Source organism: Stenella coeruleoalba (assembly GCF_951394435.1).
Source record: "Stenella coeruleoalba genome assembly, chromosome: 3".
Taxonomy (NCBI): domain Eukaryota; kingdom Metazoa; phylum Chordata; class Mammalia; order Artiodactyla; family Delphinidae; genus Stenella; species Stenella coeruleoalba.
Window position 1 is genome coordinate 153,930,357 of NC_137148.1, and position 142,027 is coordinate 154,072,383.

The window sequence follows — 142,027 nt, forward strand, 5'->3', positions numbered from 1 at the left end:
CTTCCCTGGTGGCGCAGTGGTTGAGAATCTGCCTGCAAATGCAGGGGACACAGGTTCGAGCCCTGGTCTGGGAGGATCCCACATGCCACGGAGCAACTGGACCCGTGAGCCACAACTACTGAGCCTGCACGTCTGGAGCCTGTGCTCCGCAACAAGAGAGGCCGTGATAGTGAGAGGCCCGCGCACTGCGATGAAGAGTGGCCCCCACTTGCCACAACTAGGGAAAGCCCTCGCACAGAAACGAAGACCCAACACAGCAAAAATAAATTAATTAATTAATAAACTCTTACCCCCAACATCTTAAAATAAATAAATAAATAAATAAAAACACTGACCATACCAAGCATTGGTGAGGATGTGGAGCAACTGGAACTTTGAAACACTATTGGTAGATATATATATTGTTACACTTATTTTGGATAATGATTTGTCAGTTTCTTAAAAATTTTAAACACACAACTACCATAAAATTCAGCCATTGTAGTACAAAGTATTTCTTTTTTTAAAAAAATTTATTTATTTTAGGCTGCGTTGGGTCTTTGTTGCAGTGGGCAGGCTTCTCACTGCGGTGGCTTCTCTCGTTGCACAGCATGGGCTCTAAGCGTGTGGGCTTCAGTAGTTGTGGCTCGCTGGCTCTAGAGTGCAGGCTCAGTAGTTGTGGCGCACAGTCTTAGCTGCTCTGTGGCATGTGGGATCTTCCCAGACCAGGGCTCGAACCCATGTTCCCTGCATTGGCAGGCGGATTCTTAACCACTGAGCCACCAGGGAAGCCCCTACAAGATATTTCTTGAAAGAAATGAAAGCAAGTGTCTACCCAAAGAGTTGTACATGAATGTTCATAATAAATTTATTTGTAATAGTCGACAACTGTAAAAATCAAAGCCCCATCATGAGGCAATGGATTAACACATTACAGCATATCCATACAATAGAACACTTCTCAATTTTAAAGAAGAATGAACTATTGATACAATATGGACGATGCATATTGATGCAACAACATGCATGAATCTCAAAATAATTATGCTGAGTTAAAACAAGCCATACCAAAAATAAATTCATACTGTATGATTCCACTTATATAAAATTCTAGAAAATGCAAATGAATCTATAGTGATAGAGAGCAGACCAGTTATTGCCTAGGGAAAAGGGTTAGAGAGGAACAGATTAAGGACATGAGGAAACTTTTGGGGTGATGGATATGCTCATTGTATTCATTATGGTAATGGTTTCACAGGTGTATACATATGTCAAACTTGATCCAAGTGCATACTTTAAACATGTGCAGTTCTTTAAACATCAATTTGGATACAATAAAGCTGTAAAAATGGAAAGAAATAATTTTAAAACACAATAAGTAAAAGCAAGAACTAAATAATTGGGTTTAGACACTGCTGAAGGAAGATTGTGGAACTGTAAGATAGATTAGAATGAAATATCTCAGACTGAAGAATGAAAAAAAAAGAAACCACAGAATAGAAAATACAGAAAAGAACATGAGACATATGGGTCATGGTGAAAAAGCTAATGTAATAAGTATCTGAAATCCAAGAAGTAGAGGAAAGAGAAGATAGAAAGGAAGAATAGGCAGAAGCAATATTTGAAAGATACTGGCTAGGAATTTTCAGAAAAAACATATGAAAGATAATATGTCATAGGTTCAAGCAGAGCTAGGAAAACCACACCAAGGTACATCATTGTAAAACTGAAAATCAAAGACAATGAGAAAATCTTAAAAGCAGCCAGAGATAAATGCCAATTACTTTCAAGGGACAGCAATAAGACTGACACCTGACTTCTCAACAGAAATAATGAAATCTAGAAGACACTGGTCTGATAGTTTGAAAGTGCTGGAAGAAAATAACTGCCAACATCAAACTCCACTGAAAATATTCTTCAAATAATGAAAAGACATTTTCAGCAGACAAAAACTGACAATTCATTACCAGCAGATTGTTTAGAAGGAAAATGATCACAGTTGGAAATATTGAGATGCAGTAAGAAGAGTAACAGAAAATATAAATATGAGGGCAAATTAATTTATTATTGCCAACATAAAACAATAAAAATGTCTTTTTAGGGTTTAAAATGGAAAATGACAATAGCTTAAAAGGTGAGAGCAGAGTAAATTGAATGACGTGTTCTGAGGTCCTTGTAATTCTGGGAAGTGATAAAATTATTTTAATTTACACTAGATTTTAGTAAGTCAAGGAAGGGATTTTAGGGATTTTAGGCTGATTGCTAAAACTTACAAACCAATATACTAAGGAAAGGAAAATGGAGTAAAATAAATATTTAATTAATACAAAGGAAGGAAAGGACAGATGGGGAGAGTAGAAAACAAATCATAAGATGCTAGATTTAGACCAAAATATGTAAGCAATTACATTAAAAGTAAATGAACTAAATATTCCAATTAAAACGAAATATTCCAATTAAAGTATGACAAATATTGTTGGATTTGATTTTTTTTAAACTATATGTTATTTACAAGAGACAAACTTTAAATATAAAAACAAAAGGTGAAGAGAAAAGTATATACCAAGAAAATTCTGACAACAACAAAAAGTTCAGGTAGTTACATTAATGTCAGAAAAAGTAGACTTTAAAGCAGATACTTAACTAAATATAATGAGAGATATTTCTTTATGATAAAGGTTAAATCCAATAGGAAACTACAATAATTCTACATATTTTAATGCACCTTATTATATAGACTTGAAATACATAAAACAAAAATGAGTAGAACTCAATGGGGAAATAGCTGAATCCACAATCATCATTGAGGCATTTTAACATACCCCTTATTAATGTTTAAGACAAGCAGACCGGGCTTCCCTGGTGGCGCAGTGGTTGAGAGTCCCCCTGCCAATGCAGGGGACAGGGGTCCGTGCCCCGGTCTGGGAAGATCCCACATGCCACGGAGCAGCTGGGCCCGTGAGCCATGGCCGCTCAGCCTGCACATCCGGAGCCTGTGCTCCGCAATGGGAGAGGCCACAACAGTGAGAGGCCCGCGTACCGAAAACAAACAAACAAAAAACATTTAACAAATTTGACCTAACTGACATGTATAGCATACTGAACCCTACAACTTCAGGATACACATTTTTTTTTATGTGCACATGGAACATTCATCAAAATGAACCATGTGTTATGCCTTAAAGCAACTGTCAACAAATTTCATAAGATTGAAATTCCTGACCACATCGGAATTAAGCTAAAAACCAACCAAAAAACTAGAAAATTCCCAAATGTTTGGAATAAGTATTATTATATTCTTCTAAAGAGCCTCAGCTCAAAATTAAAATAATGATGAAAATTTAAAACATCTACATAGGGACTTCCCTGGGGACGCAGTGTTTAAGAATCTGCCTGCCAATGCAGGGGACACAGACTCAAGCCCTGGTCCAGGAAGATCCCACATGCGGCAGAACAACTAAGCCCGTGTGCAACAATTACTGAGCCCGCGTGCCACAACTACTGAAGCCCATGTGCCTAGAGCCCATGCTCCGCCGCAACAAGAGAAGCCACTGCAATGAGAAGCCCGCACACCGCAATGAAGAGTAGTCCCCGCTTGCAGCAACTAGAGGAAGCCCGCACACAGCAACAAAGAGCCAACGCAGCCAAAAGTAAATAAATAAATATATCTATTTTAAAAAATATCTACATAGAATGATAAAGGAGCCACAGTATATCAAAACCTGTGTGGGAATAGCTACAGCCATGGTTAGAGGAAATAGGTTGTCTTAAATGAGGAAAAGTTAAGAAGAAAGAAAGACAGAATATATTAATTTAATGTTAAAAAGAACAACGTATTTATTATTTAAAGAAGTTTAAAAGAAATAAGAGTAGAATTAATGAAAATGGAAAAAAACCTTAGACTAGGAACAATTAATAAAGTCAGTTTTTTAAAGGACTAATAAAAGTGATAAACCCTTAGGATTTTTAAAGGACAGCAAGATAAGGCACAAATAACTAATATCAGAAATGAAAAGGGGGACCTCATTACAGATCCTATAGATGTTAAAAGATAAGAGGATTTTATGAACAACTAAATGTGATAGATTTGAAAATTTAGATGAAATGGAAGAATTACTAGATAAAACAACTTGAATAGGTAGAAGATCTGAAACTTCCCATATCCATTAAAGAAATTCTATCCATAACTAAAACCTTTCCCATAAAGAAAACTCCTGGCCAGTATGTCTTCACTGAAAAATTCTTCCAAAAGAATTCTTACATTCTCCCACGTAAGAGAGAAGCGTAACCAATCTTATACAAAGTCTTCAAGAGAATAGAAGAAAGGGAAACTATACCCAATTCTTTTATATAAAGCCAGCATAAACTTTTATTAGGAAAGCATAAGAAAGGAAAATCTTTCTTATGAACACATGGGTCTCTTTCATGGACATATACCCCTAAGTAAATTATTAGCTAACCAAATCCAGAAATACGGAATAATATATCGCCACCAAGTTGGATTTATTCAAGGAAGGTAGAGTTGGCTTTTTTAAAAAATCAGTGTAATTTCCTCCACTAATAGAAAAGAGGACAAAAATCATATGATCACTTCAATAAATGCAGAAGAAACAACTGATGAAACAACATCCACTTACAATTTGAAAGAGCTCTTAGAAAACCAGGAATAGATGGAAACTTCCTTGATGTGATAAAAGGTATATGCAATAAGCACAGCAAACATCATACTTGATCAATATTTTTAAAGTTTTCTGCCTGAGATTATAGGTGAGACAAGGATATCCATTATCTCTACTTCTCTTCAACATTATACTGGAGGTCCTACTTAGTGCAGCAAAGCCAAGAAATGAAATAAAAAGTACAAAGATTGGTAAGGAAGAAATAAATCTGTCATTATTCATGGATAACATGATTGTGTATGTAGAAAATCCACAAGAATCTATAGATAAATCATAGAAATGAATAATTGAATTTAGCAAGGTCACTTGATGCAAGGTCAACATTTTTGTATACCAGTAAGAATTTTTAAATCAAAGTTTAAAAAGTGGTGACATTTATAGAACCATAAACATTAAATGTCTAGGAATAAATTTGACAAGAGGTGACTAAAACTTCTATGCTGAAGTCTATTAAATATTATTGAAATTAAAAACCTAAATAAATGGAGAGATACCATGCTTATAGAGTGAAAGCCTCAATATTATAAAGGTGTCAATTCCCCCAGAACTGACCTATAGATTCAATGAAATCTCAATCTAATCTCAGTAGGTTTTTTTGTGGAAATTGACAAGCTAGTTCTATATTTTACATAGGAATGCAAAGGGTGAAAAATAGCCAATACAATCTTGCAGAAGAAAAGCCAAGTGGAAAGACTTACACTATCAGATGTCAAAACTTAATATAAAGCTATAGTCATTAAGAAAGTGTAACACTGGGGCTTCCCTGGTGGCGCAGTGGTTGAGAGTCCGCCTGCCAATGCAGGGGACACAGGTTCGAGCCCTGGCCTGGGAAGAACCCACATGTCGCAGAGCAACTAGGCCCGTGAGCCACAACTACTGAGCCTGCACGTCTGGAGCCTGTGCTCCGCAACAAGAGAGGCCGTGATAGTGAGAGGTCCGTGCACCGTGATGAAGAGTGGCCCCCGCTTGCCACAACTAGAGAAAGCCCTTGCACAGAAACGAAGACCCAACACAGCCAAAAATAAATTAATTAATTAATGAAAAAAAAAAAGAAAGTATAACACTGGCACACAGGTAGACAAATAGACCAATGGGACAGAATAAAGTCCAGAAACAGATATACACATGTATGTGTGGATTTGGTTTTTTTTTACAAGTTGACATCACAGAGCAGTGAAAAAAGGATGGTCTTTTCAACAAATGGTGCAGTGGCAATTGGATATCCATATGGAAAAAGTTAATCTTGCCTCTTACCTTACACTATATGAAAAGTAAAATAATAAAGCTTCCAAACACAGCATTGGAGAATATCTTTGTGACTTTGGGGAAGGCAAATGTTTATTGAACAGGACATAATGGCACTAACATTAAGGAAAATATTGAAAATTACACTAAAATCAAGTACTTCCGTTAATGAAAAGACGCTATTAAGACAATGGAAAGTCAAGTCACAGAAGGGAAGAAGATGTTCTCTGATGTATTAGTGGCAAAGGACTTCTATCTAGTACATAGAAAGAATTCCAACAAATCACGTAAAAGAAAGAAGACAATAGGAAAATGGGCAAAAGACTTGCACAGGCATTTCACAAAGGGGACTATCTGGTCTACAAACACATGAAAGCATGTTCACCTTCTTTAGTCATCTTGGAAATGCAAATTAAAACCACACTGAGGCAACTATTACAAGAATTTAAAAGATTGACATTACCAAGTGTTCATAAGAATAAGGGTCTACTTGGGCTTCCCTGGTGGCGCAGTGGTTCAGAGTCCGCCTGCCGATGCAGGGGACACGGGTTCGTGCCCTGGTCCGCGAAGATCCCACATGCCGCGGAGTGGCTGGGCCCGTGAGCCATGGCCGCTGAGCCTGCGCGTCCGGAGTCTGTGCTCCGCAACGGGAGAGGCCACAACAGTGAGAGGCCCGTGTACTGCAAAAAAAAAAAAAAAAAAAAAAAAAAATATATATATATATATATATATATATATACTTTATTTTTTAGAGCAGTTTTAGGTTCACAGCAAAATTGAGCAGAAAGAACAGAGTTCCTACATACCCCGCCCCCTACACTCCCCCACCATCAGCATTCCTCATTAGTGTGGTACATTTGTCGATGAATCAGCATTGACACATCACTACCCACCAAAGGCCATGGTTTACATGAAAGTTCACTCTTGTGTTGTTCATTCTATGGATTTTGAAAAATGTGTAATGACACATATCCACATTATAGTATCATACAGAATAGATTCCCTGCTGTAAAAACTGCTTGTGCTCCATCTATTCATCCCTCCCTCCCCTGGAAACTCTGGCAACCACTGGTCTTTTTTTCTAAGTTGCGGCAAAATACACACAACATAAAATTTACCATCTTAACCATTTGTAAATGTACAGTTCGCTGGTATTAAGTACATTCAAAATGTTGTGCAACCATCACCATCATCTATCTCCAGAACTCATTTCATCTTGCAAAACTGAAACTCTATCCATCAAACAATAACTCCCCTTCCCCCACTCTCCAGCCTCTGGCAACCACTGTTCTACTTTCTGTCTCTATGAATTCGACTATTCTAGGGACCTCATTTAAGTGGAATCATACAACATTTGTCCTTTTGTGACTGGCTTATTTCACTTAACATAATGTCCTCAAGGTTCATCCATGTTGTATCGTGTGTCAAAATTTCCTTCCTTTTTAAGACTGAATAATACCCCATTGCTTGTAACTACTACATTTTGTGTCTGTCAATGACCATTTTGGTTGCTTCTACCTTTGGGCTATTGTGAATAATGCTGCTATGAACATGTGTACAAATATCTCTTTGAGTCCCTGATTTCAATTTTATTGATCATATACCTACAAGTAGAATTGCTCTATCACATGATAATTCTATTTTTAATTGTTTGAGGAACTACCATACTGTTTTCCATAGTTGCTGCACCATTTTATGTTCCCATCAACAGTGCACGAGGATTCCAGTTTCTCCATATCCTCACCAATAATTGTTATTTTCTGTTGTTTTTTTTTAATAGTAGTCTTCTTGATAGGTATAAGGTGATATCTCATTGTGATTTTGATTTGAATTTCCCTAATGATAAATGATGTTGACCATCTTTTCATGTATTTATGGATATTTTTATATCTTCTTTGGAGAAATGTCTATTCAAGTCCAAAGGAAAACTGTTTCTCTACTCACAATATTTTTGACACCAAATGTATGGGAGTCTTTTTCCCCACACCGACCAATTTGCCAGATCTCAGGACACCGGCTGGGTGTCTTATCAAAAATCATTTAACTATATATGTGATGGTTTATTTCTGGGCTCCCTATTCCATTCCATTGGTCTATATGCCTGTCTTTATTCCAAGACCACACTATTTTGATTATTGTAGCTTTGTAATAATTTTTGAAACCAGGAAGTTTGAGAGCTCCACTTTTGTTCTCTAGTCACTGGTTTTTGTTTTTGTTTTTTTTTACTGTCTCCATAGTTTTGCCTTTTCCAGAATGTCATATGGTTGGAATCATACAGTATGTAGCCTTATCAGATGGGTTTCTTTCACTTGGCAATATACATTTGCAGTTCCTTCATATTTTTTCATGACTTGCTAGCTCATCTTTTTAGTGCTGGATAATATTCCATTGTTTGGATGTCCCACAGTTTATTTATTCAATCACCTGTTGAAGGACATCTTGGCTGCTTCCAAGTTTTGGCAACTATGAATAAAGCTGCTATACCACAGACATTTAAAGTGATTACTGATTGAGTTGGATTAATAGCTATCATATTTATTATTGTTTTCTATTCACCACCCTTGTCTTCTGTTTGTATTTTCATCTTCCACTATTTTTCTGTCTTCTATGGTTTTATTTGAGCATTTTATATGATTCTATTGTCTCTCCTCTCAGCATACCAATTATACTTCTTGGTTTTTATTTTAATTTTAATTTTTTCAGTAGTTGCCCTAGAGTTTGCAATATAAATTTACAACTAATCCAACTCCACTTTCAAATAACATTATACACTTAGGAAATACCTAATTCCTCCTTCCCATCCCTCCTCACATCTCTGTCCTTCATTTCACTTATGCATAAGCAATAATCATCAACTACATTGTCACTATTATTATTTTGAAAAAATTGTTATCTGTTAGATCAATTACAAATTTTTTAAATGTTTTTATTTTACCTTCACTTATTCCTTCTCTAACACCATTCTTTTTTTTTTTAATGTACATCTGAGTTTCTGACCTATACCATTTTCCTTCTCTCTGAAGAACTTCTTTTAACATTTCTTACAAGGTAAGTTTAATGATGACAAATTCCCTCAATTTTTGTTTGCCTGAGAAATCTTTACTTCTTCACTTCTGAAGGGTAATTTCACAGGGTACATAACTCTAAGTTGGTGGGGTTTTTTTTCTCTCGTCACATTAATTATTTCACTCTACTTTCTTCTTGCCTGGAAGATTTCTGAGAAGTTAGATGTAATTCTTATCTTTGCTCCTCTACAGGTAAGACACTTTCTACCACTGGCTTCTTTCAAGATTTTTCCTTTATCTTTGATTTTCTGAAGTTTGAATATAATATGCTTAAGTGTTGTTTTGGGGGGTATTTTGTTTGTTTCTTTCTTTTTGGCATTTATTCTGCATGGTGTTCTCTGAGCTTGGGCTTCTCTGGATCTGCGGCTTGGTGTCTGACATTAATTTGAGGAAATTATTGGTCATTATTGCTTCAAATATTTCTTCTGTTCCTTTCTTCTCCTTCTGGTGTTCACATTACAAGTATATTACATCACAAAATTCTTATTCTGTTCTGGGATCTTCTTTTCTGTCTTTTCTCTCTTTGCATTTCAGTTTTGGAAGTTTCTGCAGACATATATTCATTAATATGGAGTTTACTGATTCTTTCCTCAGCTGTGTCCAGTCTGCTGATGAGTCCATCATAAAAGGCATCCTTCATTTTTGCCACAGAATTTTACATTTCTAGCATTTCTTTTTGATTCTTTCTTAGAATTTCCATCTCTCTGCTTACATTACCAATTTGTTCTTGAATGTTGTCTACTTTTCCCACTAAAGCCCTTAGCATATTAATCATAGGTATTTTCTATTCCCAATGTGATAATTCCAACATCTCTGCCCTGTCTGAGCCTAGTCTGATGCTTGTTCTGTCTCTGCAGACTGTGTTCTTTGCCTTTTAGTATGCCTTACAATGTTTTTTTGAAAGACAGACATGATGTACTGGATAAAAGGAACTGTATCCCTAGGCTTTTAGTGATGTGGTGGTGAGGTGTGAGGTGAGGGGAAGCATTCTACAGTTCTATGATTAGTTCTCTCTTTTAGGAGCCTGTGCCCCTGGCCTGTGGCCTTCACGAGTTTTTCCCTGTTCTCTGCCCCCCTCCTCCCACCCTAGATGGGACAGGAAGTCTAGAAGGGCTTGCAGTTGAATATTTCCCTCCCCCAACGCTGAAAGCTAAATGCAACTGCAGTTGGATATTTCTCTTCCACCAGGTCAATCAAGCCCTGGTTAAACAGTTTCTCTTGAGGGCAGACAGACCTTGTTAGGAGGAACAGAATGCTCTGGTCTATTTCAAAACAGCTACCTCCTCACTCTTCCTGCTGGAAGCAAGAGGGGAATTTTTTCTAATGTTCACTCTGAGACCTTGGTAGAGCTTGTGGAGGTAATATAGTCATCCCCCAGTATCCCCAGGGGATTGGCTCTAGGCCCTGCTGCAGACACCTAAATTCATGGATGCTCAAGTCCCACAGTCGGTCTTCCATATCCACAGGTTCTGCATCCCTGGACTCAACCAACCTTGGATTGTAAACATAGTACCCATAGTATTGAAAAAAATCCACGTGTAAGTGGACATGCACAATTCAAACCTGTGTTGTTCAAGAGTCAACTGCACTCAATACTGTGGAGAGCTCGCTAAGACTGGGCACTCCCTGGAGTTCTTAACTCTGAAATTTGTCTGCAATGAGCAATTAATCAATTACAGTCTGGGTTTCCCCACCCCAGACTGGTTGTCCTGGAGGTTTCTGCTCCAGTAAGTTGTGATCCTCTATATCTGCCTCTCTGTCTCTCCAATTTGGGGGACAGAAATTTGTCCTGTGACCTCAGTTCTCTGCTGGGTTTAAGAAGAGTTATTGATTTTTAATTTGTTCAGCTTTTTTCTTGTGTGGATGAGAGAGATGACTTCCAAGCTCCTTACTGGAAGATATTGGACCAAAGTCCCGTATCTTTGCAATGTTTTATTATGGACATTTTCAAGCACCTGTAACAGTAGTAAAGGACCGTATGATGAACTCCCATATGTACTCATCAGCTTCAGCTTTTACATTCTGCAGCTCTTGTTTCATCCATTCTGTCTCTCATACACACATTTTTTTTTTATCTTTAACAAATGTAGTTTGTTTCCTCTGACCAGCAATATCACTTCTAGGAATTTGTTTCAGAGATATATATGCATATGACCAAGATGACTTGTCCAAAATTATTTACTACATACTTGTTTAGATAGGAAGAGGCAGAAACAATGTGAATGTACATCAACAGGGGACTGGTTAAATCCACCATGGAACATCATGCAATGGAGGACTATCCACACTTAGAAGTGGACCAAGGAACCATCAACCATCAACCACCGTATTGATTATGCATCAGTATGGAATATTCTCCAAAATATATTGCTAAGTGCGGAAAAAAATGAAACAAAACAAGGGGCCAAATGATGCATCTAGTACACTGCCACTGTGTAACAAAAAGGGGAGGGGTGATATTTTCTCATGGGTGCATAAAATATCTCTAGAAGGATAAATAAGACACAGATGACACTGGTTGCCCTTGCAGAGGGGAGGTGGTGCCCTGGGAACAGTGGTGTGAGGGAGATTCTCACTGTATACTCTTTTCTGCCTTTTGATTTTCTAACCGTGGGAACGTATTACCCTAGTGAATGAATGAATGAATGAAATTTAAAAGAAAGGAAGGAAACTCTTCCTGCACTTTGGAGGATGGGGAGATGATTGATGGGGAGACCCACACATTTATTGAATACTTATGGCACTGTGCTACCCTATTTCTCATATAATGCTCCCAAGGCCCTGGGAGGTAGGTGGTTTACACCCATTTCACAGATGAGAAAACTGGGGCTCAGAGACAGAAGGAGTTTGTCCAAGGTGAACTACCATCGTTAAGTGGCAGAGCCGGCTGGGAGCCCGGGTCTGACCCTGTCTGATCCAGCTCATTCTCTGATAGGGAGTAGACAAGGGAGCTTGACTTCCTGGGCTGCAGTGACAAGAGCAGATCCGAATCCCTGGGTCTCCAATCAGACTCAAGTTTCTCCCCAGGGAGCCAAATTCACTGTACAGCCCAGAGCAGCTGCACCTTCAAGTTCATCCACTCCCAAGGCAGAATTACCTGGTTCCTTCCCCAAGGATTTTTTAGCTGCTGGATTAATCACAGCATCTCACTTCCCCCACCTCTGAAAACAAGATCCAATTTAATTTAGGGAGAACAAGCACAAAAGCCATAACACTCAGTTTATCCCTTGAAATACAATCAAGTTGAAGGAACGAATTAATTTTTAATTCCATCTTAATTACTCGGTGAAATAATCTATTGGCACAGCCTGGCCCTAGGCTGCCCCTGCCTGATCTTAGCCTGCTGCCGCCAGCACCTGAGGCTCACTCCAGGCACTGACCAGAATGGGGAGAGGAGGGGCTGGGCTGGTGCTCCTGCACAGGTACCCTTGCTGAAGAGAATTAGGAACCGTAGAAAATAATGCCTTATCTTTCCTTCAGCCCGATCTCAGATTTCTTTAATAAAGAGAGATTTATTCCTCAGTGATGTGCCGTGTGTGTGTGTGTGTGGAGTTGGGGGTGTCCACAGGACATGCCAGATCATTTGTGACCCTGGGCTGAGGGGATAGGGGCTGTGTCTTCCTCGTCATTTCCCATTTGTTAAGCAAATCCTAATTGAACACCTACTGTGTGCCAGGCAACTTGTGGGAGCCAGGGACACAGCAGAGCCAGTCCCTGCCCTCACAGAGCTGACATTCTAGTAGGGAGGTAAGGGACACAGACAATAAAACAGTAAGCAAATAATTATAAGTTCAAGTGGTGATAAGTGCTATGTGGTATGTAAAATAGGGCAATGGCTTGGAGAGTGATGGGTGAGGGTTTGCAAGACTAGACAGGGAGTCAGGGAGGATCTCTCCAGAAAGGGGTTATTTGGGGCTGAGATTTGGGAAGAGAACACCAAGCAGGGGGCAAGAAAGGTGAAAAGGCCCTGAGGCAGGGACCGGACAACTTGTCTGCGGAGGAGAAAGGTGGGGGTAGCTTGAGTGGCTGGGCCAGAGAGAGGGTGGGAGTTGATGACTTTGCATTTCATTCTGGTGCCAGGGAAAGCACTGTGCTCATGCATACACACAGTAGGTGCTCAATAAGGGCTGGCTGCAGAAACAGCACCCTCTAAACCGGTAGCATCTGGGAATCCGTTTGCTGCCATTTTGTCCCTTCCCTGCTGCCAGGGAAATTCAGACAACTGCTAATGTCCAGGAAGCCGCCCTCTGCCAGCCCTCACCAACACTGTTTTGATGTGCTAACAACTCTTAATGAGGATCCTAATGAGTCACTAAAAATGGCATCATTAGGTTGAGAACAGAACAATCTACACAAGCTAATGTCCAAAACAACCAGGCGATTAGCCAGGGAGCAGACACTGCCCCCTTCCAGCCTGTGCCGGACAGACTGCCCCCTTCCCCAAAAAGCAGGGGCCCATTTGTCTGCCTGTGTCTCCTTGGGCTGTGATTCCCCATCCCAGCACACTATCACAGACTGGTTTTTTTACTACCACATGAAGCTATTAGTCTAAGAACTGAGAAAAATGAAAAAAAATATATATATATAAGGATTTGCTTGAATATAAAAGTGGAAATGAAGACATAGCTTGAGGCCGGTCAGAAATTGAAGTGCTAATACATTAGGGCAGAGGTTCTAAAAGGAGGGCTGCAGGCTAAATCTGACACGAGTATGTTTTATTTGGCCTACAAAGTGGTTACAAAAAAATGTAAATGTTTCCTACATTAAATTATGGGGAGAATTTATGAAAAATTTGGATGTTCAGCTTCTCCTGCAAAGCCAGAAACTCTGGTATCCCTGGGCCCTGCATTCCAGTGTGGCAGCACTGGGCTGGGGCTGAGTAATTGCTGTCCCTTAGAGAGGGGACAGGCTCTGTCCTCTTTGTCACAGCCCTCACCAGGCCCCAAGATCTCCCCACCCTGAGACCAAGTGTCAGTTGCCATTTGTCATCAGGTTTGCCCAGTTGATTTTCTCTTTGGGGATTTAAGAAAGAAGGAATGTATTTCTCAAAATTCCTCCATCAAAAGTAGGCAAACAAAACACAGAGAAAACGTAGGGGAGAAACTATTTCTTGAGGACGTGGAGACAATTCCTACATGTTTAATGTGCAAGTAAAGTGTGTCTGCTTCCAAAGAATCCAATAAAATGCTTTGGGAAACAATCCCCACCTCATCCCACTGCATGTCGGCCTGGCCCCCACAGCACTGAAGTAGCCTTTGACTCTGCTTGGTGGATTGTCATTTCTACACCGGGGGCTATTGCTACTGCCCAGGCAACACCGGAAGTGAAGTTTTCACTATTGGGAATTTGAGCGTGCTGCAATATTATGAATATCTTGAGTTATATTCTTGGTGAAACTGAAAGTTACCATTTTTCATTTAAATACCGATTTCAAAACCCATAAGCCAATCCTTCCTGACCGGCTTCTGTGGGTCCAGCTGTGGAACCCACCAAAGACATTTTAGGGGCAACCCCTGCCTTGAGGAGCTGGTCACTCTGGTCAGGGAGATGCATAAAGGCAGTCAGGATTCTAGTGAGCTGATGTGTGAAAAAGACCTTTTTAAAGTGCTCAAAATGTTGACTAGCTGGATTACTTCTTACTATTTGAAGTTTGCAAAAATAGGTAGCATTTGCTCATGGGAAAGAAGTCAAACCCTCCAAAAAAGTTATCATGAAAAGCAAGTCTCTGCTCACCCAGACCCCCCAGTCTATGGGTTTCCATTCCCAGAGGCCTCCGCTTTCCCATGGAGCTGGAATCTGAAGTGGGTTGAATGATGGTCCCCAAAAAGATATGCCCATGCCTTAATCCCTGGTACCTGTGAATGTGACCTTATTTGGAAAACAGGTCTTTGTAGATGTAATTAAATAAGGATCTGGAGATAAGGAAATTATCCTGGATTATCCAGGTGGGCCCTAAATCCAATGAAAGTATCCTTAAAAATAGACACAGTGCAGAGGAGGAGCCAATGTGGCCTCAGAGGCAGAAACTGGAGTGATGTGGCCACGAGCCAAGGGACGCAGGCAGTCACCAGAAGCTGCAAGGGGCATGGAATGGATTCTCCCCCAAAGCCTTAAGGAGGGAGCATTGCCCTGCTGACACATGGATTTCAGACATGGTAAATGGTGATGGAATTAATCCTTGTTGTTTTAAGCCACCGTGTTTGTGGTAATTTGTTATAGCAGCCACAGGAAACTAATATAGAGTTTCTGCCTCTCTCCACCTCCTCCTCCCCCACCCCCCGTCCTCCCCCCCACCCCCGTCCTCCCTGCCCACCCCCATCCTCCTCCCCCAACCCCCGTCCTCCCTCCCCCACGCCCCGTCCTCCCTCCCCCACGCCCCGTCCTCCCTCCCCACCCCCCGTCCTCCTCCTCCTCATTTTCCAAATGAGAGGAGAATATTATGCTCAGTGTACTTCCTTCTGCCTTTTTCATTTAAGTGTTGCTTGAAAATCTCTCTCACAGACAGCTGCCATGGTCTTATTTATGCTTGCATGGTATTCCATTGTATGGATGGATGTACTGTTGATTGATCCCATCCCTTACTGATAAACTGAGGTTGTTTCCAATCTTTTATTCCCATAAACAACACTGCAAAGGCATCTTTTCCCACACAGGTGGGTATGTGAGTGAAACACCTGGAAGACCAATTCCCACAAGTAGAACTGCTGTATCCAAGAGTGTGTGCATTTCCCATTTTCATCGGTATTGCCAAATTGCCCTCCAAGGAGGTTATACCACAGATTCCTTTTCAAAAGTACATTTTTTTCTGATTACAAAAGTAATCTTTTAGTAGAATTCTTAAGTGTGATTTGATTACACCCTGTAACCAAAATCTTTTCTAGCAGAACATAGTCAAAGGGAAAAATAACATCAATTACCTGAAATTTTCTTACCAGCCTGGCTGAATTGGCCCTTTTCTGCTAAATAGGGCTTCTTGTGTTAGGTGTCCATTTTTCCTCCAGGTAGCCTCTGTCGGGGGCTCTGAGGCAGAGGACATGGCTCTTCGAGCCTGGACGACTGTCAAAAAGGCCCGCTCCCCTGCCATCAGTGACTAATCCCAACCTCCCCTATCTTCCAACCCCATGTTCTCTTTATGAGAGGAGGAGGAAGGGAAACAAGACAGTCACTCTCCCCATCTGGATAGTCCTGTATGTAATTTTGAACGTCCAATTTGTCCTTGTGTTCCTGGACCAGCCTTTGGCTCAGAGGAAAGTTCCCTGCTCCTCACCAATGAGGAGAGAAGGAGGGCCTAATTCCCTGAGGTGCCACTCAAACCCCATTCTGCAAGCAGAGGGGGTCCTCTCTCCTCCGCTCTTGGCCTGTTGGCTGCCAGGACAAATGGTCTCCTCTGTGGTGTGCCCACCCCGCCGTCAGTTCTCCACAATGGTTTTGGATTTAAAGAGACCCCCAAGACCATCTTGTCCAGTCCCTCATTTTAGGGATGGACAAACCAAGGCCCAGGGTATGAGTTGATTGGTCCAAGGCCACACCTGCAGAGGCCCCCAATCACTTGCTCGTGAAAGGTTTGAGAGCCATCCACGGGATTAAGGGCCTGGATGTGGGTCCTACCTTCATTTCCAACCCCATCTCCTGCCACTCCCTTCCTCACCTGAAATGGCTTGAATAGCTCAAAGGAATTTGAAGTTCATCTGCTGCAGCCCTCCCTGGCCCACCTCGCATCCGCCAGCTCCAGACTATGTCTCGCCTCCAACCCATGCTCATTCCAACCCCTTCCCTCCTCGGCTTTGCCTGGTCAATTCCATCTCACTATTTTACGACTCAGCTCAGACATCCCCATCTCCAGTAAGCCCGCCCTGATTTTTCCCTAGCTGTGTTGGGTACCCCTTCCTGGTTCCTGAGCACATTACTATGGCCTCACTCACCACAGTTATCATGATCTTTCTGGAGTCTGTCTCCCCACCACCACCACACAGAGCTCTTGGAGAGCTAAGAAAAAAAACCAAGTCCATGTATCTCCAGCACATAGAGCAAATGAGCTCTATGTTTGTTGAATGAGCGAATGAACAAACCAGAAGCAAGGTGACAGTCACTGCAATGGAATAGAAAGAATCTTGAGCTAGGTATCAGGAGAGCTTTGCTATTTATTATTTACATACCATGGGGCAAGTCTCTTACCTTCTTGAGACCTCAGTTTCTTCCTCTGTAGAAGGGTGTGATTTGACTGTACGTCAGTCAGCTGTTGCTACATAACAAACAACCATAGTCTCTGAGTGACTTACGGCAATAAGCACTATGTGGCTCATGCATTCGCAGTTATGTTAGCCTGGGCTCCACGAGGTGGCTGGCTGGGTCTGGCTCTGCTCGATAAATTTCTCATCTTCCTTGGGACTGTGGGGTAGCTGGGGCATATCCTCCAATGGTGGTGGCAGAGGCACAAGAGGACTCGTGCAAGCATGAAGAGACCCGGCACGGCTGCCCACTTCCCATTGGCCAAAGCTTGTCATATGACTGAACCCAAAGTTAGAGAGCAGAAGGACACACTCAACTCCAAAGGTGGAGTGGGGGAGAAACTTCAAAATCACATGAGAAAGGGATACACAGAGGGTAAAAAAATCAGGACCCACAAACCTTGATTTTAGCCAGTGAGACTCATCTTGGACCTCTGACCTTCAGAACTGTAAGAGGAGAAAGATGTGTTGTTCTAAGACACAAACACCGGGGCTATGTGGTCTGTGAAGACTCTGTGGGGTTGGCAGGCTGCAATCCTCCGAGATGACCCACTCTGTTCTTCCTCTGCTCTGTGAGAAATTTGGACACAGACATACACATGCAGGGAGCAGACGATGTGAAGACACAGATAGAACACCATCTGCAAGAATGCCTGAGGCCCCGAGAAGTAAGGAGAGAGGCATGGAACAGACCTGTCTTTCATAGCCCTCAGAAGGAACCTACCCTGCTGACACCTTGATTTTGGACATGAGGCCTCTGGACTGTGAGACAATAAACTCCTGTTGTTTAAGCCACCCAGTTTGGAATACTTTGCTACTGAGCAGCCCTAGGAAACTAATACAGTGGTGGGGCCCGGGGGGCGGGGGGGACTAAAATATTAGCACAGTTGGAGAGAAATGGTAACTGAGAGGCACACAGGGTTCCTGTAGGGCAGAGAGAGTCAGAAGGGTCAGAACCAGAGAGACGGCCACGTGAGGCTGGACTGGCTGTTTCTGGCTTTGAAGGTGGAGGAAGGGACCACAAGCTAAGGAGTGCAGGCAGCCTCTCGAAGCTGGAAAAGACAGGGAAAGAGATTCTCCCTTATAGCCTCCAGAAGGGGATGCAGCCCTGCTGACACCTTGATTTTAGCCAGTGAGACTCATCTTGGACCTCTGACCTTCAGAACTGTAAGAGGAGAAAGATGTGTTGTTCTAAGACACGAAGTTCGTGGTGACTTTTTACAGTAGAAATCAGAAACCAATAGGCCACCCTCCCCACACCCAGCTCTCTCAGCTTTGAGCCTGGGAGGCTGACCAGCTAATGACCACACACCCATGCTCCCTGGCCCTCCAGGTAACAGTTGGGTACAGCCAATGAGCGGCCCCTGTGAGAAACTGGAGGGTGGGCAGAGAGAGAGGCCAGGGTATTTCTTCCCTCCTCCCCATTTGCCTGGGTGGTGGTCCTGTCGGTGGCTGTGTCCTGGGTTCCTATGGACAGCCCTCCCAACTCTGGTCACATTGCTCCCTCCTGTGGGGCTTGTGCCTGATGCTTCCACTCCCACTGCAGCTTCCCTTATCACCCTGTCTGCACGAACCCTCATTAAATTCTCCTCAGAGTCCCAGCCGAATGGCCTTCTGTCTCCTGCCGGAAACCTGCCTGATGTCATGGGGTGTGACCATCTAGAAGATCCAACCAATTTCTTCAGGGCGCTTGGGGGAGCACAGAAAGGAGGGCATTTGGTGTGACCTTTACCGTGTCTCCGAAGGTAGGAATGGGAACGGGGATCCTGGAACCGGGAAAGGGGTCTGGGCTTGGAGCCAGACACAGGAGGTCTGGATTCTCGACCCTCTTCCCATAAATATCTGGGCTTAGGTGGCTCTTCCGACCTCTCAGAGAGCTTGTTTGCCTGCTTGTTTGCCTCTTAGAATGGGTGGCAATGTGTACGCCTCTCAGGCTGACTAGGGAGTGAAGGGGCTGCACGTGTAGGAGTGTGATCAAGCCCACGGGGGGCATTCCAGGGGCAGAGCAGCAGGAGCCCAACGGGCAATCACGGCTGTGCTCAGGGAAGGGGGGCACAGCAAGCAGCCAGAGTGCCTGCAATAGTAAGAGCTGTTCCTGGAAAGGTATGTGGGGAGCAGGGCCCAGGGGCATTTAGAATCAGTGCAAAAATCTGGATTCAATTCAGCTGGCAGTGGGCTGCCAGGAGGGTTTTTGAGTAGGGGAGTAACATGTGGTCTGAGTGATTCAGGATCGAGAGAGAGAGAGAGAGAGAGAGAGAGAGAGAGAGAGAGAGAGAGAGAGAGACAGAGAGAGAGAGAAAGAAAGAGAGAAAGAGAGAACTTAGGAGGTTAAAGGTCTTTGGCAACTTCCTTTGGAGAATTTTGCAAAGACATCTGTGTCTTGGTTCCTTTGTGCAAAAAGCGGAAATAGAGATAAAGAGAACTCCAGAAGCAAATTATTGACAACAGGGCCCTGAGAGCAATTTTTTTTCCTGGGTGATACGTCTTCCAGCTAGAAGTCTTTGCCAAGCTAGCGTTCAGGAGCTGGCGGGGAACAGGCAGGACCATGTGGAGTGCTCTTGTGGGGTGGAGGGTGGGGAGACTCGCCCATCATGGTCTGCGGGCTGGTACCCCCCGCATTGTGCAGGCCACACCTTGTACCAGGAGCAGGACTCGTGGGGGGGATTGACTCACAGCCCCTGCTCTGCCTGGAGCCACCACTCTCTTCCCCTCTGGGCCAGAAGTGGGGTGGGAGGCCAGCCTTCAGACTCCTGCTATTTAATGGGGCCTCCTGTGTTTCCCTCTGACAGGAAAGGGAGGAAAAACTGAGTCAGTCAACAAAGTTATACAAGAGCCATCTGGTAAATGAGGCTGGTGGAAGCCATCCCGTCCCTCAAGAGTCACGACATACACCAAAGGGGCAAGATAAAAAGCACCATTCTAGGGCTTCCCTGGGTGCAGTGGTTAAGAATCCACCTGCCAATGCAGGGGACACGGGTTTGAGCCCTGGTCCGGGAAGATCCCACGTGCTGCGGAGCAACTAAGCCTTTGCGCCACAACTACTGAGCCTGCTCTCTACAGCCCGCGAGCCACAACTGCTGAAGCCCACATGCCTAGAGCCCGTGCTCCGCAACAAGAAAAGCCACCGCAACGAGAAGCCCGGACACCGCAACGAAGAGTAGCCCCTGCTCGCCACAACTAGAGAAAAGCCTGCACGCAGCGACGAAGACCCAGTGCAGCCAAAAATAAAATAAACAAAATAAATAAACTTATTTAAAAAAATGCACCATTCTATTCATCTGGCTACTCAGAGCCTGGCCCACACAGAGGAGCCAGTCTGCTCTCATAGTGCATTATTCCTGTTATTTATCATCTCTGCCAGAACAGTCATTTATGACTTTGGCATCTTGCAAAATGTCATTGTTATTTCCTTAAAATGACTTATTTGGAATACTTTTCTATATTAGTCAGTACTTTTTTGCTTTCAAGAGTCAGAAACCCAACTGAAATTGGCTCAAGAAAATAAGAGAACTGAGAAGTCCAAGGGTATGAGCTGCGGCATCAGGCATGGCTGGATCCAGGTGTAAAAACACTGTCATCAGGACTCTGCTCCCTCTCCCCCATCCAGGTCTGTTTCCTCTGCATTGGCTTCATTCTTTGGCAGCTTCTTTCTCCACGGTGCTCCCCAGCAGCTTCAGATTTATATTCTATAGGCCAAGTACCCCAGAGGAAAGAGAGGACTTTATTCTTCATGGAATGGAAACTTCTTGACTTGTCCAGGGTCATGTTTTCACCCTGACATCATGTCAGGGATGGTAGGCTCTGGGCGCCTGTCCTAAGTGCCCACTCCCTGAGAGGGGTGGTTCCAGAGGGAAAGTATCTGGGCACAAAGAGTGAGGTGGAGGGCAGATGCTGGGCTGGCCAGTAGAGCAGGGGCCACCATATGTTCATTCCTCATTTTCTCCTTCATTTTCAATAACCCAGGGTACGTTCTAATACAAAAATGCATATGCTAACAAATCTGCATGTATGAAGATGCATCACAGAAGATATAAAACTCTAGATCTGGCTATATTGGCTGGATTCTTGCTCACCTCCTTGGGAGCCAGGTTCTGGGAAGAAGTCATGATATGGACCTTCAGAGGCCTGGGTGGGAACAGCTGGATGCTTCTGCTTAATGCGGATGTCCCCAGAGTGATAGACAGCAGAGTCTTTCCTTGTAGAGGTAGTAAAATAACGGAGCCAAGACCTCGGGCTTAGGCAGGTCCTGAGGCTGCTCCATGGGAAGGAACAGGGGAGGGGCCATTACACTGTTAACTGGGTCCTTAAACAGGGGTCTTGCCACATTACTTAGAATTTTTTGGTTGCAAGTGACAGAAACTAAATTCAGCCTGGCTAAAGAAAATAGTAATAATAAAATTATTATTCACAATATGAAAATCACAGTAATAAGTATTATTAATTAATATATAATTAATCACATAAATATATAATTGTATACAATAGAATAATTATTAATATTATTATAAATAATATTATTTCCTGGCTCACATAACTTCAGGCATGGCTGGATCCAGGTGCTCAACAAGTCATCAAGAAGCTGTAAGTCCCCATCTCAGGTTGCTCTCCTCTGCATTGGCTTTATTCTCAAGTCCTCTACAGCAACAGGCTTACACTTTCAGCTCAGCAGTCCCAGCAGAAAGAGATAACCCCTTCCCCCCATCACAGGATTCACCTGGATTAGATTTCAGGTTCTCTGTCCATCTCCAGACTGCCCTCTGTTACCAGGGTGATGAGATACACTGATTGCCCAGGCCAGGGGCATGTACCACACCCACTCCCACCCCTCCGGAGTGATCATATTCTTCCAAACCTCCAGGACTGAAGGAGAGGGAAGGGTGGTCCCACAGAGGGGAAGGATGCCTGCAGGAAAAAACAACAGCTGCCCCTCACTCAGGGAGGGGGCTGGTGAGGGAGTGTTTGAAGTACAGAAGGCAGCCATGTGCCAGGCAGGAGAGAAAGGCTGCTCCCGGGGGGAGGAGTCTGAGTGAGGAGCGAGGTGGAGGAGGCTGAGGAGCAGGTGTAGGGTCACAGGTGGCAGGAGTCCTCCGCAGCCCAGCCGATGGGCAGCCCTGAAGGCAGAGAAGAGGAGACAGAAACTGGGGTCAAAGGCCCAGAAAGCAGTTTGGTGCAGCTGGGAAGGGGAAGCCTTGTCGTCTTGGCTTGCAGTCTGGCACCTGGTCCTGTTGGCAGGCACACCCTGGCTCCTGGGGCTCTTTGTTGCTGAGAAGCTTCTAGTTGGCTACCTTGTCTTCCTGGAGTTGCCTCAGATGTCCAGGGAATGAGAAGGACACTTGTGTTCCTGTAGGGGGTTCAGGGCTGCTGATCTGAAAGTCCCCCCAGATGGATTCCTGTGTCTTGCCTTGCTCTGGGGGCTGGGATGCAGTGTGAAGGGGACAGATGTGGCCCTGGTGCTCAGGAGCTGACATTCTAATTGGAGCCAAGACAGCCCCTTTGTCTTTTCCCTGGGCTCCGGCACAGAGTCTGGCTTATGGATGGGCTTCAGAAATGTCTGTGGAATTAGGGCAGTGATTCGGTGGAAATGGCTCTAACTGCCCATCGGGGAGAGGAGCTGTTTTTAGTCCGTTCTACCTATAACTGGCTGGGTGACCTTCGCTTAGTCACAAACCCTCTCTGGGCTTCCAGGTTCCTCATCTGTCAAATGAGGGGGTTGAAATAGTCAGTCCCCAAGTCCCCGGTCAGCTCTAACCTCTTCTGGCCGGTCCTCCTGCTGCAGGGACCCTTACCCTGGCAGTCACACTCACTTCAACCTTTCTCCCCTTGGTACCCTGCGCAGAGCCGGCCTGGGCCAACCAGGGCAGGGGAAAGAGGCACTCAAGGCGCTGTAATTATTGTAAAGAGGAGAGTTTAAGTGTTTAGTTTTATGAGGTAGCCGGCCCTCTCTGTCAGCAGAAAGCCGCGCGGTTCCCTGGGTGCGAGTTAATTTCCTCCGTGGCCCGTTTTCTCACCCGCCGTCATTTTTTCTCGGCTGCTTTATAGCTTTCGGAGCCGTTCAGAGCACTGTGTGGTGGCGGTGGCTTTGCACACTGGAGCAGAAAGTGCCCACGCACCCCAGCCCTGTGCCGGAGCCCACGGGTGGCCGGGCCCTGTGGCGGGCAGTGCGGCCGGTGACCTCTGTGCTGGATGAGACTGGCAGGCTGGGAGGGTGGGAGGAGCAATGAGGCTGGGCCAGGCTGTCCCCAACCAGGCCGTGGTCCCTGGCACCTCCCTGACAATTTGCAGGGAACGAATGACACTCAGGCCAGCCTTGCAGCTATCCCGGGTGCCTCAAATAAACAGTGGAAGACTTTGCCCACTTGCTCACAGCGAGCAAGGTGGGGGAAAATGCACCAGCTCTAGCCTCAGACAGACCTGGGTTCAAATCCCAGCCATATCACTGCTGTGTCACCTAGGCCAAGTGACTTCACCCCCTGGGCTACCATTTCCTTGCCTGCAGAATGGGGATGTCGATGGCATATGCCAAGTGGCGCTGAGGGGACAGAGAGTGATCATATATGAAAAGCACCTGGAACGGAGACTCTGGTCTCCAAATGTTACCTTGCTGTCCTGAGCTGAGTTGTTGCTCTGAATGGTTCTCCAGCCTCCTCTGTGGGCTGTGGGGAAATCATTCCCACCCAGGGAGAAGCAGGGGTCCTGGGAGCAACCAGACAACCTCTAAAAGACATTGTGGGGGACTTCCCTGGTGGCGCAGTGGTTAAGAATCCGCCTGTCAATGCAGGGGACACGGGTTCGGGCCCCGGTCCAGGAGGATCCCACATGCCGCGGAGTAACTAAGCCCGTGTGCCACAACTACTGAGCCTGCGTGCCACAACTACTGAAGCCCACACGCCTAGATCCTGCGCTCCACAAGAGAAACCACTGCAATGAGAGGCCCGCGCACTGCAATGAAGAGTAGCCCCTGCTCACCGCAACTAGAGAAAGACCGCACCCAGCAACGAAGACCCAAAGCGGCCATAAATAAATAAATGAATAAATTTATATATATATAAAAAAGAGACACTGTGGGCCCGCCAAGACCAAGAGCAGCCTCTTGCCTACCTCAGGCCTGGCCACACACATGGCATTGTCACAAGGAGGACCCATGGGGACTTGGTGTGCTGTGAAGAAGGGCTCTGTAGAGTCAGACCTGGGCTTGAACCCACTATGCCACTTGTAACCTCGAGCACATCACGGGTTCTCTCAACCACAAAATGGGGTCAGCAGCTACTTCTGAGGGCACATGCAGAGGATTAAATTAAGTGAGGAGAGGCGTGTGGAATGCCACGCACACAATGAGAACATCGCGGTGATATCCCACCCAGATGCACGGGGGCAGGGAAATGGGAGACCCAACCTCTCTTCTGGATTCTGCTTCCAGCTCTTGTTCAACCTTGGATGTAGCTGCCCCTCTCAGTGAACCTCTTTTAGGCTGCGGACCCCTGTGAGACTTCATTAAGTTGTGGATCCTCTGCCCAGAAATGTGCACACACAAAGGACCCCACCGATTTGCCAAGTGACTTCAGAGGTTTCTGTACCTCCTGAAATCTGTCTGCGGATCCTAGGTTAAGACTTCTGAGCTGATGGTTGCTCCAGTCCTAACCATCTATGTGTTTGTGGGGGGACTGGAGACAGGTTCCACATGGTTTACTTGTGTCCTTTTCAGACCCAGCAGCACCTCGATTCAGGGGTTGGTCTCAGCCAACAGTCCCACATCCCGGGGAGGAAGAGAAGCTGTTTATTAAAAAGTCCAACAAACCCCACAGTAGCTGGCTCGCTTGGCTCACCTCCCCCACAGTTCAGGACATCTGTGCTTTGCCAAGTAACCATCCCTTCTTCCTTTAGGAAACAGTCCTCCAAACTCCCCTTGAGAATACCCCTGTCATATCTCAGCCTATGATTGGTGGACTGATTCCATGCCCACCTTCAGGAGCAGACCCTGATTGGCCACTCAGCATATTCCCTCCTCCTGGCTGTGTCTGTTGGTTCAGAGATGGTCAGGTCACCAAGTCAGAGTCAATGAGACATGAGAATATTCCTAGAGCTTCTGGGAAAGCAAGGTCTTCTTTGTCTTACAAGGAAGACTGGGAGAGGTCTTCATTGTTCCCCTGAAGAATGTGGTGTAAGATTAGGATGGCTGCAGCTATTTTGCTACCAGGAGGGGATAGCCAGGAGTTGCCCAAGGTGGGGTGTAGGGAGAAGCTCCATGCAGAGCCTGAGAGTGAAACAGGGGAGTTAGACAAGTGAGAAGGAGAGAAGCAAGGTCTATGGTGACATCATTGGAGCTGCTGGACCAAGCCTCACCTGATGCTAACACTACCTCCAGACTTTAAAACTCTAAAGCTCAATAAACTCCTCCGTGATGTAACCATTAGACCTGAGTTTTCCTGTCACTTGCAACACAAAGCATCCTAATTGAAACTCCCTGCCAGCTGGGCCAGACAGAGAAAAGATCAGGAAGGAGAGCTCAGCAATCAGGAAAATGAAATTCTTCCCAAGGATATGGGAGATCAGAGTCTTCATCTACCCACCTCGTCCTGGGAAAACTTCAGAAAAAAAGCCAGAGCTGAGAGAGTAGATGAATTTTTGATATTATCTGACTGGACAGGAGGAAATATTGCCTACTGGGAGTTTGATTAATCACCAATTCCGTTCAAGTCCACAAATATTTCCTGAAAGCCGGTCATGTGCGGGACACTCTGCCAAGTGATGAAAGATGCCCATGCGAACGGGACAGTCCCCCCAGCGGGGAGCTCCCAGTCAGGTGAGGAAGACAGGCTCAGCCCAAGCTCGCCTGATAGCAAGCAGGACTGGGATAAGTGCTCAGATAGAGATACAGACTGATTGGCCCCGGGAGCCCAGCAGGAGGAGGCTGCAGGAAGGCAGAAGCCAGGCTATATGGTGACTTTTTCTGCCCACAAAGGCATGGTACCACCTCTGTCCTGAGGGAACACCTTTTCCCAATCCCCGCAAAGACACGTCAGGGGCTAGCACGGTCCCAAATGCCAGGTGCGTTTGAGAAGCAGTCCCTCCACACCTAGCCTTACGGAGTTGTCCAGATTCTGTGCTCCCCAAAGTGTGCCATGAGGACCATGACAGGGGTTGGATTTTAGGAGGTGCCGAGAGTGGAGTCAAGTCACACTGTCTCGCCCAGATGGTGAGAAAGCTGCTCCCTATGCGGTTCTCTCTAAAACCTCCCATCGAGGACAAAGTCTCATTTTGCTGCTAGCTCATCTCTCACACCTCTCCAGCACTCCCTGACCCCTCCTTCTAGCAGAGAGAAAGAGAGAGCAGGCCTCCGCCTATTGCCTTCTGCAGGCAACAGGCTCTTGCTCAAATTTCCTCACGCTATTTTGTTTTTGTGGCATTTATTTTAACAGTTGTCTTCTATTTATGGCAAGTGATATTGGCTTTCCATTTATGGCAGTGATAAAAACAAGTTTCCTTACATTTCATTTCTGTAAGTGTTTTACAGGGGGCTGTTGGAAAGAAAAACATGAGCTAGGACAAGGGGGACACAGGTGTGACCAAAGTGTGTAAGTGGGATGTGAATGACCAAAGTTGGGGAAATATTCATTGCACAAACACAGACTACCTACCTACTGTGTGCGAGGTGCTGGGACCACAACAGGGAACACAGCTGGCAAAAACCCTGCCCTCATGGAGCTTACAGCCTAACGGGTGAAGTAGTTACAATGCCGGTGTGTTAGATGGTGGTGGGTGATCTGCATGAATTCAAAGCAGGGAACGGGGTGGCAGTGCCTGCAAACCCGCCAGGTCAAGCTTCACTAAAAACCTGGCAGTGAGTGCAGTCTTGGAGGAGGTGAGCCAAGGCTTCACAGATGCCCTGGGAAGGGTCACAGCAGGTAGGAGAAACAGAAGGACCCATCGTGTTGCCGTCCCCTCCTTGTCGAGGCTGGATTTGGAGACTCCCGCTGGTCGCTGGTCAAGAGGACACGCCACAGGAAAGCCCACATCAAGGCACTGTTCTTCTTTCTTTGGTATAAAAAAGCAAAGGATGATCTGCAGAGATAAGAGGTGTAGCCTGGAAAGCAGCCCCCAGGGTCCCTGCAGGGCTCCTCACCGCCTGCTGTGCATAGGTGCGGCGCCACGTGTGAGATCAAGACCCAGCAGGACAGGGGCCTGCAGGGCTCCGAAATCACCCCTTTCTGAGTCATCAAAGTGCCATTGACTTATGATCCATAATTGTAGGGACGTAAGTGCACTTTATTACTCCACTTCGTTGAAAATTGGTCATCTATCTGTGGTCCATCTGCAGTGTGTTGAGTAGGAAAGCTGAGAATCCCAGCCGTGGCTCCTCTACTTATGATCTGTCTGCTTCTGGGCAGGTTCTTTTATTCTTTTGAGCTTTCATTTTCTTGCATATAGAATGAGGGTGACACATTGAATGAGGTCACTTGTACTGCTCTTGGCACCTGTGGTCCGTCAATAAACGTTGTCCTGGTCCTCCATATACCTAAGTCTGAGTTGCCCAGAACGCTCCGTCTCCCTTCCACAAATGGGAACTGGCAGGACGAGGAGATGGCAGAAAACCCATTCATTCATTCATTCAACATGTATTTATTGCTCCACTCCGGGCACTGTTCCAGTCACTGGAGGTACAGCAGCAAACCAAACAAAGATGGATAAGGTCTTGCTTCCATGGGAACATGTCATCAAAGAAATACATGAGATTTCAGCACAAGTCACAAGGACTATTCAGGGGAGCCAGCTCAGATTGGGTGTCCAGGGAAGGCTTTGTGGAAGACGTGACACCGGGGTGAGAGGGGGTGAGCTCTGTAAAGGTTTGGGGGGAAAGCACTCCAGGGAAGAGCAAAGACCCTGGGAGTAGAGTCTGAGCCATAGAAAAGCCCAGTTGCTGGAGGAAGTGGGTGTTGGGGAATGTAGTACGAGAGGAGGGGGGATGTCAGCCCCTGGGGACTCAGGAAGGAGAGAAGGCTGGGAGGATGCCTGGGTGGACTGGGTGGTGAAAGGAAGCCTGCAGTTCTCATCCCATGCCATGGTCCCTTTGACAGCATCTCTAGAAACCCCCAACTTGATCGAGACCCTGGACTCCCTCCCACTAGGCCAGGCCCTGTCTGCTGTCCCCCACAGCCTCTGGAGTCAGTTTCATCTTTGACCAGACCCACGGGGCACCCACGTGCTGGCTGAATTTCCCTTCCTGAATCCCCTCCAGGTTGGAAGAAATCTGTGTGGTTTGGATGAAGGAAGGGGTGAGGTGGAGGGGGAGAGAGCAAAGTGTGTTTGTTGGCACCAGAATCATAGCAGAAGCCAATGCTGGAAACGTTCCCAAGTATTTAGAAATTAAAATAATAAAAGAAAACTGAGCATATGGAGTTTGTAAAGTGTCGTCCATCTTCAAGAAGGGACATAACTTGCTCAGAATGTACAGGAGAGCTGGGGTCTTGAAGGATGTGTCCGTGGGGTAATGATGGAAACTCGCCTCTCAGGTGGGGACCAGGGGCAGGAGCACGTACTGCTCTGGGCCTTGCAGGGTGTGGGAATCCCCACTGGGTTCTACTTCTAGAAGAGGAGAAAGAATTCCTCTCTGTCCCCTCCCTAATCATGTGGGAGTCCCCAGTCCTCTCCAACCCAGGGAATGCTCCCTCCCCCCAGCTCAACTCCAAACCTATTTTAATTCTTCTGTATCCAACTCTAGAGCACACCTGCAGTGTCAGCCTCAAAAACACACCCCAATCCAGCTGCTTCTCTCCTCTTCCCCACCTCCACTCCAGTCCAGCTCCCCCCCTCACCTGACCAGCCGCTGCCTCTGCCTTGTCTCCAGATGCCTTTCTCCTCACCTCAACCTGGTCCAGTCTGATCTCCCCACAACCGTCAGATGGATCTCTCCCCCAAGGCTTTTCATCTCAGGATAAAAGCTGAGCTCCTCCCTATGGCCTTCAGGACCTGCACGATCCAGGTCCCAACTGTTCCCAAAATCACTGGTCTTTCTTCTGTTCGTCAACTGGTCATGGTCATTCTGCCTCAGGGCCTTTGCACACACAGTTCCCTCTGCCAGGAACACTTCCTCAGTGCTTTCTATGATCGGCTCCTCAACCGGGTCTCAGCTCAAGCGCCATCCTCAGAGAAGCCCTCCCTGGCCACCCCATCTGGAAGGCCACCTCTCCATTTCCTTTTGACACCGCTCTATTTCGACATACACCTGTCACTATCTAAAATTACCTCGTTTGTTGGTTTGCCTCGTCCCTCTATCATGTAAGCACCATGAGCCCTGGACCTTGTCTGCCCTCTTTCCTGCTGTGTCCTCCACACCTGGAACAGTAGTCGGCCCAGAGGAGACCCTTCACAGCCATCTCCTGAATGAGGACTGACTGAAAGCAGGGCCACCTGGTTTATTTGGTCATCAACTAAGTATATAGGTAGCACCATGCACAGCCTTGCAACTGCTGAGAGGCAAACATCACCTCACTAAGGCAGAATTCACGAGGTGCTGGTAGAGCCCTGCAGTCAGGAGTTAGGACACTGCGAGGTGGGCCCGTTCCCAAGGAAATCACCAGATACCTCTGCATGTGCTGAGGGCTCCCCATCCTGACAGAGCAGAAACCAGGCAAGAAACCTTAACTTGCCACTCCTGGAGTTGGGAGCCCATCTGGAAGGCCCAGGTGCCTCTGTCCCCACCAGGTGCTCAGGTGTCCCCAGTGCCAGACAGCCCAGCTGGCAGAAGCCAGAGAGGTGAGCTGGCTGGGAGCTGTGGGCAGCGGGGCGAAAGGAGAAGGTAGGTGTCCTACGAGAGCCTTTGGGGAGGAGACCTGGTCAGCCCATGAGCCCTGAGTGTCCTTGAGGGCTCTTGAGTGCCTTGGCCTGGGTGTGTAGAGGTGGCTGCGTGGGCGTTATGTAGACACCTGGGGGAGGGGTGGAGAGAATCTGTCCCCAGGGGTGGCTGGGCCTGAGGAGGGAGTGGAGGGTCTCCTCCCCGCAGCCCCTCCCCCTCTCCATCCTCCCCCTCCGTCTGGCTGCTCCTCTCCCGCTCTGCTGCACGCTGGCCTCTGCAAGATGGATTTTCCTGGCTGTGCCAATCTTGCTGCCACCTGTTCGCGCTGTGCTGGAGCCAGCAAAGTGGCTCAGCTTCAAACCCAGAGCAGCTGGGAGAGCCGTTGCCAAGCCCCGTCGTCCCCCTCGCTCCCCTCCTTTGTTGCAGCGGCAGCAGCTTGGGCTCCAAGTCATCCTGTCACCGGCTGTCATCTGGGCAGGCCCTTCTTTCCCCCACCATGACCCCGCCAGACCCCTCCAGCCCTCCCCAGGCCTCAGCCCCTCATGACCAGGCTGCCGAGTGGGGCACAGGCAGGGGCGTTCACAGCTGCCCTCACCACCATGCTGCCTCCAGCCCCCAGCCCAGAGTCTCAATCCCCTTTCCCTCCCCCACTTCCTGTGGGATTCCCCGATTTACTGCTCCCCAGAGCCTTCCCCAGAGCTCCACCCAGAAGGGCTGAGGCTGATACCGGGGGCCTGAACAAGCCAGGAGGCATCCAGCTTTACCCACCTAACCTGTGACAGAGCAGGTGGCCAGGGACACCCCCAGGCAGAGCAAGCTCCAAACCTCCAGGAGAAGGAGGGCTCTGGAAACTTCCTGCAAGAGCAATCCAACCCACGCCGGAGGCTCAAGTCCCAGTCCATGACCTTGACCTTGCTCCATGATCTTCAAAGCCCCTCTGAACCTCGGTTTCCTTGCCTACCGAGGGGCTAGGTTGGTGCCTGCCCACCCTGTAGTGCCACTGGGAAGAACAGAGGACTAGTGCCTTGAACTCCTTTGGGAACAAGGCAAGGATATAATTAAACACACGCGTGGGACAGAGAAATGCAAACTGTAAAGTACTGTGCAGCCCGGGGAGCTGTTTTTGCTCTTTCTCACAGGGCGTGGACCAGCTCCCAGAGAGACGGCCAGACCCCGTGGCCAGAACGCGTGCACGCCCGGCCCCCGGGAGAAAGATGCAGGCTGTGTCTGTCTTCAGAAATACTGGCTCCAGCTGAGGGGGCATCTGAAGACTGAGAGACAGCCACATCAGAAGATAGAGCAAGACACAGGCAGACAGATAAATAAACACAGATGAAATAGCCGGCAAGGCCGATGGCTCTGCTGATGGGAACAGACAAGCAGTGGTGGCTGGGTTACCATAGGCCGGGGCCTCTCTCCGCTCCAGCAGGATCCTTGCCTGCCTCCGGCCCTCGGTCATCAGCTCTCACACACTTGGCCTTGAGGGCACCCGGGTACAGCGTCCACACAGGCACACGCTGCTGCTCAAATGGCTGCCCCCTGCAGCCAGAGCTGGAGGGGGACCATGGACCCTCCAAATCCTGAGATGCTACTGAGAAGGGAAGTAGTCTCTGCCTTTAGGGGGAAGCGATCTTCCTTTGGTGCAAATTACCTGGGAGGAGCCGTGCCTTTGTCAGTGATAGTAATAGGAAACCTCAGACCATTTCCAATGAGAGGGTGGGAGGGGGGGCGGGGGGGGGGCGAGGGGCGGTGCTAATCCCTGGGGATGAGTCATCAAAAAGAAGCTGAGGTTGGTGGAGAAACCATAATGCCTGCTTAAGTTTATCAACGTGCATCTTTTTCTGGGTGCACAGAGCTGCTCACAGGGACCTGCAGATAAACAGAAAACTCTAGGGGCACCCGACACCATCTGCTTGGCGGGGGTGGGCTGGGCTGGGGGCACTAGCTCCGGAAGGGCATGAACGAGGCAGGGGTTCAGGCTAGCAGCGCTGCTTGCTCTTTGTCCCTGCCATGCCTCCTCCCACAGCTGCCAGACTGCTCTTTCTAGAATGAGTAGGATCCGTTCCTTCCCTGCCTACTTCCCCTTCCCATGGCTTCCCATTGCACATGTAATAAAGCTCAGATCCTACCCATGGCTTACAAGGGCCCCAGGGTCTGCCCTGCCTTCCCCTCCAACCTCATATCCTAACTCTTCCACCTTCAGCTCTCTATCCACACCAGCCTATTGTTCCTCCAACCTAGTGCCACCTCAGGGCCTTTGTACTTGCTGTGCTCTCTGCCTGGGACGCTCAAACCATCAGTTCTTTCCTTGGTTGCCTTCTTCTCATCATTTAGGTCTCAGTGGCTAAGCCTCCCCCACCAGTTAGCGCCCCCCTCCTTCCTCTGAACACTGTCACGTCTCCCTGGGTTTTGCTCATTTGTTTTCTGCGTGGCACGTATGTGAAACGTGCGTGGTTGTAGTCTGTCCCTGCTCTGTAGAATGCAAGCTCTTGTCTTGTTCACTGCTGTTTCCCACTGTCTGGAGCAGAGCCTGGAACACAATAGGCATTTAATAAATATTCCCTCAGTGAAGGAGTGAATCCCAGAAGAGGCCAAGTGTCCCCAGAGTGGGGAGCACACGTCCAAGAAACTGCACAGGACAGAGGGGAATGCAGCTGGAGGAGCACGTGACTTTGAGGGGCCAGGACCAGAGAGACCCCATGAAGCCAATGGAGCTTATGATGCCAGTGCGTATTTTACCATGGGTTTTACTCAGTTTGCCTCATTTAATGTTTATCACCTGAAGCTGGTGTGCTACTAGTTCCACTTTCAGATGAGGCAGTTGAGAGTTTAAATCACATGTCCAAAGTCATACTGCTTATAAAAAAGAGTAGGGCTGGGACTCTACATTCCACTTCTCCTCTGTGGCTTGTGGCTTCCCAGCAGGTTGGAGAAAGGCCTTAGGGGCCTTGTCTGTCTCCCTAGAGTCACTCCCAGTCACATTCCTAAAACGCCTGCTTGAAATATCAGTGGAAGGGAACCACGGGCAGCAGGCTTACAAGGACCCCACGCTGGCTGGAGCAGTGGCTAGGAACGAGAAGTCAGGAAAGTGGGGCCTGCTCCTTGGGGGGCAAAGGAAGGGAGAACAGAAGTCTGGCTCATGACTGAAAAGAGGTTCCTGGAGGAGAGCTGTTCAAGGAGGATGCACTCATCCTCCAGGATGAGAATGACTAAAGGCTTGGATCCAAGTTCCAGCCCTGTACCTGGCAACACACCTTGACTTTTGGCCTAGCTGTCCCCCTCTGTGGAACAGAGATAATAATGCCTAACTCCCAGAATTGCTCTAAGAATGAACCCAGCCTTGTGTGTAAGAGTGGTTTTATAAACCTTCAAGGGTTGTACAAGTGCACACTGGTGAGGACCCATTTGGCTTCAAGGGTCAGAAACCCATCTCAAATTGGCTCAAGCTCAAAAAGGAATTCATGGATTCTTGTAATTGAAAAGTTAGAAAGGTGGGAGAGGTTGGGCTTCAGGCATGGCTGGGTCAGGGTGCTCTAACAAAACAAGCCTCTCTCCTTGTTTCTTTGTTAGCTCTCCTCTGTGGTGGTTCCCTCCTTAGGCAGGATCTTGCCAATGGATGGTCATCAGCCATTCATATCAGGCTACCATGCTGACAGATGACCAACCCCACCTGAAAGGGAGCATCTCCTGTATCAGCTCAAGTCCCAGTTTAAGTCCCAGGATTGATTCTCACTGGCAGAAACTGGGGGCCTAACCTGAACCAACCACCAGGATAGCGGGAAGCCAGTATACTGGGAATTCTGATTGGCCACCCCTGGAGCCAGGAAGTGGGACTGGTTCCATCTGAACCACAAAGACTGTGAGTGGTGGTGGAGGAGGTTCTCCAAAGGAACAAGGGAGTGCTGTAAGGGTCTGGGGGCCCAGCTGCAAATAACAGACGTTCACAGCAAGACCAACAGCGGCATTCTCACCCTTCCAGCTGGCACTGTAGAGCAGCACTCTTTAGGGCTTCAGGCTGGGAGGCTCCACTCTGGGGCTGCCCTGCAGGGGCTCAGAGGAGGCCACTTCCTTGATATTGAACGGAGCTACTGTGAGCATTAAACAGAATCATTCCGTGAATGTGAATTGTAAACGGTGAAAACACCCTTCAAATGTTAGAGATTATCCTTCATGTTGTTTTAGAATTGGAGAGGGGTGAGGAACTGCAGGATTTGGGAACCAAAAGGGACTTAGAAATCACTGGCCACCACCCTCCTCCCCCCCTTTTTTATGGTCATCCCTTTAAGACATCAAGAGGAATGAGTTTCAGAGGCAGATCACATCATATTACTCCCCTGTCTAAACTCTCCACTGGCTTCCCTTTGCTCTTGGAATAGTCTGGTTTCCCCTCCTTCCACCTCAAGGGTCCTTGGGATCTAGTCCCGCCCACCTCTCAGACACCATCCCCCATATCCTCTCCTGCCATCCCCTTATGCCTCAGCCACACTACCTTTCCTGTGGTAGCACAAACACACCAAGCTCATTTCGTTCTCAGATGCTTCACACTTGCTGTTCCCTCTGCTGGAAACACTTTTCCCCCAGATCTTCAAGCAGCTGCCACATTCTCCTCATTCGGGTCTCAGCTGAAACACCACTTTCTCAGAGAGTTTCCCTGCCCTCCATGCCTTCTATCCTCCACTCTCTCACTTTACCATTTTATATTTTTCACCATCTGGAATTATCTTGTTGGTTTATTTATTGCCAGTCTCTCTCCTGCCTGACACTCCTGCTGGAATAATCAGATCCAAGAAAACAGGATCTCACATAGCACAGGGCCTGGCATAAAGCATGGGGGTCAATAAATACTTGTTAAATGAATGAGTATATGGCTGGAGAGATGGTTGGTGGATGGTGGATGGGTGGGTGGGAGGATAGGTGAGTGGGGGAGTAGATAGATGGGTGGGTTGGTGGATGGGTGGATGAGTGAGTGGATGGGATGGTGGGTAGATGGGTGGATGGGTCAGTGAGGAAATGGATAAGTAGGTGGCTGGATAGATGGGTGGATGGGTGAATAGATGAGTGAGTGGATAGGTAGATGAATGGGTACATGGGTAGATGGGTGGATGGCTAGATGGGTGAGTGGATGGGTGGGTGGATGGGTAGGCTGAGCCCATGCCCTGTCTAGCTCTGCCTTCACTCTCTAACCTGCTTCTTGCCCTTTAAAAAAGTGTGTCCTGTTACCCCCTTTAGATTAGGAGCTAACTTGGGGCTCTGGTAGCTGAAGCCCCTCCAGGCTCCCCACTTCACATCAGCTCAGGTACTGCAGCCTCAGTGCCACCTGCTCCAGTTGCTGAATTCACCTGACTTCAAAGCCCATTAAACCAATCATTAGGAGGTTAATAAAACCTTTCCCCTGCCTGGGCACACTTCCTCCCTTGCCTGCTGCCTGCTGCCTTCTGCCCATCAGCTGGGCCTGCCTGTCACTGTTGCCAGGAGCTGGGAGAGAGCTCCGCTGCCCCTCTTGCCTGGCAAGCCACACAGGTGAGCTGAGCGCCTTTGTCCTCACAGCAGCTCCCAGGGAGGGTGTCACTCAGTCCCTGCCCCTCCATGTATGTTCTTGGAGGTGGGAAGTAGGAGGCAGCTGGTCTCTTTGAGGACCTCCCCCCACCTGAGCTAGGGGGCCTGTGAGGTTGACAGGGGGTGGCTGCTGCAGTGGGGCTGTGGCAGCCTCACACACAGATAGCCTTCCGTGAGCAGTCCCAGTGTCTCTGCGACAGAGGCTGGAGGAGGGAAGGGGCACTGTTGCGACCCTGGCTCGCTCCAATTGCTGAGGAGTAGCAGGGTCCAGGGGAGCATTCAGGCAGATGGGTCAGCGGGCAGTGAGCCTGGGGAGTGCAGGGTGGACCCACAGGGCTGTGAGTCCACATCCAGGGGATGCCTTGATACAAGTCCCAGGCCATTCTTAGCTTGAGGTTCTGAGGGCGAGGAAGACTCCTCTCCCTATCTGGAAAATTCCATCTCAGTGAAATCTGATTGAAGAAAACATCAATTCTCCACATCATTGTTGAGTGGGGGAAACACACACACACACACACACACACACACACACACACACACACAGCAGAATGAAGCATACAGCAAGATACCATATTATAAAAATCTAACATCAAGCAAAACTACATCTAGTTATCTCAACATATTTTACCTGTATATAAGCAGAGAAAGGCCCCGAAGGTGACACACCAGACTTTCACCAGTGGTCTCTTCCCTGAAAAAACCTGAGATTGGGGGTGGTGGAGAGGTGGTATTTGTAGTCTTTATATTTTTTAGAAAAATAAGGTATTCATGTTTTATATGGGAAATTAAAAATTAATTTGTAAAGATATTCACCAAGGATGTTATTTAGAGTGTGATGGTCAGACTTAGCCCTTGAAGGAAGTGGCATGAAGAGCCACGGAAGGGCACGAGAGGGTCCCAGCAGGCATAGGAGCCCCACAGCCCATGGCAAGCTGGGCCAACGGCTGGCAAGCCCTGCGAGTGCTTCCTTTCACTTAGGAGCAACCCCGGGACAGGGCACCCCTGGCTACCTTCCCGCACCTGACCCTCCTCACAGCTCCCTCCAAGATCCCACCCTAAGGTGACAGAGGCAGATCCAGGAATTGGTTCCAGGACCTGGGGAGCAGAGAGGGCAGGAAGCCAATGCCCAAGGGAGCGGGGAGTGTTCTGCTCTACTGATCCCATAATGCCAGGGCTGCAGCCTCTCGGCTTCCACCCGGCCGAGTGACAGTGACTGCGTGCTCATGCAAGGGGGTTATTTTATTAACCAGATAGATTAAGCATCTCTCCTTCTAATTACCAGTTTAATTAACCTTGGCACACAGTATGTACCACCCCCCCAAGGGACTGAGTCAAAATTGCCTCGCTGGGTGAACATCGCCTATCTGCTCTGCCTAGCTTCAGATGGCCCTCCAGGAACCAGGACAGCAGGCTCTGAGGACCAGGGGTCTGGTGGTACCAGGGAGGAGCAGAGGAAAAAGGTGGATGGGGGTTGTCCTGAACCTCTCAGGAGGATCTTGCTGTGGGTGCTGGATTCCAACATGACCACCTCTTCAGCAGCCCTCCTGGAAGCGATCCTGGACCACCCTATTTGGGTCTCCCCAGTGCCTGCAGGGTAGCAATGGGCCCTGAGTAAAGTCTGAGAACCAGAAGATTTGTTTTCAACTACCACTTACTGAATGGTGATGGTGTGAGTGCTGCCTTCAATTCCCCGAGCCTCAGTTTTCTCACCTGCAAAATGAGCACAGTGAGACCTAGGACATGGGGCAACTTATGAAGTTTAATTCAGAGAACAGAGGTCAAGATGCCTTGTAAATTACATTCATTTATTCACTCACTCATTCAGCACATATTTATGGAGCATGCACTGTAAGTTGACAAAAGTAAGCAAAACAATGATGAACAGGGAGAATTTGGAGACCAAGTTCCCTGGAAATAGGCCAGTGTCTGGCTAAGAATCCCAGAGTCACCACCAAGTGTATATGCATGGGAACGCGCACACACACACACACACACACACACACACACACACACTCCTTCCAGACCTGTTGCCCACAACACCCTGCCCCGGCACACACCTCACAGACACATGTACATGACACATGGGCACACACATGCTCCTTCACAGCCATGCACAAAACACTCACAATCTCAGAAACATGCCTGCATGCATGGAGACAACTCTGCTCTCAAGAAGCGTGAGGCCAGGGATGTCATGTTAATAAGAAGCCGAGAGGCCCTGGTAAAGGGGGGTTTATAATATGTATTTATTTACAGGCTTATTAAAATCCTAACCTAGCCTTCTCTTCACTAATGCAGTGTTATTGGAGCCTCCTGGTGTCTGTGTGGGAGGGTGAAGATGGGAGCTTGCATACGTGTGAGGAGAAGCCTCTCAATGTGTCGTGTGTAGAGTGCGCTGAGGTGTGTGAGTGTGAGTGTGTGTGTGCACCCAGGTGTGTGTGTGCATGTGTCCCAGTGTGGAGTGTTTGTGTTATGCTCTCATGCTTCTTAGGACCTTTCAGTAGTGAGCAGTGTTTTTCAACCTATTTTTCACTATCGCCCCCATAAGGATCCTAGTAGACATTTTTTTCCCTAATGGCCCCTCTCTGAAATTTTAATACCGCAGATACACTATCTGTTTAGGTACCGTATATAGATCTGTTCTTCATATAGAGAAAGAGTCAGATTTTTTTCACTCATCTCCACCTGCAAAGAATCAAATCCCGCCCCCTCAGGGGCGATACTGCCCCTGTTAAGAATTCATGCTGTAGAGCCAGAGTTTCTGTCTCCAGCGGCCTATGACCCATGACATCGTGTGCCGTGGTTCCCAGTCTAGAGGGCTCAGATGGAAACCTCTTAAAATGCAGATCCCTGGGTGCCACCTGGAGAACACGTATAAGCCTGGGAAGGAGTCCAGAAATCTGGGTTTTAGCAAGCTCCCAGGTATTCTGATGCGCTGACTGAGGGAGGCCTCTGAGGTGGAAGGGAGCTTAGAACCATCGGGGATCATCTGATCTGAAAGGAGAGGGTCTGCCTGGAGCCGAGAACAGGGAATCTCAACCCACAAAGACTGGGCCCTGGCCAGCAGGGCCTCCCTATATCAGAGCTGCCCCAGGGCACTCCAAAGAGGCTGGGAAGAGTCTGGTTGCTGGACCAGAACCCCTCCAACTGACTGGGACTTAAAGAAGACACAATGAGTAGTGTGACCCTAACACAAGAACCGTGCAGCTGGAGACTGAAACAAACACTGACCCAAGTGTCTGGAGCCCCCTTTTCCATCTGTTCAGTAGAGCCACACTGACCTGGGCCTCCCTTCAGGGAGCTCTAACCTCCTCCCAGTCCCAGGGAGGAGGGAGAAGGTTACCTCAGCCCTGCCCACCAGACCTGCCCTGGGATTGCAATGGGAGCCCCAAGTTGTCAGGGACTGTAACCCTCTCTGGGAGTTGCCAAGGACCTAGTGGCAATATCAATAAAAAACAGAGACTCCCTACCTGGCCTTGCCCTTTGTGAGTGCCAAAGGAAAGCTGTGCCTCTTTGCAGGACTGGGCCAGTGCCAAGCCCCAGCCCTGTGTGTCTGAGTGATCAGAACATGGGGGACCAACTGATGCTCTGTGGGCCGTGGTCCAACATGGGGCTGCCAAGGGGCAGATGGGAGCCTGGAAGAGGGAGGGAGGGGCCATCGTGGTGGCCGAGGAGCAGGGTGAGGTGGGGTAGGGCGGGGGGTATAAGTGACTCTGTGAGGGCATGATGGCAGGGGAGGGGAAGATGGAATGAGAATGGATGGGAGATGAAGATGGAGATGGAGGAAGCACAGAGAAAGAACGGGGAGCGGGGGGGAACACTGCGGTCGGGTGGGGAAGCCAGAAAGGCATCCTTCTCACTCTCTTAATCTTTTAAAGGCATCAGAGCATCTTGCTAATTGTTCATCTCCCAGAGACGCTAATGAAATTACCTCTGCAAAATGCTCATCAGGTCATCTGCAGAGGGCATGGTGCCAGGCTTCCACTTGGTCCAATCCCGTCCTCCTCAGCTCATACTGCCTCTTCGTGATGATTCCCCACCCCCTCCTTTTCACACAGTCCCCTCATCAGGGAACACCTCACCTTCAAACCTGCCTGAGAGTGCCCAGTGGGGACACTAGAAATGGGGGCCATGTAGCCAGGGAAACCTCCAAGTCTGAGATACCATGGAGCTCGTGGAGCTGGAAAGGTTATCTCTGGATGTGTGTATCTGATTGTGTGTGTGTGTGTGTGTGTGTGTGTGTGTGTGTGATAGCACATATATCATAGGAGCATGTGTCTCTAATAAAACCATTTGTTAGACTGAAGGTTCTTTCAATCACTCAGCAAACATTTTTGGAGCAGCATCTGAGTTTAACTCCTTGTCCCCTCCCTTACAAGCTGAGTGGCTTTAGGCAAGTTATGTCCTCTCTCTGTGCCTCAGTTTTTGTATCTACACAGTGGGGGTGATAATAGCATCTACTTCCTAAGGGGTTGTGAGATTGATAGAGATAAACCAGGTAAGGAGCTTAGTCCTGTGCTGGGCACGTGGTGAGTCTCAAGAAATGCCAGGCGCTGTCCTTGGTCCTGAAGGCCCCACGGTGAAAAGATCTCACTTCATGCGCTGAGGCACAGGAGAGTCCCAGGCACAAAGTTCTCAGTAGCATGGGGCTGCATGGAGAATGGACACGAAAATAGTCTGTGCAGGAAAGAATTGGGGATGTCTGGAAGTGTTTTTATATGTATGTAAATATATACAGAGAAAGTATGTGTTTTTATTGACTGTGCCCAATATTGATTCAGTATTGATTGATGGTATTATTGATTGTGTGCCTCTGTGTGATTTGAGTTGGGTGTAGGAAGTGTATTTGTGTTAGGAGCAGAGAGTGAGTGGATGTTTGCATGCTGTGTGTGTGTGTCTGTGTGTGTGTGTGTGTGTCTGTGTTGGATTCAAGGCATGGGTTGATGTTGGTATTCTGTGTGTGGAAGGGACTGGTCCAGATATTGCTGGGGGTCCTGTGAAGGGGTGTGTTTCTAGCTCTCTTTCCCCTCTCAATCTCTACACATTCTTCACTTGTCTTATAACCGGGCTCTCATTACACTCTAATGTACAACTAGAAGGACATTTATGTCTTCTCCCATAGGCCGCAGTTTCCCCCAATGGGCAACACTGAGACTTGCAAGCACTAGGCACTAATAAGTGCTTGCTCTATCCTATGCAAGGCTCTAGAACAGATTTTTATAAAAGATGATTCCGTACCATTCTTTCAAATGAAAATGACAGAAACCCAAATGGGCTTAAACAGCACAACAAAAAAGGGCTCATGCAACTGAAAAACCAGGGGTGTATCTGGTAGCTTCAGGAGCAGCTGGATCCAGGGGGGTTGAACAAAGAACCAGGATTCAGCCCTTCTCCCTTCTCCAGGCTCTGCTCTTCCCTGCCCAAGATTTAGTCTCAGGCATGTGCTCCTCACATGATGGCAGTCCCAGGATCACCTCTTTCCTTCTTCAAGTCCAGTAAGGAAGAAATTCTTTCTCACCTTAGTTCCAACAAAGGTCCTAGAACTGAGCCTCAGTGGCTTGGCTTGGGTCATATGTGCATCCTCTCATGAATTGCATTGTTCAGGGAATAGTGGATGCTTTGGGTCCTGAAGCATTGTGCCATACTCTGGAACTGGGGTGGGGTAGTCCCACATGAATCTCATGCACTGATGGTGGGGAGGGGTGATCCCTCAAAGGAAAGATGGGAAGATGCTGCTTTCAGAAGACAGAAACTAGATGCTAAGCAGTGGGCAGATATGAATGCTGGAATCGTGGCAGAGATCATCAAGTGCCAATCTGGGATCACCAAGAACAAGTCGTTCCTGCCAAACTGATTTCCTTTGATTGGGTTATTGGCCTGGTAGATCAAAGCAAAGCAGGAGGCTCATGAGTCTGGGATTCTGCAGGGTATTTCCATTTATCTTTGTGGATGCGGCAGTTATATGTGAGCTGAAGGATGGTGTGATCAGAGGTTTCCCAAGTGGATGAAAGAGAAGCTGACTTATTGTCCCAGTGCAACTTGCAGGTAGTGTAGATTGGGGAGCCACGATATCTGTCCTTGGTTCTGCCCTGAGCCACCTGTTTCGTAAGGACTTGATTGAAAGTATATATGACTTCCCGCTCTCTTCTGGGAATGACAGGAAGCTGAAGAAAATATCAAGTCCCCTGCCTGACAGCCTCCACATCCTGAGATGGCTCCATATGGGAAAGAGAGATTAGATGTAATACAATGGAATGGAACTGGGATGAATTGAAGTCTCTGAATTTAAATTCAGAAAGCCAGTGACCCAGGGTAAATGGGTAACACCCTGTTGTTTGCAGCACCCATGGCAAAGACCTAAGGCAGTGTTCCTCAAAGCGAGGTTTTCAGACCACTGGCACCAGTAAAAATAGCTAGTAGGGGATGGTATAGGTTTGGTAAAAGCACAGATTCCTAGACACCTCCCCAGACACACTGAATCAGAACCAGGATAGGGCAGGGCCTGGAGATATGCATTTTAATCATCATCATAGGAGCTTCTGGCACATCTCCAAGTCAACAAAGGCCTCACCACGAGCTCTGAGGTCCCTCAGTCTGGTGGGCATTAACAGTACGATGTCACTGATCAACAGCTGACTGGGACTCTGCTCATGCGGTGCACAAGGCCATGTGGGCAAGAAATGTGCCAACTTCCTTCAGGAGGTGCCTTCAGAGGAGTGGTCCCGTTGGAGAGATCCCACAGTGGGGGCCAATGTGTCAAGGGTGCCAGCAACAGTAGCACTGGAGGGAGAAAATCCAGGGTAGACCCAGACTTTGTGTTCTGAAGTAAAAGAAATGAAAGTTTTCTAAAATAACAGAAGAAAAGAGGGGGCAGACATGCTTGATGTGGCCCCAGAAGATGAACTCAATGAGGGGCAGATTCCTGCTCCCTTGAGAGGAGACATTTCCAGCCAGCAGAGCAGTTGGTGGTGAAACCTGTGCTCTGTCACGGGGATATTGCAAGGGGGCTACAGACACTTGCAGGAGGGTCCCCCCTAGGCAGGATCTGGCTCCTCCTTTCCCTTGAGTCTGGGGCTCAAGAGCAAAGGAGGTTGGAGATGTCAGGAGCCCTCCTATCTGGCCATCAACCTTTGGGTCTGAGACAAGGCCTTCCTGGCAGCCCTCCAACCTGGATTCTTAAGCAGAATTCAGGTGAGACGTCTACTCCCCTGTCTCCACAGGGTATCCCTGCTCTTTTTCCTGACATGGCCCTGAGTACCACCACTTGGAAGGGGACAGCTGACCTGAGACCTGAGTGACTAAAAGGAATCATCTATGTGAAGATCTGGGGACAGGAAAGCAAACAGGAAGGCCTGGAGGTGAGGATGAATCTGGATGCTGAAGAAACAGAAGGGAAACCACTATGGCTAGGGCACAAGCAGAGCTGCAGAGTAGGTAGGGGGCAGGTCATGCTGGGCCTAGAGGCTGTGGTCATCGCTGCTGCTTTCCACATATTTCAGTGGCTGACTTCCAGGCATGTGGTAGGAATACACTCTCTTGTCCTCTTGGGTGGGCCCGCAGGGCCAGTTGTGGCCATTGAATTGGGAGTGGAAGTGTCATTTCTGGGATGAGCCACTGATCGCTGGTGGGTGTACTTCCAGAGCTCCCGTTTCCTCTCCCTCACCTAAGAGTGGCTGCTTTGTACTTGAGTGATGAAGATCTGCAGCAGTAGACCCATATGATGGATAAGTGAGAAATAAATTTTTGTTTATTTAAGCCACAGAGACTTGGGGACTGTTACCACAACATAATCTAGTCTATCTTGACTGCTACACAAACCATCTTATTCTGGCTGAAGAGAAAGGGCCAGAGAAAGGACCAGAGCAACCAAACTGAACAGAGGAGAACCTTTTCTTTCCTGTACCCCAAACCTCATTCCCAAATTCTAATCCCAGAGCAAAAACTGCAGGGGAAAATGTACGGAGCGTGGACATTGAAATCAAACCTTGCACAGAGTCATCTCAACTAACCTTGCAATCATTGAATAAGGTTCTCCCTGGGCATAAGGTACTTTCCTTCCCCAAGCCTCAGTTACCTCATTGATAAAATGGAGATAATAATGTTCATTTAACAGGACTTCCTGTGAGTATCAAACCAAATTATAAATGTAGGCAGACAGCAGAGTCCAGGACACACCATTATGATATCATCTTATACCCCAGCCCCATTCCCAGTCTTTCATCCTCAACTACTTCCCTCCAGTGCCCAAATCCCAGTTCCTAATCATCTCCCCCATATTGGAGGCCCCAAATGCAGGTCCTGCTATTGTTTCACCTCTCTCACCCACCTCTTTCCTGGGAGTGGGGTGGGGCATAATGCCAGAGGGAGCAGCCTAGGTAACTGCTCCCCCCAACACACACATATGCGCCCGCGTGCACACACACACACAAAACACACACACACTCTCTTGTTGGGTAGATCAGGGCCCCTTGACACTGACTATGCACAAGCAATCCCCAAAACAGAGTTCAAACCCCAGAGCTGGTGGATATTTGTGGACATCTTCATCTGGGCTCACATGAAGTTAATTTAAAACAAAATTGTTTTAGTTAAAAATTTGAAATCAGAAAATCTCATATACTGATACAATGGCTTTTATTGAAAATTTGGAAGATGTGGCCCTACTGGGCCCCACCCCACCCCCACCCCCAAACTGGCACCTGGAGAAGAGCCAGCTGTGCTGGAGATGGGACCCTGTGCCCAGTCCCCAGCGCTGCCATTGCCTCCTTGGCACTGAAGCCCAGCATCTATAGATATGTATCTGGACATTGGCTGGTGTTTTTCACAGTAGAGTTAAGAGGAAAGCAAAACATTTCTCACAACCCTTCTCTATCAAAAGTGGGAAACAAAAGACAGACCGAGAGAGGGCCTCGTGTTTCAAGAAATACAGGAGAGCTCGTATCTCTTTGTGGAAGCGAAGACCCTTCTTATATCGCCCAGCATGCAGCATCAATTTATATTATCGACTGGCCCCTGTAGACATTTTAGTTTGCGACCGTGCCCTCACCCTTCCCATTCTCCTCCCGAGCCAGAGTAGGAACCTCTCTTTTTCTAACCACTCTCCCCGTGCACATGGTGCGTGTTTGTCATTTCTTTTCTCCTTCAAGGCAACCCTCTGTTTATTTTAACCAGATTAGGGAATGGGGGATGGGGAACAGGAGGCTCCTGCAGCGGTCGTTGCTGGAGGCTCCGGGAGACAACATGACTTGCCCAAGGTCACAGAGCTAGAAGGCGGAGGCTCCTAGACCCTACCCTAGATCTCTCTAGCTCCCAAAGCCCGGTTGGTTCCTTCACGCCCACGTCTCCGGCGCGGTGCGCACTCGGGGCGCAAACACCGCGCGCCCTGTCGGTTGCGCTGCGTCCTAGGATTGTTTTCCTTAGGTGAACGGTGCCGTGGGGTTAGAGAAACCTGGGGTCACTCTGAGGTCCACCAGGCTACGTGGCTGGGACTGCGGGTGGCGCCTAGTCTCGCCTACCCGCGTACCTCTGCTAGCGGGCCAGAGCCCGGGAGCTCTCCCGCAGTCCCCTATCCAAGCTACGGGCTGGGTGGCGTACCGCGGCACGCTGACTGCCTCGGAGCGCGGCCGGGAGGCGGGGACTGGGGTGGGCTGGGGGTAGAGAACTGCAGCGGAACCTACCCCGGGCACCCCTGCCCCGGGCCTCTGTCTGCAGCCTGGCGCCGGGCCGGGGTCGCCGCAGCCCTGGGCCCCTCCCGGGCCACCTGTGCGCCGGCTGGCGGGCCCGGGAGAGCCCGGATCCGGAGAACCGATCCGCTCCGGGTTTCAGACTCCTGGCTGGTCCCTGGAGATCGCGTGGGGCGGTGGGAGGCCTCCCCGCCCACCACCCCAGCCCCTCCCCGGGGGAGCCTCGGGCATCGCCGGGAGGGATCCCCGGAGCTGGAGGGTGGCCCACTCGCGCGGCGCAGGGCGGCGGGGCCCCTCCTTCCTTCCCCCGCCCCGCCCTGCTGTCGCCCCGCTCCGGTGCTCCAGTCCGGATTTTGCGGCGCCCGCCGGCCGGCTCCCAGGCTGCGGGCTCAGCGCGGCGGCTGGCTCGGTGCGCGGCGCGGCTGGCGCTGCGCTCCGCCCCGGCTGCATTGCTGCGCTCCTGTTGCCCAGGGGAGCCCACGCGCCGCGTGCGCCCCGCAGCCGGCCGCCCGGAGGCAGCGCAGACCGCTGGCAATGGGCCCCGGGGGTGCCCGGAGCTGGGGCTCTGGGCTGAGGCGCTGAAAGGCGCCCTCTCGTCCGCGGGGCCCCGCGCCCGGCCCGCCCACCCGCCTGCCCGCCCGCGGCCATGGCCGTCCGGTCCGGCCTGTGGCCAGCGTTCCTGGGCATAGTCCTCGCCGCCTGGCTCCGCGGCTCGGGTGAGTCATGCGCGCGCTCTGGGGAGGCTTGCGGGGGACCGTGCGCGCGAACGCTCGCTGCTCTGGGGGTCCCTGATCCGCGCTGCCGGACCCGGCCGGGAGCCCCCGGGGGCCAAACTTTGCGAGGCGGGACGCGGGGGCCGCCTCTTGCTGCTGCGCAGCTTCCTCGCGCGCTTGCCCGGAAGCCTGGGTTCTGCCAAGTACAGGAGCAGCTGTCAGCGCGTGGGGCTGGCGAGTGTAGACACCCCACGCCTGCAGGCGGGGGAAGTTTGCTGGTTGCCCGGCCCCAGAGCAGGGTCGGGGGTTTAGATCAACGCCCCGGGGAGTCTGACTTTGCCGGTTAGCAGTTTAGAGGGGTTTGACCACATCCCAAGTGCCCAGGAAATTGAGGAAGGGGGTTAAGATACCTCTTCCCGGCAGCATCTGTCCCAAACAGCTACTCACAATTCCCAGCTTGGCACCTGGCCTCTGCCCACGTCCGGAACACAGTGTCCTCCTCTGTCCTCGCCACACACGCTCGCACACGCACACACCCAGGCGTGGAGGCGCATACACTATCCCCCCAGCCCCTGTAGCCGGCACAATCAGAGCGCCAGGGCCCCTGACCCGCGCTGTGGCTCTTGGCATTCCTGGTGTGTGGGGGCCAGAGGTGTACGCTGTGGATCTACTGCCGCGTCCTCCCCTCCCTTTCTCTGAACAACCCTCTCCCTTCCTTCGTGTCCCTTTGGCCACCCTCTCTTGCCCCATAACTCAGCCTTCAGCCCACCTCCTGGGGGTGGGGGGAGCTCCCCTGCATCCTTTGTTTGCTGTCCCTGAGCTTCCACCTAGGCTGAGTTTTTGGGGGCCTCCTGGTCTGTGCCTGACCCCCGTGCACTTAGCAGAGCTGAGTCTCTATGTGTATGGCGGGGGGGTGGGGGGGTGGGGGGAGGGTGTCATTCATGTGATCAAGGGAGCATGGAGTTTGCCCTAGCAATTCTTGATTCTTGCTGCCCTGAGACCCTGGGGTGGGGGTGGGGGTGCTGCTGAGCCTGGCCAGGCCATTGTTAATCCCAGGTGTGTCAGAAGGGAGCATTGGGTTTCCTGAGATGGGAAGCCAGACTGACTGGAGATGAATGAGTGAAAGCTCAGAAACCAGCCTGATGATTGAGGCTGATGGCTGTTTCCTTAAAGGGTCTCTGCATAGTGCATCCTGCATCCACCACTGCCTGGCCACCCTCTGCATCCTGTCCCCCTCAGTCCTCCCTCCACCTCATCCCATCCACTCTCTCTCCCTTTCCATCACCCCATCATCCCCCCACCAAATCCTCACTTTACCAAACCCCTCTGCCCCGTGACCTCCCCTCCTCATCCGGACTGAGCTGGGAGGCTGCACTGCCACCGGGCGCGTCTTCATATTGCACACATGTGTGTGTTAGGAGTGTGTGCATCGCTCAGGGGTACGGGTTGCACCACTGACTGTGGTGATCTGGGGGTGTTCGAGCTCCACACACAAGGGAGGTGTTGCTAGATACCCAGTAGGGGCCGGGACATGTTTACTGAGTCAGATGCTTGCGAGAGGGCTGTGTGGTCATATCTGCACGTTGCCCACGTGAGCACGTGTGAGGGCCATGGGCTGCCATGTGTGCCCTGGCGATGACGCGGGTTGGCAGTGTGTGCAGGCTTGGTATGCGTGTGGCCAGATGAGCGTGTGTGACGGTAGGCCTACCGCACGTGTGTGACGGTTGTGAGCAGTGGCACAGGTGAGGGTGTGTAGATGAGACGGTGACGGGTACTGGTGAGTCAGGGTGCCGCAGCCCCGGGGGTGCTGTGTGGATTCCTTGGGAGGCTGTAGAGTGGGGGAACCGCATTCCTGGGTCTCGAGGCACCTTTTGGGGCCTCGTGTAAGGTTGCGGAGGGAGCTGGCCAGTGGGCACCCGTGCCACAGGGCTGCCCTGGAGCAGAGCCTGCCTCTGGGCATCAACTCTCAGGCCCATGTGAGGGGCTGCTGAAGGGCATGGGGCCCTTCTTGTCATCTGGGGCCCCTTACTGCTGGCCCCCACAGGCTCCGGGCACATGTGCCCAGCAGGCTGGCCCTGCGCTGACCCCGGCTCCTCCCACACCGCCCATTTAGCTCCTTGGCAACAGCAACCAGTGAAATGTGTCTGTGAGTGGCTGAGGGAGGGAAGGCTGGCCAGGCGGCAGGGGGCGCCGGGGGCCAGCACTTCTGAAGCCTCCTGCTTTCCAGGCTAAGTGCCCACCCTCTGTCTTCTGATATCACACAAAAGCCTGTCCCTTCAGCACACTTACCTGAGTGGGCCCTCTCTGTGCCCGCGCACACAGGGACCCACGTGTCTCACAGGCTTTTCCCATTCATACCCAGTCACACAGCTGGCACCTGCCTCCCCGCCCCTGTGAGCTGCACACACCTGTGTTTCCCTGTCTCAGATCTCTGCACTCCTGAGGGGGCGGGGCCCACGGGGAGCTGGATCTCCTGGAAGGTGGGGCCGAGGGGCATCACTGACTCGTGGCACTGCCCATCCTGACCCCAACAGTCTGTCCCAGTGGCCGCTTCCTCAGGCCCCTCCCCCACCTTCAGGGCTGATCCTGGACCCCTCTTTCCAACCCCCACCCCCAGGCTGGAGCACTTGGTTGCTGAGAAGGTGTCTTAATTCTTCAAGGCTAAGAGATACACTGCTCTCACTCACCCTGCCTTGGGATGGGGGTCTGCTCTTTGGGGTCCCCCCAGGCACCCCAGAAGAGGGCTGGCCCTCTGACTGGCCCACCTGCCTCTCCTTGCCTGTGCTGGGAGGGGCTTCCCTTAGGAGCCTGGGATTGGCATTGATCCAGATACCAGACCCCCCCAGCCCAGAGGCACTGACTGGCCTGGTTCCTGGTTCCTGAGCAGCCAACTTTGGCCTCAGCCAGGGGCCAGGACCCCCTGTCTTATATCCTTTCATCCTGCCTCATGCTGCTCTGGGCCCCAGAGCTGCAGACTCAAGCCATGAAGTCTCAGAGGCAGAAGCTGCCCTCAGCCAGGGCTGGAGGACTTTTCCAGGCAAAGGCCCCAGTGCTGGGCTTGGCTGCCACCAGAGACACATGTATACACAGATGCACACACACACACACACACACACACACACACACAGGCGTGCGCACTGTCTCATGAACGTACCCAGACCTGCTTATTCCAGGCCAACCCTCTCCTGCAGTCCCCTCCTCCCAGGGGCCCTGCTGTCCCCCCTCCCCTTTTTCCCCCAGCCTGGGGCTGGAAACCTTAGAGTCTCTCTTGGCTCTAATCTTCTCCTTCACGCTTCATGTCTAATCTGTCACCAAGTCCTCCAGCTCAGCCCTACTTGTGACTTTGCTCATGTCCCTCTCCTCCTTTGTCCCCTCCTCCCCCAGCCCTTTCTTCCTCACCTTTCTCACTTGGACCAGTGCAGTGGCCACCCCCCACTCATCCCCCTCCTGTGCCTCCTCCACTTAGACTAATGCCCCTTTTACCCAGGCTAGAACCCACTAGAAAGCCTTCTGTGGCACCCCAGTGCCAGCAGGTAAAGTCTGAACCCTGAGCCCAGGAGCCCTTAGGAAACACCTGCATCACCACACATCCCTGGGCTGATGTGTTGGCAGGTTGGGCGTCCTCCCTGGCTCTGACTGCTGGTGGGCTGGGCATCCACACCCCCAGACAAGCTCTTGCTTCCACACACTGTACTTGCCTCGCAGAACCTGGTGCCCCCCAGCCAGCCAGCCACGCTCCCCATCCTATACCCCAACATCCTCAGCTCTGTCCAGATCCAGGCCAAGCCCCCCTGCTGCCTCCAGTCCCCACTTTTCTGCTTATCTCAGCCCCCAGCTTCAATCCAGCCCCCTCCAAGAGGCCTCCCCAGCTCCTCCTAAGACCCATGCAGGGGTCACGGCACACTGAGGAGCTCTGAGTGGGCTCCAGGACAGAGGTACTGGTTCTTCAGCCCTGGAAAGGCACGTGGGGCCTGGGGCAGCTGCCAGAGGCATCTGGCCCGAGCCACCTCCTCATTCACACCAGTGCTTCCCACACATATTGCCACTGTCTGCGGCACTGCGACCCGGTTCTCAGCCCCCAGTGTGCTCCAAGTCACAGCCAGTCAAATGCTTATTTTTTCTCTTTGTTTCCTCTGCTTGAGTTCGGGTTCTCTGGATAGGCAGGGAGGGCTCTTGCAGCTGGGGAGAAGGAGAGAAGTTTGCTCTGTCCCCTCCGCAGCCCTCCTCATCCCTCCTCATCCCTGTGCCTGTACACAGACTGCCCTGCTCCAGGGAGGCTGTAGATGGCTCCTGTCCAGGGCGGGGACCAGCTAGCTGACGCCCCACACACGGATGGCAAACCAGCTCACGGGAGCCTGTGTGAGTCCCTCACACAGCTTTGCCAATGTATGTAGAATAGGAACCTCCCTGCCCACCCCCAGCCCTCCCAGGCATAGATGTTCCCAGGTGGGTGTTTTCTCATGCAAGTAATGTCATCTGGCCCCCAGACTTGCAGACTGAAGCCCCTGGAAGTTAGGGCTGAGGGGCACCCAGCTGTGGCATTAGCCATCCTGACCTTGACAGTCTGTCTGGGTGGCCCTTCCTCGGGCCCCACCCCCATCCTCAGGGCTGGAGTTGACACCAAGACCGGCGGCTCTGTGGGCACCTACCCAGGGCTCCTAGCTCCTGAGGCTCAGCCCCAGCAGAGCCCAGCCCCTGGGCCCCGACCATCCTCACCACCCAGATGGACGCCCAGCTTCCTGCAGTCAGTTCTGCTGGCTCAGCCCTCCGTTCCTCTTGTCTGCTCCCATGAGAGTGGCATTGAAGGGTCCTCCTGCCTTCTGGGGAGGCTTGGCCCCCTCCTCCTGTCAGGTCTAGTAGAAAGGGCAGTGCTTAAGAGGCAGACAGGCCCGGTTTCAGTCTAAGCCACCTGACCTAGGATGAGTAAATTTTACTCCCCAGCCTGTTCCCACCTTTGTAGAATGGGGTCACGTCTGCTTCCTGAGGTTATAGTTACGAGTTGATAGGCAACATAGAGCACCCAGGGTGGACCCCGACATGGAGCAGGCATGCGTTTGCCTCCTTCCTCCATTTTCCCTGGCACCTGAAGGGACATGAGTTAGGACAGGGTGGGGTCTTAAGATGCATCAGGCCCCAAGCTCATATATACGAGAGAAGATGGTCTCTGTATAAGCTGCTTCACCTCTTGTTGCTCCAGCCCCAGGCAGGAGCCCTCAGGAGGAATCATTGCTTCTAGTTGGAAGAAGCACCCTACTCACCCCCCATCTATACACACATCACCCCTGCAGGGCCTGATTCAGACACCGGTTGCTGCAGTGCAAAGAGCTTTGTTTGGGGGTTCTGTGAACATGATGATTTGGGCTCAGCTTGTCCTGGAACTGTGTGCTGACGATCAGCTCTCACACACAGAACATGGCAGCAAAGCAGGGGTGGGGGCCCTGGATGGAATCACTTCTGGTTCGGGCTCTGCTGTTTGATTGCTGTGTGATCTTGGACAAATCACTTAACCTCTCTGGGCTGTTTTCCTCTTTGTATACTAAAGGGTTGGGCTTGATGACTACTGGGGGCTGTGCCCAGAGAGGCTGCCTTGTGAGCCTGGGGTGGACTGTGCACTCAGCAGCAGGTTCCCCCAGGAATTGTTTACACCTGCCCAGCACCTGCCAAAGCCACCAACCACACTGGCAGCAGCTGCCTGTGTTGCTTTGGAGCTACGTGGCTGTTGCAGCAGGGCCGAAGGTGACTGTGAGACAGAGGTGGGAGTTGTGAGTCCCAGCGCCCAGGCAAGGAAGCAGGGTCATGCTTTAGCTGGTGAACTCCCCCAGTGGCAAAAACAGACCTTCTCAGGACCCCCAGAAGGTCAGAGTGCCAGTGCCTAAGGCCCACCCTCTTCCCAGGGACTGATGTTAGATGCTGCAGGCAGTCGTTGGTCCCCTGGGAGCCAGAACCCCAGGCACATGGAGAAGGTGGTAGGATGGTTGAGTTGGCAGGCTCTGGGGTCAGGGTTTGGACCAGGGCTCCGACTAGGGTGAGGCAAGGGAGGGGCCTAGGGTGCAAAATTTAAGTCGTGCTAGTACAGGGTCAGCCCCTGAGGGTGAGTGCCTCCTTACATTTTGTACCCTTGGCACCCCCTGCCTCACCCTCGTCCTGGCTGTGGATCCAGCTCCTCCCTGTACTTCTTTATTTCCTTGTCTCTAAAATAGTCATAAGAGGACCTAACTCAGTGTTGATGTGTGAATTAGGCAGACTGATGGCATGCCAATCTTGGCACACAGTAGGCACTCAATAAATGTTAGCAATTGCTGGTGAGGGATATGGCAGAGGGCACTGTTCCATCCTCTCCTATGGGGAGTGGGGGAGTCCTTGGTGCCCTCTTTGTGGGAGAGGGTGCAGCTAGGGGTCCAGGCAAAAGGGCATAGGCCTGAGGGGAGGTCTCCATTTGGGGATGGGGGACAGGCCTTGTGTCTTTTCTCTGCCCACTTTGACGCCCGGGGCAGGGCATATAGAAGTCCCCTGCCCCTCCTGCTCTCCAGGTGTGGTTGTTGGCTGCGCCATCCCAGCCCTGTTTGAGATGGAGACAGGGAGATTCATAGCCATCAGGAGAGGCCTAAGTGGCAGCTGCTCCCCAGAGTAGGCCACAAAGGGCAAATTTTAGGTGGGGGAGGGGACCCTGAACTCCCCACCTATGAGTGGGCCATGGTGAGAGCACCAAGGGCCAGTGCCCTGATGGGTGAGTCTCCCAGATTCAGGCCCCTCTGCACGCCTGGATGTCAGAGCTGTGTCCCTCTAGAAGGCTCAGGGTCACCTTGAGCTCCAGGCAAATACATGGCTGAGGTTTGGGGAGGGGGAGTCAGTCCAGATTGATCCTTGGAGAGGGAGCTCTGGTCCCTGTATCCCACCTCTGCAGTACACCTCCCCAGCCAGGGTGGCAGGTGGGACTCCCCGTGCCCCACCCCAGCATGTCCAGCTCAGAGCCTGCAGGGAGGTACACCCCGATTTAGACCCTACCCCCTCCTTATTGGAGCAGAGACCAGATGGAGTTGAGGGGCTTCTGCCTTTTTCCACATCTGCATCTTTCCAGCCCTTCTCGCCCCCGACCCCAACAAAAAAAGAAAGAAAAAAAAGGATGCCAGGCACTGGCAGGTAGAAGTGATTCATTATGGTCCCGGCGTGACAGGCGTGACCGGAGCCTTCCCCACTCCCCACCACGTTGTCCGGGTAGCTTGGCGGGTGGGGGTCGCGGGCTAGAGGCAAGCCTCCTGCGGGCGAGCTGCGGAGCACGTGAGCAGCCGCGGGGCGGCAGGTGCCCGAGCCCATGGGAGCCCGAGCCCAGGGGATTAGCAATTAGCCGCTGCGCCCGCCCGCCGGGGCTCTGGGTAGGGGCGCGCCCCGGGGCCGTCCAAGGAAAAGGGGCGCTGCGCGTCCTGGCCCGCGGCCCCGCCCCCGCCCGGCGCCGGGTAATGAGCACGCAGTAAACTAGGCGGCCGCGCGGAAAGAGGGACAGGATCCCTCCGCCCGCGAGCCCGCCCGCGGCCGCCCGCCGGATTAGCGGCTCTTTGTTCGGGGCCTGTTAACAAGTTGCTGGCTGAGCGCTCGGCTGCCGCCGGGGGAGCAGACGTCCAGCCTCCGGGCACTGCGGCTCGGCGGCCTCCGCCGCTCCTCGGTTCCCGCGCCCGCCCGGCTGCAGCCCCCACTGGCGCCGCCTTCCCTCAGACCCCGGAGACGTAGCTGGGCGGTGGGCCCCTCTGGCGGTCTGGTGTGTGTAGCGGCTCCAACTCCCAGGCTGAGCTCGCGGCGGAAAGGAGGAGATTTCTGGGGCACCTTCTGTAGGCTTCCAGTGCGCCGCTGTGGTCCGTCCCATTTTACAGATATGGGAGGGCATGGCTTCCCGAGGTCCCGCATGGGCATCGTAAGCAAGCCTGGGGTTCCAACCCAGGTCTTTGACATCCAAACTCATTCTCCTCTGCTAAGAGGATTGAAGCCTGCGGCGGGGAAAGGAGGAGGCTTCGGTGGCTGAAACTGCCGTTCCTTATATTCTTAATTACCTTGGTGATGGTAGGAGCCGTGGCCGGTGCTGGGCGCTACCTGCATCATCTGATAAGAACCTCAGGACAACCCAGGAGGTAGGTGAGGTTAGTCCCGTTTATTAGATGAGGACACTGAGGCTCAGAGAAGTGGCAGAGCTGGGACCTTGTTACTGCTCAGCCTCACTTCCCCCACCCACACCAGCGGGGAGCAGAACCAAGCCCCATGTGTCCATTTACTGTCAGGACCTTGTCTGGTGTCCCATGGACTTGAAAGCCCACTGGAGAGAGTCAGGGGACCTTGCTCCTCGGCATGATCTTGGGCTAATCCCCTCATCTCCCAGAGCCCATTTCCCCCCTGTATCCTGCCTCTTCACACCATCCCACCACCAGGGTGCAGGTACTTTCTAATCCTGGGCTGGGATGTCCAGGCCACAGGATTTTGATTATAAAACCCCCTGGGGGTCGGCTTTCCAACTTTTCCAGGGCCACACATCTTCAGGTGGCTCGGGCTGTTCAGAGCAACTTTCTTATGGGAAGTGGAATCCTTCCCAGTAAGCTCCTCTAGATAGTTCTTGGCTTTTCCTTCTGGGGCCACACAAGGGTAGCTTTTCTCTTTTCAGTTATTTAAGACAGGGCCCTATCTGCCCTTTGCCAGGCCAGGCACCTCCCATCCACTCAGGTGTTCCTCATGTAGCAGGTTCCAAGCCCCCTTCTCTACCCCGAACATCTTTGTTAGCTGTGTCTGGATGTCAGTCCCAGCAGGGCATCCCACTGTGACACAGTGCCCTGGTGTGGACTAGCATAGGATACTAAGTGTGTCTGTTGCAAATATTGAAAAACCCAACCCAAACTGGCTTAAGCAAAAAAAAAAGAGATTTATTGCCATGTGTGACTGAAAGGCCAGGGGTAGCTCTGGCTTCAGGCATGGTTGGATCCAGGGAGAACAGTGTGACCAGGATACATCCCTCTTCTCTGCTCTGGCAGGGGATGGGGGGTGTTGGTGCCACTCTCCAACAGCCTTTCCCCTCACAGTACCAAGGTATCTGCCAGGGTTACCAGGGCTACATCCTTGCAGGCCCAATCCAGGGGGAAAGAGAGAATCCCTCTTCCCTTAGCCATCTAACAAATGTCCTGGTCTTTCCTCATTGGTCCAATTCAAGTGCTGTATGAGTGAGCCAGTCCCCACTTTCAGGGGTTATGGTTGCACAGGTTAGCTGGGCCCAAGCCACCTATGTCACTGTCCTGTTACCCAGGCTGTTTGCCACCACTCACAGCTTCTTGTTCATGGAGAAGGGATGGGCACATGATCCTCAGATTTAACCAGTATGTCATCAGTACATTTTACCCAAGTATTTAATAAAAATGCTGACTAGCACCAAGGACCCAGCCTGAGGCTGACCCAAGCCTGGATCAACATTAGCCAATTAATCGGCTGTGTTAGAAAACAATGCTGGCCAGACTTCCTTGGTGGCACAGTGGTTAAGAATCCGCCTGCCAATGCAGGGGACATGGGTTCGTGCCCCGGTCCGGGAAGATCCCATATGCCACGGAGCAGCTGGGCCTGTGAGCCATGGCTGCAGAGCCTGTGCTCCGCAACGGGAGAGGCCACAACAGTGAGAGGCCCGCGTACCACCAAAAAAAAAAAAAAAAGAATCCGCCTGCCAATACAGGGGACACAGGTTCGAGCCCTGGTCTGGGAAGATCCCACATGCTGTGGAGCAACTAAGCCCATATGCTACAACTACTGAGCCTGCGCTCTAGAGCCCACGAGCCACAATACTGAGCCTGAGTGCCGCAACTACCGAAGCCCGCGCCCCTAGAGCCGAGCTCCACAACAAAAGAAGCCACCGCAATAAGAAGCCTGTACACCACAACGAAGAGCAGCCCCCGCTCACCACAACTAGAGAAAGCCCATGCGCAGCAGTGAAGACCCAATGCAGCCAAAAATAAAAAAAAGAAAACAATGCTGGCCATTCAGAAGGCTTTGCCTTCCCCTAAATGTGCTGTCACCTGGTTCGTATATCTCCATTTGCTGATCTTGAGATATTAAATCCAGACACACTGTTTCCAGTCCGTTTCCAGTCCGGCCCTGACCTATCAGAACAGTAACCTTATGATAAGGGAAGCTGGTCTGGTGTGACAGGTACTTGGGGGTTCCAGCATGTCTCTCGGTGTCCCTGCTCCCCTTGGTCATCTGCAGCTGACTGAGAAGCACTACCAGAATCGTTCCTGGGGTCTGCATCGGGTTCACCAGGTTGTGGTTTTTCCAGTGGACATTTGTTGGGTTTTGTATCTGTCCAGCTTCCATTCCCAGTCCCATCAGAATTCCCTGACCTCTCCCCTGGTATAGCCTTAGTCAGTGTTCGACAGGCCCCTTCATCTTGGCAGCAGGGCCCAAGTGAGACAGGTTAGTAATTTCCCTATCCTGGTTCCTTTCCTGCTTCAGAGCTTGCTTTTTAAGCCTCTTTTCCCTTCTCTCAGCAACCCAATCTCTCACCAGTACTTCCCCCTTTTTGCTTAAATTTGTGAGAATCATTTTCTGTTGCTTGCACTCAAAGAACCTAAGTGATGCATTCACCAAATACAACTTTCTTCCTGTTTTGAAAATTAGGCCACAGCTCACACATCTCCTGCCCCAAGACTGCTCCCACTCCTTTCTCAGAGGTCAGCAGCAGGGTTCAGCAGGTCCCTGTGCCAGGACCTGAGGTGTAATTTATTAGGACCAAGAGACCTGAACTCATTCGCAACAAACAGTCAGCCTGTCCTGATCTCGCCTGGCCTTCAGTACTTTCTTACTAGTGTTTGTCCTGCCTCTCCACTTCAGTGTTCTCAGGTGTAAAATGGTGGGGTGGGGAGGCCAGCTTTCCAGTACCCGCCCCCTCAACCAGTCAGAAGGCCCACCCTTCCCTGGTCCTCCTCCTCCAAGCCCCTCCTGCCCCATGTTGCTTTGGCATTTCCCACAAGCTTCAGCTGGACCTGAGCTTACCCTTCCCTGCATGGTTCTCCGGTCCATGCCTCTCATCGGTGGCTTTGTCCTTGGTTTGGGGCCATCTTTCCATGTTGGGCATGTCTGGTTAGAATATGAGCCTACCTAGATGTCTTGCAGCTGCCCTGACAATTTTTGAGAGTCCTTTTTCCTCCAGATCTTTTGGGATCACACAGCCAGAGGTCCATCTTTGAGACCCACCCTATCCTCTCAAGACCCCTTTCTTTTAAGACTCCTGGCTCCACTGGGGAGCTTGTCTTTAGTGTGAGTTGCCTGAAGCCTGGCACCCGTAGGCTAGGCCGCCCTTCTGAGGGTGGTCAGCATCCCCTCCCCAGCAGTGATGTGCTGGTAAATGTTTAACAGTTGGCTCTCTGGGAGAGCTGCAGGACAGATTTGCCGATTTCCATGGTGTAAATACTCCCACGATGGCCTATTTTAAGCTACCAGTGTGATGTTGACCAGCTTGCAGAATTCCAGAAATTTTAACAACAGGCTCTCCTAAGCCAGGATGAGCTGGCTCCAGCACATCACTATTCCCTGGTCACCCCAGCCCTCTGAAGAAGTGGTCACAGGAGGGAGTGACAAAGTCTCCTTAGGCCTCTCCCCGCAGGACCCACTGACCTCCCCAGCTCTTTGGTGAGCTATGGGGTGGGGAGTCAGGCACTAGAGGATTGTGGTTAAGAGTCGGGGCCCTGGAACAGTTAGAATCCTAAACTGGGTGACCTAAGACAGGTGATTTCAGCTCTCTGTGCCTTGATTTCCTTATCCAGAAAATCTGGATAATGAAAGGCTCCTACCTCGTAAGATTGTAAGGATTAAATGAGTTCCTCTGTGTGGAACACTTAGCCCAATGCCAAACCCGGGGTGAATGCTCCATAAATGGGACTGCCGCGGATGCTGTGTGGACAGCAGTGGGGATGCTCACTCTTGGCCTCCCTCTGTGACACCCCCTGAAGTGGTGGGGGGAGCAGGGTTCTTGGTTGACAGCACTGGCAGAGAGCATCAAGGGAGGACCCTGCAGATCTAGAATCTTGGGAAGGTGCTCGTTCTGGGGTGATGAGCATTCATGGGAGGGCTTGAGAAGGAAGGTTGATGTAGTGAAAGATGACTCATCCAGAGGACTTGACCAGGTATGACTCCTGACAGCCTGGAAGCTGGGGTGGGTTCCCAGGACATGCAGAGTGTAGAGGTGACAGGGGTCACAGCAACATTCAAGAGCCCAGACAGGCCAGGCAAGGACAATCCATCTGCTGACCTGCAGACTGGATCATGGCTTCAGGGCTGGTCCCTGGCCACCCCTCTTCTTCTACTCCCAACTCTGGGTGTCCCAAGGCCAGAGGAGGAGAGGGACTCTGCCTAGGACCTTATTAGCATGTGGTGGCATTGGCCAGACAGTGAAGGGAAGGGGAAGAGCACACAGACGTTCCCTGGTGACAGTGTGTGTACAGGGGAGCTGGGAGGTGTAGCCCGGCTGAAGCAGACAGTGCCTGTGGGGGACCAGTGAGCGACAGCGCTGGCTACATTGTTGAGCTGGGGACTGACAGGCAGTGAGCGGTGTTTAAGGAAGATTAATCTGGCAGCGTGTGGATGAGAGCAGGGAGAGGCTGGAGGCAAGGAGACCAGCCAGGAGGCTGCAGCGGTCATCCAGGCAAGAAATGACGAGGCCTCCCTTCTCAGGGAGCAGGCAGCGGGGATGGAGTCAGAGAGATGGATGTGGGAGACATTTGAAGGGAGGAGCCTCTGGATGTTGCATGTGGGGGGCGAGGGACGGGGAAGAGGCAAACATGATTCAGAGCTTTCAAGCCTGGGGAAGTGATGTCAGAAACAGAAAATGGACGGGGAGCCTCAGCGGGGAAGAAGCTTAAAGAGCAACAGGGCTCCAAGAGCTGTGCGCTTCACCCAGGGAGCTTCACCCTGCCAGGCCCTACCTAGAGCGTGGACGTCAGTCAGGCACTTTGGCCACAAGTAGCAGAAACTGGCTCTGGTCAAGTGAAGCAAGGGGAATGTAACAGGGGTGGTCAGGTTCAGTGGGTAACCAAGGGAGAGGCAAAGTCATGTCCTAGGAGAGAAGTTCTCAAAAGGTCAGGGTGATGATGGGGCTGTCCTATGTAATTCAAGGCACCCAAGGCAGGAGGGGAAAGTGGATTTGCTTTGTTCTGTGTAGCCTTAGAGGGTAGGGTCAGGACCAGCAGGTCAGAGACACCAGAGGCTGAGAAAGACCTTCCTAACAAGCAGTGACACTGGTGGCCTTGGCAGGCAGGGAGCTCCCCGTCTGTGGGGCTATTGAAACAGACCCTGTCAGGACCTGTCAGGGAGACTGTGAACTGGTGGCAGGTGGCCTTGGTGAGGCTCCATGGTAAAGGGGAAAGGATGGAGCTTTGGAAATGACTTCAGCTCCACTCTCAGCCCCACTCTTACTGGTTGGCCTTGAGAAGTTTCTTACCCATTGGGAACTGGGCTCTCTGGAGGGCTCCCATCTCGTGGGATTTTGTAGTTTCTTTGGTGCTTGTTGCTTTGACTACTCAACACACGTTCTCACCAGCACAGCACTCTTCCTTGGGTGACCTCCTCTCCAATACCATGTGGTCAGTTATGGGGCCCCATCCTTCCCCTAGAAAACACATGACCAGGCTGGCAAATCCTAGTGGAGATCCTAGGCACAGTGATTGGTCAAGGGTGGCCACGTGACCTGGGCTGAGCCAATCAGGATCCTACCCATGGCTTTTACCACCTGGAGGTGGAGGAGTTGCCCTCTCTGCCCCTGAGGTTGGCAGTTGTGAAGATGCAGGCAGAGATGTTGGGCCAGTGGCAGCCGTTTCCCCCTCATATGGAGAGAGCCTGGCTGCAGAGAGGAGTGAGGCCAACACACAGAGACAAGCAGAAGGGGGAGATGTCTGGTGGCCCCGAGGCCCTAGAGACTCAGGAGCCTGCAGCTTTTCTCTCAGTCCTGTGGGCTGTCCCCCAGCCTTCCCAGCACTTGAGCCAAGAATATCCCGCTTTAGGCTTATGCCAGTTTGGTTGGATTTCAGTGCCCTGCACCTGAACGGGGCCTGGCGCAGGATCTCAGGAGGAAGATATGACGATATGGGTAAAGCACCCTCCCAGAGGTGTCTGGGTGGCAGTGTGCGGGGCATGTAACCCGCAGGTGGCAGACAGAACGTTCTAGGCAATAGAGAGTTCACATAAAAGTCCAGATTTGGGGCTTCCCTTGAAAAGTTAGATCTGGGCACTGAGAGCCTGTTTTCCTGGGCAGGTAGGGGCTGGGACCTGGCTGCCACCTTGGCAGGTGTACACCCGTCTCCCATACACCCCCACTGCCCAGGCACACTGAGGCTGCGTTCTAACCCCAGCACAACACTGAGGACTTGTATGGAAGCCTTTCCTCCCCTCCCTTCTGGCTCTAGAGACTGCATTTGGGGCCTTAGATTTCACCTGTTCCGTTGAGGTGGCAACAGCTAGTCAGGTGGAAAGTCTGAAAGCTTATTGGAAACCTGGGACTGGCACTTTGAGGGGCAGGGAGGGCGGGAAGTAGAGATGAGAGGCCCATTCAGAAGGAGCTGGTCATGGGCATTGTGAGCTCAAGTCCCGTTTTAAGGGGTGACTGGGGAATGGCTGCGGCCGAGATGGAAAAGGAGGATTTGGGGAATGATTCCGAGGAAGCCAGAAGGAGGCCAAAGAGAGAGCCTGGGAGCCTGGGGAGGAGTTTAAAGTTTTGAGAAGGACAGGGAGGCAGCCACAGGAGGGCTGCAGGGAGAGGCCCCGCCGACGAGGCCTGGAGGGTACACATGCTGGGACGGGGCCAGGAATTGCCACCTGAGAGCCTGTGCTCGGCAGCATGAAACCAGTCTTAGAGATCGGGGATGAAGTGAGTGGGCAGGGCATAGGGGCCACTCAGAATTTGAAGTGCTGTGAGGGAAGGATATTAGAGACAGAAAGGGATCCTGGAGGGCTTCAGAGCAGGAGCCCGTGCAAAGGGAGCAGGGGCAGGACCGGTGTGATTCCTCGGCGCTTGCAAAGCCCCTGCACACAGCTCTCTGCAGGCAGCCTCAGAGGCGAAGTGACTTCCCGAGTCAAACGGCGGCCACTGCAGGCCAGGTCCCAGGCCCAGCCCCTCTGAGCACAGGTCTGTGCAAGGGGGTGAGGCAGGAGGCCCAGGGCCCCAGCAAGCTTTTGAGGGAAGCCAAAAGGATGGACTGGGAGAGAAGGCCGGGTGAAGTTGGGGACACATCAGTCATCAAATAAGCGTTGATGAGGACCTACTTTGTGCCCGGCCCTGCATTAGGCACTGCGGATACACAGTGAGCAAGGCCAGCACTGTCCCCACCCTTGAGGAACTCACATTCTGGTGAGGGGAGATGACCGTGAACAAACAAGCAGACAGATTGAGATAATGAGGAATGCCCTTCAGGACTTGGAAGGCAGGCAGAGAGGGACGCGTGACCTGTGACCCCGGGTGAGCAGATGCAGGCGTGTTGGCTGGCACATTAGCCTGGATGGTCAGGCCCCTCTGAGGAGGTGCCATGTGAGCTGAGACCCGGATGACAGGAAGGAGTGGAGGTCCACTGTGGTCTGGGCGCAGGGAAGTGTAGAGCTGGGTGGAGAGAAAGCGTGATTTGTCTCTGTGTTCATGTATGCTCTGTGCCCCTCAACTTCCTGAAAGGCACAGTCTGAGGAGCTGAGTGATTAGAAGTCCCTCTGAAGGCAGATCCGATAGGATCCACAGGGGTGAGGAAGGTTGCTCAGAGGTGTGGGTACTGCGCAAGAGAGCCCAGGCCTGGGGTGGTTGCATGTCACCCTGGACTGGGGGTCAAGAGCCCTGGGTCCCAGGCCTGTGCTGAGTTCAGAGGGTGAGCCCCAGACCAGACACACTCCTCTGCCTCATTTGAGAAATGGAGAGGATGACCAGGGCCTGGGCGCTGGTCCTGAGGCCTTAGAATAGAAAGGGGCGGGCTAAGGGTGGGGAGAAGGGAGGGTGTGGGGAGAAGCCAAGACAGGCCCCTTCAGCACCAGCCTGCAGTCTCAGTGCCTGTTGTCCCCACCTCCTCCCAGTATCAGGTATGACCCTGTAAAGTGAGCTAGGGGAGTCCAATGCAGTTGAGATTCACACCCTTCTCAAGTATGTTATTATATATATAATTGAGGTGAAATTCATATACCTTAAAATTAACCATTTTTAAAGTGCACAATTTAGTGGCATTTAGTACGTTCACAATGTTGTGCAACCATCACCTCTATCTAGTTCCAAAGCACTTTCATCAGCCTCAAAGGAGACCCCATTAGCTGTCACTCCCCAATCCACCCCCCCACCCCCCGCCAGCCCCTGGCAAACACCAACCTGCTTTCTGTCACTACAGATTTGTCTATTCTGGGTATTTCCTGCGTAGTTCATATGAATGGAATCATACAGTGTGTGGCCTTTAGTGTCTGGCTTCTTTGACTTAGTGTGTTTTCGAGGTCCATCCATGTTGTAGCACATATCAGTGCTTCATTCCTTTTTATGGCCAAGTAATGTTCTGTTGTATGGGTAGACCACGTTTGGTTTATCCGTTATCATCGGTTGATGGACAGTTGGTTGTTTCCAGTGTTGGGGCTATTGTAAATAATGCTGCTCTGAACATTTGCGTGCAAGTGTTTGCTACCCAGGAGTGGAATTGCTGGGTGATATGGTAATTCTAGGTCTAATTCCTTGAGAAATCACCAGACTGTTTTCCTCGGCAACTGCACCATTTTATGTCCCCACCAGCAATGTGTGAGGGTTCCAGTTTTCCACATCCTCATGCTTATTTTTGAAATCATTAAATTCTTGCAAAAATTGTTTTTTTCCTCTCTTGGTGCTCCAGCTTTGCTAGTGCCTGAGTTCATGTGGAGGCCACCGCCAGGCCAGCCAGCCCTGCCTGGTGTAGGTTACATGGCCCAGGATTGGCTTCAAAGGGCAGGTTTGGAGGGGCAGGGGCAGCTGGGGGCACGTGGCCCTGCAGTGGGTCAGGCTGGCTGTCAGGGAAAGGTCAGGCCTCTTTCTGCCCTCTGGGACTCTGTTTCCCTTAACCCCTCCCTTCTTCCTCCGCACACGCCCCCAGCCAGGAACTGCCCTCGCCGCCCCTCTGCTCCGTCTTGTGTGTGTGTCTCGTCACCAGGATAAATGTAGCTACAAACAATGCGGCGGGCTGGTGCTAATTTGTCAGACGCAGTGCGCGGCTGTGATTCCGAATACATTAACATTTTCACATGAAATCATTTCAATTTTTAGTGATTAAGAAGTATTTGTTTTAAAGCATCAGGGTGATTTACTGCAGGCCTAGGGGGCTTTGGAGGGGGTGGAGGAAGCCCCAGGTGTGACGTCATTTGTAGGTACCAGCATGAGCAGAGATCACACCAGTCACCATCCCTCACGCACCCGTGCCCACCTCGGGCTTCCTGGGTGTGAGGCTGGAGGTGACAAAGAGTGGGCAAGTCTCAGGACCAAGAGATGGAGACTCCCCCCTAACCTCAAGTAGCAGCCTGTCACTCTGTCTTAGCTTCTTTGGTGGCACTTATCAGCATCAGAGATGACCTTCTTTATTGACTTGTGTACTTATTTCCTACTTCCCTCCACATTAGGACATAAGGTTCTTGAGGGGCTGTGGCCTGCTCACTGCTCACTGTGTCCCCTGAGCCTAGAATAATACCTGGCAGTAAGTAGAAGCTCAGGATTTGTTGGATAGATGGACAGACAGGCGGGAGAGTGGATAGATGGGTAGCTGGATGGATGAGTGGGCAAATGGGTGGGTGGACGGGTAGGTGGGTGTGTGGATGGATGGGAGTGGGGAGGATAGATGATTGTTCAGGGGGCACAGAAGACCCCTCGCTGTACCGTGAATCCTGTTATCCTTGAGTCAAGCTCTCTCTGGGACTTGAGGGACACCAGCCCCCTCAGGCAAGCCACCTCTGCTGTACCAGGCTTCCAGGCACCTGGGAAGTACACGTTCATTAGCACTAGGGCTGGTACTCACAAGCCTCTGACCCCTGCACTTCCTCATCACTCCCACTCTTTAGAGCCTATCCGTGCCTCCCTCTCCGAGTGGATGGGAGCCATTGAGGGTCCCCTAGGGCGCTGGACAGACCGGCTCCTCCAGGACCCAGCCGCTGCCAGCTTTCTTAGCCAGGGACCCTCTCCTTCCCTCCCGGGGGCTCCCAAGCAGGGTGGCCCTCTCCAGGGCAGCTGAGGTCTGGGCATGAAGGACGGGCCTGCAGGGGACACGTATGGTGTGCACTGGCATGTGTGTGTGACAGGATGTGCTCAGAGCTTGGTCAATTGGAAATCAGGCTCCTTCAGGCCTCGCTCCGTGGGGGTCACACAGGAGGCCCTGCGTCACCCTTCTGCGCCTCCCAAACTTCTGTGGCCCTGCACCCCACCCCCGCACCCCCAGATCAGACCCCTCCCCCACCTACCCCAGCGAAAGGAAAATGAAACTTTTATCGTTCAGCAGAAGCAACATCAGAAAACAATTATTGTTTTAATTACCTGCTGTCGTGGTACAAGACAGGGAGGTTGTAAAGTGCGATAAAATCTTTCATGTTAATGGACTGCCAGCTTGGGCCAGGGTGCGATTTATGGGACTGCAGCTGGCAACTCCAGTCAGCTGGTATGGAGCCCCCCGGGCCCCTCTCCCCGTCCCTGGGGCCAGGTCTCCAATGCCAGGGGCATTGTCCATCACCTTCTACTGCGACACAGCAGGGGTCCTTGCCTCAGAGCCCAGGAGTGCTCAAGACAGCACATACCAAGGAGTGTCCTAGAGACTGCATCCCCTGCAGGGTGAACCTTGGATTGGCCCCTCTTTCCACTCCATAGAAGCCATGCTGGTGTTGGGCTGGGGCTGGCACGTGGGTGGACCTGTCTCCCTAAATAGGCCCTCTCCCCACGACCCTGCTCTGCTCTGGCCCCCCCATCCTCCAGCCACACAGGATCAGCGCCCTGGCTACCATCTTGGACTTCTGCATTGCCCAGAGCCAGCCCTCTAACCTCGCACCTGTCTCCTCCTCCTCTGCCCCCCAATACCTCTCAGAGCCTGAATGCCACCTCCTGGCAGAGGTCCTCCCCTGTCCTGCCCTCAACCAACCCGGCCCCACTGCTGTGCCTGCATCTTCCCAAAGCCCATCACGGCACACCCCTGCTCAGGAACCAGCCTGTTTTGTGCTAAGCTCTTTCACACATTATCTCATTGAAGCTTCACAGCAGAGCTTTGTCATCATGCTCCCCATTTTACAGACATGGAAACCAAGGCATGGAAAAGGCGAGCGTTTGGCTGGCAGTCTGATTTCAGAGGGCTGGTCTAAAGACTACATGGAGTACCAGTGGTGACATGTTCGGAACAGCACCAGGAATAGAGTTCATGCCCTAAGCGTTTTAGCTCTAATAATAATTCCTGTTACTGCTGTTCAACCTGGAGCAAATCACTTCTCTGCTTTAGTTACACCTCACTTTCCTCATCTGTACAATGGGGACAGCCATCACCTATCCTATAGCATGAGAGGATCAAATAAGCCACGTGCGCGGCTCAGGGCAGGGTGCATGGTGAGAGCTTGGACCCGTTAGCTGCAGTCCTTGCTGTTTCCATGGTAATAGTGGTGGAAGTTAAGGCTGTGGAGAGAAGTTGAGGCCACATTATGCAAGGCCCTTAATGCCACATCAAGGAGTTTCAAGCCATTCCAGAGATAGTGGGGAAGCTGCTGAAGATTTTAAATCGAGAAAGTCATGTGATCAGATCTGGGTTTTAGAAGGATCATGGTGGCCCAGTGGCAGATTGATGGGTGAGGGAGCAAAGCTCAGTACCAGAATGATCCAGATGAGGGCTGACGAGGCCTGCACCCCAACTGTGCAGAGACAGTTCCAGCCATAGTGAAGGTGAACAGGCAGGGCTTGTCATGACTTGGACAGAGGAGGAGTGAGAGGAGCGTCAAGGGTCTGCACAGGGCTGGCCTCTGTGGGGACTCATGCTTTTTTAGATCTTCCCTGCCTGGTGCCAAGCACGGGGCCAGCACAAGCGGTGGCTGCTCCCGCCTCCAGGACATGGGTAATTGACTAAAGCCCAGGGAGCAGTGGAAACATCTGGGGCTGGGGCCAAGTCTGAGTAGGGAGGAGCCCAACTTGAGAGAATCTTCAGGCCATTGCCGGGGACTTGGGTGGGGCTTCTCTGAGCGACCTCAGGGGCCTGGCTTTGTCTCTGGATGGGCTCAGGTGCAGGCTGTGAATCTGCCCTCGGTGGATTTGCTCATTCATTCATTCGCTCACCCACTCATTTGTTCATTTCTCAACTCATGTCTTCAACAAATAATTGTTGAACACCATCTCTACTGGGGGGTGGGGACGGGTCTGAGCTGGACCCTGAGTATGCCGGGAAGTAGGACGGAGCGGTACGCACACGCTCCCAGAGCTGATGTTCTAGTGGAGGAGACAGACGACGAGCCAGTGAGCAAATGAAGAAATGAAATAATTGCATGTTGTCGGGAGTGCAGAGGAGAACAAAGAAGGAGATGAGACGGGTCCCCCTTCCTCCCTCCTCCTCTCAGGCCCTGTCCTATCTGCCTATGAGAAGTGGCCCATGGCTTCCCAGCCCTGCCAAGATACATTGTTGGCATTAGCAGCCTGGCCTGCCCGATACATCTCCCTGTCTGCCCTGGATTACTTCCCCCATTTTGGCCATCACTTCAGAACTCTAATATATTCCCCAGGGCCCGGGAGGGGCCATTCACTTAAAGATCTTTCTATGGAGTCTTCTCCTCTGAGGACCCTGAGGGGAAGAAAAATGCCAGGAGAGGACGAAAAAGAGAGCAAGGGAGATCTGATTTCAGAACTCCCAGGCAGCAGAACAGATGCAGAAGGGAGCAGGGCCCTGCTTGCTCAGAGAACTATCTATCCTGCCGTGTAAGTGCCTCCCACCCTCCCTCTCACCCTCTGCCTGTGCCCCTGCAGGAGTCTGGGCTCTGCCACCCTGCCTTCCTGGGGAGAAGCTGTCCCCAGGTGCTGGGAGATGGTTCCCTAATGACAATTCAATTTGCTGGTGTCTCTCCCTCATCTCTGCCAGTTCTCTGAGGAGCCACATGAGCGCTGTGAGGGCTCCGGTGCGGGCCAGCCCCGCTGTGCTCCATTCCTGTAGTTGAGCCAGAGTGGCTGGCAGGCTGGGCCCACCCTGTGCCAGGTGGCAGCCCCAAGACAGAATGGAGTGTGAGAGGTCGATGGCAGTGCTCTGGGCCCTGGTTGGTGCTCATATGACTGTCTAGGCTGGAAGTCATCACCCATTTGGGATTTCAGGTGGCAGCTGCTTCTCATGAAAACATGGGGTAGTTCCAGGTCCCCGCCTGGCACTGTGGGCAACCCCTGCACTCAGCAGGCAGCATGGCCAGGGAGAGAGGTGGTCTCAGGGTGGCTTGGTGATGTGACGGATGTTCTCATGCATCACATGAGCCTGGGAATGGGGCCTCTGGCCAGGAGCTGGCTTGTACACCTGGAGGTAGACATCAGTATTGATGTGACCCAGGAGGTATGTGCTCGTGGGTGAAGGTGACCTCACTGCATGCTTGGAAAGCAGGAATGACCGCCCCACAAGGCCAGCCCCTGGGGGCTTAGGACCACCTGCTCTTCTAAGTGTGAACAGAGGCTGCCTGCCTGGTCTGGTGTGTGTTCATTGTATGAGACTCACATGAATGCTCCCAGGTGGAGACAGCTGGGCACCCTGCCCATGGCTGAGAGAGGTCCTCATCCAGGATCCTCTAACCACCCTGGTCCAAATTTCAGGAAATTCCCTGATCCCCTCCCAACAGTTCCAGATGCTCCAGAGCCTCTGATCCATTTCTCTCATGTGCTGGCATTTCCCTGCCTGGCTCCATCCCCTTCCCTCCTGTCAAACATATGAAATCACTGGATTCCTCAAAGAGCAGAGCCAAGTTCCTCCTCAACGTGCAGGTGTGTGAGTGAGTGTGGAGGGAAGTGTGGCAGGGGTTGGGGGTAGACAGACACTTGTGTGCCTGAGCATGGGCATAGAGGAACCAGCACCAATATTAATAGGTGCCTTGATAAAGGGTGTATGTCTATGTGTGTGTGTCTGTGTGTGTGTGTCCTCTGGGTGTATCCTAAGTGTTCTGGGGTGTGGGTTCCATGTATAAGTATGTCTTAGAAATGCATTCATCTGGAATTTGTAGCAACTGTTTTATCATTGATAAGGAGCTGACAAAGAAAGGAAACAAAAGGTCTGAATGAATAAACAGTCTTCTGGGTAGAGAAGTGTAAGATGTGAGCTCGGCCAAGAATTGGAGCTTATCTTTTTTATTTTTTATTTTTTTAACATTTAAATAAAAGATCTGGAAGAGAATGTGTGTAGTGAAATCACCAAGTTTGCAGTTAAAGCTAAACTCTCCTGGGTGGTAGTAAAATGCCAGGCTGGTGAGGGATAAGCTTTAGGAAACTCTTATCTTGACAGGCAATGGGCTGGGCAGAGAATGGCCAGCAAGTTTCAGTTTGGGGGAAGTGAGGATGTGGGTGGTGTCTCGGGGAGGGTGTTTGGAGCTTCTTTCCTAAAGAGGGACCCAGAAGGGCAATCGAAATCTGGGCATGCTTGGGAAGGGAGTTTGAAGTGAGCCAAAAGTGTTCTCCTCCCAACACACGAGTGAGGTATACCTGCATCCAGCACTCTGGTGTGCTTGTGGTCATGTCTCCTTAGGGGAGCACCAGCCCAAGATTGGGGAAACCTGGGCTTTATTACAGACTCATATGGTCTGGGTAATTCATTTCCCTTCCTTGACCCTCAGTTTGTACATCTGTGAAATGGAGGTAATGATCCCTGGGGACCTGCTTCACAGAGAGGGAGAGACTGAGATCTCACTCAGATGACAATGTGTAGGTTAACTGTAAAGTTCAGTGCAACTGTGAGTCGATGTTATCTAGAGAGTTGTGATGAGAAGGAAACTGTCATATAAAGTCATTCTAGCCCACCTGGGACAACTTCACTGTACAGAGAGAGGCTAAGAGGGAATATGGTAGAAATCTATAAAATCAGAAAGGGCATAGAGAAGGGAACACGGCTCCTTCACTAAATCCCAGCCTGACAGAATGAACCCCTCCCCACTCCTGGCCCCCACCAAAACTCAGGAGAGGGAAGTTTAAAACCAATAACCAGAAATCCTGCTGCACTCAGCAGGGAATAAACTTTGAAAATCATTTCCCCTAGAGGTGATACAGGCTGGAATTGCTTCCAGAAATGTTTAGATAAGTTCATGGATATCAGAATCAGAGTGGTTCTTGGGTAGAATTAGCATGTTAGGAGGCCTCTGCACTGTGGGAATGATGTCAGAGAGGAAGTCCCTAGCAGAGCCAAACGCCTGGGCCAGACCTAACAGCGCTGTCCCTGCGTGTGTGTGTGTTTGAGTCTGTGTTTAGGACTAGCTTGTTCCTATCTGATGGGGATAGCTCCCCTCTCACCAGTCCACCTCTGTTCTGAAACTCCCTTTACTTCCTCCCCAGTCCATCACTCTCATTGCTGCTCCCACATCCCCCTTAAACTCCATTCCAGGAGTTCCCTAGCCCAACTCCCAGAATTTCACTCTCAGTGCTAACCTTTGTCTCCGGCTTGTCCCTGCCATCTCACCTCTCATCACAGAGCAGCCACCACCACCCCCCGTGTACTGTCTTCTAGCACAGGCGCCTTGCCTGGCAGTGCGCGTGAGCTGGTGAGGACTGGAATCTCCTGCCAGACCCTCCGGTTAATGCTGTTGGCATGCAGCTTCTCTCTCTGGCTGCTTGCCCAGAGTCCATCTCTGCCTGGCTGCCTCTCCCAGGGTCCCCAGCAGAGGCTGATGTTCAAGCCCTTCAGGGACCCACAACCCTGGAGAGCTTGGGCACGTTAGGGTGAACTGATATCCACACTGGGTAAAGGGTCACCATCAGGAAACAGGCTTGCTTGGGTCTGTGCCAGGCTATCTGTCTTGTGCAGAAGGTCTTGGGGGACTGGGATTAGCAGGGAAGGCAAGGTTATGGAGTCTGCTTGCTTGGGCCGTGTAACTAGCTGTGAGCTCTGTTTTAGCACCACGGGTAGCGGTCTTGGGCGCAACCGGGATTTCAGCACCATGGACAGCCCAACGCGGTGCCTCGGCTAGCTCTTGGAGCTGAGCCTCTCCAACCTCTGCTACCTACCTCCGCCACCATCTCCAGAGAAATCATTTATCCATTCGCCAAGACTATTGGGCACCTACCTATGGTGTGCCAGTCACTGTCTTAGACGCTGGCAGCACTTTATGGAATGAAGCAACACTTGCCCTGTGGAGCTTCCATTCTCCCCGGTGTAGATGGACTCCTACCCCATAGGCTTCCACTGACATTCCCAGAGCTTGTTCCAGGCAAGGTGGCCATGGAGGCTGAAGAGATTATGCCTTCCTGCAAACCTGATTCTGCGGCTTAACTCTGGTGGAAGGGAGCTGGAGAGGTAGGAAATAGGGATTGGTGAGGCCAGTTCAGAGGGTATTTTAGGATGCTAGGAACCCAGTGTGATCCACTCATGCCCCATGAGTCCCCAGTGCCTATGGAAATAAATAGCAGTTCCCCAACCTGTCATTCAAGCCCTTGGTAAAATGTTCCTGATCCATATTGCCAGTTCTATCTTCTTACTCTCTTCTTCTGCTTCTTACACTCTAGCCAAACTGGATTCTCAAAGAATCTTTTGGTTGCAATATGACAGAAAACTCAACTCTAACAGACCTAAACAGTAAGTGGATGTTACTGACTCTCGTAACTGGAAAGCCCAAAGGTATGGCTGACCTCGGGCAAGGTTTGATCCACTGGCTCAAGCAATGTCACTCTGGAACTACTCTCTCCGTTTCTCTGCTCTGCCTTCTCTGGTGTCAGCTACATCCTTGGCCTCCTCAGGGCTGCCCCCAGCAACTCCATAGCCTCCCTCTCTTGGTAACAGAATGACTGCAGCAGCCTAGTCCCTACATCCTTGCCCCACACCATTTAGGGAGCAAATGTCTCCAAGGACCTCATTGACTGGCTCCCATGCCTCTCCCAAACCATTCCTCACAGTCAGGGCAGGAAAGACAGTTGGTTTAAGCCAATCAGGGCCCACTTCAGGAGCTGGGAAGTGGGATGGGGGTCATTTCCACCCAAACCACATGACTGAATATGGAACAGCAGGGGATCCCCAAATAAATGGAGCTGCTATTGGGGAAATGGGAAAGATGGAGGCTGGAAGGGCAGTTAACAGGTGTCCAATTATTGAGCGTGCTAGTTTTTTTATTCTGATTCTGTGATTTTGCACCTGTTTAATCCACCTACTGATACCCTCTACCACTTTCAAGGCTCTTCTCAAGTGCTCCTGCCTTCCCGACACCACTCCTGTCTCTGACTCTTCTGATCCCTCCCATCACTGTGCTTACTTCTCCCTTCTATCCGCTCACCATTCCCTGATCTGCAGGCAGTGAGGGGAGTGGACATGCATCCCAGGGCACGTGTGCTGGAGCTGGGTGATGGATGGCCGCTGTCACATTGGCTCAGTGGGGTGAGTTAACAGCACTGCTGAGCCACAGGCAGGCCAGGAGAGCTGGCTGGCTGGGCAGCCTGGGCTGTCCCTGGTGCCCAGGTCCACACAGCCTGGGCTGTCCCCTGTCGTCACCCCCAGTGAAAGCTTGGACTTGCCCGATCTGTGGGTAGAATGTTAGCCCCTGAAGCTGCCCTGGCAGGGCCAGTCCAAATGTGACAAAGGCAGAGGATGTGCATGGAGGAGGTGGCCTCGCCTGAGAGTAATGGCACTTGGGGGATGGTCAGTGGGGTCCCGAGAGAGCAGACACTAGGATGCTGGCAGCACCCTGGATTCCTTTTCACACTGTGGCTACACTGCCTCCTCTTCAAAGTGTTAACCTTCTTCAGGCGTCTCTGGCATTGGCCAGGGGTGAGGGACTCGTTGGGGGAGAGGAAGGACTTGTAAGGCGCCTGCTGGTTTAAAAGAGAGGAGACTGGAGCTGAGTGTCAGAGGGAGGAGGGAAGAAACTCAGAGGCATGGGGTGGGGTGGGTAAATCTGAGGGGGTGCAGTGACAGGGGCTGGGCTGTGAGTCTGGGGAGGGGCCAGAGCCACTATTCATTCCCACCACTGAGACTGACAGCTTCCCTCAATGATGTGACACCCACATCAGCACTTTTCCTTTCCGTGCTCTTGTTTTAATAACAAGTTGGGCTCAGCAAGGGGCTGGCCACATCTCCTGATGTCTTTCCCCATTTGATGGGGATCCTCACCCTGTCCAGGGGCTGCTGGTCTGGAGCAGAGCTCAGGGTAGCCAAGGGCTCATGTGAGGGACTAGTGGGGATTCTCTGTCCCCTGTGAGCCCCGTGAGCACTTCCTAGAGACAGCTAGGGGGGCAGGACAAGAGAGAGGCTTCTTGTCCCAGGCCTCCCTATCGATCATCTTCTAAATCACTAACCAAAGGGATGTATTACATCCAAGCCAACTTCAGAGAAATCTCATTCTTCAGTGGGACTAACGGGACCAGATGTTGGAGAGACTTGCCTAGGTGACCCCACATTGACAGGCTTGAAAAGGCAGGTGGGGATGGGGCTGGGGAGAGCTTCCTGCCTCTCCACTTTTGCCCTCTTCTTGGGTGCCCCCAATGCCCTTAGGGGCTGAGGACGGGAGGGCTGCTGCCCGCTGACTCCCTCACTCTGGGTATATGGGCTTTGGTTTCCTCACTGGAAAACTCCATCGACCAGACAGGGCATCTCAGTCCATTTGGGCTGCTATAACAAAATACCACACACTTGATGGCTTGTAAACCGAGGTTTATTTCTCATAGCTCTGGAGGTTGGGAAGTCCAAGATCAAGGCACTGGCAGATTTGGTGTCTGGTGAGAGCCTGCTTCCTGTTGCACCTGTACACACCATCTTCTCTCAGTGTCCTCACATGGTGGAAGGGGCGAGGGAGCTCTGTGGGGTCTCTTTTACAAGGGCACTAATCCGATTTATGAGGGCTCCACACTAATGACCTAATCTCCTCCCAAAGGCCCACCTACTAATACTACCATGCAGAGGGTTAGGATTTCAATATATAAATTTTGAGGGGACACAAACTTTCAGTCTATAACAGAGGAGGATGAACAACTAGGCATTGAATGGATGCAGTGTGACTTGGTCGTGTGTCGAAAGCCATAGGAGGCAGTGGGTGTGTCAGGAACCATTCTTGTCCCTTCTGCTAAACTTGTGAGGTCCTGGGGTCAGGACAGGCTGGTAATTATCACAGAGCTGAAGTTGTAAGGGCACCAAATGTCTGCTCCAATTTATTTCCTTCAACCGCAGAGTACTCGGTGACGTAGGCAGTTGTGGGTGCCATTTGCAGATAGGGATGCACCAGAGTCAGAGGGACTTCCGTGGGCACACTACTAGTCAGAGGTGGAGCTGGGACTCAGATTCTGGCTTTCAGCTCCCAGGTTAGAGCTCTGCCTACCACCCCGGGCCTTGCCCAGGGCTGAGCCCAGAAGAGCTGTGAGCGGCAGTACAGCAGGGACCTTAGGGCAGAGACTACAACCAGACTTCTGGCTCTGCCATGTCTAGCAGTGTGCCCTTGGGCAAGTTACTTCACCTCTCTGAGCCTCCGTTTGTCACCTGTAAAATGGGGATAATGATAGTACCTAACTCATAAAGTTGTTGAGAGAATTAAGTGAGATGCTATATATAAATATGTATAGTATATGAAACAAAGAGAGAATTTCTTATCAAGTTAAACACATGCTTACCATTTGCCTTCGCAATCCCGCTTCCATGAGAAATGAAGACGTGTCCACCAAAGGCAGCTTTGTCATCACCAAAATCTAGAAACAGCGCCGGTGAATGGATAAACAAGCTGCAGTCCATTCAAACAATGGAATACTGCTCAGCAATCCAAAGGAACCAACTACCGATTCAGGCGACAACGTTGATGATCAGGGACATTGTGCTAAGTGAAAGAAGCCAGACACAAAAGACTGCATACTGTATACTTCTATTTCTATGAGACTCTAGAAAAGGCAAAACTATTGCGACAAAAAGCAGATCAGTGGTTGCTGAGGCTGGCAGAGGGATTGATAGCAGAGGGACGCAGGGAACACTTTGGGGGGATGAAACTCTTCTCTATCTTGATTGTGGTGTTGGATACGTTTGTCAGAACTCACCAGACTATAGATTTAGAGGAGGTGAATTTTACTTTATATGTCAAAATAAAAAGACAACACTGCTCTTTAAAAAGCAGAGCCAGGGGCATAGTAAATGCTATATAGCTGTTATCTGCCATTACTATTATTATTACTGTTACAATTATGATTACCCTGGGAAGAGTCTCTGGATTAGTCGTCCACACCCTGGACCCACCCTAGCCCTGCCCCACCTTCCTGCTCAGGTTGGCAGAGGTGGATGTACTGGGTCTTCCCTGCTGACCCAGCTCCCATGGGTGCAGACAGCCGGGTGGGGAGCTCAGGGAGGGTGCTCAGCTGTTTCCGAAGTCTGGTTTCCCTCCTGCTGATCCTGCGAGGTGCTCAATGACACGTTAGCAAGAAAGATGCCACAAGAAATAAAGTTTGTTATGAATTATTCTACTTGGGGCTAATTATAGGCCCAGAGGAGAGGATTATTTACAGAGGCAGGAGGCAGCAGGGAGGGAGAGGGGCCCGGAGGCGTGGAAACAAGTGGAGGGCTGGAGAGAGTGAAGCAAATGGGGCGGTGTTTGGGGGTAGTAGAAGCACTTTTTTAATAAAAGCCGTAACTAAACGCAGGTCCAAGCTGATGGAAGTGTCTCAGTAGACAGATCAGAGGCCCCAGGCCTTACTATGTCCTTGAGATGGACTGGGATCCCGCAGGCCACCAGGCTTTTCTGGGTGAGGTGTGTGTGAGGTGACAGCGGTGTCCAGACTGAGCTAGAAGGGATGCTGGGGATGACCTGAGCCAATTGTGGGCGCCCACTGGTTCTAGCAGGCCAGGCAGGGAAGGCCCAGAGGGGACACGGTGAACTGTGCCATGCCTGAAGAGTGTTGCCAATGGTGGCTCACGGACACAAAGGCCTGGTGTGGCCCTAGCTTCCGGTTCTTCAGTGGGGGTAGATACCAACGTTGATGTGAAACTTCCTAGTCTCTAAAAGTTGATTTAAACCTATAAGACACACCTAGGGGCCTGTAGCCAGCAGTTTGCATCCTCTGAAAGCCAGCCTGGCCTCCCATTGTTCCAACTGGAAGACAGAGGCCCAAACAGCACTTGAGGTTCAGCAACTCAGCCCTCGACTGGACCTGCTCGCAGTGAGCAGGGCTCGGTCTAGCCACGGACCCCCACCCCGTGCCCCCAACAGACAGCAGCCATCGCACACTTGTGTCTGCGGCAGGGTGGGTTTGTGGCTCTCAGCTTGTCCAGAGGGCAGTGATCTTGCCCTCCCGCGTGTGTGAGCAGCGGCCCAAGGCTTTTCCAGGTATTTACGCCTGGCTGCATCGCCATCTACCCACTCAACCAGGCAGGAAATGACCAAGTCATCTTCTGCTCCCCGCCTGCCTTCCTCCCAGCCAGGATGGTGACTCTCCTTACCCTGCCCCCAACCCCACTGAGAGGCTTTTAACATCCTCCGCCTCTCCGGAGGCCGGTTCAGGGTCAGACAGCTCCTTGTACTGTGGTGACAGCCTTCACTCTCCCTTCCCTCCCCAACAGAGCCACCTCTCTACAGCTCTCTGATCCCATCGGCCCTGCTCCAGAACCTTCCCTGCTTTTCCATGTTCAGTGCCCTGGCACAGATTCAAACCCTTTCTAATCCTATCCATGCTGCCACTAGATATGTCCTGCCTCAAATTCCTTGCTACTGTTGTTCCCCCAGCCTAGGATGCCTTTCCCTACTGCTCCCTCCAGGCCGTTGCCTTTTCCCCTTCCTTGCCCACCCACCCTGCGGCAGGGCACGCACACTGCATTCTGTGCCTATCCCGGCCAGATGGTATGCGCCCCAAAGACCCTCTGCAGCCCAGAGCTCAGGGTCTGGCACAGAACAGGTTCTCCAGAAACATAATCATTCCTTCACTCAGAAATATGTAGTGACAGGGCCTCTGGTTCCAGGCAAACAGACAACAAAGAAACAATTCAAATAGGGAACCCATCAGAGGCGGTGGGCACTAGAGAATGACAGGCGTGCTCTCTTGGATGGATGGGGCGCTCAGAGAAAGCCTCTCTGAGGAGGTGCTGTGAGCCGAGACCAGGACAATGAAGAGTAAGTGAGCTACAGCACCCTCAGCTGTAGGGGAGAGGGAACCGCGGGCACAATGGCTCTGAGGCAGGACTGAGCTTGAAGGGGCAGAAGAACAGAGGAAAGGCCGGGTGTTGGTGAGTTGACAGGACAGTGGCCTGTGACATCTGAAGGAACAAGAAACAAAGAGAAGAGGCAGAGCCAACAGGTTTCCAGCCAGGGCAGTGACAGTGCTGTTTGCCTGGGGAGATGACTGTTTACGGGGGGGCCACACAGGATGGCTGAGAGGAAGAAACATCCTGCAGAGTTGGGCCTGAAGGTCCTACAGTGGGGATTTTGGAGTCTTCTGCTCTGACGTCCTCGTTGAAGCCTGCTGTTCTCCAGGAGCGAGGGGAAAGCAGATGAGAGGAACAGGAGGGAGGGAGGAGCCTGGGCAGAGCCCTCAAGGAAGAGGCCAGGAGGAGCTCTTAACTCAGACAGAGGGGTTCCTTGGCAGATGGGAGACGCGGAGGTGAAAGCCCGACTGTAGTGGCTGAGTCAGGAACAGGGTGAGGGAGAGCAGAACGGGAGCCCAGAGGGGAAAAGAGAGAAGGGACCTGTGCTGGAAAGGGGCAAAACAGTTAAACAAATGGTTTTCTTGTCTTTGATGGAGAGGAGTTGAGCATCCTTGGACACCCTTTGGTCATCCAGGCATTTTACGTAGCTCAGTGACACCGGCTCCAGGAAGCCCTGTTGGACACCTCAGATGAGCACTGGCCGCCCCGCCCCGCCGTGCCCCACCCAGTTATGTGCTCTCATGCCACCAGTGCTTCTCTGACAGAACTCTGACTTACGGCTTGTAACCTTGGACTTACGGCCCTGACACCTAGCCAGTGTCTGTCTCCCATGAGTAAGCTCCTGAGAGAGGGGCCTGATTTTGTCCTTCATGGAAAATCCAGGTCGTTACCCAGGGCCTGGTGGGAGAGGCTGAGAATGCCAGGGAAAGCGGCACAGCCCTGGCGGGGAGGCCCGGAGAGAGCCGAGGCTGCTGGGTGGTGAATTGGCCCAGAAGGAGGTCGTGCCAACCTTGAAGTAAGCCAGCATTTCAGCAGGGGGCAGACGTGCTCCGGATCAGGGTGGACATGGATGCTACACAGATACTCTGCCCGCAGAGCTTCCACAGGGGCTCACATTCCCTCTCGACCTCCCACCCCCCTCACACTCCATTTGGGTTGCTCTGATGGCGACACCCACGTCCTGGTTTGGGGGCAGATGAAGGTCTGCCTCATCCGTATCCAGCTGAAGTCAGGCCCCAGCTGATTCTCCACATCCAACAGCCAGGATCAGGCCCTGGCGGGGTCTTTGTTGGAAGAAAGGCTGCCTGGATGAAGCCACCCCATTCCCACCCAGTGCCCCTCTCTGGGATGGGGGTTTGGAGAGAGACAGGGCCGGCCTCGGGGACTGACCTGCTCTCCCCGCTGGTCCCGGCAGGAAAGCAGGTGTCTGTGACCTGGCGGGCTGACCCAAGAGCCCTCCTTCCAGGGCCTCCCTTGGGGGGACGACCACCCCCTAGGAACAGGCCACTGTTCCAGAGAGAGCCAGAGGGTCCCAGAGAGAGCACCATGCAGGGGCCAAAATAGGGGCCCTCTGCACCCTCTCGCTTCCCTCAATTCATTAAGACCTGTAAATTTTCTCATTAATATTCTTAAAGTTCGTTTTGAGGGGAACAAGCGCAGAGATAATTGATAATAAACCCCCAGTTAATGCCCTCATTTTACTGTATGTAATTTATATCTGCTGATAGCGTCTCTCACTCCCAATTACCCATTTAGCTGTGGCGATAACAGCAGTTCAGTGAGACCAATACCAACTTTTACATATTCCAGACTGATAGCAATAAATACCCACACAGGGAAACTCACTGGGCCTACTGTATTTTTTATTAAGATTTAAATATTCATGCAATTATTAGTGATTTATTAAGAGCTAATGACCCCTTCAAGAGGCTCTCTAAATCTTCACCCAAAGAAGCCCTGGCCTTCCCCTCCCCCTTCACCCCCATCTCTCCTTACTGCTGCCCCCCCCATCCCAACCCAAATCAGAGAAATGAGCTGCTCTTTCGCAGCCTGGATGACATCACAGCATCACCGATGTTTCCATGGCAACGGCAGGCAGGTGAGGTGGAGGCCAAGGATAGAGGTCAGGCCTAGGGAGAGGCTGGGTTTCTTGAAGGTAGAGGCTCCTGTTCCTTCCTCCATCAGACCTGGGGGACACAGGGATGAGGAGTCCACCCACCGGCCCCTCTGCACCTCCACTGGCTAATGGCCACACTGCAGCCTCCTCCAGGCTGGTCTCCAGGAGCACCTCCTTCCCACCTCGTTCTGGCCTTAGTGTCACTCAACCCCACCCTTTTCGGTACCCCTCCTACCTTCACGCTTGTCTGAGTCTCTTCCTATTCCGTTAGGGGCCCTTGGGAGGAAGTACACCAGCCTCTCTCTCCCCTGCTGCCCTCTCCCTCCTTTCTTTCATTTTAAAATGTTCCACCCTAATTACGTCAAGGACAGGAGGGTGTGCAGGGGTCTGGGATTCTGGGACTCAAGGCCCAGAGAGGGCAGTGACTCACCTCAGGCTGCACAGCGAGGCCCAGGTCATCTCTCCTTCCTCCATGTTCCCTCATACCCCTGCTTCCTCCAGCCCCCTCTCCTCCACCCGCAAGACCTCCAAGCCCATTAAAGGGGCAGGAAAGATAATGAACAAACCAGGAAAACATGAAATCAATATCAGGAGGAAAAAGTACGGCTGCCATTAAGTGAAATAAACAAGCTGGTAATTATTTGGACAGCGGGTAATTAAAATGGGGTGAGGGCTCATTACTGTCTTGTTGGGGTATGATGGGCGGGCGTGGTCAGACACCCTCTTCCCAGCTGTAAGGTCGCAGCCAGGCCTGAGCTCCTGCCGGCCCAGATTTGGGGGGATTGTAGTAGAGGATTTCCTCTATGGAGTGCCCACCCCTGACCTGCCTGTGTCTCCAGCAGCGTTCTCCCTGCTCCCCGGCTCAAGATCTGAGGCCCAGAGCAAAGGCAGGAAAGGCAGAGCAGCCCTCAGGCTGCCGTCTGCCCCCACCACTATCCAGAACCGGGAGCAGCAGCTCACTGCCGGTTCTCAGACCCTCAGCCTCTGGGAAAGGGGCAATGCCCTCAGGCCTCAGCTGAGGGTGGACTCTTGTGATGACAGTTAAATCCAAGTCACCTGGGGTGATGGACAGATGACCCCCTCCAGCCTCTGCCAGGCCCCAGGGGACCTCCTTCAGGAGGCCATGATGAAGAGGGGTCCCAAGGAGAAGACAGGATGATGGAGTGGGTGCTGGCCAGGGTGGGAAGAGTGGGGGAGGAGAGGAAACCAGGAGAGCAGAGCAGTGATGGAGAGGGGGGCTCCCCCTCGCCCTGCCGTGACCCCAGTTCTTAGATCTGTACAGTCGGAGGAGACCTCGGACATTGTCCAGTCTGGCTTTGGCCTGCCAACTTGTTTGGCCCACACGGTGTTTAAGTGTTTAAATTAGTTGTCAACATTTTAAAATAGGAAATTTCAAATAAAAATGATTTCTAGCTTTTCTTGGAAGAAAAAAACTCCAGCAACTCCTGGCTGGCCTGCCACCTGGCAGTGGTTGGCTGAGCTGAGCTGGCCCCTTGGACGGGCATCTTCACTCTCCACTTCTCCTGGGCTTCATCAGCCCCTGAAGACACCTGAGTTCACCAGCCCTGACGCAGTCCCATCCCTTCTGGGGCCCAGAGAGGGCAATGACTTACCCAAGGCCACACAGCCAGGTAGAGGCAGAGTGGGGACTGGGGACCCAGTCCCCTGATGCCCATCCAAAGGCTCTGCTTCTGCCCTCAGCAAGTCCATGCCCTGGACCTGTCACTGGCAGGCACAGCCCAGTGCCCAGCCCAGGAGCTGTCAAGTGACGGGGGAGATTTCAACTGTACCAGACCCCCAACTTTTCAGTGCCTGAGCTGGACACTGCTGAGAAGAGGTGGCTCGGGCCTGCTGCATGCCCTTGAGGGTGCACAGTGTGATGGAGGCAGCCACTGACCAATGGCCTACATCAGTGGGTAACGCTCTCTCAGCCGGGGAGCCGGAGGAGGGGCAGTGCAGCCCCTATGCAGAGAGGAGCTGGAGAGGGTGTCCGGAGGAGGTGACACCTTGAGTCATCAGTTAACAGGGCTGGGGGACATTGGGGTGTCTGGGGTGCCCTGCAGGTACAGGGGAAAGTTGGGGTGGGGGCGGGGTCTGGGCGTGCTGGGAGAGGGGATTAGTGGATGCGCTGAGCTGACTGCTGGGTATAGGTTGGTGCCAAGAGATGAGGCTGCTACATCGGGTGTGCAGGGGGGTGTGGGGTGTATGGGGAACCGACCTTTACCCTGCGGTCAGTGGGAACCGTTGCAGGGCTTGAAGGGTGGGATCAGATTTTCTTTCTAGAAATAGCACTGTGGTGGCATTGTTGATGGTACCAAAGCCGGGAGGTGGTCCCAGGAGGACAAGTTTCGGGGGCTGGAGGTGGGGGGTAGCCCCCAAAGTGCAAGAGAGGAGGGAGTGGGTGGGAGAGAGGCTGGGGGGGGATAGAATAGTGGATGGTGAGGAGGTGAGAAGGCCCAGCAGCTCTGAGACTCCTGCTGAGTGTCAGCTCTGGGAGCAGGAAGTTTGGGGGAGCTCCCGAGCGCAGCCTGGGAAGTGCCCGGGGTGAGGTTGTGGGGCACCCAGAGGCAGGGAAAATGTCGGATGCAGCTCAGCTGCGAGGGGGGATGAGGGGCCCTAGCTGGCGAGCAGGAGCTTGTGGGAAGGTGAGGAGCTATGGAAACAGGGGCCCCAGGAGAGGGCAGAGCACAACCAAGCTGCTGCGTGGACAAGGACAGGGGAGGAGCTGCGGTTGCTCCTGGCCGCCACCACTGCTGGTAGGAGTTGGATCTGGTACGGAGTTTTCCTGTAGGTCCTGTAGGTGACCTGTGGCTACAGGGTCACCATCCTAGTGAGGGCATCAGCCGCTCTGGCCAGATTTAGCCCAGAGGAGAGTGAGCAGTGCTGGTGTGCACGTGTGTTCCCAGGGGACTTGGTGTGTGTGCCCACAAATGCCCGAGCACTGGTGTGGCGAGCGTAATTCTGGGACACTGTGTCCAGGACTTCCCAGGTGGGGCTGTGGCCACTGGACGCTCCATAGGGCAGGGACATGAGTCTGGCTTGGGCACTGCTGTGTGGCTCGTGTCCAGCACATTTGCTGAACCAGTGTGACCTGGTTAAGGGCGTGGGACACAGTAGTCAGCCTGGGTAGGAATCCACCACTCACCACTTACTTCACCTGTCCCCACCTCAGTTTCTTCACCTGGAAGTTGGAGGTTTAAAATAGTTTGGCTCCTAGAATTGTCATGAGGGCCAAATGAGACAATCCATGTAAAGTTCGCCACTATTATCATGGTATGACTGTGTATGGGTGTATGCATGCGTGAGCATGTGTGCACATGTGCACGTGTGTGTGTGAGCCTGTGTGCCTGTGCTCGTGCTGGCTGGGGTTGTGGGCAGTGTCTCCCACCGGCCGAGGGCAGATCACTGGGTGGCCTCCCTCTGGGTGGCCCCCCTTTTGTCTCTGGGCTCCATCCCGGGAGGAGGGGTGCGACTGCCTTGCCCTGTGCACCCTGAGCTGAGCCCAGCCGGGGAGCAGAGCTGCCGCTCCTGGACCACCCCTGGCCCCTGCTCAGGCCGGGCTCACGCTAAACCAGTGAAATATGAAATGCCAGCATATCCAGGACAGGGTCCTTAATTAAATTAATTGCTGGCAACATTGTAAAAGTGCTGATGGGGTCATAAACGGTGCCTGAGCAGTGTTGTTCATCATCCCCTTGGACTTGTGGGGGCCACACCTGGGCTGGGAGCAGGGATAGCTGTGCCAGGCTGAGACACCAGGGAGCTCTGCAGCCACCAGGGCCTCCGGCGGGCAGGCCGGCCACGGGAGAGGGAAATGGGAGCATGGGGGGCAGCTTGTCTTAAGGGTGCATGTGTGGAACAGTTGCACCATCCTTACTTAGCCTGTGTATTTACCTGGTGAAGGATGGAAATGGGGAGGGATGCCTTGGGAGCTGGCAAGGGGTGGTGGGGAGAGGGAAGTGTCCTCCAGCCTCCTGGCCACTCAGAATTACCCTCGATACAAGGCAACCTGAAAATCTTGCCCAGCCCGGCCGCTGATCACTATGTGACCTTGAGCAACTTCTTTCCCTCTCTGAGCCCCAGTTTTCTCATTAGGAAGGCAGGCAGACCCTCTCCCTGCCTGCCTGCCTCCCCCGTGTTCCCAGTGCCCTTCTGGCCACCCTCCCACGGCCTCCCACCCTGCAGGGAACTGTGCCAGGGATCCTTTTATGTCTCTTTCAGCTGGAGCTGCCACAGGCCCTGGCAGGGCTCAGGGCTTGCGTGATGATCTCCTGCCGAGCAGTGGTGAGGGGGCTGGGCCAGCACCCACCTGCCCGCCTCTTCCAGGTGAAAAGTGGAGGAAGCCTGCCGTGCACACACACACCACCACCAGAAACACCCACAGCACACACACTGCACCAGCAGAAGATTCCAAAGCAGGAAAAAGCCTTCCTTCCCTGGTTCTCTCTGGGCTGTGCGACCACATAATTACCCTGGATTCCATTCTATTTAATTGCAGCTTATTAAATTCTAACCAGCCAATTATCAGCCACAATTACAGCTTAATTCAGGGACACAATAGCTATTTTATCGTTTGTTAATCAAATGCTTATTTAAGCCTCAGCTTTATTAACTATTTCTCTGGTCCAAAGCAAGGCCCTGTGGCCAGAAGGGGACCTGGGAGGGGTTCCCTGGAGGCCTGTCCCCCCCATCAAGCACTCTCTCCCTGGGCATCCTGATAGTTTCTAAGTCCCCTTCACTGGTGGGTTTAGGGGCTCTTAGCAGTGGCAGGAGTGTGGCGCCCAGTGTGGGCTCTGGGCATAGAGTTGGAAGACCGAGTTTGTTCATTCATGAATTCAGCACATGTTTATCAAACACCTACTATGCGCCAGGCCTGGGACTATAGCTGAGAACAAGACAAGCTGCTGTCATGACACGTTTCAGGGGAAGGGGACCTAGACAATAACCAGCAAACAAGTACACAAACAAGATGACTTCACATAGCGGTGAGTGCTATGAGGAAAATAGACTGGGAAAGGGAGGCATTGCTGAGTTAGAAGGGCCTACTTCAGGGACTTCCCTGGCGGTCCAGTGGTTAAGACTCCACACTTCCACTGTAGGGGTATGGGTTTGATCCCTGGTCAGGGAAATAAGATCCCGCAAGCCACTTGGCACGGTCAAAAAAAAAAAAAACACACAAAAGAAGGGCCTACTTCAGACACGGCAGTCAAGGAGGGCCTGTTGGAGGAAAGAAAGTTGAAGCTGAGACCTGAGGGTTTAGAGGGGGCCAGCTGTGGAAGAGCAGGGGACAGCATATTGTAGGCAGAGCAAGTGCAAAAGCCCTGGGGTGGGATGAGCTTGGAGGATTTTAGAAGCAGAGAAGGGTCAGCAGGTAAGCCAAGTGAGCAAGGGGTGGTGTGGTGGGTGGGGCCAGACCTTGGTCCAGGAAAGGCCCATAACTCCTGCCCTAGGCTGGCCTGGGCCAGGAGGCGTGGAGAGCATACCTGCCCTCTGTGTCTGTGTGACCTTAGGCAAGTCGTGAGCTTCATGTTCCTTGTCTGTGAAATGAGGGACGGGTAGAAGTCACCTGAGTGCAGATGCCAGAGGACAAGCCACACGGGTGAGGTGGCAGCGTGCCCAGCCCCAACCACCTTGTTCTTTGCAGTTCAGCCTGTCTGCATGTCCTCCTCGTGACGCCTGTGTCTGTCCTTGTGACCAAGCCCCTGGAGCCCACTGGGGAAGAGGGTGACTTTCCTCCGATCTTGGGGAGGTGGTTGCCGCTTCTGTGACATTTTCGTGCACATGTTACCATAGAAACCGGAGTGCCGCTCACGTCTGTGTGTGAGCACGGGTCAGGGGAGCAGCCCTCCCTTCCAAGGGACACTGTGAGGGGCTGTCACCCCACCTTGCCACCTCCACCTCCTGCGTGCTCCCCGACAGGAGGGCCTGCAGTAGACCCGTCCCTTCCCTCCCAGAAGTCCTGAGACGTTTGGAGCAACAGCCAGGGAGACAAATGACTGAGGGATGGACCATGGGGCCAGGAAGCGAAAGAAGAGAAGCACTGGTGGACGCCTGGAGGCCCTGGGCAGGATGTCGTTCCTGACCCATCTCATCCTGGGGCTGGGTCAGTGCTATTTGCCCCAAATGAGGAAACTGAGGCTCAAGAAACAAGGGACAGCATAGGAGTCTGCAGCAGTCGGTGAGCCTCGGAAGCAGCTGGTGGGCAGAGCAGAGTTTTTTACATGATGGATTTGGAAGAATTCTGGGGCGCACCCCCCAGCTTGCTCTGGCTCCAGGCAGGTCCACACCTCTGAGTTGCCACCTGGAACCTCAGGGTTCTTCGTGTAGCCCCCAGATCTGTCGTCTTGGGGCCTCCTGCCCACCATTCCTCCACCCCGCCGCTGTCTGTGTGTCTCCAACAGCAAATGCAGATTTCAACCCTGCTTATCAGAACCTCCTAGTGAAGCTCCCTCATCATTTTTTTTGTTAGTTTTGGCTGCGTTGGGTCTTCGTTGCGGCGGGCGGGCTTTCTCTAGTTGTGGTGAGTGGGGGCTACTCTTTGTTGTGGTGCACGGGCTTCTCATTGCAGTGGCTTCTCTTGTTGCAGAGCACGGGCTCTAGGCGCACAGGCTTCAGGAGTTGTGGCTCGCAGGCTCTAGAGCGCAGGCCCAGTAGTTGTGCCGCAAGGGCTTAGTTGCTACGTGGCATGTGGGATATTCCCAGACCAGGGCTCGAACCCATGTCCCCTGCATTGGCAGGCGGACTCTTAACCACTACGCCACCAGGGAAGGCCCACATTTTAAAAATAATAATGAAGCCGTCTCAGGCCACAGGGGTGTAGATGGGCAGGAAGGCACAAATCCCCATTCCTCTGTGTGTCTGCACCCCCTCTGTCCCCCACCATTGTGGCCATGGCTCCCAGCCCCCTCTGTCTCCCCTCAACCCTGCACATGAGCCTCTCCACAGTCCCCTTGGTCCACCTCCCCACGGTCCAGCACAGGTGTTTCTAGAATTGATTGATTGCTTGATTGGAAGGTAAACAGAGCTGGCTCCCAGCCAAGCTTGAGTGTGTGTCCCCCTCTTTCAGCCCTCCTTTCTGGGCTCTGGTCCCAGTCAAGGTAATGATATTCAACCTTCATTCAACAAACACTCGCTGGACACTCACTATGTATCAGTCCCTGGCTAGGCTCTGGGGATGCTCAAGGGTTGGGAGAGACGTCACCATTCAGTCCCTGCCCTCAAGGCACTGACAGTTTGCATGGGGAGACAGATTCATAAATGGTGACCATATGATGTGGGAGGTACTGAGGTGAGTTCGGCCAGGGGCTGTGGGAGCTCAGGGGAGGTGTAGCCAGCTCTGTCTGGGGGTCAGGGAAGGCTTCCTGGGGGAGGGGGTGTTTGAGCAGGCCTTGAAGGACAAGTAGAAGTCACCCAGGCAGAGAGCAGATGGGGGGCGTAGATCAACGCAATGAAAGGATCCTCATTCCAGCTAGCTTTAGGCAAAGAAAGGAATCCAGGGGTAGCTCTGCCTTCTGGCTTCTTGGGATCCCAGGCTTTCAACACAGCGAGGAGTCAACCTCTTTCTTCCCTGGTTGTCTCCATTCTCCAAGCCCCTGCTTCAGACCCGTGGATGGCCTCCCCTTTCACTTGGCCTCCTATGGCCTGCAAAGCCTTCAGGACTGGCCCAGCAGAAAGAGAGGTTCTCTCTTCCCAGCAGCCCAACCCAAATCCCGAAGTCCCATCTATGGGGATGGGGTGACCTTCCTGTCTGGGAACTAGTCAGTGTAGTATACCTACCTCTGGAGCCAGAGATGGGGTCAGCCCACCAGGACCGAATGACTGTATGGACTGAGTAGTGTGAGGGCCAGGCATTCCCTGCAGAAAAGCGGGTACTGTTAGCCAGACGCGGGAGGGAGGCAGGGTCCCAGAGTATGCACAAGCCTTTGCAGAATTGCAAGTAGTCTAGATGCCATCCTACATACTTGAAGGGAGGCTCTAGAGGCAAGGCCAGGTAACAGGTCAGGCCCTGGGCCAGTAGAGCCTCGAATGCCAGGTGAAGGGCGTGGTGCGCCATCCTGTGGACTCTCCTCTCCCCGCCTGGGCCTGTGGAGCAGGACACCCAGGCCCCAAGCGGACCGACCAAATGCACATCTCCAGGCCAGGGAGCCAGGGAGACTGGGATCATAGGTGCCCAGGGGTGAGGGGGTGCAATGCTGGGTGGACAGCCAGGAAGAGAAAGACAGAGGCTGCCAGGCCCCCAGCCCCCTCTCTCTCCTCCACCCCACTTCAACTCCAGAACATTTCTCAGGGAAGTAGCGAAAGCAGGGGCTTGCTGCCCCTCCCCTTTGCCATTGACACAGACCGGGGCTGTTGGAGGGATAAAAAGGAGCCCCTGTCAAGCCCCTGTCAAGCTATGGACAGGGGCTTGGCACAGCTGTTCTTGAGAAGCAGTGCTCACTACTCCCAGCTGAGTGAGGCCAGATGACACCCTGCCCCCAGCGCTCCTACCCTGCTCTGTGAGACTGAGTCCTCACTCAGAAAACACGAGTTCATTAATAGCTTGATTAATCACACCTCATATTTTCATGGTGCTTTGAAAAATAAAACATTTGAAAGCACTTTCACACCCACCCTGGGCCTCAGAGTTACACGAGTAGGCCTTATCATCCCAGGCTGCAGGTGAGAAAAGAGGGGCTCAACCTCAGAGCAGCAGCATGTTGGGGGATGGCGGAGGGCAGGCTGGAGCACAGAGCCTCTCCCTGCCCACAACTCTGCCTGTGGGCCTCTCTGAGCTCTCGCTGGGTCTCCCTGCAGGACAAGAGTGAAGGGGGCAACCCTTAGGCAAATCTTCTGAAGTTCAAGGGAAAAAAGGGGGTGGTCATTCAGTCACTCAACAAACACTCCATCAGTATCCAGGTCAGACCTGGGCTCCTGCTCCGAGTAAGTTCACAGCCTAGTGGAGGAGGCAGCGTGCCCAGTCCTGAATATGGCATGTACCCTGGAGGAAGGCTTAGGGGACAGCATGGGCACAGGGGAAAAGTGACAAAGAGTATGGATCCAAGAAGGCCTCCTGGAGGAGGTGGCTTGTTGGCTGAGACTGGATGTCTGGGTGGGAGTTCCCATGGGAACTCATGGGACAGGCCTACCATGGTCCACTCCACAGAATGCCTCCCCATCCGATTCTCCACTGCCACCCCTGCCTCCCTCCACCCATTCCTCACGCAGGGAGATCTCAGCATTCCTCTGCACACAGCCCCCCAGATGCTCCTCACCCCTTCCCAATAAAACTCCAAGATCAGGCCGCTGCTCCCTCTCTGACTCACCTCCTGCTTGTCTCCCCTGCACTCCCTCTGCCCTGGCCACCCTCCTCGCTGTCCTCACAACAAATCCGGCTGCTTCCTGTCTGACAGCCTCTGCTGTTCCCTCCTCCTAAAATGCTTTTTCTCCTGGCCTTGGCCCTCAGGGGTCTACTTAGACATCACCTCAACAGAGGAACCTGCCCCAAGCCCTCTTCCCCTCTAGAGCCCTTGCACCCACACCCTTTACGAAATAGCACCCCTTTTTACCTGCTTCAGAACACTTGGCAACTTCTGAATCCTCTATTTTCTTTTGCTTCTCCGTTTTGAATGAAAGTGTTTGAGAGCAGAGGATGTGTCTGTCTTGCTCACTGCAAAATCCCAGAACAGTTCCTGGCACTCAATAAGTATTCACTGAATGAATGCAAGAATGAGTGAATGAATACATTTCCGGTCATAAGAGCACCATGAGAGGGGAAGGAGAAGGTAGCATTTGTCCCAGGCTCAGCTCTGGCCAAGGCCCATTACCCAGGGGTCTCTTATCCCCCTCTAGCTCCCAGCCTCCCTACACAGACACACACACACACACACACACACACACCCCCTCTCTCTCTCTCTCTCACATACACACACACACACACACACACACTCTTACACACGACGTGGTCTCCCTTGCTATCCCTAAGAAGACACTGTAGGTGGGAACTGCTAGGATTGGGGCTCCCACCCTTCATGGGCAGCCAGAGCAGGGGTGCCGGCTGGGGCTGATTGGGCAGCCAGTGCCCTCCTGAGACAGGTGGGGGCCAGCTGGCCAGCCCCAAGGCTCACTGGGAATGGGGTTCCCACTTCAAGCCCTGAGCGTCCATACAGCCCCATCGGCAGTTCTCAGTGACCAAGTTCTCAGGGATCTGCTAGTAAATGAAAGAAGTCTTCTAACTGAATTCCAAGAGGGCAGCTGGGCAAGTAAGAGAGACTTGGCGAGGCTGTGGCGGACGGAGCTTCTGGCGACCTGGAGGGTGGAGTTCGGGATACAGCAGGGCCTGTGTGGCCAGCGGGCCCTGCCCCTGCCTGCTCCCCCACAGCCCCAGTGCATCTGCTTTGCAAAGCCTTCCTCCCATGCTCATCACCTCACAGCCAGAAGGGAGCAGAAGTAGGCACCCAAATCCAAGTCCCCATTCGCCAACACCAGCTCTAGGCAGCCTCGAGCTGGGCAGGCCGCAGCCACATGCTTGCTTCACCTGTGATAAGAGCTATAGAACCAGAGAGGACAGGTCCTAGATGCAGAGGGGGCAAAATGGCATGTGTGGTTTCCTGAGAGAGTGAGGTGGGGGAGTCCTCTTTCAGAAGAAGTGACGATAGAACTGGGCCCTGAGGAGAAGGTAGGAAAGTGCCGGCAGGGAGAAATGGGGCATTAGGGAGTGGTGGTGACTGCAGTGAACTAGAGTCCGTGCCCTTTTGAAAACATCATATATCATTTGACACTGAGCATGCACTGCTTGCTGTTGTCTTTGATAGACAAGTACAGGGTTTCATGTCAAAGGGAAAGATAGCTCATGCTAGTGGCCTGTGACGTGGAGAGGGAGAGACCCAAGGCTCTCACTGTGCTTTAGTCCAAGTGAGAGACCTAACTGGGACGGTGAGGGGGGTGGGCAGATTGCAGGTGCCGACCACAAGGGTGGAGGTCATGTAGTGGGCGAAGGGGCCAGAGGGAGGGGAAGCCAGCTCTGGCCACCCAGGAAGCTTCCAGCAGCCCCAAGAGGGGCTGAATTTACCCCCACCCATGGCCTTAGAGTGTCCTTGCCAGCGGTCATAACTGCAGCCTGGAGGGGGCCCCTGGGTCCACCCAATAAATGCCCCCCCAGGGGGATGGGGAGGGGAGACCATGCCAGCGTGGCGTGGCGGAGGCCCAGGAGAAGTGAGCTATGTCCTTTATTGGTCACAGTACATTTATTTTTCATTAGCAGTTAAATGCAGACATGAGGGATTGTGCTGGGTTCAGCAGGCGGCTGACACGAGCAGTGCTTGGCGCGGTGATCGATAGGGAAGTCGGGGGGGTCCATGTGCCCTCTCCCTGCCCATACCCCCAGCTGGGACCCCTGCCTACCCAGCTCCCAGCCAGTAATCAGACACAGGCCATCGCACTGAGCCTCTGTGAGGCGAGGCGTGGGCAGGCCTGGAGGCTGACACTGAGGTCTCGCATGCCCTTCTGGAGCCTGTGATGCCTGCCCCCAGCCCCCTGTGGGCCCTGCTCAGGGGTCAAGCTTAGCCCTCCTCTGTGCAGCCCTGGGGTCTGCAAAGATCCCGTGGCTTCCCCAGGAAGTGTCTAGAGAGGCTCCTGGACCTACCAGGCCCACACTTGGGAGCCCACCCTTCTCCAGACCTTGGGAGGTCTGAGCCCAGCTCAGCCTTGCCCCGGCTGAGCCCGCTGCCTGGGTCAGGGCGGCTGAGTGACAAGTGAATGTCATAAAAAAGGGTCAGGATGTGGGCCCCCCAGAGTCCAGGGCTGGAGCTGTGGGGCTGGGTAAGTGACTTCTCCCTCAGGCCTCAGATTCCACATCTGTAAGATGACTAGATGGCTCCTCCCCTCTGCCTGCATCCCCACCTTCCTCAGCCTAAAACAGAGACCCAAGGACTGGCAGAGCCCCATGGAAGTGGTTCAGGATGGGGCAGGGCGGGACAAGGGGAGCTTGTCTTCCCAACTGCAAGTGTGGTTCCCTGGCAGCTTAGCCTTCATTACGGAGCAGCAGAAAGTGCAGGGGGTAGGGGGGAGAGAGGCTGGGGAGAGGCCAGGGCGGGAGGAGGAGGGGTGGATGAGCCTACTGCTGCAGACACTGAGGGCAAGACACCTGCTGGTTCTGTGCCTCAGTTTCCTCATCAGTCCCCACCCCTGAAGAGATTGCTAGGAGAGTTACTGAAGGAGCATTGTCAGTGCAAAAGCACTGGGTACGGATAGCAGCCAACAGTTTCCGAGCACTGTGCCTTTTTTCACTTCATCCTCATGAGAGCCCTAAGAATTGGGTACCATCCCCCATTTTGCAGGCAAGGAAACAAGCAGGGGTTAACTGAAGTCACACCAGGTTTCTCAGCCTCTGCAGACATTCCCAGCTCACCCACCCGGTGCCTACAGGACCAGGCACAGATCCCCTCCCCCAAATCACAGTCTTGGGGTGGAGAGGGCAGACTCCCACATTGGAAGGAGAGGGTCCCTGTGCAAGCAAGAGAGAAGGGGCAGCGTGGGTGCCCCCTGGGCCCGAGGAGCCAGGCCTCCCTGTTAGAAGCCCTCCATGGGTTTTGGGCTGCCCGTAAGGAGGTAGTGGAGCCAGGAGGCCGACTGCGTGAGGCACCTCCAGACTCCCCCACGGGGCAGACAGGACCTCCATAGATGTCATAGACAACAAAATGGGTAACCTGCCTAAGGTCACCACTTGCAGGGAGCAGATGGGTCTCTGAAGCCCAAGCTTTTCCCTCTTTATGTCCAGAGCCCCCTGTTGGCTGTGAGTGTGTGTTGGGGGAAATCACTGCAGCCCTGAGAGAGGCCAGGCCGTCAGGGTCCTGTTTGGTGGGTGTGGAGGCTGAGGGTGCCCCGACTCTCCATCCTCCCACTCCCCCACCAACCCCGCCCCTCCCCACCCTCTCAAGGGTCCTGCCGGTGGAGCAGACGGTCAGACTGCTCTGGGGGGTTACCTCCACCAAAGCCTCAGAGCCAATTACCTGTATAATTAGCAAAAAGTGACTTGTGAGATGGCTGTGGTTTGCAGTTAAAATTAGGAGGAAACCCATATTCTGGTCTCCTTGAAGGGTGGGACATGGGCCGGGCCCCTGAAGCTCCCAGACACACCCTCCTGGCTCCCACCCTCCCCGGGACCCACCCAGCAGCCCAGGCTCACCCCAAGTTGCCCCTCCTGGGGGCCTCTCCTGTAGCACTGCCACCAACACCCCTCACATCTGCACTCGTCACAGCCTCCTCCCCTCCTTCACTCACTTGGTATTTTCTCAGCACCTACTACATGCAGGGGCCAGGAATGGGGAGCAACCCGGAAGCAGCCCCCGAGGCAGCCAGGGCACCAGAGGAAGGGACTCCTGCCCTCCCTAGCCCCAGGCTGCCCAGGGCCCTCTCCCTCCCTCCCTCTCTCCCCCCAACCCCCCCCCCCCCACTCCCTACCCCTCTGCTCCACCACCCCCCGCCCGGGGCCTTCCAGGGCAGTGGGCTGCCTCACCAGATCCCTAAACTTCTACCAGCGTGGTAATGAGCCCTGACCACTGCTGTGTGCTGGCACTTCCGTATTTGTCTCCACAGGGGGCTGCTTCTTCCCCTATTTTATGGAAGGGGATACTGAAGTTTAAGGGAGGCATTCAGCAGCCCAGCCTGCTGGGCTGGAAGTGGCAGAGCCTGGCCCCACTGGCTGCCTCCTCTTGGCTCGGTCCCAGCCCCTGAACAGGCAGGTAGCCCCGGGAGGGCCCCACAAGTCCAGCAGAGGCCCCAGCTCACCTGCCCCCTTTGCTTCTGCTGCAGGGGCCCAGCAGAGTGCCACAGTGGCCAACCCGGTGCCCGGCTCTAACCCAGACCTGCTTCCCCACTTCCTGGTGGAGCCTGAGGACGTGTACATCGTCAAGAACAAGCCGGTACTGCTGGTGTGCAAGGCCATGCCCGCCACGCAAATCTTCTTCAAGTGCAACGGGGAGTGGGTGCGCCAGGTGGACCACGTGATCGAGCGCAGCATGGATGGGAGCAGTGGTGAGACCAGGCTGGGGTGCCAGGCGGGGTCACTCGAAGGGGGAGCGAGTCTCAGACTCAGAGGCAATGGAGGCCCAGAGAGGGGCCTGCCATTGCCCCTGCTGCACGCCTGTGAGCCGAGGCCAGGGTGAAACTAACCACTCTGTGTGCACCACCCCAGGTCCCCAGGAGAGGCAGGACTCCCACACCTGGGACCCACTGTGTACACACCAAGGCCTTCCCTGGGAGGCCCACCCTCACAAGACTTCATCACTTGGTGGGGGAGTGAGTAAAAGGGAAGCCCCCCAAAATGCCCCAGGGAGCTCTGTGGGTTGGGGGGGCGGGACCCTGCCACTGCATCTGAGCCCAGGCAGACCCAGAGGCAGCCTGGCAAGTGGTGCCAGCAGAGAAAGGTTTGAAAAGAGTGGATCCCAGATGATGGAAGAGATCACGGACCTCACATTCCGTGATTGTTTTCTTTGTGCATCTGTTGGTTCATTCGTTGGTCCGTTCGTTGGCACGTTCCCTGAGCACCCACCCACCCTTGAGCCGGAGACACAGCCCCACGGAGATGGGGGCAGCACAGTGACCTCTCATTGAGTTCTGGGATCTGTGGCTGCCCAGGGAGGCTCCTCGGGGAAGGTGACATGTAAACCTGGTCAGGGCGAGAAGAGGAGAAGGGCGTCCCAGGCACCCCCAGAAAGGGACACAGCACAAGCAAAACCCTGGAGGCAGATGGGCCGGCGTGCGGGTCGAGGCTTAGCAGGGAGTGTGTGGAGTGTGTGCAGCGGGCAGTGGTGCCATCCAGGAGCCTCACCCGTCCGGCTCTGGAGTGAGGTCACAGTCCTATGGGATTTCAAGCTACCGAGTGACATGACCAGAGCTATGGGTGACACTCGGAGCCAGTGTGGGGGGCTGACAGGAGAGGCAGACCCAAGAAGTGCCCCTTCTGTGGGACACCTCATTCCCCACCTCCAGCCCTGGCCTTATGCAGTAGGCAATGGGGATGGGGGCAGAGAGCCATTGTTTGGGTTCCCATGCTCCCCGAGAGCAGGCCTGGCAGAGCTAACAGCCTCTCCTCCTCGCTAACTGGACCCCAGTTAAGCTCATTTCTTACCCCTTTGCCTTGATGCTTTGTGGCGCCCACACACATGATGAGCCCTCAGGTTAAGTCCTGAGCCCCTTGCCACTGAGGCTCAGCCAGCCTGAGACATACAGCCCACAGACCCTGTGCCCAGTACGGCCACTTGAGTGAGGCCTGAGTCACAGGGGCAAGCAGGTGGCACCCAGAACAGCTCACACTGATGCCAAGGGCAGGCAGGGGACCACAGGCCCAGAGGGGTGGCCCATGCTCCTGGTGGGAGGGACTGGGCAGCGCAGGAAGGATTCCCGGAGTAGGGGTGGGGTGGGGTGATAACATCCAACCTCGGTCTTAAAACCAGCTGGAATGACTGTTTATCAGGCCAAAGGACAAATGCAGGGAATGGGAGGCTGGCCAGAGGCCCAGGTTTGGAGTGGCAGAAGTGGGGGTCGAGGGGGTGGTCGGCAAGACGAGGAAGCTGCAGCCACACTTGCATTGTGGGAAGCTGGTGCCAGGCAGAGGGAGACTGGAGGAGGGGGCCCTGCCCTGGTGAACTCTGAAGCTCTCACAAGAACCCAGATGTGAGCAGACGAGCCCTGAGTTTCATCAGCGTGTGATTTAGTCCTCAGAGCCAACCTGTCCTATTACAGATGGCTCTGACTCATCCAGGGCTCCAACCAGGCATTCTGGTCCACAGAAGTCACGCCCCATCCTCCCCTGCCAGGGTCACCAGGTGCTGGTCTTCTTCCCCCCAAGTGTCAGCCCCCTAGTGAGTGATTCTTGCCCAGGTCCTTGAGCCCTGCATTGTCCTGGCCTTACACACACCTGCTGTTGGCAGCGTCCTCCTTGCAGTCCTCAGGTCTTAACTGAGCACCTGCCCTGTGCCAGGCCTCGGTGAGGTGCTAAGAATTTAGCCCACAAGGCTCTTGGTGCAGGTGATCCAGCTCTGCCTCCCACTCTCAGGAGGGGAATGCATGGGGTTGGTGCCCTCTGCGGCAAGCCCCCCTTCCCTCCCTGGGCCTCAGTTTCCTCCTCTGTAAAATGGGGATGAGGATGGCCCCCCTTGGTGGGGGAAGCTGTGAGATCTCTCACACCCAGGTGGAGCCCAGCCCCAGGTCTTTCCTCTCTCCCTACCCCATGCCTAGGGCCCAGCACCACTTTGCAGCATTATGAGTCCTCCTGCTGCTGAGGTAGGTCCCCCCAGGAAAGGACAGGTGAGGAAGAGCAAGCCACAGCCAGAGACCTGTCTCCCCACAGCCTTGAGAGCCTGTCCTGGAACCTCTTGGAAGGTGCCAGGCCAGCCCCAAACTGCTCACACCTCCCCTTCCTGGCTTCCCACATATACCCCTCCTTGTCTCCTGCCATCACGAGGTCTGGAATCCATGGCTTGGCTGAGACCCAGGCTCTTGCCTACATAGCAGTCACAGGCCAGGCCAGCCCTCAGCCCACATTCCCCAACAGGCTCTCCTGGCCTTGCTCCCTTCAAAGCCAGGCAGAGAGCAGAGCTCACGGGGACACGTCCCCATAGCCACCAGGGCCCCCTCCTGCTCTGAGCATCCAACCTCAGGCCTCCCATGGCCTGCAAATCTGAATTTTCATTGATCTTATTGACTTCTCAACCCAAAGCCATTGAGCGCTTTGAGGCAAAGAGATAGGCTTCTCACTTACCCACAAACAGATGCCCAGGCCATGGGCGGCACCACCATGCTACACACAGACCCAAGACCCTGAGCCAGGAATGCTCTGTGGTCAGGCAGGTATGATGGGGTCAGAGGTCAGCCCAAATCTGAAGCCCCACCCATTTCTGCATGGGGGTGGGAATGGCAGGGTGGACACCCCAGGAGAGAGCACCTGATTTCCCCCTTGCTCGCCCCCATTCCCCATCCAGAAGGCCAGGGGGAGGGGACCAAAGCCTGAAATCTCTTGAACCCAAACCCACTGATAGTGTAAAAGCTGGAAATTTGCAAAACCAAGCATTGGAGTCTGGTCTGGGAGTGTAATTTATCATGTATTAAACAAACTGACTGGTTATTAGAAGCAGTTTGGTAAGAAGGTACCCTAAGCCCTCACTTGCCCTCAGAGCCCCCTACCCCCACCCCTCCACCTCCCAGAAACCCTCAGCATGCCCACACCAGGGCCTCCCAACACGCCCACGGCACTCACACGCCAGCACACACCCGACACGCTCCTAGGCCTGGGCCAGCAGGGACCCCTACATCCTCCCATCCCTCCCCAAGGCTAGCATCTGCTCACATTTACCAGGCAGGTGCGGACACAGCCGTGCCCAGAAACTGCTCCCAGGAGCCAGGCTGCTCATTGACCTGCAGCAGGGAGGGCACAGCCCCTCATTTCAAGGACCAGAGGGCAGGCTCTGGGTCTCCCCACCTCCCAGAGCCTGTGGGGCTCAAGGGCACTGCCTGGATCTAGACCTCATGGACAAACCTGGCCCTTATTCGTGGCAGCAAGAAGGAGATGAGATGGCAGGACAGAAGTGTGGAGGAGACAGGGAAAAAGATATAGGAGCACTTAAATTTTTTTTTTTAAGATTTTTTTCTAATATTTATTTATTTACTTGGCTGTTGCAGCCAAATAGTTGCAGCACGCAGGATCTTCGTAGAGGCACTCGGGATCTTTCGTTGCAGCGCACAGGCTCAGTAGTTGCGGCGCACGGGCTTAGTTGCCCTGAGACATGTGGGATCTTAGTTCCCCAACCAGAGATGGAACCCGCATCCCCTGCATTGGAAGGCAGATTCTTAACCACTAGACCACCAAGGAGGTCCCAGGAGCACTTAAATTTAGTGCTGTTCTCCCTGAGCTGAGCTGCCTGGGTGGTGCACGAGCTCCCCCCACCACCATGGGGGATGGAGCAGTCCATCCATAGACCTGTCCACCCAAGAGAGGAAAAGTATCCAGTTCAGAATATTCTGGAGGTCTCCCACCACTAACCCCAAAGGCTGAGAGGGAGGACCCTGTCTCTACCCCCAAGTATGTGCACAGCTCCTTCTCAGATGCTCCAAGAATCTGTGTGCTTGACAGCTGGCTGGTGCCCAGGGCCCCTCTCCTATGCACAGACCCTGTAAGGGACCCTTTCTCGCTTCTCAGCCCTCATCCCACACCACTAGAATGCACACATCCAGTGCCTTAGAGGATGGGGTAGGCAGTGCCCAGAATGGAGGGATCTAGCCCAGTGATTGTGACCTCAGCCAGAGGTGATACACACACCCCAAATCCTGCGAGAACTCACGGGGAGGGCAGGGGTGAGGGATAGGAAAATCTGGGAGCCCAGTGTGGGAGCCGGAGAGACTCATGAGGAGGGGTCTGGGCAGGGGTCAGGGAAAGACACGTTAGAGAAATTAAGACAGAAAACAGCCTCCTGGCTTGCCTGCTCAGCCTGGCGGCGGCTCCTCCTGCAATGCAGCCCTAATTGAATTTCTCTGTTAACAGTGGAAACACCAGCCTCTCTCCCTCTTTCTGATAAGCCAATGACCCAAGGGAAATTGGGGTCAGGAGGAGGAAAAATTGGAAACAGTCTTTTCTTACTCCTGGGGACACTGTTTTGTCTGAGGGCCAGGGGCCTGGAGGAGGACTGGTATTCCCCCTCCTGGGTCCTCAGAAATCTGGACCCTCCCCAGATGCCCCACACCTGGTTCCGGGTGTGGCAGACATGGGGGGACTGTGTCCATCCTTGAGAGGTGTTTCCTCCAGCCCAGTCCATTCAGGGTAGAGAGGGTCCCGGCCACCCATCACAGGCCAGCTTCCCCTCTGTGAGCTGCCCCCTCCCCCTCGCCAGCATTTCTCCCTGTGGGATGGGAACCCCAGCACCCTCCTCCGGTGAACCCCTCGCACGCCTTGGATTCTGAGCACTCTGAACATACTCTGGATTCAGACAGCAGACAGCCCTGGATGCCTATGGCAAGTCACTGCCTCTCTGAGCCTCTGTTTCCTCATCCATGGAGTGGGAGCAATACCTCCAAGAGAGCAGATTGAAAAAGATAAGCCAGCACATGGGAAACCCTTGCTAAGCCCCAGGGGTCTATTATCATACAACATAATCACTGTAATTATCTTGTTAATAGCTGTTATTATATTATCACTCATCAGGATGTACCTACTAACCCCAGGAGGTGAGCCAGATCGCTCCTTACCCTTTTTTTTAACCCACAAAGGTCCCAGGGCTAGCCTATCTGCCCCACCTCCTCTGCCAGCCCCTGTTGCCCAAGGCTCCTCTGTGCCCTTGTCTCTGAAACAACAGGAAGCTCCTGTAGTGATATTTTTGTAAGTGACTCCAGGGAGACAGGCCTTGGGTAACAAAGTATAATGAATGGAAGTGCTAAGCACCCACTCTTGACCTTCAGGTGATATAAAGGGACTCCCACTGAGCCCCCGCAGTGTTCCCTCCAGGCAGAGCATTGCCCCCCCCACAGTCCGTCCGCTCTCCCGCTGAGCAGAGGGAGGACTATGGTGGTGCAGGGGCCCGGCAAGGGACTGGACAGAGAGGCCTGGGGGCTAGGCATGGCCCCGGCCCTTGCTACCCACCGCTCCACCCTCAGGACTGCCTGCCATGGAGGTCCGCATCAATGTCTCGAGGCAGCAGGTGGAGAAGGTGTTTGGGCTGGAGGAGTACTGGTGCCAGTGCGTGGCATGGAGCTCCTCGGGCACCACCAAGAGTCAGAAGGCCTACATCCGCATTGCCTGTGAGTCCAGGGCGGAGGTGGCCCTAGGGTGTCACTGGGGGAGGAGGTCTCTTCAGAAATCCTCAGATCCTGCCTTGATGGGTGGAGGGAGTGCCTATGGACGCTGCCCAGCCACCCCCATGTCCCCCTGGGCACTTGACACTTCCTTCTGGCATGTGCCGTGGCCCCTGCAGGACCAGGGGACAGGGTCAGCCAGGCTGACCTGTCGTGAGGCACTCAGCCTGGAGGACACTCTTGTTCTTCCCCCAGATTTGCGCAAGAACTTTGAGCAGGAGCCGCTGGCCAAGGAGGTGTCCCTGGAGCAGGGCATCGTGCTGCCCTGCCGCCCACCAGAGGGCATCCCTCCAGCTGAGGTGAGCAGGGCTCCAGTGCCACTCCACAGGTGGGCAGTGCTCCCAGGTCTCGAGTCCCGCCTGCCCACCCCTCCAGGCTGATCCCCCACCCCAGGGGCCACTCTCGCTCCGGGCAGGGCCAGCATAGTCAGGTAGTACAGTGGCATGGCTCCCTCCCCCAGGTGGAGTGGCTCCGGAACGAGGACCTGGTGGACCCATCCCTGGACCCCAATGTGTACATCACGCGGGAGCATAGCCTGGTGGTGCGACAGGCCCGCCTGGCTGACACGGCCAACTACACCTGCGTGGCCAAGAACATCGTAGCTCGTCGCCGCAGCGCCTCCGCTGCTGTCATCGTCTACGGTGGGCCCCGGTGCTGGTGGGGCAGAAGGGCTCCGGGCATAGGAGAGGCACTGGGGCTGCCTTCAGGGCAACCACATGTGGCTGGCTCCCTGCAGAGCCAGGACCAGGCAAGCCAAACCGTGGCCTGACTGGGAAGGACAGGGAGAGGGCTTACTGTGGCTGTCAGGGAGCCAAGGGCCTATCTGGGTGGAGATGGGGGGCAGGTTGATGGTCATCTGTAGCTGGACCATCCCTTGGCTTACTTGTGGGCAGGAGGCCATTGTGCAGAAGGAGATGAGCGGACAGGATGGGAGTCTAGGAAAGTGACAGACCACAGCCTGTACTCCTGTGTCCCCAGGGTAGGAAGTAGAGCGACCTGGGCACCCCCAGGAGCAGAAAGAGGGAGGGGTGTGGGAGTAACCCCCGTGAAAGGCTGGGGTTTGGGTTGGAGGAACATGGGAGTTGTAGCTAGGGCTGGTGCCCACGGGGAGAAGGGGCTGTGGAGTGGGTGCTGCCAGGCCCTGGGGGCAATGGGCAGAAGCATGGTCTCCCCTCCAGGGCCTCTCTCTCAACACAGCTGTAGCCTGCCCGTTTCCAGCTCACAGCCCCTCTGTCCTCCTGCCCTGGCCCCTGGGCCAGTGTGTCTGAGGAAGCCCCCGCTCCCTGACCCCAGTCCTTCTCTGTCCGGCCAGTGAACGGTGGGTGGTCGACGTGGACCGAGTGGTCCGTCTGCAGCGCCAGCTGTGGGCGCGGCTGGCAGAAAAGGAGCCGGAGCTGCACCAACCCGGCGCCTCTCAACGGGGGCGCCTTCTGTGAGGGGCAGAATGTCCAGAAAACAGCCTGCGCCACCCTGTGCCCAGGTACCAGCGGCTGCCGCCTCCCGCATCGCTCTTCACCACGCCATCTCCGTGCCCTGGCTCCATCGTGCCCACCAGCCTGCTCCCCATGGCTCCATCCCACCCGCCCGCACGCAGGGCCAGGCTCACAGTCTGAGGCCAGGATGGGTTTCAGTGTGATCGGAGGCAGGGCTCAGTCTGTGTCCAGGCCCAGCCTCAGCAGAGGGGCTGAGTCACAGGATCTAAGGTGCAGTCAGGACAGGTACAGTCAGTGTGGGGCAGGCCCCAGCCTGGTGCTGCAGAACCACCTGTGCCTGGGATCAGAGGGTCATTGTGTGACCAAGTGCCCTCACTGCCCCAGGGCCAGGATGGCCCCCGGTGTGGGTAGAACCAAGCAGGCCCAGCGTCATCGTGCCTTTTGTCATTAGCATGCATCATCCAGGCCCGCTGGACACCAGAGGGCTTGCAGCCTGGCAGGCTTGGCCCTAGCCCTGACATTGCACCAGGTCCGGACTCCCAGCGGGGCCACACTGGCAGATGGCCTAGACTGGCTCCCTGGGCTGACCACGCCATCTCTTCTCTGTCCGTGTCTGTCTCGCATCTAGTGGATGGCAGCTGGAGCCCGTGGAGCAAGTGGTCGGCCTGTGGGCTCGACTGCACCCACTGGCGGAGCCGTGAGTGCTCTGACCCAGCACCCCGCAACGGAGGTGAGGAATGCCGAGGCACTGACCTGGACACCCGCAATTGTACCAGTGACCTCTGCGTGCACAGTGAGTCCTCTCCACCCGGGAGTCCTCTTGAGTTTGCCAGGATTGGCCCGGCCCTGCCCCCGGGAGGTGGTGGCTAAGGGATCAGTCCCCTGCCACAGGCTGCACCCCCTATTCAAAGCTCAGGACCTTGGGGAACCCCATCCCTAACACACCCAACATGTGCCCACATATACCCCAATACCTCCCATACCTGCCCTGAGACATGCATACATTTGGAGATTTTACTGTGCACACCTGGCCTCTGGGATCATCTCCCAACCCCCTTCTTGTCTTCTCCTGCAGTTTTACCTCCGCCCCTCCCCCAAGTGCACACACAAGTCCTGTGGGGACACCAGACTTGTGAGGCCTGTTAATTACAAGGCCATAACTAACAATTAAAGATCTCTGTTGGATTTTGTCTCTAGAACACACCCTCCCCCATTCTTTCAATTAAAAACCTGATTATCTGTGTCAATTCCTTTCTGATGGACATTTCTTCCATTATGCAAAGCCCTTCTAAAATCAATATAGTTTCCTCCAGACAGTCAATCACTCTCTCCTCAGCCCTGCCCCAGGCCTGTGGGAGGCAGACAAGGAGAAGAGCCCTAGCACCCCTGCTCCTGGCCCAGGGACTGGCCAGGAACCAGAATGGCACACCCCCCCCCACCTCCCCAGAAAGCAGATCCCCTGCTTTGGGGATCCTAGGAGCTCACCCTCAGTCTCAGCTGCCCTAGGCCCCAGAAGAGCAGGTTCAGCCTAGCAGCCTGCTTCCAGGCCACCCAGGAAAGTGGCTCTTCCCCTCCTCCATTCTCCATCAGCAGCAACTTCAACATGAATTGAGCTCATGAGGGTTGCAATTTTCTCAGAGACACAGCAAGGTGGTGGCAGATGCAGGACTGGAATGCATGTGTGCCGATTCCATGCTCCCTGCTGCCAGCGTCTGCTGCTCCACTGGTGCTGATGCCCAAGAAGTGGAGGCCTCATCCTCCTGGGGTGTAGACCGCTGACCTCTCCTTCCCGGCCTCCTGCACCCTACCCCTCCCAAGCCTGCACTCTCTCCCACAGCTGCTTCCGGCCCAGAGGACGTGGCGCTCTACGTGGGCCTCGTAGCCGTGGCCGTGTGCCTCCTCCTGCTGCTGCTCGTCCTTATTCTTGTGTACTGCCGCAAGAAGGAGGGACTGGACTCGGATGTGGCCGACTCATCCATTCTCACCTCAGGCTTCCAGCCCGTCAGCATCAAGCCCAGCAAAGCAGGTGGGGTGCCCCTGTCCCCAGCACTCGTGCCAGACCCCCATGCCAAGGGCCGCCCAGACAGGGCTGCCCCCCGTGCCACTCTCTAAGTCTGTCTGATCCTTGCAGACAATCCCCATCTGCTCACCATCCAGCCAGACCTCAGCACCACTACGACCACCTACCAGGGCAGTCTGTGTCCCCGGCAAGATGGGCCCAGCCCCAAGTTCCAGCTCACCAACGGGCACCTGCTCAGCCCGCTGGGTGGCGGCCGCCACACGCTGCACCACAGCTCACCCACTTCTGAGGCTGAGGACTTCGTCTCCCGCCTCTCCACCCAGAATTACTTCCGCTCCCTGCCCCGCGGCTCCAGCAACATGGCCTATGGGACCTTCAACTTCCTTGGGGGCCGGCTGATGATCCCTAATACAGGTGGGAAGGACCCTAGAGTGCCCCAGGGAGCTCTAAGAGACAAGACTAGCATGTGTCCCTCCTGGAGGAGGACGGGACCGGGACGGCCTTGATGTTCCTCCTATGCCTCTCAGCCTCACCCCGAGGGCTGAGCCAGCCCAGCAAGGAAAAAGGATAGAGTTTTGGAGAGGATCCAGTCTTGGCTGGCAGTGGGGCTGGCACTGAGGCTGAGGCCAGAGCTATCTCCCTCTGTTGCCCAAGGACACAAGACTACTGTCCATTCATTTACACAGCCAACCAGCCTGTGTGTGCCGGGCCCTAGGCCCCAGGGATCTGGGGAACTAGTGGAGAGACAGCAGAGGAAAAATGCCTGGACAGGGGCTCCTCCACCTACCACCTCACTGAAACCCCTGGGACAGGGTCTCAAAGACGCCTTCATAGAGAATCCACAGACCCTTTTGATGGTCATCTTTCGGGAAAGCGCCACAGCCTCTGGTGTGTCTCCCCTCTCCCACCCTGAAATTCTCTATTTCCTCGGTTTAGGTGACCCCACATGGCCCTGACTTCCTTGTTCCTCTGCAGCTGCTCCTGGTGCCTGCTCCCTAAATGTAGGTGTTCCTCAGAGCACGCCCCCCACCCCCAACCCTGGCGCCCTCTTCCCAAGTGATCTCACCCACCCCATGGCTTTAATCGCCATGTCTGTGCAGATCACTCCCATTCCTCCATCCCCAGCCACAGTTCTCCTGGGTGACAGAATCGTACACCCAGCTGCCTCCTGGACAGCTCCATCTGGATGTCTCACAGCACCTCAGATTCCTCATGCCTAAAACAGCACCGTCTCCCACCCTCCCCCAGAACCTCCTCCTTCCCAGTTTTCTCTTCCTCAGGCATGGCACAGCCGAGTTGCTCAAGACAGAAACTAGGGGTCACCTTGGCCTCCTGCCCTTCTTCACTTTCCCCCTTCACCTTCACACCAGCTTCATTCACACACTGATCCCATCATTCTTTCTCCTCAAATGCTCCTGCATCCTCCTGCTTGTCTTTCCTGCTGCCTCTCCTGGGCTAGGCCACCACACCTACCTCTCGTCTGAGTCACAGCTCCAAGCATTTACTCACTAGAGCCACACTTGATCATGTCCCTTTCTGGGGCTTCCACTTTTCCCTTCAAAGCCCACATGACAAAACCACAAGGACTCATCCCCTGTGGCCAGCTGCAGTGGCCTCTCCTCCCATGCACATTGCTCCTGCACTTGGCAGCCACAGTGGGCTCTCATGAACCCAAATACACTGGGCTGCCCTTTGTACATGCCGTCTCTCTGCCCCCATCCACTAGCTTAACTGCTACTTCTCCTTCGGGTCTGGTAGCTGTCCCTTTATGCCTCATGTCCCCCTCACATGGCTGCTAAGATGATGAGGTGAGATGGTCCATGTCAAGCTCTTAGAAAAAGGCAGGCACACAGTGGGCGCTCAGTGACCATGCACCCTTCACTCCCCTGGTGGGGCGAGTGGCCAGGTGGGCTGTGCTCCACCCTGCTCTCCCCCAACACCCAGCATCCTTTGCTGCCGTCCACTTATCTGTCTCCCCGCGGACTGAATGCTTCATGAGAGCAGGGCTCATGGTTTTCCCCACCTTCCTGAGTACTCAGCATTAGCATTCACTGAATGAGTATTTGAGTGAGGGTACCCCCGCCACAGAGAGCATTCACACGTGGATCACCGAGACTATCACCAACCCTGGCAGCCGGTACCAGGAGGCAGCACAGGATAGAGAAGGGAGCAGTAGCTGCAAATACACCACCACTGGCTTCCCTCTCTCTCCTGGGCTTCAGTTGCTGGGAAGTTGTGATATTCCAGCCACCCCACCTCAGAGCTGCCCACTCTGGAGAGCACGCATATGCTTTTGGACTTGGTGGGATAGCCATAGAATTTCTTCCCCTCTCCCTGTCATGAGCCTCTGAGGCCCCTCCTGATATAGGGGCTCTCTGTCCTAAAAGGGCAGGAAGGTGGGGCAGGACCGCTCCTTGCCATCCCCAGAGTGACTCCCCAGCCCCTGGCCTCACCGTGGCCTGCCCCCTGCCTCTCCTCTGGAACCACCTCTCCCCAGCAGATGCTTTCTGATGCTGCCCCTGCAAGACGCTGAGACAAAGGCGAATCAGCCAGACAGGACGTGTGTGCAATGGCACCCAGACTAGGGAAGGTTACCAAAGTAGGCAAGATTGTTAAAGGCCCCAGCCCCACCTGCAGGGGGCCACTGCCCAACAGGGAGCAAAGTCACCAGAGGTGGGGTGCCCACCCAGAGGTGGCCAAGCCGAGGGAGAGAGGAGGAACGTGAGCAGGCCAGGAGGGGGGAGTACTCAGAGGCACACTTAGGGTGGTGGCTCCAGAACAGCCAAGTACGCAGCACAGGCTAGGCCCACAGGCCAAGGGCCTTAAATATCCAGCCAAGGAGCTGGACTCGACCCTGGAGGCAGGGAAGCTTTTAAGTGGATGATGGGGCAGGTAGGTACAGTGTACCTGGGGGTTCCAGAGTTTTCTGTGCCCAAGCTAACTAGGCAAGCATTTCCCACCTGAGTTCCCTCAGCCACTCGGGGTCTCCCTGACTCAGCTTCATGCCTGTGCGGGTGGTTGGCCAGCCTGGCAGTCCCAGTGGCACTTCTGTTCCCAGGCCAGGCTGGCGCCAGTCAGTCCTCAGAGGGAGGCTCAGGGAGGGACTGGCGGAGTAAGGTGTTTGGTGTCTTTGCAGCCCTGGTAAGCCCCGGCTGTCCCCCCGCTCTGTCACAGGCATCAGCCTCCTCATCCCCCCAGACGCCATACCCCGAGGAAAGATCTACGAGATCTACCTCACACTGCACAAGCCGGAGGATGTGAGGTGTGGGCATGGGCCCTGCTGCTGGGACTGGGTGGGTCCTGTCCTTTCCTGCTGTCACCGTGACGCCCCTGCCCACCCCACTATTGGGCCTGGTCTGGCCTGGCCCGAGGGAGGGCAGGGGAAGAGGGGCTCCTAAGCTCCACCCAGCTCCACAGCCCCTAACCCCAGGGTCCCAGGGTGGCCCACTGATGCCTTTCCCTTCCCACCCATATTTCCCCACTTGAGGTTGCCCCTAGCCGGCTGTCAGACCCTGCTGAGTCCCATCGTTAGCTGTGGGCCCCCCGGAGTCCTGCTCACCCGGCCAGTCATCCTCGCCATGGACCACTGTGGGGAGCCCAGCCCCGAGAGCTGGAGCCTGCACCTCAAAAAGCAATCCTGCGAAGGCAGTTGGGAGGTGAGCCCCAAGCCTCCTCCCCACCCCCACCCCCCCACCCCCAAGCTCAGGGTGGTGTCTGGCTTCCTGCCTGGCCCTTGAGCCACGCCCCCCCCCCCCACAACCAGTCTCCGGCCACTCCTCAGAGCTGTGGTTGGCTGCGAGCTGACCCACCAGGCCCTGCCTGCAGGATGTGCTGCACCTCGGCGAGGAGGCGCCCTCCCACCTCTACTACTGCCAGCTGGAGGCCGGCGCCTGCTATGTCTTCACGGAGCAGTTGGGCCGATTCGCACTGGTGGGAGAGGCTCTCAGCGTGGCCGCGGCCAAGCGCCTCAAGCTGCTTCTGTTTGCCCCCGTGGCCTGCACCTCCCTCGAGTACAACATCCGAGTCTACTGCCTGCATGACACCCACGATGCACTCAAGGTACCTTGCAGCCCCACCCTGCCACAGGGAGGCCGGCTCTGACGGCTGACCACCCCTGGCCCTAGGGAGGGGCCAGTAGAGAGGGGCGCTCCCAGCCCCCAGGCCTGGCTGACACCTGGGGCACTGCAGGAGGTGGTGCAGCTGGAGAAGCAGCTGGGAGGACAGCTGATCCAGGAGCCTCGCATCCTGCACTTCAAGGACAGTTACCACAACCTGCGCCTGTCCATCCATGACGTGCCCAGCTCCCTGTGGAAGAGCAAGCTCCTCGTCAGCTACCAGGTGCGGGCGCTCAAGGTGCTTGGAGCTGGGCACACCTGAGCTGGGCACACCTGATGCCACCTCTCTGTCACCCCCCACCCCCAGGAGATCCCCTTTTATCACATCTGGAATGGTACACAGCAGTACCTGCACTGTACCTTCACCTTGGAGCGCGTCAGCCCCAGCACCAGCGACCTGGCCTGCAAGGTGTGGGTATGGCAGGTGGAGGGCGACGGGCAGAGCTTCAACATCAACTTCAACATCACCAAGGTGGGCAGCACTGCCATAATGTGCTCCCCCACTGGGCCTACCCTGCCACCAAGCCCACCTCCTAGAAACCGCTTGGTAGCTCCCTCCAAGTCTCCCAGGGAGGGAGGTGCAGATGCACATGTAGACAGATGCAGACAGATGCTGTTGGACTTGGGGAGGAGGAGATGGGAGCAGCAGGGAGAGGAGGGGGAGATGGAGCTGGCCTGGGGACCTCGGAGGACTTCCCTGAGGAGGGACTTTTACTGGGCCTGGAAGGATGAGTAAGAGTTAGACAGGCAGCAATGAGGGCACTGAGTGTGGAGGACAGAGGCAGTGAGAGGACAGCAGTGAGTTCTGAGTGATCAGCAGAGTTCTGCTGGTCAGCAGAGGGTGGCAGAGGTGACCTAGGGAGGAGTGATGGGGTGGGAAGGAGAATGAGGTCAGAAGGCTCCTCTGCTCACTGGCTGTGTGACTGTGGGCAGGTCACTGCACCTCAATGCCCCAGTGAGCAGGGCCCTGGCCCACTGGGAAGCAACAGTGCCCACGCTGTCCCCATGCCCTGAGGGGGTCCAGGCATTCCCCCAGCGTGAGGTAGCAGTGGGCTGGGCTGGGCAAGTTGTAACGGTTACCTCCACCCCTCCCCACTTCCAGGACACGAGATTCGCTGAGCTGCTGGCCCTGGAGAGTGAAGGGGGGCTCCCAGCCCTAGTGGGCCCCAGTGCCTTCAAGATCCCCTTCCTCATTCGGCAGAAGATCATTACCAGCCTGGATCCACCCTGTAGCCGGGGTGCCGACTGGCGGACTCTGGCCCAGAAACTCCACCTGGACAGGTGGGTGGGAGATGGGCAGGGAGGGGCTGTGAAGGCCACCTGCAGTCCAGCCTGGGTGGAGAGGATGGTGGGGGAGCGGTGGACAAGACACACTCTGGGGCCTGTGCCCCAGCCACCAGCAGCTGGGGCATCCCCTTGGCTGAGTGAGGGGAGGCCCTGTCCTTGGGTGGTCTAGGAGGGTAGAGGCTGCAGCCTGAGGGAAGCCAGGCCACTGACGGGCTCCCCTCCCTTCTGCAGCCATCTCAGCTTCTTTGCCTCCAAGCCCAGCCCCACAGCCATGATCCTCAACCTGTGGGAGGCACGGCACTTCCCCAACGGCAACCTCAGCCAGCTGGCTGCAGCAGTGGCCGGACTTGGCCAGCCAGATGCTGGCCTCTTCACAGTGTCAGAGGCCGAATGCTGAGGCCGGCGAGGCCCACAAAGCCTACACTCTCACCAGCTTTGGCACCCGCCAGGGACAGGCAGAAGCCACCACCGGGGAGAGCTGTGTGGACAGGCCCCCTCCTGGCAGACGCTATCCCCTAACACTGGCCCTTCAGACCCTGCCCGCACTCCTTCCCCTCCATGGCCTGCCTGGCCGGGCTGGCACTGCCACCTGCTCCGACTCTGCCCGGGGCCCAGGGTGGACAGTGCCTGGAGCCCGGGCCGGGCCCAGCCCATCTGTGTGTGTGTATGTGCGTGTGATGCTACCTCTCCTCCTGCCCCAGCCAGGGGGCCGCATACACACGGGCATACATGCACACGATGGGCTCGGGACGTGGCCCCCGGAGCTCCTGCCTGAGCTGGACCTTATGCAAACATTTCTGTGCCTGCTGGGTAGGGGCACATCTGAGGGGCCTGGCTCCAAGCCTGTGGGACTGAGGGCCACAGCTGAACAGGGGGCGGCCCCTGGATTCAGGCACACAACTACACACGGGCATGTGCCCATGCATGTCCCGTGTGCTCCTGTCACATGCATCCCCCCACACATGCATCTCATGCTGTACACCTGGAGGCTGCTCATGTCTCTCACGCCCGGTGTCAGTCCACATCTGCCTCTCACATGCTGCCCTTCTCCCACCCACCCAGGGACACCCAACGGCTCCTCTCTGATCCCCCCCTGCCCCCAGCCACGAGGAGCCCTGCCTGACGGGGCGTGTGAATATGCAACGGGAGTCCCGGGCTGGACAATGGCGAGTGTGCGTGCCGTGGCGTGCCCGTTCTTGGGGCTGGCCGGTGCCCCCGTGCGGGGCCTGTCATGTGAAGCTTGTGCCCTGACTCTGTTTTAAGTGCATTCGTGCACTTACACTTGGCCTTATGTACACAGCCTTGCCCGGCCGCCAGGGCGCGTAGGGATTTTAGCGGACGTGAATGTAAATAAATTATATATATATATTGCTAACCCAAGTGCTACTTCTCTCAGGGAGAGCTAGGGGTCCAGGCCAGTGGCCATGGAGGGGTCATACATGGCTGTTTTGGAAGTCCTGGGTGTCTGGACCTGGCTGGGGGACAGATGGGGTCCCAGCCCTGGTCCAACAAAGCTGGTTGCTGGAGACTTCTTCAGACACAGGGCATCTGGGCAAGGCGGCAGGCAACAGCGGTGACCAGGGCTGCACCTTTGCCGGACCCGTCCTCTGATTGCAGGAAGGTGACCACACAGCGAGGGGCCAGCTCCCGCACTGTGGCTGCCACCAGGCTGGAGAAGCTGTGAGGGGGAGGAGCCGAGGGGAGACCAGGTCAGCCGGGCTCCACCTGGCCATGCCTCCCTGCCCAGCCTGGCACCCAGACTCACTGAGGGTGCAACTTGTAGAGGGTTCCATCCACCCCCACGGACACAGTCAGCTCTTCCAGGCCCCGGTTCTCACGGATCTTCTCCACCACGGCAGCCACACCTGCCCCACAAAGCTGGGCGGCCCTCTGGGACACAGCCTGGCACACCTCCAGGACCATCAGGGCATCATCTGAGGTCAGGGACAGCCCCAGATCCTCCAGGATGGCTCGGACCTGCCTCAGGGCCAGGCTGTCACTGGGGACAGGAGGGAATAGAGCACAGAGAGGCAGGATCCTGCATGAGCGCCCCCTCTCATGGCTTTCTCGTCCTCTGGGTGCACCTCCCTCCAACCAGCACTCCACCCAACGATAGAGTCCTTTGGGAGGTGGAAGGAGATAATGCAGGCCTCAGCACCTTTCAATCTCAGAGAGAAACTTGGTCTTGAAGATGTCCCTGGTCTGAAGGCGCTGGGTCTGCTGGCCCCGGAAGAGAACTCCAAGGCTGGTCAAATGCAAGAGGGTGTGGCGCACAATCTCCCCCAGGTACATGCCACTGATCATCTTCTCAAACCTGCGTGAAAGTGTGTGTGCACACAGGGCAGGAGGCCCCAGCCCCGTGCCACCACCAGCCACATCACTAGTGCCAGCCACCACCAGTCACACCTGCCCAGCCCAACCCTCACCTCTGCTTGCCAGGGTTGATGGATGCCTGGTCCACACTTGCATCAAAACGGGTACTGAGCATGCTGAGAGAGCCATCGTCCCCAAAGGCACCCCACTCCATGTTGATGCACATGTGGCCTGAGTCCCCAGCCACACTTGCCACATTCCGGAGCTCCTCCATGTAGCAGGCATTGGTGCCAGTTCCTTCAGAGAGGCCAGATGGGGTGGAAGCCATTTACTGTTGCAGACAAGATCCCTCTGAGCCCTTCCCACAGAGACAGCAAAATCTGGGCTCATTTCCTACCTCTCCATCTCCCCATGCTCATTGGCCTGCCCAGAGCCCGGTCCTCCTTCCTTCCTCTCATCCCTTTTTCAGACCCTGCCACCATCAAGCCCCCCAGGACTCCACTACTTCCCCTACCAGCACCACCATCAGCGCATCTCCCATGCTACCCCAGGGTGCTCCCAAAATGCCCGTCATTCACATCATTCCCCTGAGAGATGTGTGACAGCCCCTGCTGTCACATGGGTGAGAGGCCCAAGCCTTCCTCGACTGGCCTTCCAGGTCTTTAGTCAAACAGTAGGTGCTGGGTCAGGAACCGGGGACATAAAAATGAGACACAAGGAGCTCCACAGTGGCCAGAGGTTGGGCAATGAGCAGCCAACTCTGATACTTCCTGTGTGTGCCCAAATAGAAGTGCAAAGAAAAGCATCATGGAACACCCAAGCACAGGTGAGTCTTCCTGCCTAGAAAGTCAGGAAAAGCTACAGAGAGAAAGTGACATTTGGATTTGACCTTGAAGCCAAGAAGCTTAGACAGAAGGCATACCCTGGGTAAAGGCTTTTCCTTCTTCTCCCCAACACACAACCAGCTCTAAGCAGGTCTGTTGGACCCTGGAATTACTCCATCCAGTTGTTAATTCACACAGAAATCTGGGCCTGCCTCTCTCGAGCATCTCCCGGTGCCAGACACTATGTTCAAGAAGCTCCCAGTCTCCTTCGAGGCTGCCACATACCTCCTGCTCTAAGAAACGGATGTCCAAGGAGCTATGGGATCCCTCCTTCCCCATCTAGCCAAATTCCTTTTTTTCTTTTCAAGGCTTTCTTTTCAAGTCTCACTCATGTCGGGACCCCTTCCTTTCTGATCTTGGCTTGTTGCCCTGGCATTTAGAGTCAGATTCAGCTCTCTCTGATGGCCACGTGCTCTTCTGGATTCAACCTTCACTAAACAGTTCCGAGAAGGCAGATATTTTCCCCTTCTTTATGTGTCTTCCTGTCCCTTCATCCAGCCCCCAACTGGCCACAGGAGAGGTGCTTAATAAAAACTTAGAATCTTGGGGACTTCCCTGGCGGTCCAGTGGTTAAGACTCCACACTCCCAATGCAGGGGGCCCGGGTTCGATCCCTGATCAGGGAACTAGATCCTGCATGCCACAACTAAGATCCCTCATGCTGCAACTAAAAAGGTCCTGCGTGCCACAACTAAAGATCCCATGTGCCACAGCTAAGACCCAGCGTAGCCAAATAAATAAATAAATATTAAAAATAAAAAAAAAAGACTTAGAATCTTGGACTATTCAAAGAACCATCTCAACTCATTCTCTGCACACACCCATCCCATCACTGGGGTCCCACCCAATTCCAAATACTCTGTAGGCCATGAGCCAGGCATAATGCTACACTTTGTCCCCTCCCATTTCATCCTCATAACCCCTTAAGATAGGCATCATTATTATCTCCACCTTAGAGATGAGGAAACTGAGGCTCTGGTGATTTGCCCAAGGTCATACCAGTGGAAGTGGCAGAGCTAGTATTTCCACCCAAATCTGTATGACTCCAAAGCTCACATTCATTTAACAGATGGGCAAACTGAGGTTCAGAGAATTTAAATGACTGTGAGTCAGTAGCTAAGCTGGGCTAAACACCGAAGCTCCAGACACTCAGCCCAATAGAGTGTTCCAGGGCCCCACTGAGTCAGGTAAGAGTGATGCCACATCCCCAAGGCCAGGGGAATGTTCAACTCAACAGGAGGCAGTAAATTAGCAACAGGCAGTAGGGGCACAAAACAGCAGGGCCCTCCTCACCTACGATGAGGCCAACCTCGCAATGGGGGTCCTCGTAGCCACAGGACATCATGGTCCCCACCGTGTCATTGACAATGGCAACCACATTCAGTTCCACTGCCTGCACACAAAAGGATGCTGCTAGTTGCTGGGCAACGTGGTCGTCACAGCAACTAGCACTGGACCCAGAGGTCTCTACTACAGAGGGCCCCCCACATCAGGCAGCGGGAGACCCTTTGCTCCCTTCAAGGCCTGTCACTCCAAAGCACCTCTGCAGGCAGACTACTTACCTGTCTGCGCCTGATGGCTTCCCGCAGCAGACACACAACATCTTGGCCCTCACAGTCAGATGCATTGAAACCCTTTGTCCAGTTCAGGAGGATGCCCTGGGGTGGGACCAAGAGGAAGCAGGAAGCTAGAGTTCCCTTGGAATCTCACTTTGCCTCCCCAAAGCCTGCATCCCATCAGAATGCAGTATATGATTCCTTCCCCACATAGGATTCTGTGCCTACTCTGTCATACGATTAAGGGCCTTGCCTTCTGCCCCCTCCCAATTCCCCAGGAGGATTCCAGTGTGAAGAAACCTATTAATAACCATCCAACCTATGTCTTCTACTTTTAGTGCCAGAATGCTCAGATAGTTTGAGGGTCTGGCCATTTTAAGACATCTGCCCAGGGCTTCCCTGGTGGCGCAGTGGTTGAGAGTCTGCTTGCCGATGCAGGGGACACGGGTTCGTGCCCTGGTCCGGGAAGATCCCACGTGCCGCGGAGCAGCTGCGCCCATGAGCCATGGCCGCTGAGCCTGCGCGTCCGGAGCCTGTGCTCCGCAACAGGAGAGGCCACAACAGTGAGAGGCCCGCGTACCGCAAAAAAAAAAAGACATCTGCCCAGAAGGAATGGCCCTTTGTAATTGGGTTAGGAATTAACAGATCTGGTAAAATGAGTGCTGTGTGTGAGAAAGGGAAGGACAGAGAAGGCTCAGAGGTCCAAATAACAGCAGCGTTTGCTCTTCCAGAAAGAGCTAGCAAGAGTCACTTGAAAGGAAGGAATTCTCAGAGTTAGGACGGAGCCGTGTCAATGGGAGATTCACATGCATGTTCCAGATACGAGTGAAGGATGAATGGAAAAGCCAGAAACCAGACACCTGGGCAGGACAGGAGGGGACAAGACAATTTACTGTGAGAAACTGGCCTTAAATTGTGAACTTAGTAATGGGGGCCTAGCTGTTCTTTTCTTATTGTGCTTCCTCTGAGGGAGAGGGCAGGGGAACTATTCCACCCACCATTAGGAGAAAATGACTGCTCTGCCCAAAGTAGACGCATGGAGAGCAGGTCTGGGAATCTTTGGGGCAGGAGACTTTAGACATATTAACTGACATTTCCCCCAGTAATATTTCCTTTTATTCCTTTCCCCATAAAACCACAAGATAGAGTGTTCTGTGCTCATTGTCTCAAAAACAGAAACCAGAGAGAGTGAGAGTGAATGAGAAGGAGAGCCAGATCATGAGTAACAGCAAAGTTTCCCCACTCCCAGATGAGAGAAAGACCCCCTGGTTTGGGGAAGGTGAGGTGGGCAGGAGTTAGAGCCAGGTTCCAGATGGCTTCCTGAGAAAGATGTCCTAGGCCCTCCACCCTGGGCATGCCCCTGTGGGGAAGGGGAGGATACAGAAGGGATTTGGATAATCTGAGAACAGAGGCAGCCTCTGCCCTCCTTCCCCACAGAGGGGAAGGTAAGGTATCAAGGGAGTTGTCAAGACCCAAGAGAGCAAGATGCAGAGTCCAAATGGCTGGGGCCTGGACGTTTCCCCCACGTCCCAGCTTGTCTGCACATTCTATACAGCAAAGGAGGGGCCCCTACCTGGATAAGGGGATCCCTGAATTGATTACCTTTAAGTTTTCACTCCTGAAAAGAATGTGGGCTCAACATAGAAATTAAATTCTGTTAATAGGACCGTGTTTCCTGCATGCCTGATTTTGCACAGAGTCCCACCTGCTTCTCACACCTTACAAGGAATAATCAAAAGGTGCCAGAATAACTCAGGCTGGAGGAAGCAGATGAGCAAAGAGACATTGCTGACTGCATGATCCAAAGGAAAGCAGAGCACAGAGGCCCGTGTCTGAGAGGTCAGAGCAGGAGCAGAGGGTAGGCGAAAACCATAGGAAGGCTGGTTGGAGTAGAGTAGGCAGAGCTTCCCAGAGACCACAGGTGTGGAAGAACCTGGTGGGCACTTTCAGGGCCAGCAAGCTCCTCATCACAGGAGCTTTTCAGCAGAAGTTGGAAGTGTTGAGGAGGAGATTCCTGGGAGCTTGGATCAGAGGTCTGGGAGGAGCCGTCTCCATGGCAGGCCTTAGGTGTGTGCATGAAAAGTCTAGCATTCCTGATGAAGGATGCAGAGGTGTGCGCTGAGTGGATGTTGTGTCTAGACCTGTGCCCGCCCCTCTGCCAACCCCAACCAGGCCCTGAGAAGGATACCAGCAAGGCCGGGAATAGGAGAGAGGGCAAAGAAACCATGCAAACACAAGCCCCTTTGAGAGACAGAACAATCTGCTCTCTGCAGATACCCTCGGCATTACAACAGTGCTGTGAGTGAGACAGCCAGTGTGTCCTCTGGTCAGTCCCAACCTTGGCCTGCACTGCTCCCAAGTGCCCAGACCTAATGCTGGCTCCACTCTCCTGCCCACTGGCAGCCCCCAGGGGTAACCATGTCCTTCTCCATCCCACGCCTTTTCATGGCCCTGGATTCCAGGCCATTTTACCGCATCCCATCCACCTGGGCACATCACCTCTGGAGAAACTGAGGCTGGGTGCAGGCCCAGCCCAGCAGTGCCTCCACCCAGCCCTCTCCCTAGCCCAGGAAGCCCTCTCCAGGCCTCCTGCCCACTCCAAGAAGAGTATGTTGGTGGAAAGCCCCTGAGGATGGCTTCCCGCAGCCCTCCCTCTCTCACCTGGTCCAGGCCGAGCTGCGTACATGGGAAGGAGAAGGTGAAACCCAGGGGGAGGCTCTGCCCACTCAGGCCCTGCTTCTCCTGGAAGTCCACGATGCAGTCCACAATGTGGTCAAAGAGCTGAGGAGTGGAGCAAGTCAGGGAGTAGACCACTTGGCCCTTCCCCGCCCCCTGACATCAGCTCCAGGTTGTGGGTACCTGCTGCCCAGAGCCCTGGGCCACGCACTCCGGGATGGAGTAGATCTGGCTGGTGATTTGCACACCTCCAGTGGCCACATGCACCAGGAGGACCCGGAAGTTGGTGCCCCCCAGGTCCAGGGCCAGGAAGTCCCCACGCTCTGTGGGGCAGAGACCCTCAGTGCCAGGTCAAAGCTGGAAGCTCCACCCCCACACATGCTGTGACCCCCAGGAGCCCATGTCCCATTCAGGCCAAGTCTTTACCACTGCCATCAGGCGTGTCCCGGACGTAAGTGGGCAGCATGCGGAGGGAGGAGGCTTCCCCTTGGAGTCCCTTGGCCATGGCCTCTCGCATCTGTGCCTGCACTGCTGCCAGCTGCTCACGGGTCAACCGGAATGGTGCCAGGGTCTCCTCCAGCAGGCACCGGTGGGCAGCCAGGCGGGCAGCCACAGCAGTCACCATTGCCACACCCTGGCCTCCCCCGTCCACAGAGGGTATGAAGGAGACATCACATTCGGGGGCCAGGAGCATCACTGTCTCCTGCAGGATGCTGAGGAACCTACACAGACACACATCAGGTGCACCCTGGCTTGGCACCTGGCCCTGACCCCCAGGGCTTGCAGAAGCCCTGGGCTCCCTCACTTCAAATCAATTCAATTCTAAACCCATCTATGCACCAACCATATGCCCAGTGCCCCCAGTGACACCCTCCCTTGCACAACCAAGAGAAGCCTCTTTCTCTCCTCTGACCTCTTCTGGCCACCCCAGCCCCTGTCTGTCCTCACTTTGCTTGGGTGCCATTCATACCCATCGGCTTGCACCAGTGGTACCAGAGTGCCCTCTGGGTGTGTATCACAAACACACACTTGATCCTGCTACCTGCTAACACAGGATCATCTGTATTCCCAATACCTGGGGTGTCGCTCAAACACTCGGCCTCCAGTGGCCACAGCGATCTGAAGTGTCTGCTGCTCCCGGCTGTGCTGGAGACGGGAGAGGACGGCAGCCAGGGCAGCTGCACAGAGCTGGGCAGCCCGCGTGCACACAGCCGCGCATACGTGCTGCACGAACTCGGCATCTGAGGCGCTCGGGTTCAGGCCCAAATCCTGCAGGATAGCGTGCACACGGGCTGCCCCAGCAGAGGGACTGGCGGGGACAGGGTGCTACTTTGGGGCTGAAGTAGCCCCAAAGCTCCCTGCCCCCACCAAAGCTCCATGGCTACCTCAGGGAAAGAGCATCCTCCCCATTCCCAAGTCAAGAACCCCTCTGTCGCAGCCCACTCGCCTCCCGCACTCACTCCTCTATCTCAGCCACATGTTCCAGGAGGATGCCGCCTTGCCTTAGCAGGGCAGGAGAGGTGTAGCCGCCAAAGAGGACCCCGCACTGGGCCAGGTGAGCCAGCACCAGCCGCACCAGCTCACCCAGGTACAGGCCCCCGATCATCTTCTCAAACCTACAGGCAGGAAGGGTGGCTGGACAGAGCCTTTCCTAAGCCCTCAGCCCACCTGGCCCCACCTCCAAGAACTCCCAAAGAGAGGTCATTTTCTTTGCGGTCCCTGCTGAAGGGTCCAGAAGCAAATGGCCTCCTAGGAGACAGTTGGGTGTTTACCCAGACCCCACTGCCCCCTCTGGCTTAGATTAGGTTCATGGGGGCTCCTGGAGGGTAGAAGGACCCAAGGAGGGTAGGAGACTCTTTGCTTGGCTACTCCCAACCCCCAACCCCCAACCCCTGCCAGAGCTGGCCAGAGTCAGGATTAAGGAAGGGCCAAGAGTTAAAAACTCTTCGTTCTAGAACCCATTCCTTCTTTGAGCCTGGCCAGGGCCCCCCAGGATGCAACCTGGAGAGCCTAGGAGCAAATGAGAGGGAGGGGCCTAAGGGCTGGAGTACAGGGACAACAGAGCGGGAGGGGAACAAAGCAGTGATGGGGCTAGAGCAGAAGGTTAGGCCACCTCTGGGCACCCAGATTCAGAGACTCGTGGTCCAGGGTGCGGTCGAAGATGGTCAGCACTGGCCCCAGGGCCCCATCATCACTGAAGGAGCCCCACTCGACGCTGATGCAGACTCGGCCCCGGTCCTCGTCTAGCACTGCCACATGCCGTGCCTCTTCCATGTAACACGCATTGGTGCCAGTGTCTGGCAGGGACACCCCATCAGGGCCTGTCCACCAGGCCTCCAGGCCCTCCATCCACCATCACAAATGGCTGTGACTCACCTACAACCAGCCCAACTTCACATGGCCCAACCCCTGGCTCGCAGCCCATCATGGTGCCCACTGTGTCATTCACCACGGCAACTACATCGATGCTGTAGGTCTGGACAACAGAGAGGACAGAGGTCAGGGAACCTGGGGTATGGGCAGGGCTGGGGCCCTGGCTTTGACGGAGACACACAGAGTCCCTGAAATGCGTGTCCGCATGCCCCACACATTTGCGTCACATATGCTCTAGGCCTTCCCACCCTATAGAGGATTTTCCTCCCATCCCACGCCTGCCCCTTGGCTCCTCTGCCCCCAGCTCAGGCCCTGGAGGTCTCAGGGGCTCTCAGGCTCAGCCATCACTTCCAGAACACCAGTGCTCCCCACAGGACCAGGACAAGGGTGAGCAAACATGTCACCTTGAAGGCTATGCTGTAGACACCTCTCTTGCTCACCCTGGTCCTGGCCTGGCTCCCCAAGCCTGCTCCTCTCAGCCCTGACTTCCAGCTACTCACACAGCACCGTGGTGGTTAGTCGGCACAGATCCAGAGTGGCCTTTCTCAGGCATCCAGACTTTTGAATATGCCCTTCTCTGAAATTAGACCTTCCTCTCCAGCCCCAGCTTATGCACCTGGCAAACTTCTCCTTCAAGTCTCTGCTCAAGTCGTAGTATACCCTTCCCTGTGCTCCCACAGTCATCGGAACCACATTCTCAACAGGGACAATCTTTTATTGGAATGCTTTCCCCACTAGACTTGTGAGGTCTCTGAGGACAGGGTCAAGTCTTTTCATCTTTATTTCCCCCTACAGTCCTGAACGTTTATTTGACCTTTCTTAGCTTCAGTCTCCTTACCTATAAAATGAGAATGGTAGCAGCATTTACCCGAAGGTTACATGGATAAAGGGTATAAACACAAGAGGAAAGCAGGCTCTCCCAGAAGCATAGGAACAGCCTACATGTGCTGGGCCCAGGCCCAGGCCCAGACCACATGGGCATCCCTCCCTGCTCCCCTGCCTCTACTCACTCCCTGCCTCTGGATGGCGTCTCGTAGCAACTGGACCACATCCTGGCCTTCCACACCACTGCACCTAAAACCTTTGGTCCAGGAAATGAGGGTGCTCTGGAGGCAGAAAATTCGGGTCAATCCTCCAACAACCTTCATGGGGCTGCAGCCCCTCCACCCACTGTCCCTGTAGCCACTCACCTTGTCCAGCCCTGTCTGGTGACAAGGGAAGGAGAAGCTGAACCCAAGCTGTAGACCCTGATTGCCCACGGGGAGCGCATCCAGAAACTCAGATAGGCAGCGGGCGGCAAAGTCAAAGAGCTGTGGGGTGGGTTGGGGGCTTAGCTCTGCCCACTGGAGCCCCAGCTGCCCCCGGGCCCAGAGCCTGTGCAGTGAGTGCTCACCTGCTGACCAGGACCCAGCATCACCTCTTGGGGGATCACAAACTCCTGGCTTCGGGGCTCCATCTTGTGCCCCTCAATGCCCATCAGGGTCACCCACAGAACACGCAGTGAGGCCCCTGTGGCTCCCAGTTCCAGCACCACGAAGTCTCCTTGCTCTGTGGGAAAGCAGGTCACAGAAAGGCACGCAGCTGGTGAGAGCAAGCCCTCTTCTTCCCAGAAACATTCCCAAGGCCTGTGAAGTCTCATCAAGGGACCTTAGAGATGGGGACCTTAGAGATGGAGAAAGGGGTAAGGAACTCCCCCCTCCCCCAGATCAGAACCCTCTTACCAGTCCTGGCCACCCATGTTAGTCTATACCACCCACCAGTGCCATGTGGGGTAGACCCCACATATGTGGGCAGCATCCGGACAGCAGAGGCAGGGCTGGCCTGCCCCTTAAGGGCCTGCTCCATGGAGTCCAGTAGGCTGATTTGGATCTGCCGCAGCTGTGCCCCTGTCACCTTGAACTGCTGCAGGCATTCCTGTACCTGAGGAGAAACAGGCCGACATCTGGGCAGGAGCCCTGTTGGCCTAGCGAAGTTCCCCCACTCCAAACAGGACAGAGGTTAGCCTGGCCCAGTTCATACCTCCCTTCCCTAGCCCAGACCAGCACCCCTCCCTTAGCTTCCCCGGGGGCTGGCCTGAGCCCTGCTTGAGCCCACTGTGAGCCTTGCTGAGCTCCCCAGCACCTGCCCAGCCTCACTCCTCGCCTCTTCACACACTGTGGCTTTCTTGCCGCTCACAGCCTACACCAGCTCCTGCACCCTCAGAAAGCTCCTTTCTGGTGGGAAGACCCACCCACTTCCTCCTGCTCCATTCCCTGTGGATCCTTTCAGCTCCTTCCAACCCCCTCTACTTCTTTGAATTCAGGGCTGGCAAGACCTCTCCCCTGTCACCCCACCAGTGATTTGCTCTGGTTCCCCAGGACCCAGAGCCGAGCTGCTCAGTGAATTGTTGTTAGATGAGCAAATGAATGAACAAATGTATGGATGAACTTCAGGTTCAGGGGCTTCCCTCTTCCGATACACTCCACTCTGGAGCCCGAGCAAGCCCAGCCAGGAGAGTTTGGGGGCCACACCATGGAGGACAGTCCTCCCACAGTTGGCCATCCTTCACACAGACATTGACTGAGCCCCTAATATGCACCCAGCACTATTCTAAGCACCTTACACTGCACAGCCAGCTGAGTCTGCTCTTGTGGAATTCAATTCCAGTGTAGGGGGCAGAAAATAAGCACAGAAACATGTACTATGGTTCTGGTAGTACTGGTAGAAAAGAAAGGTAGAAATAGAAGTTCAGGAGTGACCAGGAAAGGAAGAGGTATTTTTGGATATTGGTCAGGGAAGGTCTCCCCGTGGAGGTGACCTAAATGAAGGAAAGGAATGAGCCATTTGAAGATATGGGGGAAGAGCACAAAGGGTTTTTCTTCAGAGCAAGGGGACGGATTTGGGGGAAGGCTGGCCAGGCGCAGATCAGAGTGAAGGGAGTGGCGGGCAGACAGGGAAAGCAGAGGATGGGACACCAGGTTCTTTTCCAGCAGAAGCTTGAGTTGGGGGAGCTTAAGAAAAGCTCCAGTATCTCACTTCTGTGTGGAAACTTCCCTGGGACAACCCTCTGGCCTGTCCTTCAAAGAGGCCTCAGCAGCCTCCCTGGGTTTTTCAGAGGGTCCCAGCCCCCGACTCCATTCTCCCAGGCTTAGCCTTTCCCGGGTCCCCACTGCCTGTCTCATAGGAATTCCATTCCTATGACCCGCTACCCCACACTGGGCCCGTATCTATAAAGTACCACTCAGGCACCTGGATAAGGAGGCAGGGAGAGCCAGGGAGGAGAGGCTGCCAACTGAGGGAGATGGGGGCAACTCAGTCCCACCCCTGCTTTAGGAAAAGAATGGGAAACAGATCCCTAAGGAGGCAAATGATCCTAACTGGAGTCCAGATGTTCAGTTCCATATTCACATTACTGCTTCCAGTAGCCATGCATGCTAGGAGGAGCTATTCCTGAGTCACAAATGAGGAAACTGAGGCTCAGAGAGGTATAGTCATCTGCCTAATCCAAGCAGCTATTAAGGGGCAGAGGAAGACTTGAACCCAGATCTGACTGCGGAGATGTTTCCACATAAATGTGAAGCCTTATAAAAACTAATAAAAACACCTGAAAAGAACCCAAAGCTGATGAAGTTGGCAGCAAAGAAACCCCCACAGGACATGGGATGAGAAAACTTAAATCTGAGTCCTTGCCCTGCCACTTCCTGGCTATGTGGCCCTGGGCAAGTTAAACTTCTCTCTGACATGGTAAGACTTAACAAGAGAATAACAATACTCAAAAGCACCCAGGAGCCATGTCTTGTTCATGGCTGTATCTCAGGGCCACAAGGAGTGGCTGGCTCTCAGGATTTGTTGACTAAGTGGTTGTGGTGGCATAAGAAAGGGGATAATGTATGTGAAAGTGTAAAGTGCTGTTCAGATGTGAGGGGTGTTTTATTATTGCTTAATGACAACATCAGAGTTATGGAGAAGTCAGTGGCTTGGGTAGATCGATGTTTTTCTTCCTTTTCCTCCCAGCTGCAGTGACAGGTGCAAGAGGAGTGACTATGAGATGGCAGAAGCCTCAAGAAACACAGGAGGACTTCCCTGGCTGACGCTGGTGGGCGCACAGCAGCCAGGAGAAGCTACTGGAGTCTCCCCTCAACCTCCCCCAAGAAGAGTGGGGAGAGACCTCAGCCAGGAGAGTGAGGAGCAAAGCATTAGAGAGAGGGTGGATTCAATGCGGCCTCAATGCTGGATCCTTTGACCAACTTGCTGTGTCCGTCAGTCAGGGCCCACCTCATCTCTCTGAGCAGGTTTTCTCCTCTGTCAAGCAGGAACAAAAATAGCACCCACTTCTCAGCGATGTTTTGAGGACTGAGAAGACAGTAGATGTGAAGGGGTGAGACAGTGGCTGGCCTATAGGACATGGGTTCCCTTTCCTCAGAGCACAAGGTAAAACTAGCCTGGGGAGCCTGACTCCATGACCCCTCTGGTGACAAAAAGAGTCCTGGCAGAAGGCACCAGGAAGGGACTCAGATGGGACTGCGTTCCGACTACACGTGGTTCTTAGATCATCATGGGAAGGGGAGCTGAGGTTGAAGCCTGCAGTGCTGAGTGGGGGCCCAAGGCCACAGGAAATTTGGCATCCGTGTGAAGTCCCCCCAAAGCTGAAGAGACTTGTCTTTAAACTGCAGGTGTGTGCAATAAAGCCAGCAGGGTGGGTGTGGGACCAGCGCCAGAGTCTCAAGAGAGTGGTGTAAAGTGAATGAGGTGATGGTGGCAGGCCCTAGAGCAAGCCCTGGCAGGGCAGGCACCGCAGCACAGTCATTGCACCCTTCTGTGGCCCAGCTAGGGATTGTGCACAGAAGAAATGTTTACAGGGTCTGGGGCAGACGTTGGACAAGGGTGAAGTGGGAGCATGAAATGCAGTGAGGGGTGACGCCCCTCTAGTTTGGGCAACAAGCCAAATCAAGCAGGTTTCAGAATGGGCTGAAAAGCTAAAGAAACTGCAGGGAACGATACAAGAACCCTTTCGTGGATGCCTCTCTGTGCAGGTCCTGTATCTCCATTAGCTCACTTAATCCTCCAGGGGTGGGAGGATTAGACTTTATTTTCCTCCATTTCAGTGTTGACGAAACAGAGACGAAGAGATGTGAATTGACTTACCCGAGTGTTTCCTGCTAGAGGGTGTGGTAGGCAAGGGCTTCTAAATCTTGGTCAAGATGACAGAAAAAAGAGAAATTCACTCTGAGCTAACCTGAGGCACAATAACCTTGCTGCACAACCTCCAAGTTGAGTTCAGCACTGAAATTCTCTCTGTGTGCCTGACTTCAGTGGCCGTGTTGAGGGGTGAAAGATGTGCAGGAATGACTTGAGAAGTGGGAAAAGGAAGGGCTTTAAGAACACAGCTTTCTACAAGAAAAACCCTGGAGGGTCCTTTCTAGACTTTGGAGATGAAACACCTCAGCTCAAGCTCCTGTCATGCCTTAAACTCAAGGTATGTCACCTCTCTAAGCCCCCTTCCTCGCCTGTAAAATGAGGAGATAATCCCCACCTTGCAGTGGTGTGGAGCCTTGAAGGAGAAAGCTACTAGATCAGATATGAAAGGCTCAGTAAACAGGAAAGGGCTGCATGGGTGTGAGCCAGTGGCCGCATGGCATCTTCTGCTGCTCCTGCTCTTAACAGCCTTGAATAGGCACGAGACAGGAACCCAGCGCTGAACTTACCAGCTCAGAGCTGTTTGAGGGGCAGGGCAAGCCTTCTTGGGGGCAGCTGGGGACTCCTTCCCGTTGCTGCAACCCTAGAGACCCAATGAAGTCCATGTGGTTCCACGGTGGGGGGTGACCTCCTATGGGAGAAAAGGGTTCCTGGGTGAACCACGTACTCCACAGGTTGTGATGAACCTCGGAGGCTGTGTTACAGACCCTTAACTTTCTTCCTTCTGAAGGGGACCAGGAAGGAAGATGTGGGCAGAGCTCAGAATCTCTGACCATCAAAATCCTTTAGTAAACAACCAGAAAGCCCTCATTTTCCAGAGCATGTACAACAAAAGAGCACTGGGAAGGCTGATTTCTAATCCCAATGCCATTCATTCAGTCATTCATTCACATTTACCAGTCCCTAATGCCTAATGTGCCACATGCTAGGGTACAGACAAAGCAGACCTAGGCCACACCCTCAGGGACCTCACAGCTTTACCAATAATCACAGTATGACTGACACAGGCAGTGACAGAGATGGACTTGCTGCTGTACTTGGGAGTTCAGGGATGTGCTAAAGGTTTGGAGCAAAGGCTGTGAGGTAAGGAGGGGCCAAAGACCTGCTGGAGAAGCAAGCAGGCTGGCTTGGCACCTTCATGCCAAGTTAAGGTGTGTAAATTTCCCGCTGAAGAGAGAAGTGGACAGGGGTGGATCTGTGCTTCAGAAAGGTGTTCCACTAATGCCATGACTTTGGGCAAATCATTTATGATTTCTTTGCATTTCAGTTTCTTCATCTGTAAAAAACAGAAGATAATATCTACCTTCACAAGGCTGTCATCAGAATTAAAAAGAGTAACAACAGGGAAAATGCTTTGGGAACTCTAATGTGCAACATAAACGTCAGGGTGGGTTTTGGAAGGTGGGGTGATGCTGAGCTGAAAGAGCCCTGTGCTCATAGCTGAGGATGCAGCTCCTCACAAAGCAGCCACACCAGGTCTCTCCATCTCAAGGCCTACTTTATTTTCATCTACATATAAATAAAATGGGGACCAGGAAGTTTCCAAAGGAGCCTTCAATGATTCAGGTGCCCCGCAGGGGTGGAAGAAAAGGGAATGCAATGGAGGGCCCAAGATGGGCAGAAGGCATCTGGCTACTGAATTATTCCCTCTCCTCCTTTAACAGCAGAACTTCAGGAAAGCTACCTTCCCACCTCTGCAACCCCTCCCCACCTGCCACTCCCCTCATGTCCATGAATTTGCCCTCCCCATGGCCACCTATGATCTCCTGACTGCCCAATACCAGCCTTTTCCTCAGTCCCCATGCTTTCACCCTCTCTCAGGCATGCAAAGCCATGAGAATTCTCTTCACTGCAAAATTCTCTTCTCCCTTGGCTGCAACAGTCAGTCTTCCCTGAGCCTCCTTCCTGAGTCTCTCATAGTCTTCGTCAATAACTCCTTCGCTCCTCTCCTCTTAAACAATGGGGCTCCCAAATTTCTGGCCATAGTCTTCTTCTCCACACTCCCTCTTTATCTCACTCATCCCCAAGGTTTGATTAAAACCTGTGTGAAGGTTCCCAAATCTACCCCTGTCCTGAGCCAAATCCCAAATTCCAATGGTCTGTTAGCATCTCTGGATGCTAGAGAAGCCTCCTCAAACTCAACGGTCAAAGCCACATTCATTTCCTCCTTCACTTTTCCCCACGAAATTCTTCCCGTCCTTCACCTTGGCTGGAGGCATTCATGTTGCCGCTATACATCCCTGACCCTCACTTCCTCTACGCAATAAGTTCTCAGGCTGAAAGAGCTGAGAGCGGAAAGAGCTCCCATGTGTCTCCACCTCCCAGTTCCTACAGCCACTGTCCTAGACCTTCCACCCATCTGATTATTCCAACAGCCTCCTAATTGATATTTGTGCTCCCATGTGTCCATCTCGCCACCTTACCCACACCAAACATGTTACCAGAGTGACTGTGCAGAAATAGATTTTATCATGTCATTCCCCACAATGTGAAGTAAGCCGTCACACTGTGATGGCTTCTACTGCAGAAAAAGAAAAGTTTTGTGACTTTGCAACCCCCTCACACTGTCCTCAACCCAAGCTTCCTCGCTTGCTACTCCCCTTCATATTCCAGCCACATTGACTATGAGCTTCATCCTGTCTCCTGCTGTCCAGCCTTCGTTCACAGCCTTCCCTGGAATTGCTGAGTCATCTCTGCTTCTTCAATGCCCAGCACAGGGCTTGAAATAGGTAGGTGCTAGTACAGCTTTGAAAAATTGAGAGGTGGGGAGTTCTTATTCAGAGAACCAAGAAATCAGTTTCCAAAAAATCTCCCCAAAGTCACATATACCTACACTCAAGTTGCTGTCACATCTGTCAAACATATGTTCCATATATGTTAGAAGTCTGTTTTGAGGATAAAATGGGATAACTGAGGCAATTACCTTTGGGAGGGGCCTAGGGCTACACACATGGTGAGATTTCACTCTCCTTTCGAGGCCCAGCTAGCTCAATCACTCATTCACTCTTATTCATTTCTTCTTCTATTCAACATTTATTCAGCACTTCTACATAAGAGACTGAAGCTTCCCCCAAGTAACCCCAGTATTTACACTCCCAGTAAATGTATTCATTTCTGTCTCTTCCAGCTGAGAGTTCCTGTGGGGAGGGACATGTCTGCCATATCACTAGATCCCCAGAACCCAGCCCAGGGTCTGGGGATGTTTGAATAACTGTGGGCCTCTTGGCTTAATTCAGCTGAATCAGCTACATGGAACGAGCCTTCCTTCTGAAAGGTATCCCAGCACCTCTGCCGAAGATAGGAAGCACTATTGAGGACCAACCAGCTTAGCCTTTCCAGCCTCCACTCATCCAGGATGGACTAAGCAGGAGAGATGAGGCTAAGGAAGGGGCTAGAGCTGAGGCAGGCAGGAATTAGAGGAGAATCTTACCTGGGAGAAGCAGCAGTTGGTCACTCTTCTCAGACCTGGGCTCTTCTCTCTCAATGAGACGTCCCACCGAACTGCTTTGTACTCAAAAGTGAAACTCACGAGTAATCTGACTTATAATGTCACCAAGCCCCACCCTCTCACTAGACACCAGCTAATTCAGGAAGATGCACTTCCCTCTGAGTCTGCCCTAAGAGGAGGCCAAGTTAGGCAGGGCCATGGTGCAAACTTAAGCAAGATCGCCACAGGAAGTTGGGAGTCCTGAAGTGGGTCAAGGAGCCTGGGATATCCCCTCTGCAATGCTGGGAGCTCCATCCATTTTACAAACACTCAGAGTCCGCAGTGGTTCATCCCTGGAAAGGAGCTAGAATAGCCTGGGAAATATGTAGTCCAATGGACAATTTTCCAAAATGTGTAACGACCTACTAAATGAACACGAGGCGATGTGGAAGCACAAGAGGAAGAGGCTAACTCTGCCCCAGAGTGGGCAGAAGTTGAGGAAGCTGAGCCCTGAAGGAAGAGTGGCAGTATGTCCTCACATGTACAAAATTGTGGAGCATAAGGCACCTTCATGGAATTGGGGTACAGCTCCAAGGACCTCAAGAGGATACATGTAGGTGAGGACACATGGTGGGAGAGGAGGCAGCCAGGCTGTGGAGTTCAGCCTTTAGTCTACAGGCCAAGGAGGAAGAGTAGGTTCACACCATGGGGCTTCTCTACTAGAAGGGGAAGAGGAATCTCAGCTGCAGTGGGGCTGTTGGCCACCAAGCTGGTTTCCCTGAACTAGTCTTCTTGAATGTACAGAAAGTTGGGGCAACACTGTGCCCACTGCTGTGGTCTAAATACTTTTGTTCCCCTCCCACCTAATTCTTATGTTGAAAACCTAATGCCCAAGGTGACGGTATTAAGAAGTGGGGTCTTTGGGAGGTGATTAGGTCATAAGGGTGGAGCCCTAATGAATGGGATTAGTACCCTCATCAGAGGCCCCAGACGGCTCCCTTGCCTCTTCTGCCATGTGAGGATACGAGAAGTTGGCGGTCTGCAACGTGGAAGAGGGCCTTCATCTGACCATCTGGCCAGACTGGCACCCTGACCTCAGACATCCAGCCTCCGTAACTGTGAGAAATACATTTCTATTGTTTATAAGCCACTCAGTCTGTGGTACTTTTTAATTGCAGCCCAAATGGACTAAGATACTCGCCATGGCAGGAGACTAGACACGCTGCACCAATTTTCATTCCAGGGAAATTGGTGAGCAGATACTTTAAAACTCCAGGCTACCTCATCAACAGTAACCCTACCGTTAACCATAAACAGTACTCTGCCTCCACATGACACCAGGATGGAGACCAGGGATGATGGCTGTTGAATCAGTTTTGGCATAACTGGGCCTGGAAACATGCCACATATCAGCCCTCCTGCACAGTTCACTGTGTAGCAATCAGGCATGTAGGCTCTGAAATTGGGAATGGGGGTGGGGAGGATAGACTGGCTGTCATTCAAAACATACATCCTGCCTAGCCTGGGGCTCCAGTCTCTCTCAACTTCTTAGTGGGGAGAGAATATAGAACTGAATGTGAATGTGATTCATGCTGACAGTCAGTTTGCAGTCTCCTGAGCCAGGGTGAGGATACACCCCTGATAAGCAATGCCAGGGCTCTTTGTGTTTCTAGAAACCTATGTCTATTTCCCCAGCAGCAGGGGTCCCAACACCCTAGGCAGAGTGTCAGGGAAGGTCTGTGTCAGGGCCTATGGAAGGAGGAGGCAGTCTGGGCTTGAGATCTGTGAACAACGATGACAGCCGTAACTGTAGCAGAGGCACAGCAAGGATCAGCAGTTCTCTTCAGACACCAGATGGCCATTGACCAAAAAAGGGAAGGACAAGTCCTCACAAGGCTCCTCATAGCCCCTTAGTGCCAATCTCCAGCTGTCCAGGAGGAACTAAGGAATGGGGAGAAGCAGTCAGCTGGGGGAAAGGTGGGCTGTAGCCCAGGTACCATGGCTGGGATGAGAGCCAGGCCCTCCCTGCTCCGATGTGCTCATAGGCTTGCTTCTCACAGCTCACAGTGCCCCACGGCCAAGCACTCAGGCCCCAATAAGCTTCCTGCTATTCCCTCCATGCCCTTTTACTCCAATGTGCCTTGCAGCTCTCCTATACCCATCAAGCTGCTTCTTACTGTTAGTTTTTTGTTTATGTTGATCTGTCTGGAATGACTCTCCCTTTGCGCTCTCCAGCCTTTTCACCTAACTTTTCCTTATCCTTTAAATTACACCTCAGACATCGCCAGTGCTGGGAGCCTTCCTAGACAAGTTCCTCCTGGCCCTAATCCCAGCCGAGTAGCAACCTGTCTATTGATCCCATAGTGTCTTGATCTTGTATCACTGCATAAACTACAGTCTATTAAAAGAATCTGTTTGTCTCCCCCCACTGTACTATGGGCTCCCAAAGAATGATTCTTATTTACCTTTGGAGCTCCGGGGCCCAGTTCTATATCTAACGTGGGATAGATATCAGTTAATTTTTGTTAAATTGAAGAGCCCTCCCACAACCTCAATAGTCCAGGGCTTTTGAAACTGAGAGGAAATAAGTAACCTCTCCCTGCCTTCCTGGTACATACGGCTTCAGCAGCCTTTCCACTCTGGGTTTATACATTCTTCCATCTTCCCACTTGGTACTACCATCTACTTACTTACCTGCCTTCCCCTCACCCCAACTCCCACCTTCTAAATCAACTTAGGGCCAAAGCTTCTCTGCCTCACAGGTGAGAATGAGCCCACCCAAACTTAAAATTTCCATTGAGTTTTGTGACTCAAGTGGGAAGTAGGAGGTAGTATGGTATAGTAGACAGAATCAGCACTGGTGTCAGACAGACCTGGGTTTGAATCCCATCTCAGTTACCAGTTGTATGACCTAGGTGAATTCCTTCACTTCTCTGAGCCTCAGTTTTCCATGTATAAAACATGGAGACTAATGCCTTAGGTTGGGCTCCTCCAGAAGCAGACCTAATTTGAGTGCAAAAGGTTTAATTGGGAAGCAATCAGGCCAGGATTAGGATTAGGGCAATGCATGTGAAGTGCCTAGCAATAAAATGTAGAGAATCCCTCTTAGGTTCACACAAGTGTCAACGCTGCCTTTACATGAACCCAAGAGTGAGGGCCCCTCACCCTAGTCCCAGCCCTGATCCAGGAAGCACCGACAGGGGAGTTGGAAGTGAGATAGGAAGGGAAGGAAGCCAATAGAGCATACATAATTAAGTTGCTGCTGGGAGCCACTGAGGCTCAATCCCACAGGGGAACTCTGGGAGACAGACAGAATGCATCCACCTAAGGTGAGGAAGCTGGAGAATTTATCCTCCAACTTCCATCTTTTACTGGCTGATGGCTGCTTCAGGGGCCCTCGCTCCCTGGCACTCCCAGCCTGTGCCACACACTAGCCTAGAGAAGTGCTAAGGCAGAGAGTTACAGGTTCTTGCAATAGGACCCTGCGGGTATGTAATAGAACAGTAAGTGCCCAGGGGAAATGGGCAAGGCAGAGCCTCTGCTAGAGGGCTGTGATAAGGATGAAATGAAATAACACAACCACAGTGCCTAACACAAAGGTTACCTTCTCTTTCCCAATTTATCACAATAGCTTGTGAAATTCTTGGATCTTCCCAGCTCTTCATGAGTTGACAACACCATCAGAACAGCTGCTTCCCATCTTTCGGAAGAAGCAAAACAAAAACAAGAAACAAAACCCAAAAACCCAGGGGTCCTAGGCAAGCTCTAAACACCCGAGCTTGCTGTGGAAGGCTGGTGCTTGATGGAACTAAGGTAGTCGAACTGTAACCTCTCACATCTGCTCTTCACCCCTCTCTGGCTTTTCCTCCTCTCACTGTAACACTACTTACGACATACAAAACTAGCATCACATTGAGTAACGAATGCTGCCATTCACTCACCTTCTATGAGACAGATACTGTGCTTTTACCCACATTATCTTACTCCTTAGAACCCTGTAAGATTTTTCCCATTTTATAGAAAAGGAAACTAGGTCTCACAGAGGTTAACTTGTATCAGAAGCAGGGGTTCAGACTCAGGTTGATGTCATACTCTTTTCACTGACTTTGTCTCTTCACTGTCTTACTAAGGCCCCTCCCACAAAACCGCTGGTATTGGGAGAATAAGACAAATGAGCAGCTTTTACCAAAGATAGAGGTGGGAGGGCCTGGGGAGATGGCTGTTTCCCCCTGACTCCACATTAGTTAATAAATAAGCTGACCAGTACTAATCCTGCTGATCCACACCCTCCTCCAACAATTTGCCAATGATCCATGTTCTAGGGAGACTGCTCAATTTTAAGTTAAATAATTCACTTTCTAGAATCAGCCCTTTATCTCTTCTTATCTTCAGGCAGAGAGATAAACATACTATTCCCTGTTTATGGAACTTTACCTCCAATAAATTGCCATTTACTGAGAGAAAACTAGTGAGAGTTAAGCTGATGGGCCAAATTATTTCTCAGAAGGAAAACAGGAAAATAATCAGTACTAGAGTCAAAATACAGCATTTTCATTAGGACTGATGAGGCAGGGCACTGTGGTCTCACTTCCATGGACAAAAAGTGGTTTTATTTGTTACTCTGAACCTTTGTTTCCTCATCTGAAAATTGGGGAGGATAATACCTACCTCATAAGGTTGCTGTGAGGAATAAATGAAGCTACACACATTGCCTGAACCATAGCAATTGCTCAAAAAATAACAGCAATATTAATGTGATGCTGGCCACAATGTCAGTGCCATCCAACACCAAGACATGGTGAGCCTGCCATCCTGCCTTTTTCTAACTCAAAGAGCTTGTGCGCAAAGGCAGCTAGGCAGGAAACAATGCATTAAAGGCCTGTGCTGTGCCTTACATCTAGCTATCTCTGAACTCCTCAGTCTAACACACACTTCATGTTTGTTTTAAAATAAAGGAAAAGAAAATTTTGGACTTGGTAAATCAGAAGTTAGGAGAGTGTGAGTGGTGCCCTGTTTATCTTGTCCCAGGATCCTTTCCTGGTCGGCAGCCACCTCATACCATCTCCCACTACACCTTCAAATCAACTTGGGCCAAAGCTAGCTTTCTCAACATCCTTGTTTGGTCATCTCCCTCAGGCAGTTGCTTCTGCCATTCAACATCCTCTCATCTTTGGAGTCTGCCTGTGCACTGAGGATAGACCACATCTCTGCTCTTCACTGGAAGGTCCTGGGTAATGTGGTTGAGAATGTGCACTCCTCTACTAATGAACTGAAATAGAAGTTATTTCCTGTTGCTGCTATGACCTCTGATGGCAAGAGAACCAATCTCAGTTTTAGCAGATAAATATACAAGGCATCCCCACTGGTTAATCTAGGAAGAAAAAGTAATTGTATAGGAACTAATAACTTAGAGTTCACTTACAAACTCCTGGCAAGAATTGTCAGACATATCCCTCAAAGGTCCTATGCTCTGGCTGAGAATTCTTAACTGGGTGAGGCAGCAAGATGAGATGACAAGTCACTGAATGTTAAGGACAGCAGGAACAGAAGTAGAATTCAATGCCCTGGCATCTTCCAGAATGATGTCAGAGAAAGTCAAGAGTAACCACACAGTGTTCAGAACTGTGCACTACACATTTTGTGAATATAGGCAGTATGTCAGAGACCAGTAATGGAATTCATTCCGAAACATGCAATTTATGAGTCTGAGAACTAGCTCCATAATTAAAATATCCCTCCCCTAAGCCCAGAGAAAAAAAGGAAAATCTCCATCTTATTGAAATAAAATTTCATACAAACATAGATAAATATATTTAAATTTTCTTTTTAACCACAAGTGAATTCAAACAGACTGTTATAAAACAGAATACTACACACAGTTGTCTGTATAGCTTATAGAAAACATAAAAACCAGAACACTGAGTGGGTGCTGGTGCTAGAAACTGCAGGGCCAAAACCTGCATAACAATGAACTGGAGACCACTAAGGCTTAATGAACATGGCCCACCCCTATTGCTAATGGTTTTGTCAACCTTTAGACCCTAGAAATTCAGGATTTCCTCCTTCTTCCTCTGCCTGCTTTGGTCCGTGTCCGGCTACTTGACCGGACGGTAAGCTGCTTTTTAAAGTCCACTAAGCAATCTGTGGTTTCTGAAATAGAAACAAAAGACTTGATGGGAGACTCATTTAAGTCGAGATGTGCAGGGGAACTCTGTATCTCTCTGCTGCAACCTGCCTCTTCTACCCCTGGTGAAGGCACCCTAGAGAGAAGGAGAAAAAAATCAGAATTCAATATACACCTACTAATAAGCACTAAGTATGTGTACCAGGGGTATTTACATATACTATTATTTCATGTAATCTTTAGAATAATCCAATCAGATAAGTACTATCATTTCCCTTTCACAGATGAGGACACTGGGTAAATCATATACCCAAAGCCACACAGTTGGGTAGTAAAGAAATGAGGATTCAGGCCCAAATTCCCAAGCTGCTTGAATTTTAAGTCAGAAGACAAGGGTTGGGTGGGGATAGAGAGGCAAAGAGGAGTAAGACAGCTTTTCCTCTGCTTGTTCTGACACCATGAATGAACTTGAGGTAGTTATCCAATTCTCAGCCCAGATATATGGCAGGCACAGAGTTATACAGAGAGCAGTCACACAGTTCCACAGTTTTCTACTTCAACAGTCTGAATATCACACTATACACAGAACATAGGACCAGGGCTGTACTTTTCTAGAACTGCTGTCAGTCACACTTCAATGCACACCCCAATTCACCTGAAGGCTCCTGTCTCTGAAAACTTGGTCTTTATCTCTGCATCTGTGATAGGACAGAAAAAGTAATAATGTTGTTAGTGGTGGTGTAATCATAACACTTTTCACTGATCGTGTGCTTCCTATGTTCTGGGCACTGCTCTTCATCAGGCTTATCCAGGTAGCTCAGATCCCCAATCCCCAGACCAATGGAATGTGAGCATTAGCATCCAACAGGCTTACCTGCAAAAGTACAGAGGTAAACACTTTTGAATGAATAACCACTGAATAAATCTACTTCAAATCTGGACTTGAGGAACAAGGAGTTGCCAAGGGAAATCTGCTACCTGAAGAGATTCACAACCTGCTGACCTAAAGGCAGCAGGCTATGGGGCTCAGAGAGGCTGCCTTTTTATAGTCATCAGAAGGCACAACAGATTTGCTTGTTCGGAATGAACTATTAGAACTAGATGGGAAGCAAATCTCACCAGACCTAAGCAAAAGTTCCTCTTCCACCTACATCTAGTAAATTTATCAATAGCAACTATTAACAACAACAACAGTAATAATAGCAGCCAACATTTATCAAGAGCCTACTTACGTCAGGGAATATGTGTGGAGCTTTACTAGATATAATCCTTTCAATCTATGAAGTTGGTATTACTAACTCTATGCAATGCTCTTAAACAATCCACTCTACTCCTCCTTAAATATTAGGCACAGAGACAGAATTACTTCCTACAGTCCCTCAGGAGCAGAGGTTGAGACACTATGCTAAAGGTAACATGAATGATGCACAAAACATTAGGAGATGACAGTAATGACTAGTTTTCAATGCCTATTCCTTTAGGAGGTACTTAGGACTTGTACCACATTCCACTCTGATTTGGAAATGTTTTTTCCCCAGTTCAAAAGGCAAGTAGAAAGTTCAAGCTTTATAGAGGCTGAAACAAAATACATGATAAATAAGACAGAGTATTTCATCTTCCTTAGGGAGAGATGACCTAGACCAAGTCTCAAAGGCTGGCTGACTGGGTCAAATGTGCAACCACATAACTCTAGCAAAAAGTCAGGGGAGTTGGTAGGGGCTATTTTTACTAGAAGGCCTCAGAAAGAAGCTCAGAAAACTGGTCCTGGGATCCTCACCTGTAGTCTTGTACTCAGACTGTTCCAAGAGACTAAGGAGTCGGCCTTCACTGAAGCCTTTTTCCTGTGACAGAGAAAAATAGATGAAAGGGTTACACAGAGTCTAAAATACAACTTCCTTAGCCCAGATCACACCTATCTCCAGGAGAGAAGAGGTGTAGGGGTACAGCTGTAGGAAAGTCTTTTGCTTTCTAATAAACGAGGGTACACAGTAAAAAAGCAAATATGATTAAAAGAATACGTCTTTATGCCAAGAATATATCTAAGAATGGATACCAGAGTCAAGGCAAATTATTCCACCAAGATCGTATTAGAGAACAGTAACCTTTGACCTATGATAGATTTGGAGAGGTTTAAAATAGAAAATAACAGTTTCAAATTAGCTTCTAGAGGCAGCGATGACAGAGAAAAAACTAGCTTTATGGTATAAGCACATACCCATAAGCCCTAACTCCAAATTACCACCTAAACATCACCCCATTCATATAAGGAAAAGATAATTTCCCCTGATTCTTCATACTTTTCTTCATATTCTTTTTTCATCATGACAGATAATGGCTTCTCCATCTTAGTGTTCAGTGACTGCTATGTCAGTAAGCCTTGGACATGGAGCTGCTGCTTTATCTTTGATCTCTAAGCCAAGACTTGCTCTTCCTGATCTCTAATCACAAAGCCCAGAAAGCACATCTTCCCAGTGACCAGGACCACATCCTACAGTTTCCTAATAAGGCTAGGCACATGAGGTGTTCAACAGAGTTGACTGTATGTTCCTGGCAGTGGGTATACAACTGGATATACTTTCTGGAAAGTAATCTGGCAGTATGTTTCAAGAGATTTTAATGTTTATACCCATTGCCCTAAGAGCTCCACTTCAGGAAATCTATTCTAAGGAAATAATCAGTGGTACAAAGACTGATTAATGTTTTAAACACAGCGTTATAATACAGAAGAACTGGAAAACAATCTGAATGTCCAATAATATGAGAACGGTTAATTGACTGTGTGATACAAACATTAAGAGTAATTTAAAAAACAGTTTAAAAATAAACCCAGGAAGGTGTTTATGTTACAATTGTAAGTGTATATATACATATACACATACAAGTATACGTATGTACACATATGTGTATATGTACATATATAATATGGTGTCAATTACATTAAAATGCATTAAAAAAAGACTAGAAAAAAATAGGCCAAAATACTAGAAGATGTCATCTTTGAGTAACTAACTTATGGATGATAATTTCGCTATTGTTCATACTTTTTTTTGAACTTCCCATATTTTCTACAATGAGTATATATTACTTTTTAATTAAAAGAAAAAATAATTTTAAAAAGCACAAATCCTATTTCAAGATAAACAGAAGAAGAAGGAAGGAGGGAGGAAAAAAGCCCAGACAGAACTGTGGAGGGTTAGGTAACCTTTCCTAAAACACTCCACACATACCTTTGGGTTCCTCAGCCGTTGTGGACGCTTCCCCTCCACAGCTGAGCATACTCTATCACTCTCTTCAGGCCCATCTCCTTGGTCACCTCTTGCAAGCTGGAGACAGGACTCTACATGACACTGATACTCTCTGAACGGGACTAGGGATTTACAGAGATAACACTTCTCATTCCTAGCCAATCAGAAGAAAGAGAGAAAAGGCAGTTTTAAGATTTGCTTTTGCCTCTGTGCTCCTAGATACGTCTCAAATTGTGTTTTTATGTCTTAAAGTTATTCTGTGAAGAAGACATGTCAACCAAAGCAGATTCGCTCAGCAGGATCGCCAATAAAACTAACCCAATGCCAATCAAAAGGACTGAGTGATTAGTGGTTTTCCCTGGCTGTTTCTCTTACCCTGCTGTTGTGGCAGTGGGATGATAATGAAATCAGCTCTTCTAACTATCTCAAACAACGCTAATTGCTCTCCAGACTTCAGTCAAACTCTTCTCAAATTAAGTGTAATCGTTTTCTTCAAAGAGAAGTTAAAATTTAGACAGAAAAGGGAACACCAAGAGCATTAAATCAAAATGACATTTTTACCACGGTAGATGAACTTGTCTGATTAGTGTATCAAGTCCGTCTATATGCTGACTTCCTTAATTCTACAACCTGCAACATCCACTAGGAAGTTACTAAAATCATGTGGTTCTGCCAGAGGCTTTTGCACAACTTCATATATACAGTTATTTTTATCTTTTTATAATCGTAGAGTTTGTGGAAAGAGGAAATTGTGTCCCTGAGGTAAGGTTTATTAGGCATCAGCAAAAATGGAATCACTGGAGACAAAGGAAGAAAATGAACATTTATGAAGTATTTTCTCTGTGGTGAGAACTGGTACAAGGCCCTTTAAACACAATTTCTCAATTAATTGGTGGGTCCTATTAGGAAGGTACTATTCTCCTCGAAGTCCTATAGCTAATAACTGTCAGAAGCCAGGTCTGCCTGACTCATAAAATCATCTTAGTTTTAAGAAGCTAAAGAAAACTTTCCAAAGCTTCTCCTTCTGGTTGTTGCTATTCGGTTACTACAGAAAGATTTAGATTGCCTTTATGGAAAAATTTCTCTGGGAGGGTCTTTAAAATAGGAGAAATAAGTCTCTCAAGTAATTAATCATTAGAGAGAATACAAGTAAAACTCTGACTTATGAGAAAAGCTACACTAGTGTACCTTTCAAGGTTTATTAATTAATGTAAAAAGCATTTATTAACCCCCTACTACATGAGAGACGGCAGCACTGTAAAAGAAGCATAAGTTTTTGAGTCAGGTAGACTTTGCCAGTTCTGGCCACATGATCTTAACCAGTTACGTATAATTTCTCTTCAGTTTCTATATTTATTTCTAAAAAAGAAAGAATACTACCTTATCAGCTATTGTGATAGCTACAAAGTAAATAAACCACCCAGCACAGCGGCTGGCACATAATATTAAGAGCTCAACAAACAGGTATTATTGTTATTGCTGTCTCACACACATTTTATTAGATGCCGGGGATATAAACATGAATGAAGGCAAGTATCTGCCTTCAAGTAACTCACAGAATAGCCACGGAGACAGAAATGTCAAAAACGAAAGGAAAAAATTTACTGCAATAGTGTGATGAATACAGTCCTAGAAAAATGACTGCATGACAGAAGGATTCCAAAAGGAGCAAGTGGAGCTCTGCTCAACTCGATTAGGGAAGGCAGCCATGAAATTTAGGATCTAAGATAAGATCTGTGTTTCAAAGATAAATGTTTCTAATGACTAACTGCCCTAATGTATTGTTGGTGATGTCTTTACTTTCAGGAGGCAGCACTTATACCTGACCCACCCCTTGCCCCTGCCTCCCTTTGTAATGAATGTGCTTTCTTAGTCAAGCTGCAACCCACAACCCAAGGAAGTCTTCAATATTGCCCAACTTCTTGCAACTCAACTTCTGTACCATTACATTGCAAAATAGCACACTGCTTCCCCAAAGCACCAAACACCAATATGCAAATTCAAAGAAAACAGAAAGCTAAGAGGAATGTGGAAGTGGAGGGAGTGGCAGGGTCTTTTCAGAGTAACAAAAAGGGATACAGAGGCCACCCACTTATGCTGACATAAACCGGGAATATGAAAAAGAAATACAGGCATTAAAGCAACAAAGTGATTGCCAGGCCGAAGAAACCCAGGGTAAGAGAGAAATTGGTCTCTTATTCGGTCTAAGTGATGGTATGTGTTAATAAGCAAGAGCTCCGTAAACACAGTATACCTACTTGTCAATGTCTAGGGAAATCTGAGCAGCTGTCCCACTGTCACTCTTGCTCTTTCTCTTAGTCTCTTTTTGTCTCCGAGTCAACACTTTCAACAACAAAAAAAAGAAACAAAACAAAAAAGAAAAACTGTTAGTTGGCAGTAGACTCTAAATATAAAAGACAAAATGTACTTGAAGAAGAAAAGTTTAAAATCCTATTCCACTGGGAGAGGTGACTGTCTGGGAAACCTCTGCCTTTCTAGTACAGAGAATATTACTTGCATAATATGGACTGAAACTGCCAGCAGCAAGATATTCCCATATTTGCTGAGATCTATTTTTCCTCTACTTGCCATTAGATCTAAAAATCTAGTCCACACCAAGAAAGGTTTTTGTGTACTATCCTAACTTGCAGCACTAGGGGGAAGGATTTATACTTTCCCATTGAAAACTCTGTCTTTGTGACACATATACTCCAATAAGATGCTTTATGATATATAGCAATGACAGCTAAATCTGAGTGCCCACATTAGCTCCACTCTTTACAAAACTGAAAAGTGTTCCATTTACAAGTGAGAAAATGAGAGCTCAGAACAGTTAACACAACCAGTCTTTTCCACTACAATAGGACCACCTCCTAATTCTAGTGGGTATAGACAACTTTAGTCCAAGTGGCATACAAATACTTTTCTCATAGCAAAAGGTGTCTGTTTATCAAATCATACTCTCTTAAAGGGTCTTGGAAGTTAATTAACCAACTGTTTTCCAGTCTTCATTCCTTGCAGTTAACAAGAAGAACTGTGACCATCTCACTTCAAATATTGCCTTTGTCCCTCCTGACACTTGACATCCCCATGACAAAGAATTTAGAAAGCTTATCAGTTCACAAAATAATTTAGGTTGTGAAGCATTTACCTAGACCAGGGGTTAGCAAAATTTTTCTGTACAGGACCAGGTAGTAAATATTTTAGGCTTGGAAGGCGATATGTCACATCGCCTTAACTGTCATAACTACTCAACTCTGCATTATAGCAGGAAGGCAGCCATAGGCAACATTATAAATAACTGGGTGTGGTATGTTCCAATAAAACTTTATAAAATCAGATGTCTAACTACATTTGACTCCTGGCTGGCCATAGTTTACCTATCCTTCTAGTCCAACCTCCCACTCATATAAATGCCTCTATAAGCAACCCTGACAAGTGATTAAACAGTCTCAACTATACCCATTCACTGAGGAGAATTCACTTCCTCCTAGGTAAACCCATTCTACCGCTACACAACAATTCTGGCTTAATCTGCATTTACTGGGGGCTGTATGAATAAGTTTACCCCCTTTTCCACAAGTCAGCTCTTTGAACACTTAACAAGCTACATTACAATCTTGGTTTTACTCAGTTGTCTGACCCACTAAAATGTAACCACCTTCAAAACAGGTACTATATCTAGTCATTAAGCCAATCACTAATAAGACTTGGACTGCAGAACCTTTGAGGGCCTAGGGTAGCTCTAATCCTTTTAATGATCCTCTGGAGATGGGTATTATTATTCTGCCCTATTTTAAACGTATGAAAACAAACTCAAAGGAATTGACTTTGCCAAGCTATCACAACTAGTCAGAAGAACCCAGAACAGTCTAGATCTGTCTGATTCCTATACCCATGTTTTACCTTCCTAGTTAATCTCCTCTACATACACCCCAATTTGTCAGTCTTCTATGTGTGGCACCTCAAAATGGACCCAATATTCCAACAAGCAGTCTGACCAGTAAAGAGAACACAAGAACCACAAGCTGCTTTGTCTGGACTCATATTCTACTAATTCAGCCAAGGCTGTGTTTACTTTATTGACAATCCTGGTATTCTACTGGCTTAAACTGAGCGTAAAGGCAATTAAGATCTATCCCCTATCCTTCCAAATCATCTTCAAAAATGTTATCAAGACAGGTCTCCTAATTCTTTACTTGGGTAACTAAGTTGTTGGGTATGTTTCCCCTCTAACAGGACTTTATATTTATCCCTATTCTTTTCAGTTGAACATTCCAGTCAGTTGAGATCATGTGAAGTCTTGATTCTGTCATCTGATGTTATTAGCTCTCCCAGCTTTGTGTCATCTGCATATATTACAAGCATGCTTTCTACATGTTCATCCAAGTCACTGGGGAAAAATGACTGTTAAAGATATGGCCAAGGACACAGAAAACTGTGGCATGTTACCAGAGAAGCCTGTCTTCCCCTAGTCCAAATTTCCTTTAAATACTTAATCAAGCAAGTATTTATTGATAATCTTCAATGTGTAAGTTTGGGGAGATATAGGAAATTATGAGGCATGGTTCTTGCTCTTAAGGAGCTTACAATTTACTAAGGGAGACAACACATACATTCAAATAACTATAATACAAGGTGTAAAGAGATACACATAATAAAACATGATCATACACAGAAGCAACTATTAATAATGTCTTATCTCTAGGGAGGATGACAGGGACACCTGGGGACTGGAAGAGGAGGCAGGCATATTTTTCACTATATAGTTTTCCGTACTACTGAATTAAAAATTAAAAGGGCGGGCTTCCCTGGTGGCGCAGTGGTTGAGAGTCCGCCTGCCGATGCAGGGGACACGGGTTTGTGCCCCGGTCCGGGAAGATCCCACATGCCACGGACCGGCTGGGCCCGTGAGCCATGGCGCGTACGGAGCCTGTGCTCCGCAACGGGAGAGGTCACAACAGTGAGAGCCCCGCGTATCACACACACACACACACAAAATTAAAAGGCCTAGTATTTACCTGAAGAAAATAAAACGCTAATTCGAAAAGATGTATGTGCCACAAGTTCATTGCAGCATTATTTACAATAGCCAAGATATGGAAGCAACCTAAGTATCCATCAACAGATGAATGGATAAAGAAGAGGTGATATATATATATCACTGTTTTCCAGTTTTGCCTAAGGGAACACAGCTAGTCGAGTCCTAGCCTGGAGACCATTTTGTCCAACTCTAAAGTTGGTGCACATTATTCCACTGTGTGCCACTGCTTCTTTGTATCTTAACAGTGCCAAACCAAGTCCTAAGTGCAGTTCCTTAGGGCGTTTTCCATCCAGTGGTATATAAAGGCCTGAGTTAATGGTCGTAGGTTTATAGGTGGCTCTCTCAGCTCTCAGTGATGTTCCTCCTTTCTGTTTTGCATACCTTGCCCAGGTAGTTGCTTTCCTGGTAGTTGTCTTCAGACTCCATCGTTCCCTTTTGAAATCTTTGCTATATATATATATATATATACACACACACACACACACACACACACACACACACACACACAATGGAATATTACTCAGGCATAAAAAAAAGAAATCTTGCCATTTGCAACAACATAGATGGACCTAGAGAGTATTATACAAAGTGAAATAAGTCAGACAAAGACAAATACTATATGATTTCACTTATATGTGGAATATAAAAAGTGAAACAAATGAACAAACATAACAAAACAGAAAGAGTTGTAAATACAGAAAACAAACAGGTAGTTGCCAGGGAGGTGGGGGGTGGCGGCTGTGGGGGGAGGAGAGAGATAGGTGAGGGAAATTAAGAAGCACAAACTTCCAGTTAAAAAATAAATGAATCACGGGTATGAAAAAAAAAAATTCAAAGGGAGAAAAAGAGATCAGGTTACAGCAAGGCCTTAGGCACAAGTTAGAGTAGATGATCTATTTCTAAGGTTCCCTCCAACCCAGAGATTTTATAAATAAAAATAAAGTACTGCAGGAGAAAAACATCCTGGACATAGTTGTATAACCACCTTCAAAATCCACCTCCTATTCTATCAGCCAGCCCACATTTCTCCATCTTATGTACAAGGAATTTATGAGAGATTTTATCAAGTGCCGTGCTGAAATCAATTCTTAAAATGTTTGCATCTCTGATTACAGAAACCTCTAAGGTTTTTTTTTTTTCCCTCTCTCTCTCTTTCTATTTATTACCCATCGTGACTACCAAGGATTTTTCCCAAAAGAAATACTTGGAAACCACTCCACAAACAGGGCTGGAAAAGGAATTAATTGCTTATAGCACTTTATATATACCTCTGCACCTAGCACATTTCTGTTATTTGTTTATATGTCAGTCTCCTTTCTACATCACACAACCTTCTGAATTCAGAGATTCTGGGTTTTGTCTTGATCTCTTCACCATCCCCAGCAGAGTCTAGCATAGATTAGATGCTAATAAATACTTGTCAATTTAAATCATAGCAATGGATTCACAGGAAAAAGGGGCTCTTGTTTTATGAGAACCTTCTCTGTGCCAGGGACTTAAAAAACATAATCTCAATCCTTACAATGGTCCTGGCAAGGCATATATCGCTAACTCTATTTTATAGATGATGAAATAAACTGACAAAGATCACAAAGCTAAAATAACAAAGAAACATGGCACCAGAAGTGCAATATGAGCTTTACTTTAAAGTAATATATGTTCTTCTATAAGAGCAGGCTGCTCTCCTGGGAAATAAGAGGGTAAAGGGAAAGAGAAAAAGAGGGTAAGAGGGAAGAGAGAAAGTGATAAGTGCTAAGTGGGCAGGTGGAAAAGAGACTTGGCAGATGGCTGAGACTTATATGCTAATTCTATTATTAAATGTTATGATCAGAGCAGACTGGACTGGCCCCTGCAGCTACATTTTTCCTTTAAAAACTATTGCCCCTACAAAGAAGAAAGGTGTAAGTTGCTCTAAAGGAGTCTGCTACTCTGGTTTATGAGTGTTGAGAGAGCCATTTTAACTAAGCTGCAGGCAGAGAATTTAGTATGAAACTTAAATCCAAAAACTTAGTTGCTGGTGACAACAGCCAAAGATTTCAAAAGGGAACGATGGAGTCTGAAGACAACTACCAGGAAAGCAACTACCTGGGCAAGGTATGCAAAACAGAAAGGAGGAACATCACTGAGAGCTGAGAGAGCCACCTATAAACCTACGACCATTAACTCAGGCCTTTATATACCACTGGATGGAAAACGCCCTAAGGAACTGCACTTAGGACTTGGT

General features: G+C 51.9%; 3 protein-coding genes across 4 annotated transcripts in view; 1 reads left to right on the top strand and 2 right to left on the bottom strand.

Annotated features, from left to right (window-relative positions):
- Positions 1-45,850: 45,850 nt before the first annotated feature.
- UNC5A (unc-5 netrin receptor A) lies at positions 45,851-107,384 on the top strand (the record flags this gene model as incomplete). Of its 2 annotated transcripts, XM_079918062.1 has the most annotated exons (16): positions 45,851-45,941; positions 92,103-92,324; positions 97,935-98,078; positions 98,328-98,431; positions 98,593-98,773; positions 99,445-99,612; positions 100,194-100,358; positions 101,403-101,591; positions 101,697-101,999; positions 104,760-104,847; positions 105,073-105,241; positions 105,411-105,644; positions 105,774-105,923; positions 106,008-106,172; positions 106,803-106,981; positions 107,219-107,384. In XM_079918062.1, the coding sequence occupies exons 1-16, from the start codon at positions 45,872-45,874 to the stop codon at positions 107,382-107,384; spliced, it is 2,697 nt and encodes an 898-aa protein (XP_079774188.1). In that variant the 5' UTR covers positions 45,851-45,871. The 2 variants fall into 2 exon arrangements, with proteins under 2 accessions (XP_079774188.1, XP_079774189.1); XM_079918063.1 differs by lacking the exon at positions 99,445-99,612.
- Positions 107,385-108,393: 1,009 nt separating this feature from the next.
- Positions 108,394-122,589, bottom strand: HK3 (hexokinase 3). Its single transcript, XM_079916324.1, has 18 exons — positions 122,473-122,589; positions 118,546-118,708; positions 118,182-118,336; positions 117,979-118,098; positions 117,799-117,894; positions 116,792-116,891; positions 116,529-116,712; positions 115,876-116,031; positions 115,491-115,724; positions 114,842-115,137; positions 114,599-114,738; positions 114,401-114,520; positions 111,746-111,841; positions 111,477-111,576; positions 109,414-109,597; positions 109,146-109,301; positions 108,753-108,986; positions 108,394-108,665 (listed from the first exon to the last, which is right to left on the bottom strand). The coding sequence occupies exons 1-18, from the start codon at positions 122,566-122,568 to the stop codon at positions 108,521-108,523; spliced, it is 2,775 nt and encodes a 924-aa protein (XP_079772450.1). The 5' UTR covers positions 122,569-122,589; the 3' UTR covers positions 108,394-108,520.
- A 2,981-nt stretch (positions 122,590-125,570) lies between these two features.
- Positions 125,571-142,027, bottom strand: part of UIMC1 (ubiquitin interaction motif containing 1) — a 187,494-nt gene continuing 171,037 nt past the window's right edge. Inside the window, 5 exon segments of the mRNA XM_079917168.1 lie at positions 125,571-131,650; positions 132,170-132,212; positions 133,292-133,355; positions 134,742-134,913; positions 137,018-137,102. Of these exon segments, the coding sequence (XP_079773294.1) occupies positions 131,440-131,650; positions 132,170-132,212; positions 133,292-133,355; positions 134,742-134,913; positions 137,018-137,102 (575 nt within the window). The 3' untranslated portion in view covers positions 125,571-131,439.

Excerpts from the sequence above, each read along its gene's own strand:
- HK3 (XM_079916324.1), bottom strand. The coding sequence starts at position 122,568 with ATGGACTTCATTGGGTCTCTAGGGTTGCAGCAACGGGAAGGAGTCCCC. Across the intron at positions 115,138-115,490 it reads GTGTTTGAGCGACACCCCAG|GTTCCTCAGCATCCTGCAGG; the intron begins GTATTGGGAATA and ends GTGTCTGTGTAG. Across the intron at positions 114,739-114,841 it reads GGACACGCCTGATGGCAGTG|AGCGTGGGGACTTCCTGGCC; the intron begins GTAAAGACTTGG and ends TCTGCCCCACAG.